Below are 121,896 nucleotides of genomic sequence, written 5' to 3'. Positions count from 1 at the left end.
TGGTCGAAAGCCTGGTTGTTAACTGGATTTAAAGAATATTTTCAAATTCCCTATAAGAGAAATAATTTCTTTTTACTTCTTTTTTCCCCTGAATTATGTTTTCGGTTTTTCTGCCAAACCCTAATTTATCTTTAGTTCTTTTGTATCTCCTCCCCATAGTGTTTTGAGACCTATTTTCATTATGCACTCTGCTAGTACAGACACAGAGCAATCATTGCACATTTTATATTAATTGAAATGTTTTCACATTAAGAATAAATTCTTATTCATGTAAAAATATCCATGACTTCTTACCATTTATTTATTTATTTATTTATTTATTTATTTATTTATTTAACTTCTTGGTAGCATTACGGTTTATTAAGCTGTGCCTCAGTACAGGCGCTGGGGCTTTCCCATGGTGCTCTTGATAGATAATACCCGGATAGTCTGCCAGTTCTTTCTGAGCAATGACACTAGGAAATTGACAGTTAAGTGGATATTATACACTAGCTCATTGTCTGTCATTTTCACATGTCCAACAGCCACTGCCAGACACAGCACCTTCTTCACCTGGAACTTGATGGTAGATTTCACTTCATGGACTTTGGCTGCCATGTTTTCATTGTGAGTCAGAAAAGAAGGGAATACCCTGTCCTTATTCAGGCCTGGACCCAGGATTCCTGGATCTGCTTGATCAGAGACTCTGAACCCAAAAATGTATCATACCTCTTGGCTAGCTTTTTGACCAGTTTTTGACTCTTGTTGAGTTTTCTCAGTGCTTCAGTGTTGGCCTCATAATAGTGCTGCTGCCCCCCCCCCCCCCGAGCATATAACAAGAACTTGGAGCAGGGAATGGATTTAAGCCCAGAGTGTCCACATTCAACAACAGCTAGTCTCGCTTCTCAAACTAGCCAGTGCGCTCGGCCAAGGCCACCCTATGTGTTCCCTCTTGTTTTAAGACCCAGGGTGACCTTTTATTTTATCATCTGCTACTCTATGGATTTATCTTTGTCTTCAGCAAGATCAACTTTTTAGGCTTCAGGTATTCTTCTTTGCCTTAATTAGATTGATCTTTAGTAAATCCTATTGAATAGCTCACTTGATTCCTCATACAATCCACTTTGTTGCTGGTATATTTATAGAAATGGTTAATTGCCTTCTTTTTTCTAATGCCATCTTTTCACTCAGTCCAGTTCCAGTTATGGGGTCTCCATCTGATTCTCCCCTAAACCCATAGCTTTGCCTCTGCTACTCTTTCCTAAATCTCTCAAACATGGACAGACTGCTGCTTTCTAACATCTTTCCTCTTCAACTTGCTCCCTCTTTTGGGGATTTTTGCAGTGTTTTGGATGACCATTACTGCATGTTACTGTCCTCATACTTGTGCTTCTCCTATCACCTGGGTTCTAGCCTGACCCAGGGATAGGTCCACTTTTAATGTTTATCATCTGGAAACAAGCAAGTTGTCAATTAGTATCAGCTAATAAAATAGCATCACATATATTTAGGATAATTTCATAGAAATATAAAGTTATTGACCCCCCCCGTAATTTATCAGATATTTTGCAGATTCACAATAAACAGAAAATAGAATCTTGTTCTCAAGGAGTTTACAGTCTGGTAATGGAGACAGATGTTAGTGGAATAACCACTAAAATGGCTATATAATGATAAATCAAGATAAATGTTCTGGAGGGGAAAAAATCACCAGACTCAATGAATGCATTATAAAAAAGTCCAAGCTAGACAAGAGGGTCAGAGAAAGCTTTCTGAGGAAGTAACACCTCAGCAATAGTGTAAGGCTAAATAGTAGCTGAATATTAAAATGGAAGCATTGCTGGGGTATGAAGGTCTTTCTGGGAAAGGAGGTGGAAGAGAACATGGTTAAGTCTGAGGAACCAAAATGCCACTGTGCTAGAGTTTATTAAATCAGGGAGCGATACGTGATGAAGCTCAAGACGATAACAGGGACCAGATTACACAGAGCTTTACTGGTCATGCCAAGCAATATAAGAATTTAAGCAGGGTTAAGTGCCATCACAATATTTGTAAAGATTACTTTGCCTGCAATGTGGGCAATGGGTTGGAGAAAGCGCAGAGTGGATGATGGAGATAATTTAGTTTGTTATGACATAATTCAACTGAGGGACCATGGAAGATCAGAGCATTCTATACACAGTCTTAGAAAAGATCTGCTAATTACAGGCCAAATATGCCAGAATTAAATGTACAAAAACCAAAAAACAAACAAACAAAAACACCCCATAGTTCCCATTTGAAATATCTTGCAAATGTTACTCTTGCATCTATGTGTTCTTATTTTAACTATCAGAACTAGCTTGTGAGGAACGCAGGTAGCTATTTTCCCATTTTACTATCAACGTAGCTTTAGAAAAGGCAAATGTCTTGTCTGAGGTAAACAGTAAATAACAAGCAGAAGCAAGCCCTTTTGAACCCTCGATTTCACTTCTTTCTCCTTTTACTGCCTTGCATTCACCAAATTAAATCCTTTCACTTCCTGTGTCAAAAAACTATACTTACTCTAGGTATAACATTCTTCTGCATAGTTTCATGCTGAACTGCAATTGCCAATTCTTCTGTTTCCTTAGGATCCAACTCTGCTGAATACTTAACAGCAATGATGATAACAAACCCAGAATGCTATGTTGGGCCATCCCAGTGGTTCCATTTATCCTCTTTGACAAATGGTATGTTCACTAATAATTTGAATTCTACATAACCAACAACTCACAAACATGCTTGTAGCTCAAGAAGTTTTGAAGTGGATTTCAGAATCCATAAACACATTTTGGACAGACACCATCTTGTGCTCATCCCAGAGAAAAAACAAGAGGCAAACAGCACTCAGTATCAATTAAGAGTTTTTTTCTTCACTATTTTTTTTCCCAAAAAATGGTCGGTAATCCTAATTTATTAAATGTTGCAGAAAGGCTCAAGGCTCCTAACAGTTATAGCATTATACAATCTGAAAATTAAAATTGTTAAATAGTATGTGGAGAAGAGAACAAGTTCTGTGCAATAAGCTAAAACTGCAGACACAGCACTTATATTAGGTTCCTTCCCAGAGGTTTTACTGTTGTTATATAAGAAATCATTTACTTAAGAAGTTCAAAGAAACTTTCTGAATAGATGTTACATTTCGAGAGACTTAGCAGGCAAGTATGAAATACATCTTACAATAATTTAATCAATGAACATTTGGTCAAATACAAACTCTGAAATAACTGGCATTTTCTTATTTACTCAAAATTCAAAACCTTTAAAGCTTCATATGATAAAAATCATTTAAAATTTTGTGGGGGGAGGGAAATTTTATCACTGCTGGAAGCAGAAGCCTAAGCCTTATTTCTTATCATTGCAGTTACACTTTTCTTTTTTGACTTTGTAATGGAAGTATACAGAAAATATTCTTCAATGTAATTGCTTTGTAATGCTTGGGATTTGGGGGAAAATTAAATTTTACAGGTTTCTTTATGCTTCTATCATATTCATCTACCTTCTTTATAATTAATTCAGACTTGCCAGTAAACGCTGTTATTTTGCCTCTCTTGAGAGGTTTCTGTAATGAAAAAATGGAAATTTTCTCAAGGTAAGCATATATAATTCAAAAGAAAATCATCTTGGAAAATTTGCATTATATCATGTATTATTTTAAGAGTTTTCTTAGGAATGACCTTTATTCTACAAAAAAGAGAACACATTTTAAAGAATTATTATAAAAAAATTTAGTTTGGGCAGAGAGGGAGGAAAGTGAAAAAAAATCTAAATATAGACATAGAACCTGGATTTACTGAGTGTGGCAAATCCAGTTACTTCAATGTTAACTATTTATATTTTACACAATTTATGAGTGTATATAATTCACAAAAACAAATCTGCTTTATGAAATAAACAAAATAATTAAAATGAAAAAATAGAAAATAATTTCACTAAAGAAATAATTTTAAATTAAATAATTAAATGTAATATTATAGGGAAAGCGTTATTTATTTACTATCTAATTGTGAATCACAAAATATTCACTTATCCAAAATTATCATATCTAAAAACAAACAAGCAAGAAAAACTACAAAATATTTTATTATTTTCTGTCCTTTAAAAAAAATGGTAGGTTAATTTCTGAAACCTCCTCTTATCTCCAAAGGAGAGGACTCCTCGTGATTTTAAATGTTTTTGGTTTCACTCATATGGCACAGAATAAGATTTGATTTTGTTGTTGTTGTTATTTCAATGAGCTATATACAAAGTTTGGCAAAGTGATAAGGGAGAAGATTGGGCCCAATTGTCATATTTCAAAATAAAACTTTAGAAGGTCTTCATTCTAATTTAGGTGAAAGTTTTTGTGCTTTGATATATCCACGGAAAATTCTACACATGATTTATAAGACTAAGTTGTATTAAACATTTGTCCTGCATAAATCCAGGACAAAATTTGTAAGTTGCCTCATTGTATAATGGTGTCACCTGGGAACCAAATAGTTTAAAATTGAAATCAATGGAATTGAAACCTGAAACTAGGTCTTGTATGAACATCATCATTTAGAAGTAAATTGTAACATCACACCTTGTCATAAAAAATGGAGAATATTGGAGAATATTGGTCCATCAAATTGTTTCTAGATTCCAATCATATTTTAAGTAATTCTACAATTCCACTGAAATGAATGTGCCTTAAATTCTTTGTGTACAAAATTATTAAAATCATCACCATGGCAACATGATTCTAGGGAAAAGGTGTTTCAGAGCTTATAAAGTCTGAGGAGTAAATGTCAAAGACCAGTAATTCTGGGATTCTTGCTCTTTGAAGAGGTATATATAGTTACATGAGTATTTAAATATATTAAATCATAGGTTACAAATATTAGTAAAAATACATTTAGTTATGAGTAAAATTGCTTGCCTCAGTCCAACAATACATGTAAAATAGATAATCATTGTTGAGGGCTTCTGAAATAAATATAAATATATCTTAAAATATCATCACATTTGTGTTTACAAGTATATTCAATGTTTAATATCACCTTTTATTTGTATAGTGCTTTTCAATTTTCAAATAACTTTTACATACATTGCAAATATTTTTTTAAGATGATTTATTTTACATAAATAACACTTGATACTATATAATTGTGCCACCTTTGATCACATACCTTTTGTGTGTTAAGGAGACACAAAAGTAGTTTCAAAGTAGAATATTAGTCTTTGGATCTATCCTAGCTGGTTTCATTTTTAAGCAAAACAGAAATAGTTGTCTCCTATTCAAATGCTAACCCCATGAAATTCTTGAGTTTTCAAAAAAGAATTATGGTTGTAGTCCCACATGCACAGACTGATAACGTGTAATAGTCTTTACTTCAATAAACTGATTGCCTGAAATAAAACTCAAAGTATCTCTGGAATTACAATTGCATATTCATAACCTCTCAGCAGACCTGTATTAATGCTTTTTTTAACCTGTGATTTTTTTGTGTGTTAGTGGAGAATTTTATATTAAAATATTCACAGAAGTGCATTAATACAAAACTCTCAAACAAAGATTAATTCATTTGAATTCACCTAAAGTGTAGAATCACACAATATTTACAAACCAGAATAGGGAGGATATTTTCTAATATTGTAACAATCTAACGGAATGAATTGCTAAATTTCTTTTAAATTAATTAATGTTAATAAGAACATAAGCAAAGGAACTGTATTTTGTAAAATGTATTTATTTAGAATTTTAGTACTTTTAGAAAGTGTTCAATAAAGTTCTACTAAAATGCTTTTTTTGTAACATCAGTACCATTGAATTGAGCATTATACTTTTTGTTAATAACAGCAACATATAAAAACTATTGTGCCAAGGGACATACTTGCAAACACATCAGTTAACATGTACAAAAAGTTTCTAAAAGTTCTTTAGATTTTGATATATTATGCTTTCCTTGGGTATGCAAGAGGACCTCTCTTAAGGTAAAATGAAAAAAAAAATCTAATAGTCTTCTAAATACACATGATTCTTAATTTACTTAATACCTGTAAGACAGTCAAGAAAATAATCAAATTTCATTTGTGGGAGGAGATAATCTTATAAATTATACTACTAGACAAGAGCCAGGAGTAATTATCAGCTATTTGAAGACATCAACCTCCTATAATTCTGTAGCTAAAACAACATAATTAATGACTGGCATATGTTATAAACTTATGTACAATAGATTTGTCATAGGATTCTAATTATTTAATGTAGAAATTACTCTGTTAAGTATCTTTTTTTTTCTTATTGAAAATTAGCACAAGAGTAAGACAGTATAAATAATCAAAGCAAAAATAGTTATATGAGAAATGTTATTATTATATATTAAAACATTCAGTATAGGATGATACAGAGGAGAAGAACTTAAAATATAGTTACATTGAAAACTAACATAGCAAGTAAAGCAACAGAATGAATTTGGATTTTGTGTATCAAATCTGTAATCTCGGAGGAAACGCGCGGTCGTGCGGTGGAATCAAGCCGGCGGCGGCGGCTGCGGCGGCTGCGGCGGTAAACTGCAGCTCTAAAGACACAGGGAGATATAGAACACGCAGAACAGCGGGGAGACTCGTGGAGGAATTTGCCTGAAGGTGTGCGCGGATTACAAGCAGGGGAGGAGGCGGGACAGCGAAGTGGAAGCGCGCCCCCCCACCCCCACCCACGCGGAGCCGAGGCCTGCGGCGCCGGGACTACGGAGCGCAGACTCCTGGAAGCGGAGCACAGGCCGTGCAGCAACGGCTGCACTGCACGGCTCCCAGGTCGGACGGAGGCTCGTGGAAGGTTTGCTTTGAGGTGCACTAGGTGGGCGAGCGGGGGGGAGGAGCGTGCCCACAGAAAAAGTGGAGGGCAGCACCCGGGGCTCTAGAGTCCCACGGGAGCCCAGGGTGTGGCGGAGAGCGTAGGGTCCAGGAGGTGAGCTCTTTCCCTGCGTCCCACAGTTGATCGCTCCCGCCGGGGCGGGCAGCTCGTGGGCCCTAGGGCAGACAAAGAACTGAGACGCCACACCTGGGCCCCTCACAGCGCTTTTCGAATCCTCCCCCCGCCCTTCCAGAGACTTAAACTACCCCTAACTGAGAAACAGTGTCAGATTACAGAGGGGTGTCTGCGCTCAGGCGCTGGGAAGATTGGCAGCCGGCTCTGACCTTCGGAAGAGGCTGGGAGGAGGGGATTTTCGCTGGACGAGGAGAGAGGAGACTCCCACACCCCCAGCCACCACCTTTTCAGGCCTGCGGGAGGAGTGTGAGTGGCTGGCCTGGGAGGGAGGAGACCCCTCCATCCCCAGGCCCCACCCTTTCTGGCTGGCCTGCGGCGGGGCAAGGGCAACCGCGGAAGCAATCCCTGAGTTCAGCAGTAAGCGGCAGTCGCAGCTCCCGGCTCTCAGCAGCTTAGAGATCTCCCGCCCGCCCCCTCCCACTCATCCTTGGAAGGAGGGCCCTAAGACTCAGGAGTACTGGGCACAGGGCTGTTGGAGCTACTCTCAGCGTGCATTTGTGCAGGAAAGGACAGAAACTGCATGGTCTCTCTGAAAACTGTCATCCAGACCCCTCAGCCCCTCGCATTTAAATCTACACTCCCAAATTCACTCTGGGCACCAGGTGACTAGCGATGCCTGCGCACTAGGCAGGGAACTCTTTGGCACAGCGGAGGACAACCTGGAGATCACCTGGTGGGCTTAAGCCAAGACTGGTGCTGCTTTCTGTTTTGTTTGCTTGGTGGTCTTTATTTATTTATTTTTTTTTTTTACTTTTTATTTTTTATTTTTTTATTTTATTTTATTTTTTTTCTTTCTTTCTCTTCTTTTTTTTTCTTTTTTCTGCTTGTTGTGATTTGCTTTGTTCTGTCTTTATTTCTTTGATATCTTTGCCTATGTTGAGTGGGGATTGTCGGTTGTATTTTATTTGTGAATGTACTTGATTTGTTTTCTTTGTTGTTGTTGTTGTTGTTGTACTTGCTAACTTTATTTGTGCTGAAACTGCCCTACCAGGGCCCAGCTTAAGAGGCACAAGATTCAACATATCCAGAAGCCAACTCTGGACCAAACCAGAGTACTACCGGGTTTGACCTACAAGTCACCCACGGAAGGAGGGCCCTAAGACTCAGGAGTATTGGGCACAGGGCTGGTGGAGCTACTCTCAGTGTGCATTTGTGCAGGAAAGAACAGAAACTGCATGGTCTCTCTGAAAACTGTCATCCAGTTCCCTCAGCCCCTCGCATTTAAATCTACACTCCCAAATTCACTCTGGGCACCAGGTGACTAGCGCTGCCTCTGCACTAGGCAGGGAACTCTTTGGCACAGCGGAGGACAACCCGGAGATTACCTGGTGGGCTTAAGCCAAGACTGGTGCTGCTTTCTGTTTTGCTTTGCTTGGTGATTTTTTTTTGTTGTTGTTGTTTGTTTGTTTGTTTGTTTTGTTTTGCTTTTTTGTTTTTTTGCTTTTGTTTTGTGTTGTTTTGCTTTGTTTTTCTCTTTTTTCCTTTCTTTTCTTTTTCTTTTTTTTTTTCTTTCTCTTCTTTTTTTTTTCTTTTCTTTGCTTGTTGTGATTTGCTTTGTTCTGTCTTTATTTCTTTGATATCTTTGTCTATGTTGAGTGGGGATTGTCGGTTGTATTTTACATGTGAATGTACTTGATTTGTTTTCCTTGTTGTTGTTGTTGTTGTTGTTGTTGTTGTACTTGGTAACTTTATTTGTGCTGAAACTGCCCTACCAGGGCCCAGATTAAGAGGCACAAGATTCAACATATCCAGAAGCCAACTCTGGACCGAACCAGAGTACTACCGGGTTTGACCTACAAGTCACCCATGGAAGGAGGGCCCTAAGACTCAGGAATACTGACCACAGGGCTGGTGGAGCTACTCTCAGCGTGCATTTGTGCAGGAAAGGACAGAAACTGCATGGTCTCTCTGAAAACTGTCATCCAGACCCCTCAGCCCCTCGCATTTAAATCTACACTCCCAAATTCACTCTGGGCACCAGGTGACCAGCGCTGCCTGCGCAATAGGCAGGGAACTCTTTGGCACAGCAGAGGACAACCTGGAGATTACCTGGTGGGCTTAAGCCAAGACTGGTCCTGCTTTCTGTTTCGCTTTGCTTGGTACTTTTTTTTTTTTTTTTTTTTTTTTTCTGCTTGTAGTGATTTGCTTTGTTCTGTCATTATTGCTTTGATATCTTTGCCTATGTTGAGGGGGGATTGTTGGTTGTATTTTACATGTGAATGTACTTGATTTGTTTTCTTTGTTGTTGTTGTTGTTGTACTTGGTAACTTGATTTGTGCTGAAACTGCCCTACCAGGGCCCAGCTTAAGAGGCACAAGATTCAACATTTTCCAGAAGCCAACTCTGGACCAAACCAGAGTACTACCGAGTTTGACCTACAAGTCACACACCCAGAGGGAATTCTCTGAAGGCACAAGAGCCCATGGAGGCCAAACCTCATTTAAGTGGCCAACCCTCACCCAGCAGAACACCCTGTGGTGAGCAGAGCCAAGTTTCACAACTAGGCGGCCTAGGAGTTAAGCCGACCTACTCACAAGCAAAAAGCAATCAAAGTTCTTCTTGAACAGGACGATATACTAAACACACGAGCCACCTGTGGAGCACATGCAGAGAAGAACGAAGTAGTCCAAGTCAAATATAAAAGACACATACTACATAAGATAACCCAGCAAGAACTAAGAGCTCTAGGGGATCTTCCTAATACATCAAAGCAAACACAGAGAGTCAGTCAGAATGGGGAGACAAAGAAACATGTCCCAAATAAAAGAACAGAAGAAACCTCCACAACTGGAACCAAATGAAGCAGAGGTAACCAACATGTCAGAGACAGAGTTCAGAACACTGGTGATAAGAATGTTTAAGGAGCTTAGAGAAGACATAAAGAAGGATATAGAAATCATAAAGAACAACCAGTTAGAGCTAAAAAAGGATGTAGAAATCTTAACGAACAACCAGCTAGAACTAAAAAACACAATTACCGAAATTAAGAACTCACTTGAAGGAATGACCAGCAGGTTAGATGAAGCAGAGGATCGAATCAGCGACTTAGAAGACAAGTTAGCAGAGATCACTCAAACTGAACAACAGAAAGAAAAAAGAATAAAAAACAATGAAGATGGGTTAAGAGACCTCTGGGATAACATCAAGCGCAACAACATGCGCATCATAGGAATACCAGAAGGCGAAGAGAAGAAGCAAGGGATTGAGAACATATTTGAGGTAATAATGTCCGAAAACTTCCCTAACCTGATGAAGGAAACCAACATACAAGCCCAGGAAGTGCAGAGAGTTCCAACCAGGATAAACCCAAACAGGCCCACACCAAGACACATTATAGTTAAAATGGCAAAGCTTAAAGACAAAGAGAGAATCTTGAAAGCAGCAAGAGAAAGGCAGAAGGTTACATACAAGGGAACTCCCATAAGACTATAAAATGACTTTTCTACAGAAACATTGAAGGATAGGAGGGAGTGGCAGGAGATACTAAAAGTGATGGAACACAAAGGCCTACAACCTAGATTGCTTTATCCAGCAAGGCTATCATTTAAAGTTGATGGAGAGATAAAGAGCTTCCCAGAAAAGAACAAACTGAAAGAATTTATGACAACCAAGCCAGCATTGCAAGAAATACTAAAAGGACTTCTGTAAATAGAAGAAAGATGAAAACAATTTACTACAAATCTAAAAATGGCAATAACTATGTACCTATCAATAATCACTTTAAATGTAAATGGATTAAACGCTCCAATCAAGAGACATAGGGTGGCTGAGTGGATAAGGACACAAGACCCTTGTATATGCTGTATACAAGAGACTCATTTCAGATCAAAAGACACACACAGGCTGAAAGTGAAGGGTTGGAGTAACATATTTCATGCAAGTGGAAGCAAAAAAAAAGCTGGAGTTGCAATACTTATATCTGACAAAATAGACTTTAAAATGAAAAAAATATTAAAAGACAAAGATGGGCACTATATAATAATAAAGGGATCAATCCGACAAGAGGACATAACCCTAGTAAACATCTATGCACCTAACATAGGAGCACCTAAATATATAAAACAGGTACTGATGGACATAAAGACAGAGATCAACAGAAACACTATCATAGTAGGGGACTTCAACACACCTCTGACAACAAGGGACAGGTCCTCCAGACAGAAAATCAATATGGAAACAACAGCCTTAAATGATACTTTGGAGCAGTTGGATTTAATTGATATTTTCCGAGCATTTCACCCCAATGCTGCAGAATACACGTTCTTCTCAAGTGCTCATGGAACATTTTCTAAAATAGATCATATGTTAGGACACAAGACAAGCCTCGATAAATTTAAGAAAATTGAAATCATACCAATTGTCTTCTCTGACCACAGTGCTATGAAATTAGAAATGAACTACAGGGGAAAAAAACCAGGAAGATACACCAATTCATGGAGGCTGAATAACATGTTGCTAAATAATGAATGGGTCAAGCAGCAGATCAAAGAAGAAATCAAAAGATATCTTGAGACAAATGAGAATGAGAACACAACGACCCAAAATCTATGGGATGCTGCGAAAGCAGTCCTAAGAGGGAAGTTCATAGCACTGCAGGCCTACCTAAAGAAACAAGAAACATCACTAATTGACAGTTTATCTTCACACTTAAGGGATCTGGAAAAAGAACAGCAAAATAAACCCAAAGGGAGCACAAGGAAGGAGATAATAAGGATCAGAGCAGAAATAAATGAAATAGAAACCAGAAAAACAATACAAAAGATCAATGAATCCAAGAGTTGGTTCTTAGAGAAGATAAACAAAATTGACAAACCTTTAGCCAGACTCATTAAAAAAAGGAGAGAGAGGACCCAAATTAATAAAATCAGAAATGAAAGAGGAGAAGTGACAACAGACACCACAGAAATACAAAAAATTGTAAGAAATTACTATGAGCAACTATATGCCAACAAATTTGACAACCTTGAAGAAATGGACAATTTTCTAGAGGCGCACAACCTTCCAAAGCTAACTCAAGAAGAAACAGAAAGCCTGAACAGTCTGATTACCACCAGGGAAATTGAATCAGTAATCAATAATCTCCCAACAAACAAAAGCCCTGGACCAGATGGCTTTACAGGTGAATTTTTCAAAACGTTCAAAAAAGAATTATCACCTATTCTCCTCAAGCTCTTCCCAAAAATCCAGAAGGAAGGAAGACTCCCAAACACTTTTTACGAAGCCACTATCACCCTGATCCCAAAAGCAGACAAAGACACCACAAAGAAAGAAAACTACAGGCCGATATCTCTAATGAACATAGATGCAAAAATTCTCAACAAATTATTAGCAAACAGAACTCAGCAATACATTAAAAAGATCATACACCATGATCAAGTGGGATTCATCCCTGGTATGCAGGGGTGGTTCAACATCCGCAAATCAATTAATGTGATACACCACATTAACAAAATGAAAAATAAAAATCACATGATCATATCAATAGATGCAGAAAAAGCATTTGATAAAATACAGCAACCTTTTATGATAAAAACCCTTAAGAAAGTGGGAATAGAGGGATCATATCTTAACATAATAAAGGCCATATATGACAAACCCACAGCTAACATCATACTCAATGGGGAAAAGCTAAAACCATTCCCCCTAAGATCAGGAACAAGACAAGGTTGCCCACTTTCTCCACTTCTATTCAACATAGTGCTGGAAGTTCTAGCCACAGCAATCAGACAAGAGAAAGAAATAAAAGGCATCCAAATTGGTAAGGAGGAAGTAAAATTATCATTATATGCAGATGATATGATACTATATATAGAGAACCCTAAAGACTCCACCAAGAAACTATTAGAACTGATAGATGAATTTAGTAAAGTAGCAGGATATAAAATTAATATTCGGAAATCAGTTGCATTTGTATATACCAATGATAAAATAGCAGAAGGAGAAATTAAAAAAACAATTCCATTTACAATTGCTCCAAAGACTATAAAATATCTGGGAATAAATCTAAACAAAGATGTAAAGGATCTGTACTCAGAAAATTATACAACACTGAAGAAAGAAATGAAAGAAGACATAAATAGATGGAAACACATTCCATGTTCATGGATAGGAAGAATTAATATAGTTAAAATGTCCATACTGCCTAAGGCAATATACATATTCAACGCAATTCCTATCAAACTACCAACGACGTTTTTCACAGAAATAGAACATATAATCCTAAAATTTATATGGGACCATAAAAGACCCCGGATAGCCTCAGCAATCTTGAGAAATAAGAACAAAGTGGGAGGTATAACGATACCTGATTTCAAACTATACTACAAGGCTACAGTAATCAAAACAACATGGTACTGGCATAAAAATAGATACATAGATCAATGGAACAGAATAGAGAGTCCAGACGTAAATCCATGCCTATATGCCCATCTAATCTACGACAATGGAAGCAAGAATGTACGATGGGGTAAAGATAGTCTGTTCAATAAGTGGTGTTGGGAAACCTGGACGGACACATGCAAGAAAATGAAGCTGGACCACCTCCTTACACCATATACAAAAACAAATTCAAAATGGCTTAAAGACTTAAATGTAAGATCTGAAACCATAAAATATCTAGAAGAAAATATAGGAAGAAACTTCATGGACATTACCCGGAGTAAGATTTTCACTGATATATCCCCTCGCGCGAGCGAAGTAAGAGAAAAAATAAACATGTGGGATTACATCAAACTAAAAAGTTTTTTCACAGCAAAGGAAACCATCAATAAAACAAAAAGGGATCCTACTCTATGGGAAAAGATATTTGCCAATGATATATCTGATAAGGGATTAATATCACAAATCTATAAAAAACTTACTCAACTCAACTCCAAAAAAACAAACAACCCAATTAAAAAATGGGCAGAGGACTTGGGGAGACATTTCTCTAAAAAGGACATACAGAAGGCAAGAAGACATATGAAGAAATGCTCAACCTCACTAACCATCAGAGAAATGCAAATAAAAACCACAATGAGATACCACCTCACTCCAGTCAAAATGGCTATTATCAATAAATCAACAAACAACAAATGCTGGCGCGGATGTGGAGAAAAGGGAACGCTAGTGCACTGTTGGTGGGACTGCAGATTAGTACAGCCACTATGGAAAACAGTATGGAGGTATCTCAGGAATCTGAAAATGGAACTACCCTATGATCCAGTAATTCCACTCCTAGGCATCTACCCGGAGAAATCCAAAACTCCAATTCAAAAATCTGTATGCACTCCTATGTTTATTGCAGCACTTTACACAATAGCCAAGATATGGAAACAACCAAAATGCCCATCGGTAGATGACTGGATTAAGAAGCTGTGGTACATTTATACAATGGAGTATTACGCAGCCATAAAGAAGAAAGAAATCTTATCATTTGCAGCAACATGGATGGATCTAGAGAACATTATGTTAAGTGAAATAAGTCAGAAAGAGAAAGACAAGTACCATATGATCTCACTTATATATGGAATCTAAAGAAAAGACTATGTGAATGAACTAATCAGAGTCAGTTTTGGGGACGCAGAGAAAAAACCGAGAGTGGTTAGATGGGTGTGTGGGAGGGGGTTGGGGATAAGGGGAAAGGTGAAGGGATTTGGAAGCAGCTGGTAACCACAAGATGGCCTCAGGGTTTTTCTTTTGAAAATTAATTTGGGGAAGGTATTCTATAATGTTGTAAAGATTTTGTTGGGTATCCGATGGACATGCGTCCTATTTGGGAGACCACCTCAGGGATACTGTGGATACCTGATCATGGCATTGTACATCAGAAGCTAAACATTAATGAATGCCAACTATAATTTTATATATATAATGTGATGGTTCAGTGTGAGGTCGGAGGGATAGTGGATGGGGGGAGGGGGGTTCACAGTATGAGGGATATAAATGATGAACGTCTAAGTATTACCTTGTTTTGTACACCTGAAACTAATAAATAAATTAATTAATTAAAAAAAAAAATCTGTAACCTCAAAAACTAAAATAATACCTTAAATGAAAAAGATTTTACAAAAGAAAAAACAAAACAAACCTGACATTTTTTTTTGGATGTGGAAAAGCGATTTTTTTGAGGAATATGATTTTTATGCCTGGGAGCATAATTTGAAACACTATTTGTTTTGTAAAACTCAGGATAAAAATTGTTTTTATTGCAACTGCAGATTTTTCAAAATATACTTAATTTGCTTTATTTTTTACTGCACAAATCTCCTACAAAACATTCATTAAAAAAAATGAAGTGAGATTAAAGCAAATAACCTTATGTATAACACAAATTGCCATGATTTACTGATTTATAAAATTAAATACAAAACAATGAATAGTTATCACATCCTTATCAGTTTCTTATTTATAAAAATGAGCACCGTAAAGAAGTAAACAAAGGTATATAAAAGTCAAATAATATGAATACTTTATGTAGTTATTCAAATCACCCACTTACTCAACATATATTTATTGAGAACCTACTATGGTTTTCATACTGCAATTCACTAAGAAATAAATCATAAATCAGACCCCTCAAGTAATTCTTAATGAGAAATTGTGTTTTTCTCAATTACTAAACATTTTTCTTCTGCTCAGAATGATCTGGAAAAGTGCCTTAAGTCTTGACTTTACATTGCTTATGTAGATACAGATTCCATTGTCTGTATTTTTACAAGTGTCTAAATTCCTCCCTGGTATATGTAGGCTTCTAAGGAAGCAAACATCTTCAGTCCACAGGGGAACCACTTGCAGTGTTACTGCTGCAGTTCATTAAGTGGTGCCCTATTGGTTTAGAGTTAATAGGCTTTCTAAGCACCTCAGTCACTATCAGTGAGGAACTATGCCCATAGAAATGTTTACAACAGATAATGAGGTTGACTGCTAAAAGGTCAATTTGTTTTCTGCTCACAGGTAAAAAGGGAACTACAAAGCATTGGTTCAAACTAACAAATTGTGGGTTTTATCTGTCATGCAAACAATGGAATTCTCTTGACTCAATCAGAGTCAAGACTCTCAGAATTCCTAAAAAGTATTGATATAAGTAGCACCTATTTGCAAATTTATTATTCACGTTGGTGATCATAGTGTATTGTGTTAAAAACCATTGTTATTTAAATAAAATATATGTTAATTGCTTAAAAGTTGCATGTTATTACAATCCCTCTTATGTTTATCCTAACAATATTGGATTATATACTAAAGAAAAGTTAAGCCAAAGGAGGAATTAACACGACGTGGACATGGTTCTCTAACCTAGATTTTGAAAGAGAGAGAGGGGATAGAGAGAAAGAGAGAGAGAGAGAGAGAGAGAGAGAGAGAGAGAGAGAGAGAATTGCTTAGTGGAGAAAATAACACGCAGAGAAAATATTTAAATTAAAGCTTATTTTATATCATATTTTAATCTATAATTGAGCTTTTATTTTTAATCTGTTTTAAAGATATAAAAGAAGATATATATATATATATGTGTGTGTGTGTGTGTGTGTGTATATATACATATATAATTTTGGTATATAGATATGGGCCTGTTTCTTTTAGGCTTATTAAATATTTCATCATTTTTTTCACTCTACATTGATTTTTTAATTGCCAAACAAAATGCTCCATTTGGTTTTTGCAGAATGATATTGCATATGATTTCTTATAGAATTTACTTCAAAATATTTATTTTAGAGAATGGAGTTTAAAAAGTTTGCCTCTAAATAATTAAGACTTATAATTATTGTCATTCATCTACTCATTCATAAGCTCAACCAAAGTATTCTTCGATAGATGATTGGATAAAGAAATTGTGGTATATAAACACAATGGAATATTATTCTGCCATAAGAAAAGATGAAATAGGCCATTTGAAACAACATGGATGGATCTTGAGGTTATAGTGCTAAGCAAAATAAGACATAAAAAGTATAAAACTACATGATTTCACTGACATGTGGCATACAAAACTGAAAACAACAAAAGAACAAGAAAAACAAATGAAGAAACAAAACTCATAGACACAGACAATAGTTTAGTGGTTACCAGAGGGTAAGGGGGGACAGGGGTGATAGATGAGGGTAAAGACAATCAAATATATGGTGATAGAAAGAGAACTGACTCTGAGCAGTGAGCACACAATGTGATATATAGATGATGTATCACAGAAATCTATGTAACTTTGCTAACAATTATCACCCCAATAAACTTTAATTATATATATATATATATATATATATATATATATATATATATATATATATATATTAATTCATATATATATTAATTCATAATAGGTATTCATTAAGTACCTATTATGGAGCAGAAAGTATTTTTGGCTTCAGGTATGTAGTTGTGAACTTGAAAGACAGTTTCCCACTTTTTTGTCACCTACACCCTAATGGAGAACCTGAGAAATAAAATTAATGAATGAGTGAGTGAGTGAATTAAAGAACAAACAGATAGGAAGAAAATAAATAGAGTGACATGATGCAGAAGTTAATGTTGAGTGAGCTGAGAAGGTCTCTCTGAGAAGGTGACATTTAAATTGGACTTAATGACAGTAGAATTTTACTCTGCTAAGATTTAAGGCAAGGGCATGGTAGCCTTGAGACTCAGTAAATCCAAAGGCCTTAAATTTGAACGAGTTTGGGGCTTTACAAGAAAAAATGAAGTGAAATATATAAGTATTGACCATAGGAAAGGATCAGGGCCAGTGTTATAAGAATGGAAATTATTAATCAATGGGCATAAAGTTGCTGTTAAGCAAGGTGAATAAGCTCTAGATATCTGTTGTGCAACATTGTACACATATCAAACATTGTACATTATCAAAATAATGTATTTTATATTTAAAATTGGGTCAAGAGAATAGATCATATACTAAGTGCTCTTACCACAATAAAATCAAATTTAGAAAAATAAAATAAAGTATTGAGGTCCTTACCACCACCATCACCACCCCTCCCCAAAAGAAAATGGAGTTAGAAAGGGAGAAAAATTGGGTAGGGTCTTGAAAGTCAAGGTAAAGAGTTTGGCTGCTATTTAAATGCAACAAGAGTTACTTGAGAATTTTTACTTGGAAGTAACACAGTTGGGTTGGAGTTTTTAAAAGACGAGTCTAACTGCTAGAGAAGAGATCATAAGGGACTGAAAAATAGAAGCAAGATGATTGATTAAAGATAGAAGTTACGGAGAAAATTTAGGATTTTAGCTCAACCATCTGTGTACATTTCTTGAGAGGAGCAATATTTAAATGGTTGCCTTGATTGAATTTGAATGTTAACATTATTGAATTTTGAGTAATTATTTTGAAAAAGAGTATAAAACTATAAACACATTTTTAGAAAAATTCTATCTTTAAAAAAATTAATGTATTGTGGATACAAAATAAAAATTCAGAACAGCCTCATCTAATATAAATTTAAATTCTCAGAAGTTATTTGAATAAAGTTTTGGCTTTAAATAAAATTTAACTTCCATAAAAAATAATGGTGCCCAGCATCTAATGATAGATCACACAACTTTCTAAGGATTCCACACTGCTAAATATTTTACAGGAAAATCACCACTGGTAATGAATGTCCTTCAAAGGATATATGTATTCTGATCATTAAAGGGCATTCAAGTTTTGTAACATGTGCTGAACCAAGATTTTTAAAAATATTATCTTCCTAAGAAGATGTCCTAAGCAGATTTGGAAATAAAGAGAACAGAGTCAACTTATCTAGGTTAGCATTCAAAATACTCAACTTTAGAGAAGTATCGTTCTGTATCATGTTGAGTTTAAGAAAAAGATTATTCAATTTTTTGAGCAAACTGTAAAGGCTCTTTTAACAATATTGTTCTTGGGATGCTCCATTTCACTTGCATTTTTATAATACAATATTTACCAACCCCTTTTCTCTCTTAAAAAGAGTTTATTTTGCTTTAAAGTTGAAAGTTGAAAATTTGAATAAATTTGCATTTGGCAATAAGAAAATTTTCTAATCTCCCTCCAATTTTAAAAGAACTAGTCCAGTAATTCTTAATGATATAACTCTTTGGGCCAAAGGGGAAGCTTTTATTCAACTGTGATTCAAAGTAAAAACAAGAGGTCCTCTGTTAATGAATTGTACTGAAGTTATTATTTTCAGATAGTTAATTGTGCTAAGTGATATAAGTCAGACAAGGAAAGACAAATGCCACATGGTTTCACTTACATGTTGAGAAAAAAAAAATGAACAAACAAACAAAAAACAAAAACAAACATAGACACAGAGACCAAAGGGATGGCTATCAGATGGAAGGGGGTGGGGGTTAGGTGAAAAGGGGAAGGGAAATTTAGTCAGTAATATTTTTATAACTTTGCACAATGACAGATGAGTAGAAGAATTAGTGGGGTGATCACATTGTAGGGTATAAAAATGCTAAATCACTATATTGTACCTCCAAGACTAACATAACTAAGGTGATATTATATACCAACTATACTTTGAAAAAGTAAAAGAGATAGTTAATTAAGAATATTAGATGTTTAAAATAAGGCTATTTTTTAAAAAATTTGAAGTCATTAATATTTTGCTATTGTTCACTATGATAATTAGGGCACAAACCAAGAATAGCAGAATTAGTCCACAATAAATAAGACCAGTCTTAACATACAGTTAATGCTTGAGAGGCAGACTGTACACAACATCCTCTGCTTGAGGTGTTAGGGACCATGTCAGGGCTGACTTTCCTTCTTCTTATGGCTGCAGGATAACTAGACAGAGGTCGATAGAGAAGAGGGAGAGATGAAGGAAATATGATGCAAGAGATAACAATATGAACCCAAATTGCAAGAAATATTATCCCCAGAGGGGAAAGGATACCAAAGAAAAATAAATCCAAGTCCACTGCACTAGATTTAATCTTTACCTAACATGATGTTCAAGTTGGGATAATATTTGGATAGTATTCATACTGGTAAACTTCCTTTCAACTTCCTGGATTAATTTTCTATTCTTGGCCTTTTATTCTTTTAATTTAATAAGGTCTTATGCATTGTGAAAAAGAAAAGCCCACAGGAGAGGGTAATGAATTAGGCAGGGCTGTAACTATATGTATATATGACTTACTTGTTAAATGGTTACTTTTGAACTGATGCTTGAGTAAGTAGTTCTATCTTAGAATGGTAAACAAGAAGACATAAATTTGAATCCTTGATTTTCTTCTTACTAAATAAAGCATCCTGCATAAGATCCACATTTATCTGAACTTAAATTTTGTGATATACACTAGAGACAGAACATTTCATTTTTGGAATGAATGAAACAATTAAATGCTATCACACAAAAGAAGTATAAGAACTTGTTAACGACAATAGACTGTCATAATACATTAGTTGAATCTATTTGAATCTCTTTGACAAAGAGATAAAGCTTTGTGCATTTAGAACATGGAGCTCTGAAAAAAGCTGAAAAGGGCTTATGAAACGAGGATGATGGAACAGGGTGGTTTGTGGGTCACATAATGGAAAGATAAAGTTGTTGACATATGAAATATTAGAACGGAGAAATAAAAAGTACTAAATAAACTCAATTCATATTTTGTCTCGGGGAACTGTTGAAATAAATGATACTTGATGAATTCAGATGTGTAAAAGATAACATTTCCATATTTCATTTAAACTCAAGCCCAGCTCTTATTGAAGTCTTCTCTGATTCTTAAGGTTGCACAAGAATTTTAGAGGCTTAAATTGTGCTCCAAAAATAGGAAATTAACTTCCAGGTGTCATTCTATTGTGATCACTGATGATGTACTCTTTAGCCCAAGATCCCTTGTACCTGAGTAGCAGCAACTTTACCTCTATGCCACCTTTGAAGCACATTTGCTTCCTATTACAATCATAACAAGGTACTACAGAATTAGGTCTAAACATCACATATGCATTGTCTCATGATTCTGTAGATCAATAGTCCAGATTGGTTTTCCTCGTTCAGGCTTCACAAGACCAAAATCAAAGTGTCAGCTGGCTAGAGTCTTTTGGGGATGCTCAATAATAGTATGCACATTCAGGTTATTGGCAGAATCTAGTATTTAGTGGTTATAATACTGAGGTCCAGTTTCCTTGCTGGCTATTAGCTGATGGTTGTCCTTAACTCCTAGGTGTGTCTCTCAGGTACTTGAACTGCATAATGTACAGTGGCACTGAAATAACATATTAAGTCTAGCTTCACATATATATAGTACAGACACTCACAAATCTTCAAGGGTACCATAAGCATTAGTGTTAGTATTCATTTTAATGCAAATCACTGATTTATCCATTAAAACTACTTGAATGATGTCATAACAAGAATGATGGATGGATGTGTTGGCCATGGCTTTAGTGTGATCACTACAAATTTTGAACATAAGCCCTGTATCTCAGAGCCAGCAAGGGTATGTCAATCCTTCTCACACATAGACTGTCTTTTTCACATTTTCTTCTGCCTCTCTCTTCTGATACCTTTCTATAACTCCAGCTAGATAAATTATTATTATTATTATTATTATTATTATTATTATTATAATTTTATTCATTTTAAGGCCTCTTATAAGTAAACGGGACTCACCCAGTTAACCTAGGATAATGTCCCTATTTTAAGGTGGATACTTAATTACACCTTCACAGCAGTACCTAGATTAATGTTTGTTTTAGTAACCAGGGAACAAGAATGTTCCTGGACACCTTTAGAATTCTGCCGACCATGCATGGACATCTTGAATGAGATTGAGAACCTCTATGTTTAGACTTTACTCAACCCACTCACCTGAACAACTATTTCATAATGAGGTTTTGCCTGACTCAAGGACTCTTTAGGGAGATTAAATTCCCTGGTAATCTGCAAACCATAGACTTCTTTATTATCCCCAGTCTGTGGGAAATCTATCCCCTCAGTTTCTCTTCTTCTTACTCTCTGTTTTACCGAACATAATATTCTCAATGAGATTAGGTCACCAAAAAATTATTAGAGATATAGCTTTAGTTGGTTTATGTTTTTTAAGTACTAAAATCCAATACCATCTATTCCCTTGGGACAAAAAAATACAAGATTTCTGGCTACCTTCCTATAATAGGAAGGTAGAAGTAGAACAAATACAAGTTAGCATCTCAAGAAATTATATTGTCATATTGGAAAACTAATTTTGTGGCATTATTAATTTTTATTGGAATTGATTTGACACAATCAGTGAGTACATTGACAGCAGATTAATGATTAAAGAAATATATGGGATAACTAGAATCAATGAAACAGGTACATTCAAAACAATTTAAATTAGATTAATGCAGAAGTAGGTGCTTGCTACAGCCACCATAACAAAGTGTCACAAACTGAGCAGCACAAACCTCTCCCAGTTCAAGAGACTAGTCCGAGATCAAGATGTCAACAGGTCCATGTTCTCTGGGTTTTTTTAAGACTCTCTCCTAACTTTGGTAGCTCCTTGGCTTGTGCCAGCATAACTGCAATCTTCAGATGGTGTTCTCCCTTTATCAGTGCCAGTATCTCTGTCCAAATTGTCCCTTTTTATAATGACATCAGTCATATTGGATTAAGGCTTACCCTAATGATTTCACTTGAACTTGCTTGCTTCTGTAATAGTTTATAGTCTAAAGTACTGAATGGTTAGAATGTCATCATATTTTTTGGGGAGGTGAAGATACAATTCAACTTATAACAGTGGCTTTCTTTACATTTAAAACAATATGTCATACTTGCATATTGACTTTTATGCTACCTTATGTATTTCACAGAAAGAGCAGGTGTGTGGAGTTGAAAAAATCGGCTTGATTTTAAGTTCTGCTACTTATCTGTGGTATTCAAGCTGTTTTGTGATTGGTGGAAAGGTGGAAATGGAGAGACAGATTGAACATAGAGTAGCCTCATTGCAAACTCCTGGCTTACTCTCCCTGACAACATTCTTCTGGGATGATAAGACAACTAAATAACATTGCCCTACTATTGGAGTCTGGAGGGAAGTCCAGAGATAGCCTGGAGCCAAAATAAAGTTGCAAACCCATGTTCCATGGAATAAGATATAATAATGGTACCTCGTTGCCTATGAGTGTTATAAGCTTGGAATAAGTAAAACCTTCTTAACTTAGAATAATGATTTCCTGTTCAAAGCAAAGTGAAATATATTTTTAAAATCTGTGTGAGAGACATTTTTGAGAGGCAGTGAATAGGACTTGTTTTCAAGAGATCCTCATAAATCCACTAAGAGTAGAAAAGTTGACTGCTCAGGGCTGCTTGCTGCTTGCTAACTGGAAGACGTTAGCTGTCCCAGTTTTTTGAATCAAAATGTTTTGAATCCAACAACTCCACAATCCCAACTGGTACTTCCTTCCATCATTGCTCATCCCCTATTAAGTACTGAGAATGTTTGTTTATTGTCCTCCTTTTCACCAAACGTATCCCGCCTGAAAATGATACACAATGATGCCAGAATGAGTTAAATAAGACACAGGCTTGAACACTTCTTAGTCTAATAATTATTCTTCTCTAAGTAGCCATGGGACTAACTGCTTTGTGACCTTGTTCATATAGTTTCATCTCTGGAATCCCGTTTCGTTTTCTGTCAATATGTATCTATGAAATATTAAAGATTCAACTCAAAACCCAGTTCCTTTCCTTGAAGCTGTCTTTGAATTCTGCAGGCAAATTTAGGAGTTCACTTTTCAAATATTGCCCCCTGCCCCCCCCAAAAAACACTAATTGTTACAATATTTTGGCTAGGCTAGAAATGAACCTGGATTAGAGGAGTGTATGGGTTTGCCTAGAGTCTAGGAATTATTTGGGAGCTGACTGAAATCCAACCCACAATTGAAGTTTAGAGTTGCACAGATCTGCCTAATCTACTTGAAGAATACAAAGAGCATAAGACAGTACCTCTGTTTTGTTTTCTCCATACGGCATATTATACTTGGCTATGAGTAGAAGAAAGTCAGTTTTGCTTTGCAGGGTAGCACAAAGCTCCTTCAAGTGACCTTAACCCCCCATCAGCATGCTCTGGTGTTTACAATTTCCTGTACTGGATTTTCTTTGGTAAAAAAATCCAAAAAAATCCTGCTGAGAAACATAGACTTTATCTAAAAATTTCAACATCTCTAGATTCTCTATCACCTTCCCTCCATTCTACCAGCCACTATTGATGCTAAAGCTTTATTCATATCCTGTTAGTCTCCAGTATTTTCATCAACCTGATTAAATGCCCACAATATCATCAGTTATTATTTAAAAACTCTTGTGAACATGTTAATCCTATGCTTGAGAAATCACAGGTCTCCCAATTGCCTACTGAATAAAACACAAATCCTGTTTTCAGACCTACACTGCAGCCATCACAAGTAGTTACTTTTTTTAAGACTTACTCTGTAGTTCTCAAAGGATGTTTCAGAATTATCTGGAACGCATGATTATTAGTCAGATTACTAGTCTCCACTCCCAGAGTTTTTTATTCAATAGGTCTGGGATGACCAAAGAATTTTCATTTCTAACAAATTTCAATGTGATGCTGAAGCTTCTGATACTGGGAGTACAATTTGAGAAGTTTTTGTTTGTTTGTATTGTTTGTTTGTTTTTTCCTAAACATGCATGTCTCCATGATTTTTCTTTGCTGTTTTCTTTGTGTGGCTATACTTTTCTTTCCATTCACTATTTTTTTTTTAATGTCAAATGGAACTTCCTTAAAAAAAAAAAAAGATCCTATTATGTCTAGATAGATTTTGTGTTTCCTCTCTGTGCTTTTGTAACAAATATTTTTTCTAAAACATTTTGATGCATACCTTTATCATAATAATTGTTATTTCATATTCTAATTATTTCATTTATGTAACTGTCACATCTTTCTAGATTTGAACTTCTGTTTTAGGCAATTGAATCACTAGAGGCTGTCCTGTGTTTAGCCCAATGCTGGTATTTTCATTAATGTACACTCATTAAATGTATCAATGAATGATTGGATGACAGAATAAATGAAAGAAAGAAAGAAAGAAAGAGACAGATCACATCGACTCTGTAGTATCAGGATGGTTTAATTTATCACAACTGCTAATAAAGAATATAAAAATTGGAAAAAATATATATATATATTCGATTTTGGGACAAGATAGAAGAATAATCCTGAAACAAACAAAAAAAGGTTTGTTGGGTAGAAATAGCCTGTATAACCTCTGAGACTATTGGAAGTCAGAAAGATAGTGGTAGGGTCTGAGCCCACTAGGACAATTAAAAAAGAGGGGAGGGGAAGGAATAAGATACACCTTGAATCACTTCTAAATAATACCTACTTGTAACAATTTAGGCAATCAGTCACAGCATGCAAATATTGTTAAAAGGAGAGTAAGATTCTTCCCAGATCTGTCTTATCCTGCGTTGAGATATCCCAAATATACAACATTAAGTATTTGGCTCCACCATCTATTCCATTGCTCCAGAATCACTGTAGTCTTTAAATGAAGTATAGCTTGTGACTCAGACATGGAAGATCTCCCCAATTTAAATATTTTTTAGTCTCATCATTTACGGTGAATGAGTAAATTTGCAGAACTTGAGAACTGATTATTTAGGGGAAAGTAGCTTATAAAATAAGAATAGATGCATATTTATTTTAAAATTAAACTTGAAAACCTTGATTGGTTATACTTTATGTTTAGAATGTTTAACAACAAATCATCAAATAATGTTACCCTTGCAACATATCATTTTGTTAAATTCAAATGATAGGTTACAAAAATAATCATTGCATTTTCTTCAATCACTATTGTCAGTTATGCTAATGTTTCTCCTCAATTATTCTGTAATATCTTCCTTAGACTGGTGATACAACACAAATTAGGAGACTATATTCCTCCTCCAGCAGCATCTTCTACTGTAATCATTGGATTTAGATAATCTCTTAAAAATCAACGAAAGGGTCCTTCCACAGATGATTGGATAAAGAAGATCTATTCTTGCAAGGATTACTTGAAGGTGCACAAATTGGGAGAGCAGGGGAAAAGGGAAGAGAGCGGAGTAGGGACGCAGCCCGCATCTGTGGCTGTGGGGACGCGGACCACATCTGCAGCTGTGAAAACATGGCCGGCATCTGCGGCAGTGGAAACATGGCCCACATCTGCAACAGTGCAATCCCGGTTGGTATCTGCAGCTGCAGAGATGCAGGGGATCCCAGGACAGAACAGAAAACAAAAACCAGGAGATGGGCTCTTTCTCTGCATTGCACAGCTGATCTCTCTTGCCGAGGGGGCAGCTAGTTGGGCCCTCGGTCGGACAGAAGACACAAACTCCATACCTGGGCCCCTCCCACACCCGCTCTTCCAATCCTACATCCGCCATTCCAGAGACTTAAACTGGCCCCTGAACTGAGGAGTAGTGTCAACTTACAGGGGGGCCTTAGTGCTCAGGCTCTGGGAAGACTGCCAGGCAGCTCTGACCAAGGGAAGAGGCTGGGAAGAGTGTGATTTTTGCTGGGCTTGAAGAGAAGAGACTCCTCTATCCCAAGCCACCACCTTTTCTGGCCTGCGGGAAGAGTGTGACATGGCTGGGTTGGGAGAATGAAGACCCATCCATCCTCAGCCTCCACCCTTTCTGGCCTGCTTAGGGAACGGCAATTACAACTGTGGAGGCACTCCCAGGGATCAGCAGTAAGCAGCAGATGCACCTCCTGGCTTTCAGCAGCTCAGAAATCTCCTGCCAACCACACACACACACACACACACACACACACACACACACACACACACTCACGGAAGAAGTGCCCTAGGACTCAGGAGAACTGGACACAGGGCTTGTGGTGCTACTCTCAGTGTGCATATGTGCAGGCAAGGGCAGAAACTGCACTGACTTTGTAAAAACTACCATCCAGACCCCTCAGCCACACACATCTAAATCTGCACTCTCAAAGTCACTCTGGGCAACAGGTGACCGGCTCTGCCTGCACAATATGCAGAGGACTCTTTGGTACAGCAGAGGACAACCTGGAGATTACTTGGTGGGCTTAAGCCGAGATGCACTGCTTTTTGTTTTATTTTATTTTGTTTTGTTTTGTCTTGTCTTTATATCTTTGATATTTTTGCCTGTGTTGAGTGGCGGTTGTTGGTTGTTTTTACATGTGAATGTATTTGATTTTTTCTTTGTTGTTATTGTTGTTGTTGTGCTTGGTGATTTGCTTTTTTTCTGAAATTGCCCTACCAGCGCCCAGCTTGAGAGGCACAAGATTCAACATATCCAGAGGCCAACTCCAGACCAAATCAGAGTACTACCGGGTTTGACCTACAAGTCACACACCCAGAGGGAAATTCTCTACAGGCACAAGAACCCATAGGGGCCAAACCACATTTAAGCAGTCAACCCTCATGCAGCAGAGCACACTTTGGTGGGCAGAGCCAAGTCTCACAACTACTCAGCCTAGGAATGAACCCCACCTACTCACAAGTGAAAATCAATTAAAGATCTTCTTTAACAGGACAATATACACAACACAAGAGACACCTTTGGAGCACATGCAGAGGAGAATAACAAAATAGTGCAAGTCAAATATAAAGGACACATATTACATAACTCTAGGGGATCTACCTAATACATCAAAGCAAACACAGAGAGTCAGCCAGAATGGGGAAAGAAAGAAACATGCCCCAAATAAAAGAACAGAAGAAACCTCCAGAAATGGAACAAAATGAAACAGAGGTAATAAACCTATCAGAGACAGAGTTCAGAACACTGATGACAAGAATGTTTAAGGAGCTTAGAGATGACATAAAGAAAGATGTAGAAATCACAATGAACAACCAGTTAAAACTAAAGAACACAATTTCCAAAATAAATAACTCACTTGAAGGAATTAACAGCAGGTTAAATGAAGCAGAGGATCAAATCAGCAACTTAGAAGACAAGTTAGCAGAGATCACACAAACAGAACAACAGAAGGAAAAAAGAATAAAAAACAATGAAGATGGTTTAAGAGACTTCTGGGATAACATCAAGCGCAACAACATGCGCATCATAGGAACACCAGAATGTGAAGAGAGGAAGCAAGGGACTGAGAACATATTTGAAGTAATAATGTCCGAAAACTTCCCTAACCTGATAAAGGAAACAAACATACAAGCCCAGGAAGTGCAGAGAGTTCCAACCAGGATAAATCCAAACAGGTCCACACCAACACACATTATAGTTAAAATGGCAAAGCTTAAAGACAAAGAGAGAATCCTAAAAGTAGCAAGAGAAAGACAGACGGTTACATACAAGGAAACTCCCATAAGACTATCAACTGGCTTTTCTACAGAAACATTGAAGGCCACGAGGGAGTGGCAGGAACACTCAAAGTGATGGAAAACAAAGGCCTACAACCTAGATTGCTTTATCCAGCAAGGCTATCATTTAAAGTTGATGGAGAGATAAAGAGCTTCCCAGAAAAGAATAAGCTAAAGGAATTTATTACTACCAAGCCATCATTGCAAGAAATACAAAAAGGATTTCTGTAAATAGAAGAAAGATGAAAACAATCTAACTACAAACTTAAAAATGGCAATAACTATATACATATCAATTATCACTTTAAATGTAAACAGATTAAATGCTACAATTAAGAGACATAGGGTGGATAAGTGGATATGAAAGCAAGACCCTTGTATATGCTGTATACAAGAGATTCATCTCAGATCAAAAGACACACAGACTGAAAGTGAAGAGTTGGAGTAAGATATTTTATGCAAATGGAAATGAGAAAAAAGCTGGAGTTGCAATATTTATATCTGACAAAATAGACTTAAAAAATGAAGAATATATTAAAAGACAAAGATGGGCACTATAAAATAATAAATGGATCGATCTGACAAGATGACATAACCCTAGTAAACATCTATGCACCCAACATAGGAGCACCTAAATATATAAAACAGGTACTGATGGACATAAAGACAGAGATCAACAGTAACACTATCATAGTAGGGCACTTCAACACACCTCTGACAACACGGTACAGGTCCTCCAGACAGAAAATCAATATGGAAACAACAGCCTTAAATGATACATTGGATCACTTGTATTTAATTGATATTTTCAGAGCATTTCACCCTAAAGTTGCAGAATACACGTTCTTCTCAAGTGCACATGTGACATCTTCCAAGATAGACCACATGTTAGGCCACAAAACAAATCTGGATAAATTAAAAAAAAATTAAATCATACCATTTTTCTTTGACCACAGTGCTATGAAATTAGAAATCAACTACAGAAGAAAAAAAAAAAAAAAAAAACTGGAAGACACACAAATTCATGGAGCCTGAATAACATGTTACTAAATAATGAATGGGTCAAGCAGGAGATCAAGGAAGAAATCAAAAGTTATCTCGAGACAAACAAAAATGAAAACACGACGAACCAAAATCTATGGAATGCTGCGAAAGTAGTCCTAAGAGGGAAATTCATAGAATTGCAGGCCTACATAAAGAAAAAAGAAACATCACTAATCAACAGTTTTTCTTCATACTTAAGGGATCTGGAAAAAGAACAGTAAAATAAGCCCAAAGGGAGCACAAGGAAGGAGATAATAAAGGTAAGAGCAGAAATAAATGAAATAGATACCAGAAAAACAATACAAAAGATCAATGAATCTAAGAGTTCTTTCCTAAGAAGATAAACAAAATAGACAAACCTTTAGCCAGACTCATTGAAAAAAAGAGAGAGGACCCAAATTAATAAAATCAGAATTGAAAGAGGAGAAGTGACAACAGATGCCACAGAAATACAAAAAATTTAAGAAATTACTATGAGCAACTATATGCCAAAAAATTTGACAATCTGGAAGAAGTGGACAATTTTCTAGATGGACACAACTGCCCAAGGCTAACTCAAGAACAACAGAAAACCTGAATAGACTGATTACCACCAGGGAAATTGAATCATTAATCAACAATCTCCCCACAAATAAAGCCCTGGACCAGATGGCTTTACAAACAAATTTTACAAAACATTCAAAAAAGAATTATCACCTATTCTCCTCTAGCTCTTCCAAAAAATCCGGAAGAAGAAAAGATTCCCAAACACTTTTTACAAAGCCACTATCACCCTGATCCCCAAACCAGACAAAGACACCACAAAAAAAGAAAACTACAGGCTGATATCTCTAATGAACATAGATGCAAAAATCCTCAACAAAATGCTGGCAAACAGACTACAGCAATACATTAAAAAGATCATAAACCATGATCAAGAGGGATTCATCCCTGGTATGCAAGGGTGATTCAACATCTGTAAATCAATGAATGTGATACACCACATTAACAAAATGAAAAATAAAATCACATGATCATATCAATAGATGCAGAAAAAGCATTTGACAAAATCCAGCAGTCATTTATGATAAAAACCTATAAGAAAGTGGGAATAGAGGGATCATATCTCAACATAATAAAGGCCATATATGATAAACCCACAGCTAACATCATACTCAATGGGGAAAAGTTAAAACCATTCCCCCTAAGATCAGGAACAAGGCTAGGTTGCCCACTTTCTCCACTTCTATTCAACATAGTGCTGGAAGTCTAGCCACAGCAATCAGACAAGAAAAATAAATAAACGGCATCCTAATTGGTAAGGAAGAAGTAAAATTGTCATTATATGCAGATGATATGATATTATAGAGAGAGAACCCTAAAGACTCCACCAAGAAACTATTAGAGGTGATAGATGAATTTAGTAAAGTAGCAGGATACAAAATTAATATTCAGAAATCAGTTGCATTTTTATATACCAATGATAAAACATCAGAAGGAGAAATTTAAAAAGCAATCCCATTTATAATTGCTCCAAAGACTATAAAATACCTGGGAATAAATTTAACCAAAGAAGTAAAAGATCTGTACTCAGAAAATTATAAGACACTGAAGAAAGAAATGAAAGAAGATACAAATAGATGGAAACACGTACCGTGTTCATGGATAGGAAGAATTAATATACTTAAAATGTCCATACTGCCTAAGGCAATATACATATTCAATGAAATTCCTATCAAACTACCAATGACATTTTTCACAGAAATAGAACATATAATCTTAAAATTTATATGGTACCATAAAAGACCCCGGATAGCCTCATCAATCTTGAGAAATAAAAACAAATTTGGAGGTATAATAATACCTGACATCAAATTATACTACAAGTCTACAGTAATCAAAACAGCATGGTACTGGCATAAAAACAGACATATAGATCGACGGAACAGAATAGAGACTCCAGAAATAAACCCATGCCTATATGGCCATTTATCTACGACAGTGGAAGCAAGAATTTAGGGTGGAGTAAAGACAGTCTATTCAACAAATGGTTGTAGAAAACCTGGACAGACACATGCAAGAAAATGAAGCTGGACCACCTCCTTACACCATATACAAAAATAAATTCAGAATGGCTTAAAGACTTAAAAGTAAGATCTGAAACCATAAAATATCTAGAAGAAAATATAGGAAGAAACTTCACAGACATTACCCGGAGTAGGATTTTAACTGATATATCCCCTCGCATGAGGGAAGTAAGAGAAAAAACAAACATGTGGGATTACATCAAACTAAAGTTTTTTTCACAGCAAAGGAAACCATCAATAAAACAAAAAGGGATCCTACTGAATGGGAAAAGATATTTGCCAATGATATATCTGATAAGGGGTTAATATCACAAATTTATAAAAAACTCACTCAACTCTACTCCAAAAAAACAAACAACCCAATTGAAAAATGGGCCAAGGACATGAAGAGTCATTTTTCTAAAAAGAACATACAGATGGCAAACAGACATATGAAGAATTGCTCAACCTCACTAACCATCAGAGAAATGCAAATAAAAACCACAATGAGATACCACCTCACCCCAGTTGAAATGGCTATCATCAATAAAGCAACAAACAACAAGTGCTGGTGTGGATGTGGAGAAAAGGGAACGCTTGTGCACTGTTGGTAGGATTGCAGTTTGGTGCAGACACTGTAGAAAACAGTATTGATGTATCTCAAAAATCTGAAAATGGAACTACCTTATGATCCAGCAATTCCACTCCTAGGTATCTATCCGGAGAAATCCAAAACTTCAAATCAAAAATCTTTATGCACTTCTATGTTTATTGCAGCACTATACACAATAGCCAAGACAGGGAAACAACCGAAATGCCCATCGGTAGATGACTGGATTAAGAAACTGTGGTACATTTATACAATGGAGTATTATGCAGCCATAAAGAAGAAAGAAATCTTACCATTTGCAACAACATGGATGGACCTAGAGAACATTATGCTCAGTGAAATAAGTCAGACAGAGAAAGACAAATACCATATGATCTCATTGCTATGCAGAATCTAAAGAAAAGAATAAGTGAATGAACTAATCAGAAACAGTTTTTGAGACAAAGAGGGAAAACTGAAGGTTGCTAGATGGGCAGGGGGATGGGGATATGGGGGAAAGTGAGGGGATTACAAAACAGTCAGTAACCACAAGATGGCCACGGGGTTTTGAAAATTAATTTGGAGAACATAATCAATAATGTTGTAAAGATTTTGTAGGGTATCCGATGGACACGTGTCCCATTTGGGAGACCACCTCAGGGATGATGTAGATAACTGATCACTGCAATGTACACCTGAAGCTGAACAATAATGAATGCCAACTATAATTTTGCATATATATGTGTGTGTGTGTATATATATATATATATATATATATATATATGTATATACTTACATATATGTATATACTTACATATATATGTATGCATATACTTACAAGAAGCAGAGTACAGCATTAGGAATAGAGACAGTGGAAATGTAATGGCTCTGTGCGATGTCAGAGGGATAGTGGATGGGAGAAGGGGGTTCACACAGTGTGAGGGATATAAATAAACGTCTAAGTATTACTTTGTCTTGTGCACCTGAAACTAATAAAAAAAAGATCTGGTTTATATATCCATATATATATCTATATCTATCTATCTATCTATCGATCTATCTATCTATCTATCTATATATATATATCTATATATATATATATCTATATGTATCTATCTATCTATCTAGCTATATATATAGCTATATATATCTGTATAGATATCTATATATATATGTAACAGAATACTATTCTTCTGTCAGAAAAGATGAAATAGGAGCATTTGTGACATCATGGATGGATCTTGAGACTATCATGCTAAGTGAAATAAGTCAGACAGAAAAAGTCGAGAACCATATGGTTTCACTGATATGTGGGATATAAAACTGAAAGCAACAAAGGAACAAGACAAACAAATAAAGAAACAAAACTCATAGACATAGACAATAGTTTAGTGGTTACCAGAGGATAAAGGGGGAGGTAGATGAGAGTAAATGGAATCAAATGTATGGTTTTGGAAGGAAAACTGATTCTGGGTAGTGAACACACAATGTGATATATAAATGATCTATTACAGAATTGTATACCCAAAACTTATGTAACTTCACTAACCATTGTCACCCCAATAAACTTTAATTTAAAAACAATTTTAAAAAAACATTGTTTAAATATAATTTTGGATCTATTTTGCACACATTGATTCTAAAATGGGTCTGCTCAGAAATAGCCACTCACTTAAAATTACCTAGTAGATCACAGCCAAAATCTAGGTCATTTTCTGAGCATACATTTTAAAAATAGAGAAATAAAAAGACCAAAATCAGAACAAAACTCTGTCCCAAAACATCATTTTATATATATATATATGGTCTACTCTGTCTTGTTTAAACAGAACTATTCCTTGATTGTTCTCTCTCTGTTATTATCTTTCTCTCTTTAAATATATATATATATATATATATATATATATATATATATATATATATATATATATAATTCATCACAAATAATATATATATACATTATTGCTAAGGTATAGAAATATAATTGGGTTTTTAATTGATCATATATCCTGCAACATTGCTAAATCTGCTTATGAGTTTTAGTAACTGTAGATTCCCACGGATTATTCTATATTAATGATAAAGTCATGTATTAATGGGGAGTTTTACTTCTTTCTTTCCAACATAGATGCCTTGTATTTATGTTTCTTGCCTTGTTGCCCTGGATAGATTGTTGAATATGATTGCTTTGTTCATGACCTTAGGGGGAAAGTATTCAATTTTTCAACAAGACATCTGATGTTTTGTAGTTTCTTTTTATCAGATTGAATAAGCTCCCTTCTATTCTGAGTTTGCTGAGAGATTTTATTATAAATGAATTTTACTTTTTTTTTTTTCCACTCACAGGTTTTCCCTGAATCTTTTGATATCCTCATCTGCTTTTTCTTGTTTTGTCTGGTTATGCGGCAGATTTCATTAATCAGTTTTCAATTGTGAAACTGAATTTAGTCACACTGCATTATTTGTATATATTGTTATAACTGAGAAGTGAGTTACCATGATGTAGCAGGGGAGACCTAGAAAGGTGTTAAATTGAATTAAAATCTCACAGCTTGTGCCAAATTCAAAATTAATTATATGTAACTTAGGAAATGAGTAAATCATGTTTAAAATACCATATTACTTATTATACACGAGGTATTTGAAAGTGCAAGCATTAACTCTTCCGCAAATAAAATATAGTGCTATAAGTAGAGCCTAGAGCACAAGTCAGTTGTGTTCTGCAGGGTACAAAGGCACATGATCCAGAATGACACCTTACTGTTACTACAGGTACGATAGATTTCACATTATTGTATAGCTGTGTTTTTGGTGTGATGTGGTATTTGGTGGCCAGATGCCCTGGTAAAATATTTCTTTAAATTATTTCACATCCAAATATGTATATATAGTCCATTTCAAAGAAGCCTAATTGAAATACTATAACAGAATAGAAAATAAATAAAAATAGTTTAGAAATAACTTACTAAAAATGCCCGAAGCAATAATTAAAGTGAAAATAAAATATATGTGATCACCATACACATCTTCTAGTGATCTAGAGAGAAAGAGAAAAAATATATATTTCTCTCTGTAATCAATTTCAATAATGAATGGATGGATTTTTTTGTCAGTAAAAGTGTTTTGTTTTGTTTTTAACTTCATCATGTTATTTGACTTCAGTTACACATCTCTAAACATTTTATTGAATACCCGGCCTCTAATCATCCCCTTTATATTTCTGAGTAACCAAGCACCTATATTTTGGAAACTTAAACTTTATTCTTACCACTTGATTAGCTTCTCCACTGGAGCCAACATGCATGCAGTCTCCCCACAGATCCTGTGGTTATTGTTATGTCATCTGCAGACAGCTTCTCCACAGGAGCTGCCATATCCCTGCCAGTCCCCTGCCTCTACCGTTTACTTGCACTGATTTTACTGCCAAGTCAATGCTCTGAAAAGAGAATAACCAGCCATGAGCAACATGTTCTTTTTCTGCAGACCGACAGGGCGCACTTTAATCTCCTCTTGTGTCTCATAACAGAAGCTTTTATAACAGTTTTTGTCGACTGTCAAGACTATTCTAGCCCACTGCTTGTGATCCAGTGAGGATGAGAAGCATTTCAAATTATTTATGTTCAGTTGACAAGAGGGATGTGTAAGGAATAGAATATATGAAGGTCTGCCTGGGAACATTTGGGGATGTAAACTCTCACAGTGGCTGGGATACGTGCTTGTCCTTGGAAGGATTGGCTACCCTCCCAAGGACCAAGAAAATATTTACAGGATGTGGAGCCTGGCCTTCGCCTTGCCACAGGTGGGCCGAGCTCTGATACATCTAATCTCGTACCAAGGACTGGTCCCGGCTCCTAGCCAGATCCGAAACCAGTTCCTTGTGTTGTTAACACGTATGCTTATTGCTCCTTGCTGCTGTTGTTAGTGAAGTCCTCAAAACCCCAGAAGGCGGAGGAGCAACAGCAACAGTTGTTCCCCGGCCGCCTGGGCTGCTATAAGGTGTTTCGCTCGTGCTGATGAAGGGCCGGTGCTGTTTCTGCGCATGATGTTTTGCCCGTGCTGATAACTTTACTCAATTTGGATTTCGCCCTGCTGATGAAAGGCTGTTGCTGTTTCTACGACTCTAATTGACCGGGCCCTGGTGGTATGATGAATTGCCTCCTTGCTTGTTAGTGGTATGATAATATATTCCTCTAATCTCTGTCTTGTCTTACTTACTTTCACTTTGTAATAAAACTCTTTAACCCCTTCATCCCGGCTTGTGGTGGTGTGTCTTGCGTATCAGGCCTTGAAAATAAGTCTGTGCACAGCAATCGATAATACTTATCGATACAGGATGAGGACAATGAAATGTCCATATAAGATGCTAGGGTATTCTTTAGAGTTGGTATTCAAATAGATTTCTTTTCTTAAAACATTGTGCACATGTCGATGTTTGTTCAGCATTTAAAGAACATAAATATGATACATTAGCCCACCCCCTTATCTTAGAGAAATACATTTTAAGACCAACAATGCTTGCCCCAAACCACAAATGGTACCAAACCCTATGTATACGATGTTTTGTTCCTATGCATGCATACAACTATGATGAAGGATAATTTATAAATTAGGCATAGTAAGAGATTAACAACAATAACTAATAATAAAATAGGACAATCATAACAATATGCTGTAATAAAAGTTACATATGAATGGCTTTGGGGCCATTATTGAATGGCTTTGGGGCCATTATTAAGTAAAATAGGGTTTACCTGAACATAAGCACTGGGACACCATGGCAGTTAATCTGATAACACCTATTAAGTAACTAATAGGTGGGGAGCATATACGTGGTAGATACACTGGACAAAGAGATGATTCTCTCCCAGGCAGGACAGAGCAGGACAGTATGAGATTTCAACATGTTACGTAGAATAGAGCATAATTTATATCTCATGAATTGTTTATTTATGGAATTTTCCATTTAACACTTTTGAAACATGGTTGACTGAAACCATGGTTAACTGAAATCACAGACACCAAAACTATGGGTAAGGGGAGATTACTGTATATCTCATGATGTGGAAGAGATGGATTCTAACTTAAACATTTCATGAATATATTTTTGAAAAATCTATCAAACAATTAAAATAAATCATATTTCTACTCTAGGCCTGACTCCAGAATTCTACTAGCCATCTCTCCACTTCTTATTGTATAGGAACATGAGGAAACCATTTTCTTGAATATGTAGAAGTGGGTAGTGGGTAGTGGGAAGAACACTAAAATATTTTTAGTATGGTATATAGTATTATAGTGTAAATAATTGTTTGTTTACGTATTTTTCAACATCACCAGAGCTTTTTGGAAGACAAATCTGTAACTGACTTGTGAATCATCTAGCCTAAATTCAGTATCTAACGTCTGCTAGGCATTCACATATTTGTTCAGATTAATGCGTTAGCCTACCACCAATTTTGAGATCTTACCACTTGACCATCTGGACATCAGTTTCTTCGGTAAAACAGGAAATTCGAACTATATTAGAGGTTACAAATTCTATATTTATCCTGCTTATCATCCATATTATGAGAATAAAGTATTTTTTTAATTAAAGTTTATCGTGGTGCCAATTTTTACTAATTACATAAGTTTTGGTGTATAATTCTCTAATATATAATCTATATATCACATTATGTCTTCACCACCCAGAATCAGTTCTTCTTCCATCACCATATGTTTTATCCCTTTAACTCTCATCTACAAAACCTCTCTGCTCTTTACCCTCTGGTAACCACTAAACTATTGTTCATGTCTATGAGTATTTGTTTCTTCATTTGCTTTTCTTGTGCCTTTGTTGTTTTCAGTTTTATATCCCACATATCAGTGAAATCATATGGTTCTCAACTTTTTCTGTCTGACTTCTTTCACTTAGCATAAGAATCTCAAGATCCATCCATGTTGTTGCAAATGGCATTATTTCATCTTTTCTTATGGCAGAATAGTATCTCATTGTGTATATATGCCACATCTCTTTTATCCAATCACTCAAAATGGATCAAAGACCTAAACATAAGACCTGAAACAATAAACGCCGTAGAAGAAAACATAGGTACTAAACTTATTGTCCTTGGGTTCAAAGAGGATTTTACGAATTTGACTTCAAAAGCAAGGGAAGTAAACGCTAAAATAAATGAATGGGACTACTTATATCAAACTGAAAGTCTTCTGCACAGCAAAAGGACCATCGACAAAATGAAGAGGCAACCAACCAAGTGGGAAAAGACTTTTGCAAACAATGCCTCTGTTAAGGGGATAACATCTGAAATATATAAGGAACTCATACAAATCAACAATGAAAACACAAACAATCCAATTAAAAAATGGGCCGAGAACCTGAATAGACATTTCTCCAAAGAGGACATACAAATGGCAAGTAGACATATGAAAAAATGCTCAACATCACTAATCATCAGAGAAATGCAAATAAAAACCACAATGAGATATCACTTCACACTAGTTAGAATGGCTATCATCAATAAGACAAATAATAACAAGTGTTGGAAAGACTATGGAGAAAAGGGAACCCTCATACAGTGTTGGTGGTAATGCACATTGGTGTAGCTGCTGTGGAAGGCAGTGTGGAGGGTCTTCAAAAAATTAAGAATAGAACTACCATATGACCCAGCAATTCCTCTCCTGGATATCTACCCAAAAAATCTGAAAAAACTTATCCATAAAGATATATGTGCTCCTATGGTCATTGCAGCTTTATTTGTGATGGCCTAGACATGGAAACAACCAAAGTGTCCTTTGAGAGAATAAAGTATTTTTTTTAATTAAGATCCAGATAAACTCTGTACTGTCTCAATGATCTCTTTCTATGTAATAAACCACCCCAAACTTCAGTGAATTAGAACAATTTATTATATCTTATAATTTTGTAGTTGAATAGGTGGTTATTTTTGCACATGGTGTAAGATAAGAGAACAGGCATAGCCTAGAGATAAGATTGGGAACTCGGCTGGGGCTATTTACTGGGTGTCTTATTTTTCCTATGTGTGAGCCTCTCCACTGGCTGTTTGGGCCACTTCATATTATGAGGGAAATATTGTAAGATAACTGTTCCTAAGTGCAAGCACTTATCACTTATCAATGCTCTACCTACATCACACTTACAAATATTCTATTGAACAAAGCTACTCACATGGTAAATTCCAGAGTTATTGTGGAAGGGTGATTTCACCTTTGGAGGCCCTCAAAGCAACAGTCCACAGAAAGACTTTGGGAAAACTGGAATCTGTGCTTAACTTACGTAGAAGTTGATCCCTTTAAATGAACTGTGCATTCTCTAAAATCCCTTTGTCATCACTCAGCCAACTTCATTGGTATGTACATACTTACTCGATCCCATAGGCTTTTGAATTGTCTGTCCCTCCATTAAATGATTGTAACACTTTTTTTTAAATATGGCCTGCAATATGTGCTGTTAAAATTACCTTTTAAAAATTTGACATATAGTTTATTCAGATACTTTATAGGCACTTAATGCTTATCTTTATCAAACATTTGTAAAACTAATCTGAGATAATTATAGCCTTAAAAAATCTCAATTGCTTTGATATTTTGCCAGTGAATTACTTGTGCATGACCTAAAACAACCTATTTTTTTTTGCAGTCACAATATACAGTGATTTATTTCTTTAAATCTGATGTTTTCATCTACCTATGCCAATAGGACAAAATCAAAATGTGAAGCTCCATTGAAAATGTATTTTTCCAATATGTACAATTTGCAAGTATAATTTGATATTTTATTTAGTCACTCTTTACTTTTGGCATGTGGTCAGCTACACAAACCTCCATACTTTGTGGGAAAGAATAAATAAAAATTAGAAAGATATTAATTCTATATGTCTAAGTGACTTCACTTTTAAGTAAGCAAAACACATGAATCAAGAGGTTTAAAAATATAGTAATCTATTATGTCACTTAAGAAGTGCAGGGATATAGCTATGATTCAAAGCTAGCTCAATTGATGAACTAATGATGTCATCAAAGGAACAGACTCCATTTCTCAACTCTGCCATCTTGAATGTTTGATTTTACCGTTAATTCAGTTTACTCTTCTTTCAACAGTTGATCAGGTATAAGCATCACATATGGTTTAATAATTTTCAAGTGGGAAAAGAGCATGGGCTCTCTTTTTCTTAAGTCTCCAATTTTGGGTCAAAGAATAATTTTCCAGAAGTCAAACTGTGTACTTTGTCTTAATTTTAATTAACAAGAAATTACTCACATTGCTATTGCATAACCAGCCATTACCAAAAATAGAGACAAATAGTTTACCATGAATGACTCAGATTAATCATTTGGGATGGATTGAGTCCTGTAAAATCAAGTACCAAGGCTATCACAATAGAATAGCTATTTTTTAAAATTACCCATGTATAACTTTTAATTACATAATTGGATGCATATTTGGCTACAATATAGTCTATTGCAACAGAAAGGATGGGGAACTAAGAATGAGAAATAACTGGATTCTAGTCATTTTTACCTCAATAAACTCACAACTTTTTTTAAAACCCTTAGTGTGGGATGTGTTCTTAATTCACGTCTTTTTTTTTTTCTAATCTTAGATAATAATACATGCATATAGCCTAACATCCCCCCAAAAATGAAGTAACTCCCCATAATCAAACACATTAACATTTCAACAGCAAAACATGAATAGTCATATTATGTGAGATTAAAATAAATATTACAAATTGCCTCATATCAGTTCTAGACAAGAATTGTCACCTGATAGGTTATAAAAAACACACTTTAGAGCTTTTTTTGATTGTTAGATTTTGGAATTATGGATAATAAGTTCCTTCCAGATAAAATTATGTGTACAAATTAAATAATTTCTAAGATTCAAATGTATACCCTATGAAGCTATCATCTAAATTAAAAGTAAAACATAGGTACATGTTTTTGTTTGTTTGTTTGTTTGTTTGTTTGTTTAATTTGCTTTCTAATAGATACAAAATACACCGGTGACATTTTCAGAAATAAGGTACCCAAATTTCTCATGTGGAAGACAATTCTTAAGGCCTGGTTTACATCTTCCCCTTAATGTCACCCTTTGATCTAGGCATAATAAGTGTGAGTGAGAGGGGTTTCTGATTTACATAAATTAGATTTATTTTTGAGAAAAGATTAAAACAGCACAACTAGAAATCAGAAAATCTTAAGTAGGTAAAATTTGTACTTGCATTTCATCCTTTTACATCTTCCTTTATCTACTGTCAATCTCCAGGTGCCATCTCCTTTGTGTTCCTTATAATCTTGATACTTTAAGTCCTTTACCAAACATCCTTATGCTCTAAAGGTACTTCCACTACTCTCGATGGAATGTACATTTTTTTCAGTATACCATGTGAATATTGTGAAATTGTAGGCAATTGGGAGAAAAAGTTAACATAGCAGAACAGAAATGTTTTTAGACTCCTTTGAAAATTCCAGAGTCCAGAATCCAATGTCCTGCATGACAGCTCTGGATTGGTGAGAAGAAGAGTTTGTGATCCTCCTTTTTCCCTTTATGGAAGGTTGTCCCCTTTTCATGGTCTTTTTTCATTATGAATTTTTAAAGTGAAAGACACTTGCAGATTTACACATTATTCTTTGTTTTCCCTCAATGTGAAGAATAGAAGATGTGCATGGATGCAGAACTAAATTGTCAAAACTAGAGCAAATGTGCTTCTCAATTTCCAAAAGCTTTCAATACCAAACCTTTGAAAACATCAAAATCTAGAGGTGGCTCAGAAGAAAGATTTCCATTTGTATTCGCTGAATTAAGAGAACAGCTGGCTTTAGAAACAGGACACCACAAAGTGGAATTGATTTTTTTGGACTCACCAAATTTTAATGTCTGGTCCTCACTCAGCCTTGCAAGTTCAGAAACAAAGGAGTTTTGAAAAATTTTGAAATAAAGGAAATGAATATCTCTGTCTACTACCCTCACCATCGCAACACTAAGTACACAGGGATACATGTTTATAAACCAGGACGACAGTTTATTCACTTTCTTTTAATGTGAAATCAATTACAACCAGAATACCAATCTTATAAACTACAAGAATGAAGAAAAGCAATTCTTTGCATAGAAGTTTGTCTCCAAGGTGTGGTGGTTTAAAACACTCCCAACAACCAAGGAAACAATAATATTCAGCCAAGGCTCCTCCTATTCTAGTTAGAGTTCAATATTACCATTAAAATTGACCACTGAATCACTTTCTTTATACTTCCATGATAAACAATCATTCTTTCATTTTTAAATAATACCACTGAATTTATACTATTTTGGTTCCGAGAAACAGTCTGTCTCTTGGGATACACTTCTTTTCTCTAATTCATGTGTTAATTTTAATGTTATGCAATAGGAATAATATTTATTAACTGAGATTGCCTAGATTCTCACCTCCCATTGTACCTGATAATTTTATACAGAAACACAAATCTTTTATATAGGTTTGAAAGTTGAGTGAAGTAAAATTCAATTTTCATTTTCACATACAATTAAGAACTCCTGATTAACACAGTTGTTGCTTGATGCCTCCTTTTTCTTTTTTAAAAAGCTTCAATCTCCTTTTTAAGCCTTAGAAAAAGTCTAAAACCCTTTCGAAAAGCGCTGTGAATACCCAGGAGTTAAATTATTGAGGTAACTTTAGCCTTCTACATCCTGATTCTATTGATTTCTTGCTCTCCATTTTTCATCTACATTGTATACTAACCATAACATTATCCTAAATATGAATCCCAACTTCATTATCTTACTGTCCTTTGTAAATAAATGAAATAAAAATAAGATGGAAGAAAAGGACAAAAAGAAAGAAGGAAAAGAAAGGGAGGGAAGGAAAGAGGAAGAAAAAAATAACCATTTTTGACAACTAAATATATTGTGAAAAGAATTGGTATTTTAACATTAATACTTCTAAACATCTTAAATATCTTATTAAAAACTCCTGTTTTTTGTTCTGTTTCTGAGGGATTTTTATTAAAATACTAAATAATACATGCTTCTAGTTTTATAAGAAAAATAATATTGGCTTATCAAGAAAAAACAAAACAAAACAAAACAAAACAAAAAAAACAGCAATCCTTTGTAGCAAATTTTTCAATCCTGATTACTATTCTCCAAAACCATATACTTTAAATTCTTAGCCATTTGCTCTGGGATTTATTTCCATAGTTTAAAGTAATTTCCCATGCATCTCTTCCTTAATTTTCAGTTTTACAACTATCATTTGGATATTAAAGTTACTACAGACGATAAAGATTTAATGTCCTATACCTACTCCACTTATCCCCATCATCACATATAGAAAACTCACAGGACTCCTCCTATTTTCCTAGTCTATTCATATAATAATTGTGTTAAATTGACATTCAATGATGTTTATGATTATTTTTACTTAAATATAGTCCACTATATACTATAATATTTATAATACTTATATAATAAATATTTATATTTATTCTTTAAATATTACTCATATCTAAGCTACATGGTTTAATAAGATTATATTTTATTGGAAAACTTTTAGTTTTACCTGGAAAAATTAATAGTTATATCCCTTTCCTATTTTCTTTCTTTTCTATATATCTCTCCCTAACTCATTCCCAATGTTCCCAACAAAACTGAAAGTAGATATCAATGGTTTAAATATATATGAGATATACCCTTAGAGTATTTCCCATTACCCTCCACAAAAACTTGGAAACATCTTTCCTGGATAATCAGTCTTCCTTTCCTAATATATATCAGTTGTTTTCATGGCCAACTGTACAACTCTTATTATAAAACTCCCTTCCTAGGAATTACCTCTGAATTCTTCCTTGTTTGAATCATGTGTTCCTTGCATCTATACCTTTCTCTTTTTGGTGTACTCCTGTGGATAATTAAGGGGCTCTATAATAAATCTGACAAGTCCAGTGACTGAAAGTAACTCACAGTGTGATCTGATGATAAATTCCTAAGTCATGGTGGGTTGCCTTGCCAAGGCATATAACTTCTGTAGTAAAAGGTTTATCTTTGCCTTAAGCAAGCCCTGTCTATTGTTCTTGTGCATCTATGTTAACACACATTTGAAATGCCAGAGTAATCCTCTTTTTCAGACACTTGTTCAGTGTGATCACTCTCCAGGCAGCTCATAATCTTATTAACGATCCTGTAATTCAATCTTCTCTATCTTGATTTCTTCCACCTTCATGTAATCTTCCTTATGTTCTCTCCATAATTCAAAATGTATTAAGAAAACTCCAAAACTTTTATTCTCCAGAGTATTTGAGTCCTTGCCTTCCAGCGATGTTGTCAGTTTGGCTAAAACAAACTCTTAAACAAACATTCTCTACAAGTTTTGATGTTTCTTATGTTGACAATCCCTTGGGCACATCCTTTGGTAGTTTTCTGAGAAAGCATAAATGGAGAATACATTATTTGAGAAAGCATCATACATGTCTGAAAACATCTTCATTTTATTTTCACACTTTGTTAATTTTAATGGCTATACATAAGGAGGAAGATCCTTTTGTTGCAGAATTCAAATGCATTGCCAGTTTCCAGTTTTGCTACCTTAAAGCCCACTGCCATCTTGACCCCTGATCTTTTGTATGTAACTTGATTTCTCTCTTCAGACGGCTTTTTTTCTTTGTCACCAATGTTCTGAAATTTCATAAACTTTCTTTAGTGTCTTTTGAAAAGCACTGTGTTGAGTACTCAGTGAACCTACATAATCTAGAAGCACATCCTTCAATTTGGGGAAAATTTTATTATTTCTTTGATAATTGTTTCTTCTCAATTTTCCTTGTTTTCTTTTTTGTGTAGAACTTTCATTAGATGTATGTTGGATCTTATACATTAATTCTTAAAACAAACAAACAAAAAACTTTTCATTTTCTCTTTCTCTTACATGGTTTATCTCTGTCTTTGATGTTAGAGGGTTTTCTCAAATGTCTGGTGATTCTGAGATGTCCATTAAATAATGAAACACTAAAATGCTTATCAGAGTTCTTCAAATATAAGCTATCTTTAAAGTAAAACTTTTACACACACCTAACTTTCCCTCAATCTTTTCTTCCTGGGGATATAATTCTAACACTAGCATCTGAGATCCAAGAAGGGAAAGGGTGAAAGGGAGTTTCACTATTAACTACTCTGGTTTTCACATTATCTCCCTCTTTCCAGTATGCTACTTCATCCCTTCCTGTCAAGTTCTACCTGGTATCCCAAAATAAGAAGGTAAGCCTCCAATTTTCCACCAACGTGGAAAAGTGCCTAGAAATATATACTAGATAGGGTTCTCTAGAGGAACAGAATCGAGATGATATATGTAGCCATTTATCAGAGGAGATTCATTAATAAGAAGTGGTTCATGCAAGTATGAGAGCTGAAAAATTTCATGATCTGCCATCTGCAAGCTGAAAAACCAGGAAAGCTGTTGGTGTAATTCAATTTGAGTCCAAAGGCTCAAGAATTGGGGGTCAATGGTGCAAGTGTAAGTCTGAAGACTTGAGAACTAAGAGTGCTGATGTTCGAGAGCTGGAGAAGTTGTATGTTCCAGCTCAAAGAGAGAAAATTCACCCTTCCTCTGTCTTTTTATTCCATTCAGATTCCTAAAAAATTGGATGATGCCCATCTTATTGGTGAAGGTGGTCTTCTTTACTCAATCTGCTGATTCAAATGCTAATCTCTTCCAAAAATGCTCTCACAGAAAAGAAAGAAAAAAAAGAAAAGAAAAAAAAAGATATTTTAGCGGCTATAACCCAGTCAAGCTGACACATGAAGTTAACCATCACAAGTGCACCCCTTGTCAGTCTGGCTCTCACTCTCATCTCTTTAATCATTCTTAATCTCCAAATAAAGACAATAGCAAGGTCGTAGTTCTGCCGAACATGATACAACTATTCTCTGTACAACTGAAATCTCACTACTAACTTTTGCAGAAAAGGTGGTAAAGTCCTTGAATAACGTTTATTCTTCTGATATCCTGTGACTTAAGTACTATGATGTAAAATTAACAATATTTTAATACTATGAAAAAAGTCAATATATCTCATGTTACATTTTAAGAAAATAAGAGAGGAAAGAAAACATAGATATTTACTTAATATAACTATATAGACACATAAATGTATTCATAACTGTTACCTAAAAATAAAGGCCAAAGTGACAAACAAAAGTATTTATTTGAGATCCAAAGAATAGCTATTCAGGAAGCAATGATTCAGGCAAAAACTCAACTAGTGTTCCAATTAGAAGGGGGAGGAAGGGAGTATTTATGAGAAAGGAAAGGTGAACAATTACATTAATAGAAGGAAGGCATTTTTATAGGTACAGATAAGCTAACGTAGTGATTGCATGCTAATTCTGAAAAATGCTCTTAATCTTCAGTCCAGTAGTCATAATTTATCTGCTTTTCTATTATCTTTGCAAATAGCTGTTTGGGATACAATGCTGCTTTAGGCCCTGTCCAAAAGTTATTTTATCCAGTTTTAACGTTCCAAAGTTTTGAGGAGTAAGACCTGCAAGGCAGTTCCTCTTGTATGGCAGCTCCAACTCACTTTTAAAGTGTCTCTATTTATAACATTTTTTACAATAACAAAATAAGGAGGGAATACTCATGACAATTACAGAACAAGGTGTTGTAACTGGTCATGTGATCACAGCTGGTATTTATCACTTCCTTCTTCTAATGCCCATTCTGTATTTTCTTTGCTGTCCACAGGCAACTCAGCTGATTGTGGTTCTTTGTCTTGCAGGGTGACTTAAACCTTCATTTTTGAGGGGTCTGGATCATTATTAACTCATCCTGGATTGGCTGTTTTAGTTTTCCATTGACTTTATTTTTATTTATTTTTTTTTAATTTATTGGGGTGACAATTGTTAGTGAAATTACATAGATTTCAGGTGTACAATTCTGTATTACATCATCTATAAATCCCATTGTGTGTTCACAGGCCATGGTAATACTAAGAGACAGATTCCTTAAGGTATCTCCTACATTCCAGACTCTTCCGTACCTCTACTGTGGAGTAGTAGTACAATTTTTCTTTGGAAGTCAGTATCAAGCATCATGGCCAAGACTGTAGCTACCTTCTTTGCATGTGGATTCATAGGTGTGAGAAGCTCAAAGTGGCTGGTGTGGGCAATAATCTTAACTTCTAATTCAATTGAATCATTGTTGTGTCATGAAAGTGGAAGCATACCTTCCTCTGGAACTAAGACCTTTAGGCCAACAGAGCATAAAGTTGTGGAAACAGGAAGCAAAACTTTTTTCTAGTGGGTTATTAGGAGTAATAGTGAGTAGTACCACTCCAATTTCCACTCCTTGATTTTGACATCCATGAATCCTGGATATCAGAGAAACAGCACCATATACTAAGTAATGATTCATAACATATAGGCCTTTGGGTGAACTTTCCCCAGTCCTGCAAGATATTGCCATTTAGCTGGTGCTGTAACAGAGTCTTCAAAAGGCCATTTCAGTATTTTATCAAATCAGATGCTTCAGAATAGTGGGGAACATGGTGAGATCATGTGAAGTCAGTGAATTCAGTTGTGAAGGCTGATAGTCCCATGATCTGCTATTTGCAAGCAAGAGAACAAAGAAAGTCAGTGGTGTAATTCAGTCCAAGTCTAAAGGCTTGAGAACCAAAGGAGCTGAGCTGATGCTATAACTCCTAGTCCAAGTCCAAAGGCCAAACTAGTGATATCCAAGAGCAGGAGAAAATGAATGTCCCAGCTCAAGCAAAGAGAATAAATTAGTCCTTCTTCTGCCTTTTTGTTCTATTCACACTCTCAAGGTATTGGATGATGCCCATCCACACTGGTGAGAATGATTTTTACTCAGTCTGCTGATTCAAATGTTAAACTTTTGCAGAAACACCCTCACAGACACACAGAAACAATGTTTTACCAGCTATCTGGGCATCCCTTAGCTCATTTAAAGTGACCCATAAAATTCACTATTACAGAATCATATGTTTTTAAAGATGTTAAACCACCCCTCCTATTTTTAGCCCCTTGGGGCTGCCATTGGAGAAGTAGGATGATGTGTGGTACAAACATGGCGTGCTTCTTATTTGTTCTACAACTACAAACCCACCTGTCATCTTTCGTTTGTGTCAGTTACCACTTATCCCTCTGTTTCTATAGCTTCTAAATATTAATATCTCTACTATAACCTCACTCTCATTATTTTTGTTGTTCACTGTTAATAATTTTTATTTTTGCTTTATCATTTGACTGTCATTTTAGTGAAGTGTTCTGGAGAAAACAAAGATAAATAACTGTTCATCATATTTAACCATGAATCTCTCACTGTTTTTCATACATTTTTTTAATCCTTAGAGTGATAATTTAAGGTATATTTTCTCCTGTGGTGGTGAAGTTCACAAGATTTCATCATTTTCATTTAAGTGACCTTTTCTTCTTTTTTTCCTTTCTTCTTTTTCTCCTTTTCCTTCTCATCCTTCTCCTTCTCCTTCTCCTTCTCCTTCTCCTTCTCCTTCTCCTTCTCCTTCTCCTTCTCCTTCTCCTTCTCCTTCTCCTTCTCCTTCTCCTTCTCCTTCTCCTTCTCCTTCTCCTTCTCCTTCTCCTTCTCCTTCTCCTTCTCCTTCTCCTTCTCCTTCTCCTTCTCCTTCTCCTTCTCCTTCTCCTTCTCCTTCTCTTCTTTTTCTTATTTTTCTTCTGCATGTGCTGTTCCCAAAAACAAGTATGAGCAGGCACAGAACCTTCCCTCAGAATGATCACATCTCCCCTCATGTCCCAGTGCACTCTGTCTCTCCTTACACTAAGAAAGCAGAGCCAGGTGGGTGGCCCTGTCAGTGGGCTGGTCCTAGGACACAACCTTATGTTGATGGCCAGGTTGGAAGGAGATACAGGTTGGGTGCTGGTATCCACTGAGCAACCTGAAGACAGCCATGTCACCTGAGCCACGGAAACCAAGGTGCTCAGACTGCCTGCACCTGCACATGGCCCTGCTGGCCAGTCAAAGTCTCCAGAACCCTGGCACTATTCAGCTCTTTTGGACAATCTTGTTCTTAAATGTTCTTTTGTTATACTGCCATGTCACTTAAGCAGTCTTTTTTGTTTTCTCTTCTCTGATGAACCTATACCAAAACTCCTGTTTCATTTCGTGCAGAGGAGTTTAGCTATATTATATATTGTCTTTTATTTCTCACTGGCTCATTAAGACACATTTTCTATAATCTATGTTTAATCTAAATTGCTATCAATTTTAGATGAATCATTACATCATTCCCCATCAAGTCAAAGGTCAACAATTGTAACTTCAAGGCACCTTAAATAATAAAACATCTCTTGATTTTAAAATAGTAAAAATACTAATATTAGCATCAATAAAATATTGTAAAGGGTTTATCCTATTATTTTTTCAAATAAAATATTTTCACTTAGATTCTGATATCGACTAAAGAAAGTGTTTGGCATGACAATCTCACTGAGGAATATCAATTTAAGTGTTCTTATATTGAATTTGGTTCATACCTAGAATTTATTGAAGCCTCTTAGTCAGGAAGAAAACCAAAGCATTAAAACTCCCACTTCACAGATGCAGAAAATTTGAAGCTATATAGTTTTCATGAAGGGTAATTTGCTTTCTTTTCAGAGTATTAACTGTGTGGTGTTTAATTAGTTGTACTTTTTAAAATCTACAATTAAAAAATAAACAAGTGCTAATTTAGCTTTATTAGTTACCAAATTTAATGTTGGTTATTTATTTAAAATAAAATGTGTGGAGTAGCAAATATTTTTCTTTCATATATCCATACAAATCAGATGTAGCCATATAATCCCAAAAGTTGGTTATAGAGTGACATTTCATTTTTGACATAACAATATTAGTTAAATAACCTGACACATTCTATCCAAATAAATTTTCAAATAATGAATTACTAAATGTTTATGGAACATTTAATAAATATTCTATAAATCTAATATGCTTTTCATATAAAATGCTAAAGAACTACATAAGTTGCTAGCAACATTTTTTGCTAAAGCTTTTTATTATTTTTCTGTAAAATTATTTATTTGTAACTATGTTTTTCACCTAGAAAATGGAAACACATAAAAAAGGAGTACAATTTGGGGTTTCTTACATTGCTTATGTGCCACTGCTCTGGGTATAGTTATAAGTGAGAAAACGTAATACTTAAGTCACTATGTCTTGTTATTTAGAAATACATAAACTTAATTTTTTCTTCTTGTCATGTTCTCACCTACTTGTAGACATTTTTGTGTTGGATATATATTCATAGTATGCACTAGCCAAGAGTAACTATTTATTTAAATGATACATTTTATATGAAGTTAACATAAATTCATTAGAGATTGAGATTTGATAACTGTTGTAAACAAACAGCTCACATAACTAATGGATAACAGTGTTACTCCAAATAGATCATTTAAAGTGATATGGGATCTAAAACAATTTTATGTAATGTGTTATTAATATTAAATTACCCAATGTAGTTAGTATGAATCATATAATTAAATCCTATTGCATGTCCTTTATTTTTTATATGCTTCAAAAAATTTTATTAGTTCTAGAAAATAATTTTCAGAGTTCAGCATAACACATTCTGAAGATAAAATATCTTTTTAATCCCTGAAAAGGAGTCACTTAAATGAGCAGTGGTCCTCAGAGCAGTGGTCTCCAATTCAAATATTGGAGGAGTGCCATTAAGACAGAGTGAAGAAGCTGGTTAGTCCTTCACACACATGCACACACACACGCACACACACACACACACACACACACACACACACAAAGTATAAAACTGGGTAAGATTATCAAAAAACATCCTTTCAGGCTTTTAAAATTGCCAAAGGCAGATAACCAATTGAAAAGAGTATATTCTTAGAAAACCGTTAGAGCTTTGGGTAAGAACAACACTCTGCTGCCAACTTGCCTGAGGTTCCTGCCATCAATACCTTCAGTTCAGATGACAAGTGAAGTAGCCTTACAAAGACAAGACTGCAGGGGAGGAGAAAGGAAGCGGGGATAGGCCAGAATCTTTGCTTTCAGAGGAAGCAAATTGTTGTCAGTTAAAAGTGACAAACATTATAGAAAATGAGAATTAGAAACAAACCACATCTTTGCTAGCCTAAGGCAGCAGTCCCAATTAGGGTAAGCAGAAGACCGACCAAAAAATTATGAAGAAGATCCTGGGAATGAGAGCCCCAGATACTCTTGAGTATAAGATGTACACAAATTATTGTCCACTAATCTATGCAACCACTAGTAAGCTAGGTAAAAGAATGTAATAATAATAATAATAATAATAATAATAATATAATAACACAAAAAAAAAGAAGAAGGAGAAGGAGAAAAATTTGATCAGTGACATCAACAATTATATACCATGGGGGAAAGATTCTGCAGTTTGAGCCTAGATAAGTTATTAGAAAAATAAGAAAAATTAAACAATACAGATATATTATCAGATATATTATCAGAATGCAGATAATAAGTTTACAGACAAGAAACTTTGCAAATGCTACAAACATACAGCCAAGTGATCAAGGTTAACATTAATGACAGATAATCATATTGACAGCTCACAACCTAAATATGATATGATGAGAATGGCAATTTATCTTTGTGATCTTTCTCCCCAAGACACATCATCCCACTCTCAACATGGGAAAACATTGGAAACATCTCAAGTGAGGCACATTTTATAAAATATCTGATCAGTAATCTTTGAAAATCACAAAGTCATAAAAAACAATAAAAGCCTAAGAAACTGTCAGCATCAAGAGATTTTAAGATCTGACTACTAAATGTAATGTGGTGTTCTGATTGGGATCTTGAGAAAGCTAAAGCACATTGGAGAAAAACTGAGGCAACTTGAATAAAGTCTGGCCTTTAGTTAACAATAATGTCTCAATATTTGTTCATTAATTATGACAAATGTAGCATACTTATGCTAGAAGTTAATAATAAGGGAAATTGTAGTTGATTTGAGAACTTTCTATATTACCTTCCCAATACTTAATTTCATTCTAAAACTATTTTAAAATTAAAAGTTCATTTAAAATGAGTGAAAAAAATCATCTACAGATCAAAGAATCTCAAAAATCCTAGGTAGTACAAACAAACAAACAAACAGTGAACCATATATAACAGTCATATCAAACTGCTAAATGACAAAAATAAAATTTTGACAGCAGCAAAAGATAAAAAAAGCATTATGTATAAGGGAACAAGAAATGATTAACATCTGTTTAAGATATTGTATCCAGAAAAACTATATATCTTCATAAATGGTCTTCTTAAATTTAGATTATACTAGTAAAATAGGTTAACTAAAAACACTCATGTTATTTGTATCAAAAAGGAAAGGACCATATGTTCTTAACTATGAGTCTTAGCCCCAAAGAAGTTTATAAAGTTAAATATTCCCTTCATAAGACTTTCAAACCTTAGGTTTATATTTTTTTTTTCTTCACATGTTCTGCCCTCTTCACCATATGTCTTCAACTAGTTTGACATAAATAAATGTATTTAAGGATAAATAATCATTCTCTTAAGATATTACTACACGAAATATCCCCCAGTTCAATATTGTGCAGTTTTTTTTTAATTTTTGTTTTTTTGGATTTTTTTTGTTCAAATGTACATAAAGGCAAAGAGAAAGCAGGAATTAATTAATCCTTCTTCTCTTACGCAGATAATGAAGAATCATTAAGGATTTCTAGAGTAGAAAACAATAATATAAAAGAAAGACATACTTTGGGAAGATTAATCTTGTAGTCTCTGTGTATGGGATAAATTAATGATTGAGGGAATGAAAATCAGTTAATAGAAATCTGTTAAGAAGAAATTTTCTGACAATACTAGAATCATGTGATCTATACAGAGAGATTGAATCAGAAGGAATATAGATGCTTTATATAAAAAAAAAAAATGAGGTAGAGAATGCTTAGACCAAAGTAAAAAATAATGGGTCATTAAAAAATGAAAAGCTATGAACAGATATTACTATGTAAAATTCTCTATATGATCTGATGCCATATAATCTCTTCTTGTATGTCCTTTTTGTTTTTTACTCAAACCTGGTGCTCCTCCCAACAGAATTATGAGCTGTTTTCTAGTTATATCATGAACTTTATCTCTGAGGACACTTACTTGATTGAGACACTCCCTACACTTTGCAATACAAAGAATTTCTACATTCAGCTGGATGATTCATTTTTTTGAGTAACACTAAATAGGTATTTATGAAGTGACTACTTAATGATATAGAACTATATTCTGTAGATTGCAGCTTAGTGTAGAAGTGAACTAGTAAATGATTCTAGTAGAGCATGGCCAGTGATATAAAGGTATGTAAACACAGTGCAAAAGCACCATTGATGTTAGTTGGGCAAGGACCAGAGAGGCTGAAAGGAAAGAAAAGAACAGGGAGTACTTGCTTCAATGAAAACAATTTAAATTTTATCCTTCTATTTATCTACATTAGTCTGAATACAAAAATGTAAGGCTTCTTAAGAAGATTAGGCATTTCTTGGAGATTTTGTGTTAATGAGACTTAAAGAAGTTTAAACAAGGAAAACTACCATCAAGTTTTGGATGTTAGTAAATGATTTTGGCAGATATGTAGGAAGAATTTTAGGAGTATTGATTTTAGCTGCATATGGAACAAATGGAAGAGTGATTTAGGCATCCAGTGTTGCAGGGCTGACGATAAAGGGGAAGATATTAGATTGGTGCAAAAGTAATTGCAGTTTAAAATGTTAAAAATTTGCAAAAACTGCAATTACTTTTGAACCAACCTAGCATTTATACTACTATATATTTGAGAGGTAGTATAAGTTGTACCTGCTCATTGAGACTTTCGTTGATCATTTTTAGGTAGAAGGGATCTCTCTCTTGAATCACAGCATCTTGCCCATGTAGCTTAAAACATATTGCTATCAATTATCATTATTTGTGTATATTTTGCATTTCTATCATCATTCAGACACACACACATGCACACAAACATACATCACCGTTGTGTGCACAGATGTGTGTGTATTAGTTTATAATTTATTTGTGCATGTAAGATCAAATTCATCCAGAAATTAATAATTGTTGTAGCGAGTTGTTACTCAACTGAACTAACTAAATATTTGAATTAAGTAAACGTACATGATTATAAGGGTGGCTATTAAAGAGAACTTTGGTTAAGCATAGGTCTGTGTAATAAGCTAGAATTCAGCTTCAGGGTTCTGGCTGAGTCATTAACTATTTTTTTTAACCATTTTCCCCTTTTGCCAAGTGTAAAATGAGAATAATAATGGTTACCTGCCTCAAAGGGGTGTTTTGAAGACTAGCTAGTTGACAATTTTAAACTATTATGAAGATGGAATGTACTATAAGCACTCCAAGGAAAGTTTTTAAAAGCACAATGGAATAAAACCCTTGAACCATAGCATTAGGAAATTTAGTATGTCTTTTAGGCTGGCAATATTGAACTGATACAGAATTCTACGGGAAAGCAACTCCACAACATTCTTTATTTTTTTGCCTCTTTTCTACTTTTTTCTTCTGTAGCTAATATCTGCCTAGTGACACAATTCAATAGGAAAGATCCAGTTATGCCATCTTTTGAAATAGATGTTACTCATAATGAAAGAAACGCAAAAAGGATTATAAAATAGTCATTAATCACACTGAAAAATTTACTCTCTTTAATACAGCACCCTATTCAGAATTTACCAAAACTATTTAAAATTCACTTCATCATTGAAAATTTAAGTATATAGTTGTAGTTGCCTAGAAGCAAATGCTCATTTCTGTGAAGAAATGAACTGTAATATATTTTTCTAAATATCAGAACTAAGTCAGAACTTCATTTTTTTAAAACAATTCTTGTGTTTTCTTCCAAATGCCAAATGAAATATTCAAAACTCTGAAGAAGATATCATTCCCTCTAGTCATTTTGATTGAGAATATTTACACATTTTACATATTTGCATACTTTATTTTAAAAATATAACCCATATGTATAAAGGATAAAACAGAAGAACTGCATGCTGGACAACTTTTGTGAGAAGTACCTGCTTATAAATGGAACATAATCATCAACTGTGTATGTGCTTTAACAAAGAAATACATCTTCACTGACCCATGTTTGGTAATTTAGAATATGGGGCCATGAATCAAATTTTTCAATATTTCCTAGAAACAAGCAAAGAAACACTGAGAATATAAAGAAAAAAAAATATCTGGGTAGAAATAAGCATTTAATGCTACAATTAATCAGTTATTGCCATAAAGAGCATGTCAGACAAAAACTATTAGATTTTCCACCCCAGTACAATTAAAAGGGGCATATAATATTTATTTCTTAAACATATTATAGTACTAGATTAAAACAGCAAAGCAGAGAGCCTCGAAATCTAAAATATGTTCACTTATTTTTAACATGTAAATTTTATTTATATTTAGAAAGATGTTTTAATTTCAAATCTGTATTAACATTGTTCATAGAACATATCTTCTGTTTTTAAAGATCAATTAGATGTTTATTAGAAATTTTAAAATACCTAGAAATTAGGTAGGCACCACAGTGAGTACATCACAATGATATGATCATATCTGTGGCAGCCAATAATTTAGTTAGAAAGAGAATATTAACAGATGTGAACATATTGAGAAATAATTAAGTGATTAACTAAGCACTGATGATTTTAGCACAAGTATAGGGTGTGGGAAAACTAGAAATGACTGCTGTGGAGAAAATGGACTTTAGAACAATTGCAATAAGTTTGATGCATGGAAGAAAAAAATAATATATTTCAGGTAACAGTTAAGAGCCAGCTGACTTCCTTGGTTAATTTATTCCTGTTTTACACTCTTGTTGATACAATTGTAAAAAGGGTTGATTTCTTAATTTCATTTTCTGATGGTTCATGTTACTGTATAGGAATGAAACTGATTGTTGTGTATTGATTTTGTAACCTGCACCTTTCCTGAACGTACTAATTACTTTTAACAGTTTTTGGTGGAGTCTGAGAGAAAAATGTTTGCAAATAATATATCTTACAATGGTTGAATATTCAAAATATAAGAAGAACTCACACAACTCAATATCAAAAAGAAAAATCAGATAAACAATACAATTTAAAAATAGAGAAAATAAGTAGATTTTTTTTCCCAAAGAAGGTATACAAATGATCAACAGGTACACGCAGAGGCAATTGACATCGCTAATCACGAGAGAAACGCAAATTAAACCACAATGACATGTTGCCACATACCTGTTAGGATGATGTCGTGCCGGGTGTCAGGCGGGGTCTCTGGTCCCGCTCCCCACATAAGAACACAGGACACGGTAAGGCCAAAAAGGAACACCCACAGAGCCATAGATAGGGGAGTCAAACCAATATATTCTCGCTGGCGGCTGGGCTGGAGACACAGGAAGCAGGATCTACATAATCTGCCTAACAGCAGTCCACGTTTGCCAGCCACCATCTTCTTGCTAGCCCCCATTCTTTCTTCTAGCGTAGCCACAGCCGTTATATTAGTGGCCAATGGCTTACGGGTTACAGCTGACGGCCAACTAGCCTCGGCTGCTGGCCATCTTATCACAGTTGATGGCCATTTACTACCCGAGCCAGCACCTTTCTATGTGAGGCCAAGAGCCTGGAAACTGTTTTTTGGGGCTTTGTCCCCACAGATGATTAGCATCAAAAAGACAAGTGATAAGTTTTAGAAAGGATGTGGAGAAAGGGAATTCTTGTGCAGTGTCGGCGAGGATATAAATTGGTGTAGCCACTACGCAAACCAGTATGGAGAGTCCTCACAAAATTAAAAATATAACTACCATACAACCCAGAAATGAAAACAGGATATCAAAGAGATATCTGCACTCCTATGTACATTGCAGCATTATGTACATAGTCAAGATATGGAAACAACCCAGTGTCTGTGAAAGAATGAATGAATAAAGAAAATAAAATATATGTAAATATATAATGGAATATTATTCAGTCTTGTGAAAAAAAAAAAACTTTCTGCTGTTTTTAATAACATAGATGGAACTTGAGGGCATTGAACTAAGTGAAATAAGCCAAATAAAGATTAATACTTCATGGCATCTTTTTTATGTGAAATATATATATATATATATATATATATATATATATATATATATATATATATATATCAAAATCATAAAAACAGAGAGTAGAAAAGTGGTTGCCAGCGTCTGGAGGGAGGGGAAATTAAGGAGAGGTTGGTAAAAGGTGCAAAGTTTCAGGTTTAAGATGAAAAAGGTCTGAGGATTTAATGTATAACATGGTGACCATAGTTGAAACACTGTACTGTAGAATTAAAATTTGCTAAGAGTACAACTTAAATTAGCTTAAATAAATAAATCGAGGTGATGGAAGTGTTAGTAACTAAATGGTGGAACCTTTTCATAATGCATATATATATAAAATCATCATGATGTATACCTTAAATATCTTACAATTTTGTCAGTTATACCTCAATAAAACTAAAAAAGAGAACAAGTTGTAAGTGAGAGATATAAAAGAAATCTACATTTTATAGCTGGAGAGAAGCCAGGATAGACAAAGAATCAAATGGAAGAACTATAACAGACTTGAGTTAGGTATGCTAAATATAGATTCTAAAGAATTAGGTAAATAGAATGCAAGGCTGTTAAACATTTCTGTGTTAACACCACTGTATTTTCAGCTCCTACAATGGATTTATCCTACGGTAAGAGCTTAATAAATATGTGTTGACTCAGTAAATAAATGAAAGATGGATTTGTAACTTGAAGTGGTAAGCAGTATGGATCAATTGTAGCTCTGAGAGCAGCAGAGTGGCAGGATAAAATTGTTTAGAAAGCTTATTTTGGAAGTGGTTATGTGAGATGACACTAGAGAAATAATTATATGGCACTGTTGATGGACCCATTTCTATTGGAGGTTGCTGCTTGATGCAGCCATATTTTGAATATCTCATCACTTATGCTTTCAGATGCAACAAAAAATTCAACATTACAAATACTATCAATTGAATCAATTTGACATTTATGCCTTATGATATCTTGCTGAGCTATGACAGCATTTGCATTATACATAAGCAGTGAACCAAGAAGGAAAGCCTTTGTATCCACTACATTTGGCAACAAAACCATATAAAACAAATCCATTCTCCATTTATATTAAAGTTGACATCAGTGTTCCTGTGCATGTTGAAAAATGGAGGGCCAAAGAGGAAAAAATCTCTGCTCTTGAGTTTTATGCTTAACATAAAATGAACAAAAATAAACCTAAGACAAAGTGACAAACATAATAAACAATAAATATTATGCCCTTTCATTAAAAATATGCTTGTCAACTTGGACCCTAATTTTGAAAGCATCAAGAAGCAAGAGGCTTGTCCAGTCAAGATGGTGGAGTAAGTAAATGCTGTTCTTACCTCCTCTCACAATCACATCTAAATTACAACTAAACTACAGAATAACCATCATTGAGAACTGCCTGAAGTCTAGCTGAGCCGAAGCCCTACAACTAAGAATATACAGAAGAAATCATCTCAAGACTGGTAGGAAGGGCAGAAACATGAAATGGATTAGTCCCACACCTGCGTGAGACCATTAAAAATCTGAAGGGATATCTCAGCTATGAACCCCTTTTCCCCTTCCCTGGAAGACAGAGGGGCCCCAACCCTACAAGGGGCTCCACAGCCCAGGGTTCCAGTGCCAGGGAGACAAGTCCCCATAACTTCTGGATGTGAAAACCAGCAGAGATTATGGTTGAGTAAGACAGAAGGCAGCTGCAGTCCCAAGTGTTCCTCTTAAAGGATCCATGCACAGACTCACTGACAGACTCACTCGTTCTGAATCCCTGCACTAGGGCAGTACCCTCAAAGGCACCAGGGACATACAGGGAGGAACTGAGTTGTCTGGCTAAAGAGCAAGAGCTGGAGGGACAATTTACTCCCAGATTGAGGAAAAGGCAGAAGTCATTGTTTCTTTGTTGAGCCTTTGTCTCCCTCTACCCACCCCCAGCATGCAAACACAGGTGGCCACCATATCTGAGTCTCCATCAATCTGGCTATCACCCTTCATTTACCTCACATTGGTGATTCTCTGAGAAACTGCCCCACCAAAGTTTCAGGCACCCTAAACTGCTTCCAGTCATTTTTTCATACAAAGCGCGTCTAGTGGCTCATGATGCAGTCTTTCCTAAAATCTCTCAAAGGTTCACAAAATCCAAACAAGCAGAATCTGGCTTTGGCAAGTCCCATACCTTTGGCTGAGCAACCCTAAGTCTGGGACTAGTGGCAGCTAGCCTTGGTCACACCTTGGCCTCTCGAGTCACATTCAAGCACAGCCTGGACAGTGGCCATCTGTGGATTGCTTTGTGGCTCATGCCAGGTGTCCCCAGGCAGGGCACAAGTTGTGGATGAACTTGGCCAGCAGTAGGTCTCCTCCCAGGAAGCTCTGAGTCTGGAAATCCTACTAACCAGCTTAAGACTGAGTTGGAGTTTCATCCCATGCTTCCAAGGATGACACAACAAAAGGGCTGACTGGGCAGACAGCAGAGCCCTGTTAAAGAAAATCCTAATATATAGGGTCAGCCCCTGCACCAAAGCTCCTCCGCTGTAGTCACAGCTAGTCTTCACAACAAATCAGCATGAGGGGTCAATCCTTCCCAATGATGTGATGTGCAAACATCAACCAAGCCTCAACTACAAGGGCACACACAACCCACCTGGAGCACCCAGCTCTGGTGCTCAGGGAGACTATACCCCTGGGCCCTATAGGGCACCTACTACATAAAGCCAGCCTATTAAGACAGGGAGGCATAGCAGCCCTATGAACACATGGAAATAAACACAGGGAGGCAGCAAAAATGAGGAGATAAAGAAACATGTTCCAAATAAAAGAACATCACAAAGCTCCAGAAAAAAGAACTAAACAAAATGGAGACAAGCAGTCTACCACACATGAAGTTCAAAACATCGGTTATAAGCATGCTCAGTGATATCAGGGAGAACTTCAACGGAGATAGAAAACATAAAAATGGAGATACAAAACATTAAAAAAAGAACCAGTCAGAAATAAAGAATATAATAACTAAATGAAGAATACACTAGCGGGGATCAACAGTAGAATAGATGAAGCAGAAGACATAGCAACAAATTGGAAGATAACATAAGACAAAACACCCAAGCAGAACAGCAAAAAGAAAAAAGAAAAAAGAAAAAAAAAGGGAATCCAGAAAGATGAGGATAATTTAAGAGGTCCCTGGGAAAACATCAAGCATACCAACATTCACATCAAATGGGTACTAGAAGGAGAAGAGAGAGAAAGGAAATGAAAACCTATTTGAAGAAAATAATGACTGAAAGATTCCCTAATCTGGTAAAGGAATAGATATATAAGTACAGGAAGCACAGAGAGTCCCAAATAGGATGAACCCAAAGATATCCACACCAAGACACATCATAATTAAACTGCCAAAGGTTAAAGACAAAGAGAGAATCTTAAAAAGAACAAGAGAAAAGCAGCTGGTTACCTACAAGGGAGCTCCCTTAATACATCAGCTAATTTTTCAACAGAAACATTGCTGGCCAGAGGGATTGGCAGGAAATGTTCAAAGTAATGAAAAGCTAAGATCTACACCCAAGTTTACTCTACCCAGCAGGGCTATCATTTAGACTTGAAAGACAGATAATGAACTTCCCAGACAAGAAAAAGCTAAAGAAGTTCATCGCCACCAAACCACCAGTATTACAAGGAATCTTAGAGAGACTTCTTTAAGATAAATATATACACACACACACATATACACAGAGGGTACCAAAAAAGTATACACATTTTAAGAAAGGAAAATACTGTATTAAAATTGTAATACTCAATGTATACTGATAACAAAAGATGAATACAAGTCATGTTTAACTTTTGCAATTACAAGAGGTGCTCAAATTGGTTACCATCAATGTAAATTTAATACAGTTTTTTTTTCCTTTCTTAAAATGTGTATACATCTTTTTGGCGCCCTCTTTGTGTGGGTGTTTGTGTGTGTGTGTGTGTGTGTGTGTATGTGTATATAACATAAATTAAATATTATACATAATTTATATTGTATATCATACAATATATTTATATACAATATATGTCATATATATGTTAAATACATATACAATGGAATGGCGATGACTATATATCTATCAATAATTACTTGAAATTTAAATGCATTAAGTGCTCCAATCAAAGACAGAGTGGCTGAATAGATAAGAAACCAAGACCCTTACATACACTGCCTACAAAAGACTCAGTTGAATCCAAAAGACACACATAGACTAGAAGGGATGGGAAAAATATATTTCATGAAAATGGAAATAAAAAAAATAGACAAACAAACAAACATACAAACAAACAAAAAGAAACCCAACCACTAGGGTAGCAATACTTATACCAGACAAAATAGACTTTAAAACAAAAACTATAACAAGAGACAAAAAGGACGCAGTGATCCCACTTCTAGGTATTTATCTGAAGAAATCCAAACACTACTTTGAAGGGATGTGTGCATCCATATATTCATTGCAGCATTGTTTACAATGGCGAAGATGTGGAGGCAGCCTGGGTGTCTGTCAATGGATGGATAAAGAGGGGGTGGTACATATATACAATAGAATACTGTGCAGCCAGGGAAGAGAATAGGTTCTTTCCATCTGAGGTGACATGGATGGATCTGGAGGGTATTGTGCTGAGTGGAGTGTCAGACAGAGAAAGACAGGTGCAACATGGTTTCATTTATATGTGGAATCTAAAGACAAAATTAAAGAATCAGAACAGAAACAAACTCATAGACACAGAGTACATTTTGATGGCTGCCATATGGGAGGGATATTAAGGGAGTGGGTGAAAAAAGTGAAGGGATTAAGAAGTACAAATTGGTACTTACAAGATTGTCATGGGTATAAAGTTAAGCATAGGGCATGTAGTCAATAATATAGTAATAATTACGTATAATGCCTGGTGGATACTAGACTAGTCAGGGGGATCACTTCTTAAATTATATAAAAGCCTAACTACTATGCTATACACCTAAAACTAATATAAAATAATACAAAATGCCAACTGTAATTGAAAAATTTAAAAAGTGGGGGAAAAGGTGAAGGGGAACAAGAGGTTCAAATTTCCAGGTATAAAACATATAAGTCATGCGTATATAATGTACAGTATAGGAAATATAGTAAATAATATTGTGATAGACTTGCACAGTGTCAGATGGTGCTGGACTTTTCATGGTGGTCACTTCTTTAGGAATATAAATGTTGAATAACTATGGTGTACACCTGAAACTAATATAATATTGTATGTTTGCTGTATTTTAATGAAAAGTCTTTTAAAAAAGAATCAAGATGCTTAACATTCAAATATTTGTTTTGATGATTTAAAAAAAGTGATAAAGAATTAATTTATGTTCCTCAGTTTCATCTTATTTTCCTTGCACTAGAAATATTCAGAGTTATGATAACCTAGATGTCTTGATTTTATCAGTAGTAAAATTTTTGAATACTAATATTAGTAATTACTTTTGTTAATAATAAAAGTACTTTACATTAACATTTGTATACAGCTTTATTTTTACATATATTATTTTTCAATTAGCCTTAATAAGCAATGCTTCAATGGGGCACGTTTCACAATTTTTATTTTACAAATGGGGAATGTACTAATCAGAGATACTAGATAATTCTATGTCACCCATTCATTATAAAATTAGAGCCTTTTAAGTCCTCATTTACATCTCTCCACCACATTGCTATTCTCCCTACTGGTTTCCTCTCAAGAGGGTCTTCTTTTCCTCCTTTAATTTCTGGCTAAAATTAAAACTTATTACTGGAATATAGAACTTGTCCAAATTCATTATTGCCCTAATTGAGAATAAAACATTTGTCTAAGCTTACATGGATGAAATTCTACTTTATTTTCAATTTGGGAACCGAAGAATTGTATTAGATAATTTAATACCTTGCATAAACACTGTGATATAGCCTGATCATTTTTTCTCACTCTTATGATATAGGAAATCTAAAACAAAGAAGATCAACTGGGCAATTACCAAAAGTTTTTTCTGGAATCCATATTTTTTAACATATATATATATATATATATATATATATATATATATATATATATATATATATATGCCCTGGCATAGGTAGTTATGTGCTTTCCTAATTAGTAACAAATTCAGATTAAAATTTAAAATATTGTGCTACTCTATAGAGAAGTTCTTTACTTTACTCTTCATCTATTTGAGTACTTAATATTGTTACCCAATATTAGCTCCTAATTTAAGAATTTAAAAGGTATTGTTTGCTATACAATCAGAATGTCACTCTAAAGTGTTAGAGTTTAATTATTACAAAGGTGGTAAATAATGGCAAAAATTCACTTCTATGGAAATAATAAGCTCCTCTTCCATCACATACCAGAAACAACATAAATATTTTGAAATAAGTTATAAAATTATTATAAATAGTCATGTTAGAGTTTAGGAGAAAAATCATTCCAAAGGCATATAATCGCTGCAGTAAGAACTGACTAGAACCTCATTAAAATAATTAACATAATTAAGGAGGACTCTGCTTGGCTCTGGAAACATCAGGAAAGCATATTTTGCACATGTACATTCAAGCACCAAAATATTTGTTGTCTGCTCTTAAAAGCAAAAAAAAAAAAAAAATCCATGTATGGATATGAATGAATCAGGTTGTCTTAGTAGAATGATATTTTTACACATTCAGATCACAGTGACTTTCTTTATTTTGATTCTGTGCTTATCAAGCACATTTCTGATTGTAATTTGACTTTCAGTCTAGCATCTGTACAGATAACATCATAGTCATATTCCGGTCTTTATGGTAGCTTGCTGAAGTATAGAAAATGTGCTGATCCATCTTTGAGTTCAGGCATTAAACATCTATCTCTGGGGACCTGGTTAATGGGAGCCTGCTCCTGTGAGACGAGTCTATTCTTAGTGTGTGGATACATCCAGTGTTTGAGCTTACCAAGGCTAAAGAACCAGCTGAAGGCAGCTGTCTTGAACACTGAAGAATAATGAGGACAGATGAGGCATCACGGAGTGAGCCAACACTTTTCTTGCAACCCATGTGCCCGAGGCTACTTTTATTTCAACTTCAATATTGAGCATTTGCTACGTTTTCAGATTCATGGTAATAGTTACTGAAGAATTCAACTTTAGAAGATTTGGGCCTTTTCCAGGGAACATAAAGTCTTAAAACCGCGAAATAATTATATTCTGTTCTAAGAAAGGCAATAATTGAGAATTTTAAATATGAAAGTCAAAATAGTGTTACAATTAGAATATCATCATAAGAAGAAAAGCATGCCAATTTCTTTATTTTTACATCAATATGTAGGACGAAATCTTTCCCATTCAATTTCCATACAGTGACCAGAGTAATCATTTTAAATCATACCTGGTAACTCCTCTGTTAAAAACCCTTCAAAATAACCCTGTATTACTCTTAGAATCACATCCGTTATCTTTAACATGAACCTGCATCTATTTTGTGCCTACCTGTCCATGCTCATCTCACACTGCTCTACCCTTTTCTAATCACCTTTCAGCCACAATGACCTTTTTACTGTCTTGAGTCAGGTTCCCTAGACACAGACTCTGAAAAAGAGACGTGTACTCAGGCAGTTTGTCGTGGAGTTCCATTGGAGCTGAAAGGAAGTTAAAGCACAGGCTGTTTAGGCAAAACAAGATAAACAGGGATGAGGTGAAAACCAAAACCTTAGTTGTTTCCACAGAGAACTCTAGAGCTTGAATGATCTTTCAAAGTTGTCCCAAGGTAAGGCAAGTGGCCCAGGCAATGTCTCCATTCTGAAGGGAAAATCTAGACATTGCCTCATATCATCCACTACTGTCTGGTTTCTCTGAATGGATGAATACCTCCCTAACTCAGGGCCTTTTCACATGTTTTTCTGTTCCTTTTTCTGGAAGGCTTCCTTTCTCCACCTCCCTATCACCACTCCATGAAAGATTTATTTCATTTTTCAGATTATTTTAAAAGTTATAAATAACTCAGAATGTGTTTCTTTGATCCCTGAGTCTAAATTATATTTGTCTTTCAAACTCATTCATGGCAATGTGTACTTCATTTTTACATCAAATTAATAAAATGTGTAATTACATTTTCTTGTGTGGATTTATTGTGTGTGTTTAGTATTGTTCTTCTCTGTTTGTATTATATTGTAATTTTGAAAAGTATAGGTTTTTCACATCTATATAGTTAGCACATAGCGCCAGTGACTTAAACATCACATATGCTTAATAAATATCTTTAAATAAACAAATGAGTCATAATTTTTCTTTCCCTCAGGCTCTAGTCATTGCTGACATTTCCCATTCGCTATAATGATTAAATTTAACTCTGTTGATTTTTTTTAATGAAGTGTGTACTTTTTGTATTAGAAGTGTCTCCCTGATATTCTAACACAGATGGTCTCAAATTTAGCCTACATTAGAATCACCTGGATGGTGATATATATATATATATATATATATATATATATATATATATACACACACATACATATATATACATACATACATACATATATGTATACGTTATACACATGTATATGTATATGTATATATATATATACATATGTATACACACACAAACACACATATATAAAGTATATGTATATACTTTATATATATGAGTCAATTCCTCATAAGAAAAGTTAAGATAACTCTGTGTCTTTATCATATACACATATATATATATATACTATATAAATATATATATATATATATGAGAGTTATATATAAGGTACCCCCTGTCTCTTTATCATATATATGATATATATATGTGTATGTATCATATATATATATGTGTGTATATATATATATATATATATATATATATATATATATATATATATATGATAAAGAGACAGAGAGTTATCTTAACTTTTCTTATGAGGAATTGACTCACATAATTATGGAAGCTGACAAAATACCACAATCTGTGGTTTGAAATCTGGAGACACAGGAAAGCTGATACCGTACTTCAGTCTGAATCTAAAGGCCTAAGAATTAGTGGAGCTGATGGTGTAAATTCCAGTCTTCAGGTCAGAGAAAATGAGATGAGATGTCTCCACTCAAGCAATGAACCAGGAAAAACAAAGGAACAAATTACTCCTTCCTCTACTTTTTGTTTTGTTTAGACCCTCCATGGATTGGATGCCCACCTGCATTACAGAAGGTGATCTGCTTTACTGAGTCCACCCTCACAGGTACACTCAGAAATAATGTTGTATCTGCACACTCCATGGCCTGTCAAGTTGACACATGAAATTAACCATCACATCTATGTAGCGATAAAATTTATTTATTGAATATAGAAAGATCCTAACTTTACCTGATATGCATATCTTCATTTAGTTATTAGGAAATGTAAGCTAAATCTAAGTTATGTCTCTCCTTATAAATGTTTGCAATCCTCATATAATTCTGAACATTAGTCTTTTTGACACTATCCTTACACAGATTCATCATTCCTATTTAGATTGGGTACTGGCAATGTGCTCAATCCAGAGGTTATTTTTGTTTGTTTGTTTTTAATTCATCACAGAGTACCCTGACTGCCACACTTGACTCTAAGGTTATTTTAAACATTTTATTCATCCTGATGATATGTGATTAGTCAAAAGCTACCTATCTTAGATCCAAGATGGCAGAGTAAATAAACACTGTGCCTGCTTCCTTCTGTAAACACCTTAAAATTACAAATAAATTATAGAACAATCAACCTGGAGACTTACCTGAAGTCTAGCTGAACAGAAGCTTTATAACTATGAATATGGAGAAGAAGCCATGTTGAGATTGGTAGAAGGGGAAGATATGTGAAAATGGGCTGCACGGCCACAAACCTCCATGTAGTAGTAGAGAATCATGAGATATATCTCGGCTGCAAAGATTCTCCCAGAGGAGGCAGGGACCCGGGCCCAGAGTACTGGTGCCAGGAATTGGACCCTCCCACAACATCTGGATGTGAAAATCAGTGGAGATTCTGACAAACCAAGTGTGATGAAAAGTTATGGAAAACCCAGACATCTAAAGGGCCCCCACACAGACTCACTCCCTCACTCTTAGACACTCACTCTAAGCTCTGGCAAAGGGTCAGTGAATTAGGGGTCTTTAGAGACATATAGGGGTCAGACTGAGACATGAGGCTTTAGCAGGAAAATTAGAGAACAGTGGGTATTTTTTCTGTGTGAGTCATGCTCCCGCTCAGCCAGCAGGCAAGAGCCATCTTTTCTATGTTGAGCTCTTCCCCACCAAGGCTAAATCTTAACCTAATTGATCTGATGAGCTCCACAGCTCTACCCTGATGACTCACTGGGAACGCACCCTACCCAACTCCCCCAACGAGGGAGGTACTTTCTCCTCAAGCAGCCAGTCTTTCCCACACTTCACTGTTTCTTGGAAAACTGTCAGTATCCACAGGTCCCAGGTGGGTGGCAACTAGTTTCAATGTTCTCTGAGACTTTTGCTGAGTAGTTCCAGGTTCAGCACTGGCACAAAAACAGAATCTACATTAACCTGGTGACCACAACTCTTTCCACTTTAAGACCATGCCTCTCTGAAACCATGCCTCACCCAACAGGTGTACCACACAAGACTTTATTGATGACTGAACCTTAACAGAGATGGCAGGTGGGAGCAGACCTCAGAGTGTTCTGGCTTTTTGTGAAGCTACCCCAGGTCTGGTACTGGTGGCAGACATCCTCAGTTCACAGTGTGGTCTTTCCCACACACCTCCAGGTTTAACACAGATAGCAAACAACCACAGATTACTTTGTAGATCCTAATAGCTTTGCTCTAGCCATTCATAGGAAGTGGGTGACGTAGGCCTGCATCAGAGCCCCTCCAAAGAGGCCTGAGGACAAACATATTTGGAGGTTGGCTTCAGACAAGAGCAGAGTATCACCAAATTAGCCCCATTAGTGGTACACACAAAGGGCAGTATCAACAGTCACGAGAGCCTTCTGGGGTGAATCTCACTCAGTGGGGTAAGGCCCCTGCACAGCAGCCTGTAAGCTGTGGATGTTGCCAGATCTCACAGCCAATCAGCCTGAGGGTTATTCCCACCCTTTGATGTACCTAAAGCACTCAAGACTCAACTAAAACAGGAGGGCAGGCACACACAATCCATGCAAGTGAAACTCCTGGAGCATCTTGAGCAGGTGACAAGGGAGATATGCCACAAGGGAGATGTGTCCCACAGGGCACCTACTATATAAGGCCACCTAGCCAAGGCTGCGAGACATAGCAGATTTACTGAATACATAGAAACAAACACAGAGGGGGCAGCCAACATGAGGAAAGAATTGTGTCCCAAATGAAAGAACAGGAGAAAACTCCAGAAAAAAAAAACTAAATGAAATGGAGGCAAACAATTTACCAGATACAGAGTTCAAAACAATGGTTATATGTGACGGTCCAGCCGCCACGAGTCGAACGGTACCTGGAAGGGGGAGCGGGAATGCAAAAGAGACACTCACACTTATGATGATGCGGCCGGTCTTCAGTGGTGCTGAAGCACGGATTTATTTTACCTTCACCAATATATACCCTTTGGGTACATGCAGTTTAACAATCACAGGTATGCATTACCTCACAGAAGTAATTATCATATGAAAGAGAGTACCAAATGTCCTGATAGCCATCAGTTATCTGTGTCCGGGGAAAACCGGCCACTCCCACCTCATTCTTCAAATACTTGCAGGCCCCTAGAGGCACAGGTGAAACAATGCCTTAGGTCCAGAAACAGATTAATCATGAACTAAGCCAGGCCACAGGTTTCCAAGGAAACAAGAAATTATGGCTCCCCACAGTTATAAAGATGCTCAAGGAACTTAGTGAGAACTTCAACACAGAGATAGCAAGCATAAAAAAGGACATAGAAACCATAAAAAAAAAAAAACAGTCAGAAGTGAAGAATAAAATAACTGAAATAAGGAATGCACTAGTGAGTATCAACAGAAGACTAGATGAAGCAGAGGATTGAATCAGTGATTTGGAAGACAAGGTAGTAGAAAACACCCAATTGGAACAGCAAAACAAACAAAGAATCAAACAAAATGAGAATAGTTTAAGATCTCTAGGACAACATCAAACATAACAACCTTCACATCATAGGGGTACAGGATGGAAATAAGAGAAAGCAAAGGATTGAGAACCTATTTGAATATATAATGACTGAAAACTTTCCTAACCTGACGAAGGAAATAGACATACAAGTCCAGGAAGTGCAGAGAACCCCAAACAAGATGAACCCAAACAGGCCCACACCAAGACATATTATAACTAAAATGGCAAAGTTTAAAAACAAAGAGAGGGGTGGCTGGTTAGCTCAGTTGGTTAAGCATGGTGCTAACAATATCAAGGTTGCCAATTTGATGCCCGCATGGGCCACTGTGAGCTGCGCCCACCAGAAAAATAAAATAAAAGTAAAGTAAAATAAAATAAATAAAAACAAAGAGAGCATCCTAAAAGCAATAAGAGAAAGGTAGCTGGTAACTTGTAAGGATCTCCCATAAGATTGTCAGCGGATTTCTCAACAGAAACTTTTCAAGCCAGAAGGAATTGGTACAACATATTCAATATGATGAAGAGTAAGGACCTACAACCAAGGGTACTTTACCCAGCAAGGTTGGCATTTAAAATCAAAGGACAGATAAAGAGTTTTCCAGACAAGAAAGTATTTGTCAGCTCATCTCTACCTTGTTTGTCTTAACCTTGTATTTCTTTTAAGATATCTATATATTCCATTTAACCAAGTCCTCCCTTATAAACAAAGAAATAGCCCTTCCTCTTATTATTCCTTCTCTTTTCTAACAGGGCAGTAAATCCCTCTTTTATATGCAGAATGAAGGTTTTAACTATGTGGGAAGATACTTGATAGAGTTAGGGATGAAATCAAATGACACTAACTGTACAGATAAAGTAAATAGTAGAGCAGTTGTATATTGATTATTTTAATAAATAATTTCAATAAATCATAATTAAATTAATAATACATTAGTATAAATATCAATACAATATATCAATACAAAATATTAATAACATTGAATTGATAGAAAAATATTTTTTATTACATTCTATGTTCAGGATAATTTCTATTTGTTTTCATTTTTATTTTTTTTATTTAAAATATCTAGGAAAGCTAATCAAAATAGCGGCATGAGGTGAGCCTCTGTAAAGCTCCCCTGGAATTTACAACTAATCGAACAACAATAACTCCACAAAGAACTCCCTGCACAGCACACAGGCAAGACAAAGAGGCCCACTACTGAATTCGCCTAAAGGTGGGAGACTCTCGCTAGCGGTGGAGGAGGGAACGGAGTAGTGCGAGGACGGAGCCTTGCAGGCGCAGGACACAGACCTAGCTCAGTCCTCCGATTCGCTGCATCCCAGAACTACCACAGCTGCAGGAGAGGGAAGAACTCGGACTGCTAGGGCTCTGATTATGGTCCACAGGGCTGAGGGGGCAGCATATAACACGGCTGAACCCAACGCTCACGGCAGAAACCTCGGAGAAAAGACTGGGGGAAGAAGGCTGAAAACAGTGGTTTAAGCCCTCACTGCCAAGCAGAGAACAGAAGCCTTAGGCACTGAGACTAGCCGTCCCCTCCCTACCCTCCCAGAGCTCGCCCAGCCCACAACTGCCTGGTGCTAGAAGAGGAACAGTAGCAGTGTCAATCAAAAGGACAGGATATTTGCTGTTCTGAGAACTGTGGACCGCAGACACAGATTCGCAGCCCAACTAGTTCCGGCAAAGGGGAGGGAGCTGTGGAAGCGGGACCAGCTGTGGTGGTAGTTGCCGCCATTGCTCTGGGCCACCTCTCACAACTCGCCCTGCCCCTGGCCCCACCTATCTGGGCGAATCCCTGCAGGAGTAAACAGAACTACAGAAACATACAAGCTCTGAATCTGGTGCAGAAAGAGCTTTGGAACTTCAAAAGCATTCTGCATACCCACAGAGACCTGGCACACTATGACTCAGGCGAAGTGTTAACAGAGAAGAAGCTCGTTTCCCAGGGAATTCCCCCATTGTGTGAGAAGCTGGAATAGTGCAGAGAAAACATAGCACTACTGTGAGAGAGAGGAAAAAAAGGCTGCAGTCAGAGAGAAAATACAACATTCTACCAAGAAGTATTGGCAAACAAAAGAAAGACCTCTTCATATCAACCTGTTGCAGAAGCCACTCCATAGATGTCTAGGAAGAGAAATAATAAAGCAGTAATTGCCATGAATAACCAAGGCAACAAGACAGCTCAGAAAGAAACTGAAAAGTCTCCAGAAAAGGAACTTAACATATGGAAATATGTGACGTAAATGACAGAGAATTCAAGATGGCACTTCTGAAAAAACTCAACGAGATACAGGAAAACACAGAAAGGCAATTTAATAAACTCAGAAACGCAATCAAAGAACACCATGAGCATTTTATGAAAGAGATTGAAATTTTAAAAAAGAACCAAACAGAATTTCTGGAGATTAAGAACTCAGTAGAAGAAATTAAGAATGGAATAACCAGTTTAGGTAGAAGAGTTGACCAGATGGAGGAAAGAATCAGTGACATCGAAGATAGAAACCTGGAAATTACACAGATGGAAGAAGAAAGAGACTTGAGAGTTAAAAGAAATGAAAGAACTCTACAAGAACTTTATGACTACATCAGAAAGAGCAATATAAGTATAATTGGCATATCAGAAAGAGAAGAAAGAGAGAAGGGAACAGAGGAATATATTCAAACAAAATGTTGATGAGAACTTCCCAAACTTGTGGACAGAACTGGATCCTCGAATCCAAGAAGCAAATAGAACACCTAATTACCTCAATCCCAACAGGCCTTCTCCAAGGCACATTGTATTGAAGCTGTCTAAAATCAATGACAAAGAAAGAATTCTCAAGGCAGCCAGGGAAAAGAAAACGGTAATCTACAAAGGAAAGGCCATTAGATTATCATCAGATTTTTCAGCAGAAACTCTACAAGCCAGGAGAGAGTGGAACCAAATATTCAAATTATTGAAAGAGAGAAATCATGAGCCAAGAATAATACATCCAGCAAATATATCATTTAACTAAAAATAAGGAATAAAGACATTTCCAGACAAACAGAAGCTGAGGGAATTTTCTAATACACGACCTGCACTACAAGATACTAAAGAAGGCTATTCGACCACCGTCAACAGGGACAATTTGTGGCAACATAAAAAGGGGGAGAGTAAAGGCCTGACCCAGAATATGGGAATGGAGAAAGTAAATGTGCTGAAGAAAATGGAATACTCTAAATATCACACTTTCTTTTACATAAACTTAAGGGTAACCACTCAAAAAAAAAAAAATCTAGAACTGAAATATATACTGTAAGAAAAGAAGAAACAGAGGGAAACATCATAGAATACCACCACACAGAAATAACAGACAACAACAAAAAGGCAAAGAAACAATGAAGACACAACCATACCAGAAAACTAAAGATAGAATGACAGGAAATCCTCACATATCAATAATCACCCTAAATGTAAATGGACTGAACTCACCAATCAAAAGGCACAGAGTAGCAGATTGGATCAAAAAACTAAACCCAACCATATGCAGTCTCCAAGAGACACATCTCAGCTACAAGGACAAGCATAGACTGAAAGTGAAAGGGTGGAAATTGACACTCCAAGCAAATGGTACCCAGAGAAAATCAGGTGTAGCCATAATGATATCAGATGAAAGAGACTTCAGGGTGAAAAAGATAACAAGAGACAAAGATGAACATTCCATAATGGTAAAGGTGACTATACAACAAGAAGACATAACAGTGAATAATATTTATTCTTCCAGTCAGAGAGCACTGAAATATACCAAGCAACTACTAACAGAACTAAAAGGAGAAATTGACAAAAACACAATTATACTAGGGGAGTTAAATACATCATTGACAGCTATGGATAGATCACCCAAACAGAAAATAAATAACAAAATATCAGCCCTAAATGACACATTATATGAAATGGACATAATTGACACATATAGAGCACTTCATCTTAAAACATCATACTACACATTGTTTTATAGTGTACATGGAACATTCTCAAGGATAGACCATATATTGGGACATAAAATCAGCCTCTGCAAATTTAAGGAGATTGAAATCATACCAAGCATATTCTCTGATCACAAGGCTTTGGAATTGGACATCAACTGCTAAAAGAAAGCAGGAAAAAACAAAAAGACTTGGAGATTAAACAACATACTTTTAAAGAACGACCGGGTCAAAGAAGAAATTAGAGGCGAGATCAATAGATACATGGAAATAAACAACAATAAAAATACATCTTAACAAAATTTGGGGGATGCAGCAAAAGCAGTTTTAAGAGGGAAATTTATATAATTAAAGGCCTATTTCAAGAAACAAGAAAAATCCCAAATAAATAACCTCATGTTACACCTCAAAGAATTAGGAAAAGAAGAACAAGTGAAATCCAAGGTTAGCAGAAGAAAGGAAATAACAAAAATCAGAGCAGAACTAAATGAAATAGAGAACAAAAAGATAATAGAAAAAATTAATGTGACAAAGAGCTGGTTCTTTGAAAATATTAACAAAATTGACAAACCCTTGGCTAGACTCACAAGACAAAACGAGAGGACTTAGTGTTACTTTGTTACACTAAGTAACAAAATCAGACCTGAAAAAGAGGAAGTTATCGCGGACACCACGGAAATACAAAGTATCATCCAAGAATACTATGAAGGACTATACGCCACCAAATTCAATAACCTAGATAAATGGAAAAGTTCTTAGAAACATATAGCCTTCCAAGGCTGAACCATAAAGAACTGGGAAATTTAAACAGACTAATCACCAGTAATGAAATTGAATCAGTCATCCAAAACCTTCCCAAAAGCAAAAATCCGGGACCAGATGGCTTCACTGGTGAATTCTTCCAAACCTTCAAAGAGGATGCAATACAAATCCTGCTCAAACTCTTCCAAAATATTGAAAAAGAGACAGTATTCCCTAACTCATTTTATGACGCCAACATTACCCTGATACCAAAACCTGGTAAGAACAACACAAAAAAAGAAAAATACAGACCTATATCTCTGATAAATACATGCAAAAATCCAAGACAAAATTCTAGCAAATCAAATACAACAATACATTAAAAAGATTATTCATCACGACCAAGTGGGGTTCATCCCCGGGACACGAGGATGGTTCAACATCCGCATATCCATCAATGTGATACATCACATAAACAAAATAAAGGACAAAAATCATATGATTATATTAATTGATGCAGAAAAAGCATTTGACAATATACAACATCCATTTATGATTAAAACACTTAATAAAATAGGTATAGAAGGAAAATATCTTAACATGAAAGGCCATATATGACAAACCCTCAGCTAATCTCATAATTAACGATAAAAAACTGAAGCCCTTTACTCTACGTTCAGGAACAGGATAGGTATCACCCTATCACCTCTGCTTTTCAACATAGTGTTGGAAGTCCTTCCCAGAGCAATCAAGCAATAGAAAGAAATAAAAGAAATCCAAATTGGGAATGAAGAAGTTAAACTGTCACTCTTTGCATATGACATGATGCTATATATAGAAAACCCTAAAGACTCCACCAAAAAGCTATTAGAAACAATCAACAAATACAGTAAAGTTGCTGGCTACAAAATCAACATACAAAAGTCTATTGCATTCCTATATACTAACAATGAAATGTCAGAAAAAGAAATACAAAAAACAATTCCTTTTGCAATTGAAGCAAAAAATAAAATAAAATACCTAGGAATAAACTTAACCAAGGATGTGAAAGACCTTTATGCTGAAAACTATAAGACATTTTTAAAAGAAATTGAAGAAGATACAAAGAAATGGAAAGATATTACGTGCTCATGGATTGGAAGAATCAACATAGTTAAAATGGCCATATTACCCAAAGCAATATACAGATTTAATGCAATCCCCATCAAAATCCCAATGGCATTTTTTAAAGAAATAAAACAAAAAAATCATCAGATTTGTTTGGAACCACAAAAGACCCCGAATAGCCAAAGCAACCTTAAGGAAAAAGAACAATATTGGAGTTATCGCACACCCTGACTTTAACTTGTACTACAGGACTACAATAATCAAAACAGCATGGTATTGGCAGAAAAACAGACACAAAGACCAATGGAATAGAAGTGAGAACCCAGAAATTAAACCACATAAATATGGACAGACACTTTTTGACAAAGAAGCAAAAAAACATAAAATGGAGAAAAGACAGCCTCTTCAATAAATGGTGCTAGGAGAATTGAATAGCCTTGAACAAAAGAATGAAACTGGACTGCTATCTGTCACCATGTACCAAAATTAATTCAAAATGGATCAAAGACTTAAGCATAAGACCTGACACCATAAACTGCATAGAAGAAAATATAGGTACTAAACTTATGGACCTTGGGTTCAAAGAGCATTTTATGAATTTGACTCCAAAGGCAAGAGAAGTAAAAGCTAAAATAAACGAATGGGACTATATGAAACTTAAAAGCTTCTGCACAGCAAAAGAAACCATTGACAAAATAAAGAGGCAACCACTGAATAGAGAAGATTTTTGCAAACAGTGCCTCCGATAAGGAGCTAATATCCAAAATATACAAGGAACTGATGCAACTCAACAACAAAATACCAAACAATCCAATTGAAAAATGGGCAGAGGATCTGAAGAGACATTTCTCCAAAGAGGACATACAAATGGCAAATAGGCATATGAAAAAATGCTCAACATCACTAATCATCAGAGAAATGCAAATAAAAACCACAATGAGATATCACCTCACCCCAGTCAGAATGGCTATCGTCAACAAGACAAACAGTAGCAAGTGTTGGAGAGGCTGTGGAGAAAAAGGAACCCTCATACACTGTTGGTGGGAATGCAGACTGCTGCAGCCATTATGGAAGGCAGTGTGGAGGTTACTGAAAAAATTACGAATAGAATTACCATATGACCCAGCAATCCCTCTCCTGGGTATCTACCCACAAAATCTGAAAACATTTATCCATAAAGACACGTGTGCTCCAATGTTCATTGCAGCTTTGTTTACGGTGGCTAAAGCATGGAAACAATCAAAATGTCCTTCAACAGATGAATGAATAAAGAAGTTGTGGTATATATACACAATGGCATACTATTCGGCGGTAAGAAAAGATGATATAGGAACATTTGTGACAACATGGATGGATCTTGAGAGTATAATGCTAAGCGAAATATGTCAGACAGAAAAAGTAGAGAACCATATGATTTTACTGATATGTGGTATATGACCAAAAACAACAAAAGAACAAGACAAACAAATGAGAAACAAAAACTCATACACATACAATAGTTTAGTGTTTACCAGAGGGTAAGGGGGTAGGGGGTGGGAGATGAGGGTAAAGGGGATCAAATATATGGTGATAGAAGGAGAACTGACTCTGGCTTGTGAATACACAATGGGATTTATAGATGATGTAATACAGAATTGTACACCTGAAATCTATGTAATTTCACTAACAATTGTCACCCCCATAAATTAAAAAATCTTTCCAATAATTTCAATATAAATTCTAAGTCCTCAAAATATTATCAAATTATATTAAAAACTAGACCTTGCCTACCACTCTTTTGTGGAATGTCTCAGCATTCATAATTTCTTGAATATAGAGCTTATTTTCTCTTATTTAATGATTTGTTGCATTTTTGTTCAGTTATAGAGCATATCCATGCTCACTGAACCACCAAATAAGTCATTCTTCAATTTTTAGCTTAAATATCTTCACCTCTAAGAAGGTTCCATAGTTTTATCCCCATTCATAATAGTAAGAAGACATTTTCAATTACAAGTAGAAACATAAACTAGCTTTAAACAACAGATTGGGGGTGAAATCAGAGGCTCAAATTTTAAGAAACATGCATCTCTTGCTTTTTGGCAAAGTTTGCTTCTGCTTGGTTTCATTCACAACTTAGATTAGGGGCTTAAAAATGTCATCAGAATGCTGTTGGTCTGGACCTCTTACGTTTGCTGATCTGTGTTTGGTTTCCTTCTTCTGCAAGTGTGGCCAATATGACTGAGGACAAACACACATTCATGGGATCTCAGCTTTCCCAATGTCTGTGTCTCAATAACAAGGCCAGAGAAGACTTGAATACGCCTGACAATCCTAGATCCAAACACAATGTCTTTGGATTTGAAGAATATTGAAGAATTTGAAGAATATGGTGCTCTTGGGTCACAGGGTCGCTAATATGTGGTAGAGGATACAACAACTGGCAGTCCTATAAGAACAATGTGGAGTGGAGATAGAGATAAATAAATAAACCAGAAGATTAGACTTAAAACACACACACACACAAACACACACACACACACATACACGCACGCACACACACAAAGTTACGATAGTACAATAACCCCTTTTTCTCCCACACATGGGCTAGTCATATCCCCTCTATTCTCTGTGATAACTTACATACACCTTTATCATGAGGCATATCTCACTGTAACATGTTTTTAAATTTCTCAGACTCTCTGATAGTAAATTCCCCAATGATAGAATATTTGTGTGTTTTTTTTAAATTTATGTATCATCAATACTTTATATGGCCTGGAAAAAAAGAAAATAGGCATTGCCCAAATGCTTGATAAATATAATAAATATGTGCGAAAATCATAACATTTGCACTGTTTTTTTTTATTCAATTACACTTAAGGTCTGACTCTGCATTTGCCTTTTGTATTTACTTAACAACGAAAAAGACTAATTTTGTGCTTGTTAAAGTCCTAATTGTATGAATTATATATTACATTAAATATAATAAGTTTCATCACATTTAACAGTGGCTTCCCCCAGAGACAAACATCCTTAGAGACCCAAATATTTTTAAACATTTTCTTTTTATAAATCTCAGCATATCAGTTTTGGAAAATGTGAGTATTGCCATTTAACTTACATGATGCATTGTGTATTAGAATAGCTGTTTTTCTATTTGTGTCTTTGTCAGTATCTATGTTGAATAATTTTTTAAAAGAGCACGGATATTGCCAAAACCACATCATTTTTTTTTTCTGATTATATGGCAGAGGAAAATGCTAGTGAATTAACAATTATTAAGAGTGCATTTAAATCATTATTCATTTATGGAATTACATTAATTTCCAAATATTGTGGCATCACAGGTGGATGATTCAAGGCAAACTAGCGTCTCTTGGAGTCATTCAGTCCCTCATACCAATATCTCATTCACTGTTGCCATGCAGAGACATTTCTCAATCTGAAGAAAAGTCATTATCAATTCGATAACTGGATGACACTTATAAAACAAAACAATACTATTAGTTTAAAGTATTAAATTATCAGAAGACGAAAAATATCAATTTATAACTATTTTGAGTCTATGGAAATTCCAAAACACCTTTATATTAATTTTGTTTAAGCAATAGATAAATTTCAGTTATTTGTCTCATTCAGAACAAATTTTATTTTTCACTTTTTAATGTCTCATTTACTTTAATGCAGACAAGTTTAACACCAACAAAAACGTTTTTCTCAAAATATCAAGTTTATTATCTAGTAAATGAAAAATGTAAAATTGTTTAATGTATTTGTTGCCTTATATGGTAATCATTGATTCATCCATTCATGTAATGTACATTTATTAGATACAAATGAGAACTAAACTATACTGTTACACATCGGGTTATTTAGTTGGAAAGAAATATAATATCTATGTTGTATAAGTAATAGTTACTTGCACATTGATCATCTAATTTCTTCATGTTTATAAAAATAATAAGTATTCATTAATATATATGAGTCAGTACAACATAATTGGTTAACAAAATGAAGATTCTGCAGTCAAAACCTAAAGTTCTCTTATTGTTATCTATGTGCAAGATATTGAAACATTCTGAACCTCAGATTATTCATCTCTCAAAATGAAATGGTAATAATGATATGTAACTCCAGGATTATTGTGAAAGTTAAGTTTTAATTTATACTGGTATTTTTTTTCTATCAGTGTACACGATGAAAATAGATGAGGTATACATTCTCTACTAGTATCAAAAGAGAAAAATGTGGGACATTTTTTTCTTCTAAATAACTATCCTTTTATAGTCTAATACAAGACGTAATTAACTTAATCGACATGCAATTATTTTGAAAAGTAGATAGTTGCCATGCTTTCATTTTAGTAAGTAATTAGGATACAGATTAAAATAATTTGAAACTAAAAATCTCTCATATTAGGTTTTAAAATCATCCAGTCAAAATAAAAACCTTAATTTTAAAATGAAATTAAAATATTTCCAACATTAATTTTAAGTGTTCAGGATCAAAGTGCATACTTTTTATTTTATCTGAATTGTTTTTTTTTCTTTATTGTATCTTCAGACTTAAATATTCCCTTAAGAGTCACTGATATAGAACCCACTGATATGTTAGTCTCCTCGGGAATGCTGCTTTGGGATAAAGATGATATTAAGCCGTATCACTGACTATCTAGCGTTCATGTACTCTGAGGAAAAATACGACTGAGGAAAAAACAAGGCAAGCTATACACATAATTATAGATTTAGGTAGGATTATATAGAAAACTGCTTTTACCTCGCCTGGGAAACCAAGGTATTATATAAAAGCTATGAGTAGATTGTGTATGTGAGCTACTCAGTTGAAAAAGTGGCTAAAAATAAACATATATGGCTTTGGTTGCATGGCTTCTTATTGGATGGTGAAGCAATCGTTACTGGAGGCTCTAATGGCAGTGATTGATTTTATTTGGTGGTAAAATATTTTGTAAAAAAAATCACTTGTCATAACTTGGAAGCCAGGCCACATTCCTTAAATAAGCTTTTAACTTTATTCAAAAAAAATTGGAAGACAACATGTAAGAGGTGTTTCTAAATTGCTACGGGCAGCTTTTAACAAACTACTATAATAAAAAAAAAATAGCTCAGAAAATAATACAAAATAGAATGAAAGGAAATCGGGGTGAAAGGAAATTAGAAGAATTCTAGAAATCACAGAATTGTGGAAAGTTGGAATACAGAACTGATTTTTCTTTCCATCCAGTAATAGATAAATCTGAGATCTTTGAGCAAAAAAGGGCAATTTCATTCATTCATGTTTGAATCAATTAAAGTTGTGCCCAAAAGATCTTTTCAATTGTACAAAATGGTTCAGGAAAAAACAAACAAACAAACAAACAAACAAAAAAACAACTAAAGACATGGCTTTTCCATGCTGGGTCACAGGTTGTTTCCCTATCCATAGCTGAGACCAGGGTCAGCAGACACGTTACTCAAGACACGATTCTTCCTGGGGTTCTTGGTGGATAGTGCTGGTAATATGACCAAGATCAAATGGGACTATAGACATGTTTATAGGGGGACAGGATTGTTTCCAGGTCTGTAGCTAGAATGGTGAGCGTGTCACCTGAGCATGGGCCTGCCTTCTCAAAACAGCACTCTTCAATCATGGGCTCCATCAGGGTTTCATAATCTACCTGAATCCCAAAGTTCCCACAAGGCATTTTTATCTGTGTATAGCTGTCAATTTATTGTTGCTGTGGGGGCATAACAGCATGAGACCTCCCATTTTAGCATCTTACTGCTGTCCTGACTATATTAATGTTTAAAATTATTTTCTTCTCTATCTATCTATCTATCTATCTATCTATCTATCTATCTATCTATCTATCATCTATCTATCTATCTATCTATCTATCTATCTATCTATCTATCATCTATCTATCTATCTATCTATATCTATATCTATATCTATATCTATATCTATATCTATATCTATATCTATATCTATATCTATATCTATATTCTATATCTATATCTCCACACTTTCATTTCAGGCTAGGCATGTAATTTTTTTTGGTTAAGAAAGGTAAGAAGGACCTACATTACTTCAATGCTGAAATGTTAAAGGTGAACACACAGTTTGCCATACTTTTTTTTCCAAGATTGGCATTGTCTAGGAGAGAGTTCCTATTTTAGCCTGGATCCTGGAGTACACATAAATGACAAAAGCCAGGGCAGATATTTTTTTTTTCAAGACAACATAATGTAGCCTTAATTAACAGATACTCAAGGGGAAAAAACCTACATTGCCCATTTCTAATCCAAGCCTGAATCTTACATAGTTTAACTTTCATATTAAGAGACAAATCCATATCACAAGAACCAAAGAGACGAACCAAAAGAAAATAACTTAAATTAAACTTTTGCACACTGCAGGCATGTGAAATGTATGCTTTAGAAAATGTGGACAAATCTGTGAAATTTTACTTGATTAGTCAATACAACTCCTTAAAGTAAAATGTGGGTTCACTTGTGTAACAGCAATGCAGTAGGGGCCATTATGAATCAATAATAACCTAGAGTACAGCCTTGCCATTTGGTTACCAACACAATGTCTTCAAACATATTCAATTTGAAATGTTTTCTACATTTTAAATTATTTTCAAATGTACTTATAATCATGCTTTGTAATTTCAGTGCAATTTTAATTGTGAAAAGCATTTTCTCTTGGTTATTTGATCAAAGTCAATGCATGTCCTCAATTAAAAAAAATCCTTAGCGCTAGCTAGCAGCAGCATTTTATTAAATGCCTTATAAATACATAGATGTTCATTACCAAGGCCCTATGAGCTCTGTTTTCCTCATCTGTTCTATATTTCATTTTGCAGACATTTCTTATGCCCGCATACATTGCCACCGTCACTCAAGATCTTCATATTTTCAAACTGACACTTAACACTCTGTGAAGTCTGAATGGATTATTTTTTTGGACTTGTTATCTCTGACAGGATGACCTGCCACAAACAAATTCTAAATATATTTCCTCTACTCTACCACTAATAATGGAAGATATGGGTAGTACAATTCATAAATATTGATTTTTACTGTTACCCAGTTAAGCTAAGCAATTCAGAAGAATATGCAAAGTTGATCTTATTTTCAGATTGGATTTAAAAATTTAAGCCCTTCTACAGTCCACAGCTGGTAAAAGTTGGGCATGGGGTTCTACCATATTCAAATGAGTGGACATAGGACCTTGGTTCTAACAGGAAAAATAATAATTTACATTTATAAAACACCGATTATGTGTGTGGCAGAGCCTGACACTGAGCATCAATATTGTGTTCTCTTTTTACTCACAGTAAGTTCTCTTCTTACTCACAGTAAGATGTGGTATTTCTGCCTCCCTATAAGTTAATAGTGGCCATTTTCCTGGGTTGTGGCAAATGGACTCTCACTGGAATTCAAGAGGCCAGATCCAGATAACGTGTAAAAAATGCCCCATGTGATGCTCTGTCTCTTTCCTCATCTGTTTGTGGATTTTCATGACATAGATGTGGACAGAGGAATGCAATGGAAGAACTGAGTCAGTTCTTGTGTTGTAAGGATATTGTAAGGTACAGTATATTTTCTGGAAATCACTGATCAATCACTGCATTGGACTTAAGTGGGATTGAGAAATAAATTTCAATTACTAAGTCACCAATGGCTACTGGAATTTTGCATTTGTTATAGAAGTTAACCTTCTCAGACTAATAGAATACGTTAGGATCTGTTTCTAAAGTATTTTATATTTTATCATAATTATTATTCATAACAACCACATGAAGTTGAAATCCCCATTTGCAGATAAAGAAACTGAAGCAAAAAGAAGTTAAGTTGTCCTATGTGTCAGAGATGACAAACTGACAAAATTGGAACTTGAACCCAAAAGGTTTGTTTCAAAATCCAGCTTTCTTAAACATTTTGCCATCTCTTGAGACATCACCAAAAGGCCAACTCTGTCTTACTTGGCAAGGGAATTTCTGTTTAGGACCTTTTTCTCCCTTTACTCTCCCTTGTAGTTTCTCATCACTTTACCCACTCAGTTTACTTTGCTGTGCACCACCTAATTTTCTGCGTGGTCATAGTCATTCTGCTCTATCAGGTTCTAATGTCAGATGAAACTGGGGCAAGACAGAGAGGATTCAAAATGTTTTAGATGCAGAAAAGTGGTCGCAACATCACATTTCCTCTCCAGGTCAATAATTTATAACACCTATTTGGCACTATCAGAATTAGCCTCATCTTCTAATGTCTACTATGAGTGGTGATACTCAGAATCTATTTTGAGTCACTTTCCCATTAGCCTTCTTCATCCTTCCAGCTTTGGCGTGGGCCTAACTTCCAGCAAGATAAATTGAGCAGAGAGGAAGGAAAAAAAAAATTCAGGGAAAACACTTAAGGGCATTAAAATAACATTACCCCAAAACGGATGTTTTTTCGTTTGTTTGCTTACTTTTTTCTCAATTTTCCTGACACAATTTTGGAAGAATCATCATTTTAAAATATCTAGTCATATCACTCAGTAAGTATTTGTCATTTCATACATTTACTAATATATCATGAGATTTGCTTTATGTAAAAGAAGTAGTTAGGTGATTTGGGAGATGAAAAGATGGATAAACAGCATCATACCACTCTCAGGGATGTGAAGAGGGAAAAAACACAGGTACAATAATAATTATAGCATAAGATAGTGTGCTTGAGCTCTATGGACAGGATATTTTGGTATCTCATAGACCCAATCTAAGTAAATATATGTAAACAATATGCTTGCAATTACTATCAAGCTCCAGAATTTTTTTTCTCTGTATCTTTCTACATGTAAAGATGAGATTTACCATACTGTCTCACCTTCATTAAGAGAATATATACAAACACGTTAAATAAATGTTCAGTTGAGAATCCTTCCCTCAGTATCATTGCAGACCAAAATGCAATCAGTTGCCCCTGTCTGGTTAATTATTACTCTGACTCTAAGCCGTAATAATTGGTTCACTGATGGACACATGAAAAAAGATGAAACAATCAGTATTTCCTGAAACTTTTACCAAACTACTATTTTTCAAAAAAGGAGCTGTAACGGCACTCAAAGCATGCTCTTATAACTTAACTATTAGCAGCAGTCTTGTTGTGTCACATGGAGAGAGTTTGCTGAAAACAACACTAACAAGAGGAATCGAGAAACGGAGATTGATGACGTTGGATCAAGTTATGTCTGAAGCTGATCACACTTCATTAGAATTCTAATAGATTAATACCTACTTGGAAATATGTACTAGGTATTGACTAATATCCATAACTTGATAGTGAAGTACAGGTCTTGATTCCTTGAACCTGATGTTGGGAGAATGTAATCTTAGACATTGATGATAGTTTTCTCTTTGTAGGAACTTCCAATTTCATTTTTCTCTCCACTTTTCAAACTTTATTCATGATGGTTTATTCCCAAAAGTTCTGATTCAAAAATACATGTAAAAAGGATATTTCCTACATAATAACAACAATGAAGCTAGAGAACTACTGATCCTTTGTGTTTGAATCTTGCAGGAATTAGGAAATCTACCCACATTTTGAAAAAATTAGATAGACAACTCCTGGGTTTAGACTGAAAGACAGATATGTTTGTCTTGGGCTAATGACAGAAAAATATGGAAATATATATATATATATTTTTTTTGCTTTATAATTTTCTTTTAGTTTGCTTTTGTTTTTCTTGCTTTTAACCCCAGCTAAGTCTCACTCCCTTATTCTTTGCTCTAGGTTGTAAACAAGAGCCTATCTGTTGCACTTTTCTTCCCTTGTAAATCAAACATCTTCAAAAAATTAATTAAAATGAAGCAATGCAGAAAGTTGAAATGATTTTTTTTCAAGTGGCTTTTGTTTTTAAAATGATGGAAGCATATATGTTAAACCAGGTGTTATAAATTCTCAGCTGGTTTGCAAACCCAAATTAATAATCATGATTAAACTATCATCAATAGTCTATACAGACTTTACTTTCAAGGACTCAATTGCCCAGTACAAGTGATTGTCAGTGCCCCTTCTTATTCCTGGTTTTTACATTTTCATTGGGGATAGTCCTTATCAATTTTCTTATCATTGCAAGGAGAAGGGTTTGAGATCACAATAAGCTAGCAATGAATGGGAGCATCACAGTGCAGGTAGGCCAGTGGATGTCCCTTTGCCCACAGCCTGCCATCTGTATAGAACTGGGCACTGCAGAAGCAGTGGCATCATAAAGGATGGATTTCTTCTGCTCCTCCTGAGGCCAAGCACACTCAGGAAGCTACATTGTCCGCTGCATACTTTCTCATAGTGTTTCATGATTTAACAATTCTCACCACTGATTGAAAACCTCTTTGGATCAGTGTGGTGAACTCAAGGAAAGACTGAATGACAATGGGCATTATGGAGGTTGCTTTGCATGTACCAGTGCCTGCTCACTCCTCAGGGACCTCCTTATCTCTGAGCTTACTTGTCACTTGGACTCACTTTTCTATCACACTTAACCTTTTATTATATATTATCTTGTATTTTTTTGCTTTTTTATATAAAATATTTAACTTTTTAAATAAAATTCTAGAGTTTTGAGTGTACCAATCATGTCTGACTTCGCCAATGTATCCCTTGCAGTGCCTAAGACAGTTTAAATTAAGAATGCTATGAACTTGAAGTTGACTCATATATGGGGAGGAAGGAGTAATGGGCACTTATATTAGTTACAGTATATTACTGATGGACTCTTATAGAAGGAAGGTAATATTTAGTTGCATTTTGTTGTTGTTTTTAGTTCATTTAATTTCCATTCTCGGGGCAATTATATATCATTTCTTGAGCACAGAAAGCCACAATGTTGATATGAACATTTCTAAACCAAGTGAAAAAAAAATGTATTGCATAATTCAAAATCCAAAATGTCTCCAAAATTTCAACTAGGAATTTTCTATAGCAAGTGTTTTGTTTTTTGTTTTTTGTTTTTTTAATCTATTTTATAAAAGGAAAGAGGGATGAAAAATTATTAGCACACTTGTGTATTAACAAAGTCAATTCTTATGTTTAGCATCAATAGCTATAATGAAATAAGATTTGATAAAGGGATAATTGGGATTAAAGGGGTACCATCTGGACTGATCTTTTCTAGCACTGCTCTCATTTCTTCTGCAGTTTTTTGGAATCAGCTTGAGACATTTCAGAGAATAGAAGTGTTCCAAAAACTAATTTCCTTTGCAACGGTGGAAAAATAATTCTGTTCCCACCTTCTAAATTCTTCTAGCTGGGCTAATAATCAAATTAATATAAGATAGATTAACAGGAGAAAATGTCCAAAAGTTATTATGAATGTACATTTGGGATGTCATAAGATCTGAGATCTAAAGATGCACTGGGCAATTAAAGTTTATATGTCATTCTGGAGCTAAAGAGAAGAGGGGAGGAGGTAGGGTACAGTATGGGACTTCAAAGGGCAGGCAGTCAATTCTCATGGAAATGAAAAAGCAAATGCTTGATAAATAAATGTTTGCTGAGCCATCTTTAACAATGGGACACAGACAGGACTTTGAACAAATGTGCCTTGTTAGGTTACTCTGTATTGCACAATAATTTATATTAAACTATAGTTATCTGTGATGACATCTCCCTTCTTGGAGCTGGTTCTTTATCTAAATTCCTTTAGGCAGGTAAAGGGGGAGGATCAAAAGTTATTTCTGCATCTTTTGTTCCTTAATAACTAGCTTAAAATAATTAATATCCCCAAAAGAATATTTTGGGGTCAAAAACTGCTTCCCTTCAACTTTCTACCAGCTCTTTCCTCCAACCAGTTTCATCAGCTTGATTAGACATTTGGATTACTATATCTGTGCTGCAATTAGCGGAGTGAGTGTTATTGAAATTTCTGATTTTGATGTACTCATCTAATAGTAAAAATTTTAAAGTCATTCTACTTGAGGGTTATTTTATAATTGCTAACTAGCCCTAAAAGGGTTTTTGAAAAATAATATACTTTTTGTGGTATAATCGATAACTTCTATGATGATTGTCAAGGAACACTCAGATTTATACAAATTGTTTTGATTAGACAATCATTACATAAATGAAAACAAGTAGAGGAAGAAAATTTGTGCAAATATAGTACACTGAAACAAATTGATGCTGGATCTCATGAGCGCATCATCAAGATTGTTCAACTGCAGGCCGGGGGTGGGAACAAGGGAAGTACAATATCCATATTATAATGTTTATTTTGAGAGTAAATTGCTTTCTTCCTCCCATTTTTATTTTAAGCTGTACTAAGGATTTGAATATTAATTTATTTACTTCTTTTATATCATAATACCCTGCTGTTGAAGTATATCCTTTATTATTGTTCAAGATTATGATTGTTTTATCTTCAACTTCTAGTTTGCAACACTACCAAAGATAACCATAAAATTAAAGATTAAAAAATTAAATATCCTCTTAAAATTTCCTTTATACCAACAATACCAGTTTATTTCAAATGTCTTGATTTTCTGTTGAAATGTTGAATTAACCAAATTCTAGGTATCCTGAAAAATTTAGTCAGCAAAGAATAATTATTGTCTATGATAAGTACTAATAATGATTAGCTATTCCTTTTAATTGATAGAAGAGTGCATTTGTCTCTTTGTATAATATTTTAGCACAGCTCCCCCCTAATACTGATGAAATTGTATTTCTTCAATTCTAAGTCACTCATACCCATAATTTGAAATAATCAATGACATTTTACTATTATAATTGGCATACCGTTTTTCTATCTCAGTAAAACATAAAACAACATTGACCTGTAGTTGACAACATCAGAGTTTGAATAACATAAGGTAATACAAATATTCAAACAAAATATAAAAAAATTTACTTTGAGGTATCTCATCTTCCCCAGATTTAGCTACATAAACTCTGAATTTTAGACTCAAATTATTTATTTATGAAATTATCATTTCAGTGCTTCTGTTTTTCTCTCAGTAAAACAACATTGATAAAGGAAAAAAAGGATAAAACTGAAACTTACTTTTTAGATCACTATTTTTAAGAGCATTGGGTTATATTCTCCCAAATAAATCTCTTATTAATTTGGTTCTTAAAGGAATCCATTATCTAGGAAAACTAGAATTGTTTGTGAAATATTTAATTTGTGAGCCTATTAGTGTAACCAAGCAAAAACTTTACTTTATTAAAATGACTTTTTTCTTTCTTTTTGATTCAAACTGTTTTTGTCTAGTCTAATAGCACCATGACTCACTTGCTTCTTTTCATTCCTTATCTTCCACCTTTGCCAAAGTTGCACATCACTCATTCCCTCAATCACTAAGCCCTTAGAACCCTTTCAAAAAGTCTTAGAAACAAAGGCATAGGTCTGTTGACCACAGAAACAGTTTCAGACAAACTAAGGAAAACATCTTAATCTCAGTTGTGTTTTAGCTCCAGACACATGAAGGTGGAAGGACTCTACAAGCATCCCCTCCAAACCAGACAAAACTCAACAAGACTGATATCAGGACCTGATGCAATAAACAACTGCCCCCTACCCTAGCCCTGACCAATCAGTAGAGCCCACAATCCCAACTTCCTTAGTTACCATGACTAGCGAGTTTTCCCCCACACAACCTACCATGTTTCCCCCAAACTAAGACATAACTAGAAAATAAGCGCTAGCATGATTTTTCAGGATGACATCACCTGAACATAAGCCCTAATGCATCTTTTGGAGCAAACCTTAATATATATAAGAACTGGTCTTATTTTCGGGGAAACACGGTATCTCCTAGAAGCCATCAGTGAAGCCAGCTCTTGGAATACTGGCTGTGTCTCTGGGCTTTGTGTCATTCCCTTAAATAAACCTTTACTTTTTTTGCTTCAAACCCCCTGTTCATATTTCTTTTGGCTTTGCTGTACGTGGGCAAAACAAACCACCTTTACTTTGGTCACATTAGGAAGACATCAAACTTAATTTTCTGGTCTGAGCAATATATATCATTGTTTTGTATACTTTTTTCTTTTTCTATATATATTTTAAGTAAGAATATTTAATGCATAGACATACATAAAGATAAATGTGTTATGCATATAAAAGTGAAGGGCTCCTTGTATAAAGAAAATGTATGTTTTCTGTCATATTAATCTCTGGATTAGGTTTGCTATTCTTGCCAAGTGCTTTGGGAAAACATACCCCCAAAAGCTCTGCAAAAGCTGATGTTAATCACGCTCTTAGTTAAAGTATATTTCCTCATATTGGTGACAGTTATTGGTTCTGACATAAGATAATGCAGTCTGAATGGAATTATGAACATTTAATTTGTTAATCATTGATAAATAGTTGGAGAAAGGGAGAATCCCTTCCCAATGAAACTCAGCATAAAGGAATATAGAATCCAGAGTTTCTAGCAACCCTCCTGTGACCAGGATAGAAGACCCTATTACTTTGGCAGAATATATTTACTTTTGTGGAAAAATTTCCTCACTAAACATTTTAATTTTGCAAAATGAAAGCAAAAAACCTGTTTGGAGACAAAATAATGCACAACGCACTCATCTGCTCTGTAAAGTAATAGACATGAATTTCCTAATTGTAGATAATGATGCCTGTTTTATTTCAGACATTCTTGTACCTTTAGTAGTATATTATCCTTGAAAAATAAAGCTATTTTTTCTTGATATGCACATACATTGATAAAATCCTTTACCAATAGCAGAATGATCCTAAATAGCAAAGCCCATCCTTATTTTAACTCTGAAGACTCATTGTATATCGTTCATTTTTCTTGATTTTTATTACTACTATGATGGGGGAGTTGAGCCTCCTTGGTTTTATATACTAAATGCACAGGTATATACAAACATATAGATTTCAATGGTAAACTTTTGGTATACATTTGTTTTCAAATCTTTCAATTCCTGTGTAAAGGCCTAACTACTATAAATTACTGTAATTTCATATAGTGATATATTAGTATGTATTAAATTAAACAGAATTATCACCAATCTTCAAAATCTCAGCATAATAATCCGTTCAGCCAAATGGAAATATTAAGTTTTATGACTAATAGGATTTAGATATCTGTTACTTCTGAAATTATGTTTATCTATCTAATATACTTATATTACATATATAATTTGAAATGATGTATATATGTATATAATTAACACTAAATTTAAAAATATGTTTAAAAAGATAACACAATAAACATAATAACTATATTTTATGATTTTTAAACAAAAACGTCTTAGATTTTAATACACACCTTGTGATAATAACTACACTAACACAATTTCCCAGATTGTTGTATGCTTATTTAAATAAGTCTAAAATATATTCTTTACCCTTAGGCAACATATCCCTTAAGGCTAAATCTTTCACAATTTAAATATTATTAGAATAAGTTACATTAAGAGAGCCCTAGGCAGAAAAGTAATCTATGAGTATACATGTGTGATCAAACAATACTGTGGATGTTTAAAAAATAATAATAATAAAACATTATTACATTGAAAGACACATTGCAATTAGTCTCCCTCAAAATACTCCCCTGCATTTCAAACACAAATATTCCATCATTCTTGCCACTTTCTAAAGCAGTTCTAGAAGTCCTCTCTCATGAGTGTCTTTAGTTGCACTGTCATGGCTGCCTTGATGTCTTGAATTGATTTTACCTTTCATTGAGTTTACCTTTCATGGTAATTTTGACTTTGGGGAAGAGCCAGAAATTGCACGGTGCCAGTCAGATGAGTAAGGTGGATGAGGACACACAATAATATTTTATATTTGACGGAAATCGCCGTACCAGAAGCAATGTGTGACATGGAGCCTTTCCATTGTGATCACAAAATATGGTGAATGCTGCTGCTGAGTGCCATCCAATTGAAAGTCAGGAATCTTTAATATAGGAAGTGGGGCATCATACCTTACTAACAGTGTGTGACGTTTCAACTTGGTGCAGTCAGTGGGGTGTGAGCTACAGTTGAGAGAAGGTGTGTTCTAAAGTTTGTCATAAATCGTCCTCCATCATGACAACACTCCGTGTCACAAAGTGTTTCTGGTATACGGCAATTTCTGTCAAATATAAAACATTACAGTGTTCTGATCTACTTTATTCAGTGGATCTGGAACCGTGTGACTTCTGGCTCTTCCCCAAACTCAAAATGGCCATGAAAAGTAAACATTTTGAATTGATTCAGGACATTGAGGCAGCCATGAGAGCAAACTAAAGACATTCATAATAGGAATCCCAGAACTGCTTCAGAAAATGACAAGAACTATGGGATAAGAGAGGTTGAAAGGAGAGGAAGTATTTTGAGGGGGATTAATGGCAATATGTCTTCTACTATAATGTTTTGTTTTTTAAATTTAAACATACAATGTATTGGTCACACCTCATAGTTTACTGATAGAACTAATGTTGAGATGAACAGAAATCACTGATAAAATTGAAATATAAATTGTCATCTCCATTCCAATGTCTCTTCACTTCTAATTTTCAATATGCCCTTATCATTCATTATCTGTCTAACACTCAAAGGTACAATTCATTTATTTAAATTATATTTTCTGAGTGCTAACTATGTGCCAGGCACAATTCTAGGCACTGGTAAAACTTGAGTGAGTAAAATGGATGCATCTTCTGCCCTCATGAACTTTCCACTCTATTGGGGGGGGGATCAGATAGGTATTTGTTTGTGATAAGTATTATTGCAAGACATAAAACAGAGTTCAAACATTGCACTATTTTAGTGAGGGTGGTGAGAAAAGACCCCTTTGAGAAAATGACACTGAACAAAGACCTGAATAAAATGTGAAAAAAGACCATGCCACTGTCTGGGTAAAAATAATTCTTTGTATAGGGAATACCAAAAAAATATTAGGCATATTTGATTTTTAGCAAGTCCTAATGACTCATAGTGCTAAAACATATTGCCTTTTGAATCTTTACACACCTAATCATCATTATCTGAGTTTTGGCTGACATAGATACCACTCTTACAGATCATATTTAGCTCACACATAATGTTATCATGCAGCTGCCTGCCCTTCTGTCCCCTCATGCCTACACTTAAAAAGAAAGAAGAGTCTGTGAGACTAATTCTTTCAGGGACTTTGTTTCACCTTTGTGCTTACACCTTATGTCTCCTTGTTTAGCCCCAAAGAATGGCTGGCTAGCCAATGACAGGTAAGATTCCTCAAAAGAGGAACAACCTAAGACAGGCACAGTCTCGTGGGGACCACCAGGAGAACTCATGGGGTTGATAGAGATGAGCATAGACCACTACTTTCCCCAGTCTAAGGAGATCTTCTGCCTCTGTAGCTGTATTCCTTCCCACAACCTGCTTGGGAAGTGATTCTAGATGTGATAACATCCGTTCTCCATCTCAACAAGTTTTAGCATAAAGATGTTGTCCCCTGGGGAGGTACAAACGACAATCACTAATACACCATGGAACTTTCGGCAGGCAAGGTGATTGGTTTGAACCAGTTTTCTGGTATGGTGTATGAGACTCACAGACCGTAGAAAAAACAATGCTATTCCCTTGTGTGTACATCAATAAAAGCCACAATGCGGCCCAATTAGGGGCTCTCAGTCCTTTGAGGCTGTGAGACCTTTGGCCTCTGTTTCAAAACTTTCTTGATTTCTGTTTCTTTCTTAACCCTTCACCGCTCCTTCTCATTCTTTCACTGCCCGTGTTGCGCTAAAAAGAAAGATGCAACAACGCAATATGGTTGTTTAAAAATCATGGGAAATGAAACAAAATATTTAACTTTTCAAAGTATTTTAGACTTTAAAAAAAATCTTGATGGCAATTTGAATGGTATTTGTATGTACACAAACACACACACAGACACACACACAAAGTCTGACAGTTAAGTTGCAACAACTTGCAACGATGTTGCTACACTTTTTTGATATCAGAAGGATTATTCATTATGAATTTGTACTAACTGGACAAACAGTTAATCAAGTTTACCATTTGGAAGTGTTGAAAAGGCTGCGTGAAAAGTTACACGACCTGAAATTTTGGTCAACAATGCACGGCTCTCGCATCATCACAATGCAGCAGCACACAGCACTGTCTGTGAGGGAGATTTTAGCCAGAAAACAAAGAACTGTGTTGGAACATCCTCCCTATTCACCTGATCTGGCCCCCAATGACTTCTTTCTTTACTGGAGGATAAAGGAAATGTTGAAAGAAAGACATCTTGATGATTTTCAGGACATTAAAGGTAATATGACAATAGCTCTGATAGCCATTCCAGAAAAAGAGTTTGCAAATTGCTTTCAAGAGTGGACTGGGCTCTGGTATCAGTGCATAGCTTCCCGAGGGGAGTACTTCAAAGCTGACCATAGCGATATTCAGCAATTAGGTATGTAGCACTTTTTCTAGGATGAGTTCGCAAAATTAATTGTCTGACTTCATGTGTGAGTGTGTGTGTGTGTGTGTGTGTGTGTGTGTGTGTGTGTGTGTGTGTACCAGGGGTGCCCAAAAAATGTACGCATATGACTTTTATTCATCTTTTGTTATTGGTATATACATATTGAGGATTACAATTTTAATACAGCTTTTTCCTTTCTTAACATGTGTATACTTGTTTTGTCACCCTCTGTATGTGTGTATGTGTGTGTGTGTTAATATGTTTAAAAATACATTTTTAGCTTTTAAGAACTGTATAACACTCTCAGATACCTTTCCTACAATTTATACATTCTGGAACATCAGCTTTTAGGCATGCTAATTATTACATATGCTATGCATTTCAGCTTGATTCCTTGGGCTCTTTCCATCCATTTGAGAAGATCATGTAGCCAGTGAGACTTCAGGTTGGAACCTGGCATCAGGAACAAATGTGAAGTTTATTTGTGGCCTGTAGCTAAAATGGCCTGAACCAGTATACCAAGAATGAGAGGTAATTGATCATTGATTTAAGGTTTTTCTATTACACCAAAGGAAACAGTGTGTCTGTGTGTGTGTGTGTGTGTCTGTGTCTGTGTGTGTGTGTTTGTGTGTGTACACATATGTAATATACAAAGCCTTGTGGACAACATACCACATACCACAGTTGAGCCTTGTGGAAACCAGAAACAAGTAGATATAGGAGAAATCCTAATTACCGCATAGCATCTGGTGACTTGGCTTTTTGTTGTCCTCTAACAAATGGGAATCTTACTTCCTACTCCTTTGATATCCCCATTTTCATGGCTTTGTTTGTCTCTATTCTGAGTTTCTCTTACTTTGTCCTTATTTTTATCACTCCCATTCTGAGTATCTCACATTCAATTTCCCCAAGAGAGTAAGATTTCATTGAGCTAATCAGTTACTATAGAATATTAAGCATTTATCTCTCTTATGTTGAGACCATAAATGGTTATCTTTGCCTGGGATGTTGATTCCTAATTTAATTCATTGTGCCCCATAAGAATGTCATATCAAACAAAAGAGGGCATGCTACATAGAAATGATGGCCTATATTTGATCTCTTTTACCCTCAAATATAAGCAGTTATTTCTATGTAGCATACCCTGTTTTTGTTTGTTTGTTTTTGTTTTTGTTTTGTTTTTGTTTGTTTGTTTTATGATACTCTTATTATGAAGCACAATGAATTAGATAAGGATTCAACATCCCAGGCAAAGATAACCAGCTATAATCTCAGCATATGGTGATAGAAGGAGAACTGACTCGGGTGGTGAATACACAATGTGATATATAGATGATCTATTACAGAATTATGCACCTGAAACCTGTGTAACTTTACTACAATTGTCACCCCAATAAACTTTAATTAAAAAAAAATAAAATAACTGCCTATAATACAATTTGAAAGTATCGATGGAAAGAGAAACTATAGGCTCCATGTAAGACAGACATCTGACCCAGACGGAGAGAAATGGAGGGCTCCACAGAAAATAACTAAGTGGTATCCTACATTTCCTTGAATATAAGTCACCCTTTCATACTTAGATTTGTAGAGATCAATCTCTTTAAGGGAAATGCCTTTCTTTTCTTTTCTAGCTATTGCCTGGGATTCCACAACCACTGATTCTTGTAAGAATCACAAGAATGTGATTAAACAAAACAAAAACAAAACAAAACAAAACAAAAAAGTCTCTGCAAACCCAAATTAGTGAATACTGAACCACTGCTCCCAGGGGAAATGCAGGGTTATTTTCCTGTGAGCCTCTGATCACATTTTTCAACTGATAAATACATAACTTTGTTTTATGTTTGTTTCTGTTTAAAGATACATTAATATACTTAGAGCCACATAACTCAAGCCTTAGTGTTGCTTATTTAATTTGCATATTTTCCCCAAAAAGTACATCAAGATTTCTCATGCCTAGGTACACTAGAAAGTACTTCAGCATTGTGTTTGGGGGCCACTTTAAACAATGAAATAACGACAACAAAAACAACCAAAAAAAAAAAAAAGGTAGAAAATATGGCTCTAAATAGACTGGGAAAAGGAAACTTGTTTACAGTCTGAGAGCTGAAATAAGAAGGTAGAGTATCACCTTGTGTGATATTGGCTTGGATGTATGCTATGCATATCAAATTTTGTTATCTGTGCATGTTTTTAATGATCAAGATATCATCACTGAGTATTAATTTGGGGAATAAATTTTAGTGAGTAAGTAAATTTGCAAATATGGAATCAACAAATAATGAGAATCAACTTATCATCTATTCATGACATCTATTCACTCTTCTATTCTCTGCTTCTTGCTCTTCTTTCAAGTCCCTCTAGAGTTAGTCAGTCCTTCCTACATGCTTCCACAGTACTTCATTTATACCTGCTAGTATAACACTTGATTTACTTGAATATAAATTATTTACTTGAATATAAATCATTCTTTTTCCAAAAATACACCGTGATCATTTTGAAAGTGTAGATCATGGGTTAACGCTTTGATTTTCCCAGACCCTAAGTGTCTGACACATAGTAGGCATTCATCTAACATCTGTGGATGGAAGAGAGGAAAAAAGAGACAAGGAAGGAGGCAGGATTGAAAAATAGCAATTCATTCTTAATAAACCATTAACACGTAACTCTCTTAACAAATCTCTATGTTTCATTGCTATATCACAATGTACCCTCCAGGAATTTCTTCTAATTTTATGTTTCCTTTTTCCATCATTGAAATAAGAATAACCATAATACTTTTTACTTATTTTTCAGGAATATCTGAAAATATTCAAGGGAAACAGTATATTATTTTTAGCTCATGGGATGTCTTATCAAAATTTGAGCCCAGTGATATTATTAGGGTGTTATAATAATTTTTACCAGGGGCCATAAAAGACCATAAACATTCTGAATTTGTTCATTTGTTTGAGGTGGAATAAACGTAATGACTTTTTAAAAAATTTTATCTGTAACCAGAATAGCTTCCTGGATTGGAAAGGAAAAAATAACATACCTTTGATATTATACCATGATCTATCTATAAGCAGCCCCTTCCCATCATCATCACTATGCCGTACCCTCTTCTGAGTGCAGAAGCAAGTTTTCTATTGGTTCTCTTGCCTGAATTGGATTATGCCCTTTTGATGCTCCCTGCCTGAGATATATTAACTTTGCACCAGATTTAATACACATATGCAAGGTACCAGACTGATTCTCTCTCTTCATTCCTCATTTCAAAAGGCTAGAATAAGATTAGTAAATGCTCCTGCTGTTCAACCGTATCCAATTAAGATCACACAAAAAAGGAAATTAACCAAAAAGCGGTGACAAAAAAAGTGATCACTTATGGATAAATGGGTAAAGAGAGAAGGTTTACCTCCATTTATTTAGGACGCACTTTCTACACAATCTATAGATATTTCTCTCAATTTTACGTTAAAGGATTCATCATGATTATATAAAACATGATCAAGGTTATCTTCTTTAATAAAATACATGATTCTTTTTATTTGAGTATAAATATTTTTTTAAAAAAATTTGAAGAAAAGTTGTCGTATTCTATATATAGCATAACTTTAGGGTTCACATCATTCATGTAAAATAGATGAGACATTAAACTGTTTGAAATTACTTCTGCCATAGGGCTGCTTTGTAATTTAGAATAATTCTATGATTATTATGAAGAATAGAAAACAATGTATTTACATTCTCAAGAACACAAAGCAATTAGGTGTTTTACATCTTTCAAAACAAGTTATTAAAATAAATCTGCCTTCAAGTTAGCACAAAGGAATAAAGGTTTGTTACACCATTTTAGGTATTTATAGATATTATGATTATGCTAAATTTGTTTTAAAATACTGATTACCTAATAATTATCAATGTCTGACTATCTTCAATTACTTGTGTATAAGTTGTTTGCTTACATGGGGCTTTGTAGACTTAATACTGGTTATGATCAAACGTGCAAAAAGGTCATGACCAGAAGTCAGCAAAGACAATCATAATTTGTAGTATTTCCACCCTGGCTACATTTTCTTTACTATTTGAACAACGCAAAAGACTAGTCTTGTCTGAAAACATTTTATCTCAAATTTAGTATCCCTGACATCTGTTGCTAGCTTTTTTAATAATCCAAAATTTAGTGACTTAAAACAACGGTAACGTTTATTTTGCTCAAGGATGTGCAGTTTGGACAAGCTTCACTAGGAAAAACTCATTTCTGTTCTCTCAGAGGCGCAAAGACTGAGGGCTGGAATCATCAGAGGCTCACTCACTCACATGCTTGGTACTTGAAGCTATTACTCAGGTGCAACTGCCACCAGAAAGCCCAATATGGCTTCTTCACATTATGGCAACAAAGATACAATAGTATCTCAGAAAAGAAAGATAACAATATGGAAGTTGTATTGTCTTTTATGGCCTATCCTCAGATGTCATAAAGTGATACTTCTGCAGTATTCTATTTAACATAAGCAAGTTACTCAAGCTGATCCATAGTCAATAGGAGAAGAATTAGACCTTACATTACAACAGCATGATAGAAGAAATATATGTGTATATCCATGTTTGGAAAATATAATTTGCCACAATCTCATTACCTTAAGTAATACACATCTATCCAGTTCTACTCCTCTATCTCATGTTGTTGTGGCTATTGTTCACCTTATTGTTTGAGTACTCAGAGGGTAGGACAATTGATCGTGTTCCAGTTACTTTGAGTGAGAAAAAAAAGTATTTCCTACAAAAATGACAAAACTATGTGTTGTCTATCAAGTACTAAAGCTACAATTTTTAAGTGGTTATACTCAGCTGGATAAACCTATTATGACATTTTTGGAAATCCTGATACTTCTTTCCTTCATTTCTGATGTCTGAATTATATAACATTTACTGAAAAAAATAAATAAATAAATAAGAGAATTGTAAGAATTAAATTCAATAATAATAAAATAACATTCCCAAAATTGCAAGTAAATAAACCATTGTTCTCTGTAAATCAATCTTCAGTTTGTACTTTTTAACTGCCTTTTGTGGCTGATGATAAAATTACTTTGATGCTAAACTTATTTTTTAAGGAATATTTCAAACTGATAATCTCCGTTGTTTCTTATCACCTGTAGCTGTGGCAAAAGACTGCTTCCATATAAATGAATGAGAGAATGCATCATAAAAGATTTATTTCTGCTGCCCCGTTTTTCTTATTTATTTCTAACATTCTGCCCATTTACCACGAGCTTCCTCACATTTCAGAAACAGCTAGTCGTCTTTGAGAACAAATTGTGCTATTTACTTCTGTCCTCGGAGAAAACGAATGGTTTAGTGGGTGAGATGTCCAGAACAATAAGAAAAACTTGTGCTGTGTATTCCCAACAGAAGAAATAGATCTTCTGTAAATAACTCCCAGCACAATCATGGCAGGTTTCAGCACTGCACAGCCATATATATATATTATTTTTTTTCTTTACATAACTTCAAAGCTTTTCAAAAGAAAAATCAACTGAATGCTATTACACAGATACATAGATTCACCACAAAGTCATGGAAATAAAATATCTTAACCAAACTGCTTTAGTTATATTTCTGTATAATTTAGTATACACACACATATTAACTTTCAACTTCAATGACAGAAAATAATTTAGGTGAAATGAATACAACTAAATAATATTAGAAAAACAAAAATAATTTTATATTCTGTACAAATTAAAGTGAATTGATTATGAAGTTCAATAAATTATTATGCTATATATTATTTCAATCAAAAAGAAGAGCTAGATTCTAGCATTCACTGTATCTATACCACATGCCAGACTTATTTGATAGGACATTTACATATTTATAAAATCTTAATCGCCACAGATATTTTGTGATAGACCTTTTTATTTTCATTACGCAGATGAGAAAATGGAGATTCATAGAAGTTAAGCTTACTCCTCCCCCATCCAGTCTCCCCTAAAAGAGGTAAGAAAATAACTCTTCCAAGGAAATACATTTAATTCATGATTTTGTGCGGTTAAGAAGTAATGTGACCTCTGATGATACAAAGTTTGGGACTCTCGAGACCACCCTCATTTCTGACACGGATTACAAGTTTCCCCAAGGGTCCCCAAGACCTTTCTTAGGTTCAATAATTTGTTTGAAAAACTGACAGAACTCAGAAAATCTGTTTTACTCATTGTTAGGGCATATTATAGTGAAAGAATACAGATTAAAATGAACCAAGGAAACAGTCCACAGGGCAGAGCCCAGGAGAGATCAAGATGCAGAGCTTCCACTATTACTTTCCCAGTGAAGCAGTGCAGACACCTATTTCTCCCAGCACTGGGATAATATGTGTGATACGAGTGATAATAATATGTGTGATAATAGGCGGGGAGTAACACCAACCAGGAAAACTCATCTGAGCCTTGGTGTACAGCATTTTTATTGTGGCTCAATCATATAGACATGGTTGGCCACCCACATGGCTGACCTTAGTCTCTAACCTTTGTAGATGTTGAGCTGACACTAAGAGGCACAAAGTCCCCTACTATAAACCACATTGTCAGCATAGATTACTAGGCATGGCCAAAGGCTACCAGGTAAACAGACATTCTTATCAAGGAGGACAATCCAAGGGCTTTGAAATTACCTCCTATAAACCAAGGGCAGAGGCTTAACTTCTTTGGTCAAGGTTGATTTTTTGCTACAGAGTATTCCTCACACAATAAATAATGAGTGGAAGCATAATCAGTGGTATGTACCTTAATGATTAACCAATAACAGCAACATTTTTTTATAAAATCTCCAAGTGGGACAGTTGGGTTGTATTTTCATTTTGAATAATAAAGTGATTTATTGCACAATACCCATCCTGTATTTACCAAGGATCATTTCTTAAATTCTTTTTTCTTCTAAATGGTATAGCAGGGGAAAGGATTTACATAAGTTCCACAATGAAACTCTTTGACAGACTAGTACAGTTTCCAACTTTACCAAAAAGTATAGAACCACATAATTTGAGTTAGAAAAACCCTTATTATCATGAACACCTCCTGTTTTCTACATGCTCTGAAACACCAGTTTGTCATTGTGGTTTTTTCCAACCATGATTGTCCTGTATGGGAGACTCTACTCCAGAGATCTGTGCAAAAAGACATGAAAAGATTAGAAGGCTTACCTTCAGGAAGCGATCTGAATGGAGACTCTTGTATTCTTACATGTCTATAAGATAGACTTTCCCAAGAAAGTATGTTCATTTTATTTGATTCTAGTTTATATTTTAGTTGAGATCATTATTATTGAAGAACAATTTCTAGTAGAACAAATCACTATAAAAACCTCTCTGTGACATTCTAAAATGAGGTTTTCAGATGCATTTTTAGTTACAAGATAAAATTTAGAATACAGTCCTGACTGACTCATTTGTTTTATCCTACAAAAACATCATGTCAGCAAAAATTTCATCTTCATCGTTATATACTGACCTATTACTGTGAATGCATGTGTTTATTTCAAACAAAGTGAACACTTGGGTATAATGGATCTGATTATATAGAGCACATTTTGGTTAAAGAATAATACTATCCCACAGAAATAGAGACTTCAAAGAGAATAAAGTTTTTATAGGTAAGCAGCACCTAGAAAATTCTACTCTCAATTGTCTTGGTAAAAAAAAAAAATCAAAGCCCAATGACATTAAAGATGTTCTTTTACTTATTTTTTAAATGATGTTATCTCTTCTTATTAAGTGACTATTATTAAATCACTGTTCAATAAAAAATATGAAATGAAGTTGTAAAACTATGACTATACATAGAAAGTATACTCTGACTACTTGTACGATTATTTCTGACACAAGATTTATTTTATGATGGAGTTATTAGTTTTAAAATTCAAGACTCATTTCTTTCATGCCTATCTCCTTTTTAATTACTCAGTAATAGAAACTATTGTATTCCTATTTGTTTGAATTGCAAAGAAAGCAATTATTTGGGGAATAGAAATTTTAGGGATATTTCTGGACTGAATGGAGATAAAGCTTGCTGTCTCCAGGGTCAGATTACATCAAATTATTTGGAATCATAAAGTTTAAAAAAAATGAATTGTGATTCATTTTGACATATATGTCTGGTCTGAATATAATCCGTGATATGTATCATGCTACATTTCAAATTTAAGAGAACATCTTGCTTCCTTGGGAGTGGTACAGTATGCTGTATGAGTTTCCCAAATATGTTATATTTTTCACTGTGAAATTAGAGCAGAGACATTGGGTTTACCATAATAAGTGAAAATTGATTAGGCGATATTTAGAATATTATGGTTTTATTTTATTGTAATCTTTTCAATAACCTTAAGGTAATGGATAGTTATTGCTCCATCATAATTATTTAAAATTATTACATTTTGACTTTCTGTTATTGGTCAAAATCATTTTATATTTATGTTTTCTAAGAAATATAGTAATATTTCTCAGATGGCCTTTTAAATCATAAATCAAAGCTGAAAACCATTACTTAAAGGAGTAGTGAGTATATCTATTCCAGAACACTTAAGTTTAAAAAAATATATTAAACCATCAAGTGTAGTGAAATATTTAACAATGTTGCCCTCAGATTAACATTAGATTATTTCACATGTTTCATGGCTCCAGTATTATATTTTCTCTTGCTGTTGGCAATAGCATTATATTTTCTTATTATGTTCCTAGTGTTTTGATTTACTGTCTTGGAATTGCTTAAAAAGGTGATACCAATTGGGATTCAGCAGTGTTGTAAATGATATAATTGGTAAGGGACTTAGATGACTTAAAATTTATAACTATTATTATTATTATTATTATTATTATTACTATTATTATTATTTGAACAAAGTTTCAGGAGCTATAGTCATTATATCAATAATGTTAGAATATATCAGGAAGTGAATATTTCCAAAATCAACGGAGTATACTTGTTTTTATTATCAGAGTGTTACCTTCAGAATCATTATGTAGGTACAGAGGTAATAAATTCTCTAAGACAATGATATTTTCTAAAAGTGAACTGTTAACATGGCTTCTGGTATGTCCAAATAAGTGTCTGCCATATTGAACCTCAGATAATAACTACACACTCTGATTTAAAAAAAATGATATATATTTAAATATAAAATGATTTTGACCAATATATGTAAATATAATTAAACAGAAAGAAGCATGTTCTATTGGAATTCCAACCTTTGTAAGAATGGCATAACATGGGGTGAGTTATCCATTTGAAGGGAAAGTCACAATTGGTACAGCACAGAGTAGCTAAACCTCCCATCAAAAAAAATGTGGGACGAATTCAATACAAGAGAGAGACAGAAAGAGAACTTCAGGTTTTCTGAATTTCTGATCAAGTCTCTGGTTGGCAAGTAGAATGAACTAATCTGGACAACTCAAAACAGCCTAGCTAAAACTGCACTGTAATTTTTTCAATTTGAATCCAACCATGCTAATTGCTTGCTAAAACAAACAAAAACAAACAAAAAAACACATCAACGTGCTTCGAAGGAATATAATAGAATCCAGAATCTATGTAACATTACTTTTACAATGTCCAGGATTCAATTAAAAATTTTTCTCAACATTATGAAGAGCCAGGAAAATATATCCTTCAGAGAAAAGACACTCAATGGAGACCAATACCAAGATAACACAGATATCAAACTTAGCAGACATGAATTTTAAAGCCTGTATTATAACTGTGCTCAAAAATGAAAGGAATGTATGGTAACAATAAATGTAAGGACTGAATCATAGCAGATAATTGGAAAATATTAAAACAACAAAATGTATATTTTAGAACAGAAAATTACATTATCTAAAATAAAAAATATATTATGTATCGGCTAAAAAGCAGGATGGAGATGGCAGGTAAAGAGTAAACTTCAAAAGATTGTTAAGAGAAATTAAGCAATCTGAAGTATAGTGAAAAAAAATATTGTACTGATATTTAAAAAGAATTAAACTCAGACATACTGTTCAAGACAAAAAAAGTGTTTGAGTGAAATTTTCCTAATTGATTCTAAACTTTAAAATATATGTGCTATTTAAAAAATAAACAAGAAGTTAGGCAATGTTTATTTTCTATGACCCATTTCTTTAATCATTATTCAGCAAAGCTAGAGTCACTTTTACTTTATCTGTCCTCATATATGTAAATTTTATAAAAAATATAGGAAAACAAATATTGTTAAAATACTCCAAATAGTTCTACTGTTGTTACATTATACTGAAGTTAAAATAGTTCTGACTGAAGCCCAAAAACATACATGGAAAGTACCTCTGAGTGACAACTATGTTTTTTCAGATGTTTGGAAAATTATAATGAACACTAAATTTAACATGAAATTGTCATTTAATTAAATGCTTATTTAATATTGCATGCCTCTTATTTTCTTGTAGCTAATTATTTCCTTCATTTTTAACTATTTATTTCAATTGATACATTATTGTCTTATAATGTTATTATTTAATATCTACTATGATCTAATACATAATTTATATGTAACAGATTTTTAGGGAAAGCTTTAATATTCTCTAAATCTTCTTGCTGCCCTTCACTATGAAGAAATGATAAGTTGTGCTTTTACTTTTGGTTCAAGCCTTCAAAGATGCTCTAATGCAACACTTAGCTAAACAGATTCATATTTTGGAGCTTCGGCTTTATGTTTGTGAAATTTCTGGCCAACAGTCTAATGATAAAAAGAAGCTGTTGAATTAGAAACTGCCAAAGTTCCCAAGGTATTTTTTTCTTGGGGGGTGGGAGGGTTCAGGGTAATGGGAGACAAGGAAAGAAAGGAAATATTTTTTTTTTTTCCTGTGGATCACATGAAGAGTACTCAGGAACTCAAAACAGAGCTGGCAGGAGTTACAAGCAGCTCTCAGTAAAGGGAAGCTGGATTCCAGAAGAAGCAATTGTGAGTGATCAGGTAGAGAAATTGTGTCTTCCACATTAAAAACCAAAATTTCAGGTGACAAATGACCACAGATAGGTGTTTTCAAAAAACAAATATATGGTGACAAAAGGAGAACTGACTCTGGGTGGTGATCACACAATGCAATATATAGATGATGTTTTATAGAATTATACACTTGAAACCTATATAAGTTTACTAACCAATGTCACCCCAATAAATTTAATATATTTTTTAAAGCAGTAGATATGAGAGAAAAGATTTAGCGTTTAAACATTAGCCAAGCCAAAGAAGCACAGAAAACAGCTTGATAGTGACACTCAATAAATACATGTTTTACCCCTTACTTTTACACTGCCTCATTGCTCCAAACTTAAAGCAGAAAGAAGTAGCATATTGAGTGAGGGAGTGGGAGCAAACATTCTTAATTTTATTGTCTATGTTTTCGAAAATGCTATTGGATCAGAATTATGAGTAAGTGATAAAAAACCACCAACAACAAAAACACTCCCATAAATACTCCCTTTATGTGCTTTCTCAGTATTTTTAAACCCTCTGAACAAAATAGTCCATTGGCAACTGTCTGTCCAAGAATGATGAAGCAAATTACCGATTCTGTGGCTGCTGTTTTCTGAGTATGTGGGTCATACGCTCTGTGATTGTTTATTCACCACTGCTAAATCTTCTCTTTTATAAGATCTTAGCTTTTACTGTACATTACTGCAAATCCCATTAACCCGCCATGCTTTCCTACTTAGATCACACTCCCATTTTATAGGCACTTTTAAGTTTCATTTTAATACATTAGAGTTGCTGCGCTGCAATGCCACCTTAAAAAGATTTCTGTGCTTTACAAAGTCAGTTTTCTTGATTTTTTTTTTTTTTACCTTTTGCTTAACACTACAGTAATGTAGCATTCAGCCATACAAGAAATTTTCTGAGGTGATTTCTTTTCATTAAGAAAGTTGTAGGTCTTTTGTACCATTCTTCAAAAATTGATCTAGGGTGACCTTGGCCTTATCTTATTAAATTGCTACATCAAGCTCTCACCTATACTATTTAAATCATGAGACTTTAAGTATTGCTCTATCACAGTCTCTGATACACTAAAGATTGAACAGAGATAGTGTACAATATTTCTAACCTGGCATTCAGTATTCAGGTCTGTATATATTTCAAAGTATAGTTGTGAGTGTCTTGAGGTAGTCTAGTAAATGTAAGTTATAAATGTTGACATTAATACTGATTCTGATCAATGTTCATGAACATCTAAACTGGATATAGATTGCAGTTGAGAATCAAGGACAAACTAAAAAACATTAATACTAAAATATGTTGAAATAAAACCAAAATCACCAATGTTTAATGTACAGCTCAGTCAATTCTGCCTTGATTTCAGATGGATTATCTATTATATTTTCCAGAATTTATTTAACTCATTTTCCACTTTTCCAAAAGTCTGACACTTTGCTTTAAGCAGATGACAACCGTCTTATTATATTGAGAAAATAAGGGAATTAATGTGAGTTCTCTCAATTTTACCCTTTCCACTTCAAAATTTCTTTGCATTTTTCTTCTCACAGGAAGGATTTTCCCTCACTCTTTGAAAAAGTGTATATTTTATTTCTTCTGATTTTATTAATAATTTTCTTCTTATTTTGCATGTTTTTCTATACATCCACCAAAATACTTTTCAACTTATAGGTTGTTTTTTGTCTTGTTTTGTTGTTTTTAGTTTTGCCATCAAAAATGAGTTATTGAGGTTTGTCAGCTGGACTTATCCTTTATGCATTTACTTTGAAACTATTGCTTCTTGGCTTTGGACTTCACCACTTCATTAAATGACTTTTAAAGGTGACCGATGTCTTTTAAAGGTGACCAATGTCTCCTATTCTCTGTCCACATTCCTTTTGACTACCAGGAACCATTGACACTACTGGTCATTTCCTTACAGTTAAGTTGAGCTCTGCAAATAGCAATTATCTACCAACTATGTCCCCGGAACTGATTTATCCATATAACCACTGATTTTTATTTTCCTTACATACATCTTCAGGCTGCTTTGGTGACTTAGACTTTCAGGATAATTGAGTATCAAATGATACATTAACTACCCATGTTTAATTGTCAGAGAGAAGGCTTCATCTTGTACCTTCAAGCCCACTATCTATAAAAATACTCTCTATACAATCATAGAAAGGCAATTCACTTCTGATGGGCAACTATAATTCACACATCAGCTTTTCAATGAGGAGAGATTAAGAGAGGAAATATTTCTGTTTACACTTGTATTATAATATTTATGAAATCCCTGAGAATATAAAAAAAAACATTATGATGCTGTTTTTCAATATCCTGATTTATATACTTTTAATTTGACTATTACTTCTAGCCTAATCCCCAACCCTTTGCAGTTTCCTGTTTTTCTAAAATACCTCAAAGACAAAAAAATATTTAAACCAATTCACTCACCTGCCTCTTGAATAGATAATGCATTTTAGAAATTCTGTTTATCATGAAATTTATATAATATCACTTAACATGAACTTAAGGTTTTCAAAGGTTATTTACAGCAGTCTCCAGATACATGAATCAGATGATGCTAGCACATATTATCTAAAAGATCAATATTTAACAATCAGACCCCTTCTTTCTTTTTATGCTCCGAAGATCTATAAGATAACATGCTCAAGGGTAGAATTTTGCAAGTACTATCTATTAATTGTATAAACTTAATGAGCTCTATATCCAATTTAAGTATAATTCAAATTTCACAATTATGAACCACCAAGGGCATTTGCTATCAAAAGACAATTTGTGTATAGTCTATTCTGTGCCTATCTTCTTTCCCTTTGCAGATTTAAATAAATGAGGTTATTCAGAATTCCAGCACACCACAGTATTTATCTAAACTTGTGCTGACTATGCAGGTGTCATGTAGAATTTTTTAATGCTCATGTTAAAACAAGAAACCTACATAATCAATTTACAAATCATCCTTCATTATTCCAAGTTTAAATTAAGAAAATGATGCCTAAAGGAAATTCAGACTAAGAATCTGCTTCTTGGTCACACTGTTTCCACAGGGAATTTATATTTTATCAATTTCTTTAGGGCATCATTGCCTTACTTTAAACTTGAAGAAATAAAGAATGAATTCTTAAAACTATACTGTGTATTTGCATAATTGGGCATTTATATTTTTTTCTTCGTGGAATATAAGTAAAACTTCCCCCAAACTGATATTTTTTTGTCATATTTTTTCCTCAAACTTAAGGATGAGAAACCAAACAAAGCTAACAAAAATAACATTCTTTTGACCTATTTTAACATCATTTTATGAATTTGTGAGACTTCTTCAATACGTTTGTTATTAAGCATATGCTATCCCTTGTGACATGAGATGACAAACATCAATGACATTGGTCAGGTTAGACGTCTCTAGAAGGCCACATCTCCTGTGGATAATATGTTGAGAAACTGAATCATCTTTTGTGACTGAAAGTCAAACATAAAGCAATATCTAAAATGGATAATGCTAGAAAATGTGTGAATGTCCAGACAGTATGAATATGGGTGCCATCAGGACATAAAAAAAATACTTAAGAGAAAGGCTTAATGGAGTCCAGCAACATGAAGTCTAGGAACAGACAAGAAGAAAAACCTCAATAGACAGCAAGGAAGAAGGCATGCCGCAGGTCTGGTCCGAGCTCAGGCACTTGGTAGAAAGAGTATATATGTATATGTAATATGTATGTATTAAAATATTTATTTAATTATCTCATGGTATCTCATAGTGATTTTAATTTGCATTTCCCTAATCACTGATAACTTTGAAACTATTTGCTTGCCTATAATCTCCATCTATATATCTTTTTGGATAAAGTACTTGTTCAAATATTTTGCTCATGGTTTAATTGGTTATTTTTAGGTGACCTTTACTAGATTTATCTTTCAAAAATATATTTGTTTTATTGAAGTTTAATTTATTTATATAGGTTGTTTATATTATTCCCTCATTCTCATCTCCATGTCTGTTGAATCTAAAGTGATTTTACTTCTCTCATTCCATATATTAATAATATGTGTCTTCTGTTTTCTTGATCATTCTTGATAGATTTCTCATTTTACTGATGTTTTCTAATTACTTGTATTTTTGTTTTATTGATGTTATTTAGTTTTCTTCTGGTACCTTTTCAATTACTTCTGATTTTTCTTTATCGATCCCTGTATTCTGCTTATTTTGAATATAAGCTGATCCTCTTTTTCTAGTGTCTCACAGACATACTTGTTTAAAAGACTATTATAGACAATGCTTACCAAGTATTTAGCAAATACTAAATTTCCAAATACTAAATTAGCACGTTAAAAATACCATGCCTTTTTAACTTTTATAGCCTTTGCAGTGTGGAGATGAGAGCTTTGAACATAGTATGTGCTTAATATAAATTCTCTCAGTATAATTAAATTGAAATTTACCATCAGTTTGTGTCAAAGGATAAGGAATTTCAAATATGTTTTTGACTTATTAATGACTTTCTAAAGTAGTGTGAATTTTAATCTCTGCAGGTTGTGAAAGATACTTCAATTGACTCAAGCGGTCTTCTGAAGCTTTGAATACTAATAAGTCCCCTATAGGCTCATATTGGAAAGGTCATGAACCTCAGTCTTATTAGACGATAACAATTAAGATCAGATTTTATTCAATATGTCAACAAAGTTGTACGGAGCACTTATTATGTGCAGGCATCATTCAAGGAGTTGTGAAATTAATTTCAACAATGATTACAGACACATACATACCATCACTATAATGGGTACTCTAACTGAAAGGCCCAGGACAAAATGAAAGATATTTGAACTAATATATTTGAATTAATATATGCAATTTAATTTTTCTTTTACTTCTTGAAAGATAAGAAAACAAGTTACATAACGACTAGATTTTTTGCATGATATTTGCATGACTCTATCATTTTTACTTCATCTCTAAGCACTTCTGTGCCCTTTAAAGTATAACGCACCTACTTGGAATATGTATCATGGAAATAAAAGTTAGTATATGAGTAATGCTTTTCAAACTGTTTCAAAGTTCCTACCGTGTTTCCCCAAAAATTAGACCTAACTAAAAAATAAGCTGTAGCATGATTTTTCAGGATGCCATCCCCTGGACATAATCCCTAATGTGTCTGTTGAAGCAAACCTTACTATAATACCTGATCTTATTTTCGGGGAAATACGATAGTTCCTCCAGAAATAAGTTCTATATATTTCCTCCCCTAAGGTGTAAGTTTGTGTTTTTCTTATCCCTGCAGAAACTTTTAAGGTCTTTAATATCTTAACTTGCCTATAATGTTTACTTTGCATATGACATCCAGTGTTTTCCAAATTTATTTAACGATATACATATTTCTGGTTTGTTTATTTCATCCTTGAGCACTGGAGTATTTCATAGGAGGTATGATATTCAATGAAACACTGTTTTAAAAACATGGATATTGAGTTATCTCAAAATTGTAAAAAAAAATAAATAAATAAATAACTATTTAATATTCCTGTCAAAGATTTAATGAAATCCCAAGCAAAATCTAATGAGTTTTTGTTTGGTGGAAATTAATAAAGTGAATCTGAAATTTAATTGGAAATCCAAACAGTCAGGAATAGTCATGGTACATTAGTTATCAATTGCTATATATATATATATATATATATATATATATATATATATATATATATATATATTGCCCCCAAACTTAGAAGCTTAAAAAAACATTCATTTATCAACTTACTGTTTTATGGATCAGCAACTTGGAGTGCACTTATTTATTTGTCCCACCTGAACTCATTCATGATTTGAGAGTAAGCTCATGGCTCTACAAAGGCTACATGGTCCAAGTATCAGTCACTTTTTAGTGGTTGGCACTGGTAATGAGATAGGGTTCTCTCTCTCTCTCTCTCTCTCTCTCTCTCTCTCTCTCTCTCTCTCTCTCTCTCTCTCTCTCTCTGTCTTATTTCATCCTCTAGGAAGCTAGGCTCAGATCTCCTTACCCAGCAGTATAAAGACAACAAGAAAGAATGAGTGTAAGCTTCATGATACCTAAGTTCATGAGTTACACTGTAATGACTTCTTCCATATTATTTACCAAAAAGAACCCCATGAGGCCAAATTAAGATTTAAATATAAGGGCAATGGACTTCATCCATTATGGGAAAAGCTACAAAGAATTGGTGGCCATTTTTAATGCACCACAAAAATTTCACGAGATGAAAAAGTTGAATACTAGCAGATATCAAAATTTATTATAAAGCCACAGCAAATAAGATTGTATATTTGTGCAATGACAAACAAAGACCAAAACAACAAGGTAAGAATGTACAGAAACAGATCCACACTGATTTATTACAAAGATGAGCCTGTAGTACAGTGGGAGAAAGGTGGGGTGTATCTGGATTTAGCTTTATGTTTGCTTCACTTTTATAGGATATATTTATTAGATATAAAATTCTGTGTTAGAAGGATCCCATTCTTAAGATCTCATTTAACCTTAACTACCTCTTTAAAGGCACTATCTCTAAATGCAGTCACACTGGGGGTTAAGACTTCAACATATGAATATTGGGGAACACAGTTCAGTCCATTAAAAGGAGGAGGAGGAGAGAGAGAAAGAGTCACTTAGAGAGAGTAGATTACAATCCTCATAGTAAAACAGTAAATTTGGGAAAAAATAATCAGTGGGTGTTAAATCTCAGAGGGCTAAGATTCCCATTGATAGCAGGATGTTCTTTTTATGATCCCATAGTGTGTACCTCCATATTGCCTGTTAGTTGCAAGGAGAAAAATAGTAACCGTACAATGGAGAAAAAAAAGACAGTAACTCGACTTGATATGAATTAACATCACTAATGCAGAGCAGAGGGACATCACATGCTTCCAGAGGTGACACCCTGAGAAAGACGCATTGCTTTTATAATATTCTGGCTGAGGAGGCATAAATGCATAACCCGAATCTATTAAGCCTGAGGAAGAATGAGACAATCTCAACTTCAAGGACATTCTATAAAATAACTGCATTCTTCAAAAATGTCAGTGTCGTGAAAGACAAAGAAAGACTGAGTTACTATTCCAGACAAAAGGAAAATAAAGATGACAGCCAAATGCAACATATGATTCTGAGCTTGATCCTGTAGTCAAGTGGAAAATTATTTTTTAAAAAGGCATTATTGGGCCAATAGAATAAATTGAAATATAGAGTGTAGATTAAACTACTGTATTAATTTAAAATTTTCTGAATTTGTGAAGTGTACTGTGGTCATATAAGACAATATCCTTGTTTTTAGGAAATATATACTGAAAAATTTAAGGATCAAGGGACATGATATGTGTAACCTGAGATGCTTCTTAGATTCAACTGGTCATTCAGATTCACAAGATCCTCACAGGCCACACTTGGTACTACTCTATTCAGAAGCAACAGGGTGGGAATTGCAGCTTCCCAGAAATTGGGTATCAAGAATCATTCTTCTCCAGAAGTCTGTGCTGCAGTCCAACATCTCAAAGGCTATAAGACATGACCTATATCAGGAGGTTGAAAGAGCTGATCAAGCTTAAAAAGTTTCAGGCTCCACAGGAACCAATATCTCTAATAAAAACTCCACAAACAGTGCTTCCAGGATCCCTACACAGGACATTCCACTTATGAGTCGTCACATTCAGGGAAACTCAAGTTATGGTTTACTATCAAGCATCCATGCAGTTTACCAATCACAATCATGTTTTACCATAAGCATTTTGTAACACTGTTGACATTCCAACACTTACCAGGTAACCCAGAGGAACAGAGCCAGAGAGTTCATCAAAGATCAAATTTTCACTCAAAGGATAATGTTTTTGCTAAACCTTTGATCATAGTAACCAATTCTCAGGTGGTTCATAAGAAATGATAATAGTAGTAGTTGTGTGTGAGATTCTGTGTATGTGTGTACAGGACAATGAGAAAACAAATGTAGCAAAATAATAACAATTGGTGAATCTGGATAAAGAATCTATAGAAGTTATCTGTACTATCTTTGAATCTTTTCTGCAAGTTTGATAAATTTTAAAAATAAAAAGTTGTTTTGCAATGTGGAACATAATATTTTTAAAAAGGGGGTGAATGCATTTGTTTGAAACAGTGCAACTTTCTTTTTAAAAGTGATTTTTGACAGCTTTATTTCCAAACAACCCAGATATAATATATAAATTTAGAGGAAAAAAACAGTGTCTTTTAACTTCCATGGTACCTATGCAATGTACAATAATTTCTCTGGGCTTATAGAAACCCTTTGCCTTTTTAAAAATCACTGGTAAAAGACAAAATATAATCTCCTACTTAGACTACATAGAATAATAGCATTCAAAAAATGCTAACATATGCTTGAAAAAAATCTGTTCTCTTTTTCTCTACAGTAGTTTGCACATTGTAAATAAGTCAAATTTAACTATGAAGATGATAGAAAGCAAGGCATATTCTGTCTTTTCTAATTGGTGCAGAAAGTTGTCCTTCAAGCTTTGCTGCCTACAATCTACAAATAATCTGCAATTCTAGACGCTTTCATAGAGTTCAAAAGTGCAGTCCACTTCATTTTTCATCCATGAATACCTGGATTGCCCTTAGAGCTATTAAAGGAAATAAGAATAAAAACCTATATTCAAGCAATGAGGCCAGTTAGCATGGGGTAGTAATGAAATGGGATGAATCCCTTTTACAAATATCGTTTCTGTATATTCTTTATTGATCAAATGTAATGAAAATATGGTGTCTCAGAGGAATAAATGTGGAAGTAAAAAACTTTAATGCTTGAATTAATTTATATTGTCCAATTATTTAATAACCCCACTGAAAAATTTTTTATCATGGACAATGCATTAAGGACATATTTTAAAAGATAATTATATTATATGATTTCTTAATAATTTACAGTCTTTAAGCATTTCATTAGAAATTTCTTTTTTTTTAAATTTACTGGGGTGATAATTGTTAGTAAAATTACATAGATTTCAGGTGTACAATTCTGTATTACATCATCTATAAATCTCATTGTGTGTTCACCACCCAGAGTCAGTTCTCCTTCCATCGCCATATATTTGATCCCCCTTACCCTCATCTCCCACCCCCCTCCCCCCTTACCCTCTGGTAACCACTAAACTATTGTCTGTGTCTATAAGTTCTTGTTTCTCATTTGGTTGTCTTGTTCTATTGTTGTTTTTGGTTTATATACTACATATCACTGAAATCATATGGTTCTCTGCTTTTTCTGTCTGACTTACTTCGCTTAGCATTATACTCTCAAGATCCATCCATGTTGTCACAAATGTTCCTATATCATTTTTTCTTACCGCCAAATAGTATTCCATTGTGTATATATACCACGACTTCTTTATCCATTCATCTATCGAAGGACATTTTGGTTGTTTCCATGTCTTGGCCACCGTAAACAAAGCTGCAATGAACATTGGAGCACACGTGTCTTTATGTATAAATGTTTTCAGATTTTTTGGGTAGATACACAGAAGAGGGATTGCTGGGTCATATGCTAATTCTATTCGTAATTTTTTTCTTTTTTTTTTTGAGGAACCTCCACACTGCCTTCCATAACGGCTGCAGCAGTCTTCATTCCCACCAACAGTGTATGAGGGTTCCTTTTTCTCCACAGCCTCTCCAACACTTGTTACTATTTGTCTTGTTGATTATAGCCATTCGGACTGGGGTGAGGTGATATCTCATTGTGGTTTTTATTTGCATTTCTCTGATGATTAGCGATATTGAGCATTTTTTCATATGTCTATTTGCTATTTGTATGTCCTCTTTGGAGAAATGTCTCTTCAGGTCCTCTGCCCATTTTTCAATCGGGTTGTTTGTTTTTTCATTGTTGAGTTGCATGAGTTTCTTGTATATTTTGGATGTTAGCCCCTTATCAGAGGTACTCTTTGCAAAAATCTTCTCCCATTCAGTTGGTTGCCTCTTTATTTCGTCGATGGTTTCTTTTGCTGTGCAGAAGCTATTAAGTTTCATATAGTCCCATTCATTTATTTTAGCTTTTACTTCCCTTGCCTTTGGAGTCAAATTCATAAAATGCTATTTGAACCCACGGTCCATTAGTTTTCTTCTGTGTACCAAAGTTTTCTTCTGTGCAATTTATTGTGTCAGGTCTTATGCTTAAATCTTTGATCCATTTTGAATTAATTTTGGTACATGGTGACAGATAGCAGTCCAGTTTCATTCTTTTGCATGTGGCTATCCAATTCTCCCAGCACCATTTATTGAAGAGGCTGTCTTTTCTCCATTGTATGTTTTGTGCTTCTTTGTCAAAAATTATCTGTCCATACTTATCTGGTTTTATTTCTGGGTTCTCAATTCTATTCCATTGGTCTATGTATCTGTTTTTCTTCCTGTTTCATTCTGTTTTGATTATTATAGCCATGTAGTAGAAGCTAATGTCAGGGAGTGTGATACTTCCAGCATTGTTCTTTTTTCTTAAGATTGCTTTGGCTATTAGGGGTCTTTTGTGTTTCCAAACAAATCTGATGATTTTGTTCTATTTCTTTAAAAAATGCCATTGGGATTTTGATGGGGATTGCATTAAATCTGTATATTGCTTTAGGTAATATGGCCATTTTAACTATGTTGATTCTTAGAAATTTCTTCAGTAAACATTCCTTAAACATTTATTACATTTCAAAATGTGAAGAATCATTTAGAGAAAGAAAAAATCAACCCTCTAAGGGAGGTGTTTTTATTTTCATTTCATAGATAAATAAAGTTAAGGGTAAATATTACAGTCTAACCTGATAGGAAAAGAATGATTTTTAATATAGAGAATATTTCTAGTTTTTATTTTAATGTGCATATATTCTTTTTATTTTGTTGTATAGGACTGCATGTCAATGCTATGAGGCACAATGCATGTTGATACTGAGATGACCTTCATAAGAGTAGAAAAATCAAACTTAACTGTCAGCAGCACCTCTTTCTTCTGACCCTTCTGCAATGGGATTTGGATGCACACATTTGGTCATTTTAAATGAATCTGAGATAGACTTGCTTATTGTGTTACATTAAAGATGGCAGGAACACTGATTCTGGGTAGAGAGCACACAGTGCAATATGTAGACGTATTATAGAAATTGTGCAGTTGAAATCTATGTAATTTTACTAACCAGTGTACCCAAATAAATAAAAAAGTACATTTCAAAAGATAGTGTTTCTTTTTTTGCAAAAAAGTATGAATATAGCCAACACTACGTCAACATGAATGTTATGTAACCTAATAATGGAAAATTCCTACATTTCTATAAATTTTCAACAAATTGTGACCACAAATACTATTGCTTATTATCTATCCTCACAGTAATTTTGTATTGTAGATATTATTTCTAAATTAAAGATGAAGAAACTAAGGCTCAGACCTGCTCAAAGACATACAGTAAGTAAGAAATAGATATAAAAGTCAATATCATATCTGATTTCCAAGTCCATTACCCTTTTTACCTCACCAAAAATAAATAAATATTGCTTTCCTCTAAATTTCTATAAAGTAAGAAAGGTGGGAAATTAGCTGTGTTACTTTATCACATAAAGTTCTTTACGAAAGAATGCAAGTGGCCAAGCCTTTAAGTCTGAGAAAATTTGACTTTTATTATCCCAAGAGAGATTAAAGAATGCTTACCTTTTTAAAGTCTATGCTTATGGCAATTATGTTGCGTTATCCTTGAGTGCTGCCAAGAATTGAAGAGCAAGTATCCAGAGCTCAGAGAAAGTTGAATTCTTGTAGAGAATGACACAGAGGCAATGAGTGGCTGGACCTGTGGTCCTGAGTGGTCTCAAAATTAAGGTAGAGGCTGTGATGCTGGTCAGTAAGATTCCTGAAAAGTGTAAAGAAAATGCTGGTTCTAACACTGGCATGCACAGTAAGTGGATTCCTTAAGCTGTCCAACTACCTACACCCCAATACACCATATAGACTCAGGCAATGAGCACCCCGACACTGTCTTTCATGGCCCCAATAAAAAAGCATAGACTCAAAAAATACTCACAGTGAGTGTGCCCTGAAGTCAATGAGCATCTGAGTTTCCCAGAGAGCAGAGTTGGACAGGACTTCACTATAAAATGTGACCATGGAGCAAGAGTAAGGAAGATGTGTGAAGCCAGAAAGGAGGGAGAACCCATACAAAGACGTGTATTGCAGTCATCAAACAACCGCTTGTTCATTCAAACAGGATCCCATGAAGAGACAAATAAAATGCATCTCAGGACTGGTATTCAGGGAAATGAAAGGAAACAATTATATAATCATTGGTCAAAGGTTGTCCTCGTAGGGGTATAGTCACCAATTTAGGAAATGCATAAGCTGTTCTCATTGTCTCTACGTCAACAGCCACAGCAAAGCCCCAGGGAAAAAACAGGAGGAGCTTGCTACTTGGGCTGCAGGACTAGTTATAGCGGCAGCCGCTATGTTCATATCCTTTATTAATTCTCATCCATTACAGGATTGACACAAAGGGGAAGGTCCACGTGTGTCTTTGAAAAGATTTAAGGGAAGAGGATGATGGGCTCAACTCTGCATTACTGTACTGGTTTGTGAGTATACTCGTCTCTCTTCTTCACCTCCCATTTTCATTGGTGTCTCCCCTCATCTGGCATTTCTACTGGCCTGTGTTTCTGCCGTTATCACCAAGAGATCTGAGTCCTCACCTTCTTTACACTTGTCAAGCGATGACTGCTTTAATTGCACATTTGCCTCTTAGTCTCTGGCTAGAACATAATTTTCCATGTTCCTGCTGTCTATCAACAATCCTGGCTCCTGATGGAAATCAGAGTTCAATTATTCCTGCCAATATAGTAAGCTTTTATCTGGGCCTACCGGGTGTTAATTTTGGCTTCCAGGTCAGTGAAACTTTTGTTGCATTCTCTTGAAAAGGGAGCTCTAATTTTGGATCTCATGTTCTCTATTAGATCAGTTGCATTTGACTGTTGAGCTATATTAAAAAGCCAATGGGTCCTACGGTTAGACATCCATTGGATCACCTCCTTTGCCATAGAAATGCATCACCTGGTGGGTGACAACGTTGTGTATGAGATTGTGTCAAGACACTCCTGTAAGACCTAAGAGAGCAGGACAGTAATGCTGGCAGAAATAGCACAGTCAGGAAATGCAAACTCATATCCAGAGTAGATGTTAACTGAGAAGAGAGGGAGAGAGGGCCAGGCAGAGTCCTGGATCTGAGATGTTCAGGCTGTACCTGAATAAAGCTAGTTAAAGCCTACACAGAACGGTTTGCAGTGGCAGTGGCTCAACGTGTGTAAAATAGTGCATATGATATGTTCAATGCAGTGTTCTAGGTATTGAGGAAGAGGAAGAAGTTTCTTAACATTACTAAGATTTGATTTTCAAAGAATTTTTTTTATTTCAAGGAACAAGGTAGAACATTGCTAAATGTGTATCCTAAACAACTACAAAAAGCAAAAAGCAAAAACTCCCAAAAGCAACCAAAAAGAGTTGATGGAGCTTTTCCATGGCTGCTTGTTTATCAGATCCTTGACCCATTTGGTCATATTTGGACAACTATGACAGGTGCTCCTTCAATACTAAGTTATACGAATTTCTGAGTCAAGGACTGTGCTCTGAAACACGGCACTCACTGATTTTGTTCTCCAGGAAGCTGCCTTCTCAATCAGCAGCTCTCTCCTAACAGTTAGAGACAGGGTTTCATTAATCTTAAGGTAGCCTGCCCTTCTCTTATGAAATCCTTGATCACTCACTGGTTTAACCATGGTTCTCTCTCCTTGTTTACCATAAAACCACAACAACATGACATTTCAGCAGCTGACATTTGTTTTTTTATAGGAAGACTCCAGCTCACAGTAAAAAATAGAAACCAAATGCTTTCTTCAAATTGCTCAAATTTCTTTCTTTGGCTGACTTGCTGATAAGAATATTGTGGAACACATGCTTATTTATGGTTGATGGCTACCAAGATACTTATAAAGGTGAATTCTCAACTGGAATGAATGAACCAAAGTAAAGTGCATATGTAATTTGAAACACCTGGAATTTTCTTCTATATTCATAGAAACTGTGCATATATACAAAAGGTGGTAAAATTGGAAATAAAATTTTAGCATTTCTCTTCTTTGAGTGCCAAATCAATTTTGGGGGCGGATTTGAAGAAGGGATCTCAAGAATAATAGTTTAGATGATTTAATACAAACGCCTTCCTGTTAGAAAATGGAAGGAAAATGATATGCTATGATAGTAATGCAATCTACAATACTGTGCAAGAACTAATGCACACAAGACATATACAAAGAATGTTATTAAATAACATGAAACAAAACATGAACAAGAGGAAAGTATAGCATGAGGCTGGATAGAAATTTTTAAAAGTAAAGATTTTTATTATTCTGTATTTATTACATAAGATACAGTTACGATCAGAATCTTTATAGGCATACTTTAGTTATTTTTAACTTGGTGGATTTATAATTAGACTAATATGTAGTAATAGACATTTGAAACAGCCATAGATGTTGAAAAGAAAGAATGCATGCATACCATGTGCTAAAGTTATTTTAAAATTTCAGTAGTTAAAAAATTGATTTGAGAGTGACAGTGCAAGAATGGATAAAAAAGAGACTGGCTCTTCCAAAAGCAAGATATTGAGACAGGAGCCACTGTGAATGTATTTTATACGAGAGTTGGCATTCATATATCATATATCTGAGATTATAAACCTCACTCTTAAAAGCTGCTTTATCAACTTCCAAATAACGTATATGCCCTTTTGACATTCTTCTAAAACAAAACTAAAGAGAAATGATATTACACCACATGGGTCCATTGATGTCAATATTTGTTGCAGAGATGGAGAGTAAGCATGTGAAAGATAAGTTATTAACATTTAAATGCATGTACTACGGGTTATACAATATTTTCAGGTTTGTGCAATAAGTTGTGTAATACAATCTTGACTGAATTCAATAAATAAAATCTCACAGTGTTAGGTTGGATTTCTAGAGAAGCTCATGATTATTTGAGGGCATGCAATTGATTTGGGAAGCAATTCCTAGAGACACTGATGAGATAGTGGAAAAGTGAGACAGAGAAGGGAAGGAAGCCAGTGCAGGTGGTTAATGAGCAGATTCCTGCTGTGGAAACCAAGACTGAATTCTACTGGGGAGTTCTGAAAAAGTGAATATAATCTGACTGAGTTGTCCTACTCTAGAGCAAGGAATTTGAAGTATTTATCCACAAACTCCCATATGTGATTTTTGAGGATTATCCCCTCAGGCCGCTAACTCCCTGGGACCTTTGGATTATTATATACAAAGGCTGAAAAAGGTTTTGTAGTCAGCAAAGTGTCTTAGGCAAAGAGGGGTCGGTGTTTTCCATAGAGGCCATTGACATTTAAGGAACATGATTTTACATAACCTGTAAAAGACTACATGTAATGGATCAGTATCTGCTAGAGAAAATGGGTAGGACCTGGACAGCATCCATTATCCATATCATATAAGGCTGCTTGGTTTATATTTACAATTCAAATAATGCAATCATATATAGTCATTATCACAGTGCCCAACAGAGTCAACAATATTCCTACTCAACAGAGAAGCTTCCATTAGTTTTGGGGAAAAAATCCAACACATAGAAATTTAGTCTCTGTGCTAAATGACATTTCAAATCAGTGTTAGAAATGATTCATTACATTTTAAAAGGGTGATGGGATTATTAATTCCTAATAGTGGATAATTGTTTTCCTTGCTGTTCAAATCCATTCCCCTTGCTCTTGTGAAATTACTCAAATTTTCTCCTGATTTTACTCTCATGCTACTCCAGGGATGGTGCATGCAGTTTTAGGGGGAAGGAGAAGCCCACTCAGCAGCATTTGGTGACCTGACCGTGTTTGCTTTGGAAATGAGCTTTAGACTAAATACGAAAAAAACAAAATGAGAATTAATCCCAGGACTTTTTTCCAAACTATGAAAATAATATCTCTGTTCCTTTGGATTTGAAAGTGGGAGCTGTAAACTTAAGAATCATTAGTCAAGTTGACATGAGTCTGAAAATGAAGCCAAAACAAAACTAAGAGATAAAAAGTTTTAAAAGACCAGGTACTGATGTATTTGTCTGAAACCTGAGGATGAAGGTCATTTGAACTTTGAGGTGAGGTCAGACTGAGATTGGAGCCACCACTAGTTGGTTACATGATATAAGCCAAAAATATTCTTTACGTTGCTAAACAGTTTAAATTGAGCTTTAAATTGGTTAGATGTATAATATTACTAGATTGGAGAAAAGGACATTAGATCTATTCCTTGTGCCATTATTTCTATTTCTTCAACTTCTAAAATGAAGATTAAATGGTGATTTAAATTTAGACATGCACTAACAATCAAAACAGCTAACAACAACAACAACAACAAAAATCCACTGCAAAATAAACAAAGTGTTCTAGAAAAAATATGGGAGACTAGTTCTATAATCAGAATTGTAGACTTTCTTTGCCTGACTCTGAAGATAGTAACATAAGGGAAAATACTATATTTAAAATTTTAACTTCAAAAGATGCTATGAATAAATCTGAAAGATAGCATACTTAGAAAAATATTTTAAGAGGACAAAGTACTAATTTTGATAGAAAAAAAGAGCTTCAACAAATCAAGAAAAACTAACCGACTACATGTAAAAGTGGGCCATTTATGTTAAAAGAAACAATGGTAGATAAATATATAAATAGATGCAAATCTAGTAAACTGATTAATTAAAAATAATTAGAAGATATTATTTTAACTATCAGATTTATGAACATTAACAAATATTCCGCACTTTATTTCAGAGTTTAGTGAAAAAACAATATAATTTTTAGAGGATATGCAGTATGCTATAACCATTTGAAACAATTCAGCAATATACCATATATTAAAATATAAAATATTCATAATCTAATAAGTACTTTTACATTTAAAAAGTATCATAAAGTACTTGTGATAATTACAAAATGTCCATTTTAATATTATTGTTGATAATAGCAAAAATATTTAAAGAAAGCAAATGTTCACCCATTTTGTCATGAATTATGGTATTTTACAGTTGAAAACAATCAGGAATATACTATAACTGATAATTTTGCAAGTCACGAAATTATAGCATACTTTTACCTTGCATGTATGCATTATAATTTTAAAAATTGTAATTAGCATGCATCATTTTTAATAATCAGAAATAAATTCCCTTAGTTAACTAAAAAGGGTAGTAAGGGGATTTGAGCCCATTAGTCTATTCCAAATGCTATAACAAATAAATAAGTAATTTCTTTGTTTTTATTAAATTTATTGGGGTGACATTGGTTAATAAAATTATATAGGTCTCAAGTGTACAATTTTTCCTTCCATTTTTTTCTTCCATTCTTAAATTTCCTGAGGGCTGGACAATAGGTGGGTACTTAAAATATAGCAATTCATTCTTTCATTAACTCTGGAAATTTTAAAAGTGATTTCTGTGTGCATATTTTCCCTTCTATTCACTCTTTCCCCAAAGTGCTTCTGTAGTTA

At 34.7% G+C, this 121,896-nt stretch overlaps 1 pseudogene across 1 annotated transcript; it reads right to left on the bottom strand.

Moving 5' to 3' along the window:
* Window positions 1–372: 372 nt before the first annotated feature.
* LOC308510178 (large ribosomal subunit protein uL1-like) lies at window positions 373–64,144 on the bottom strand (annotated as a pseudogene). Its single transcript has 2 exons — window positions 64,043–64,144; window positions 373–821 (listed from the first exon to the last, which is right to left on the bottom strand). The product of its transcript is annotated as a large ribosomal subunit protein uL1-like (transcript).
* Between the last annotated feature and the right edge of the window lie 57,752 nt (window positions 64,145–121,896).

This window comes from Rhinolophus hipposideros, assembly GCF_964194185.1.
Source record: "Rhinolophus hipposideros genome assembly, chromosome: 2".
Lineage (NCBI taxonomy): Eukaryota > Metazoa > Chordata > Mammalia > Chiroptera > Rhinolophidae > Rhinolophus > Rhinolophus hipposideros.
This window is presented reverse-complemented; position numbering and strand designations above follow the sequence as displayed.